Below are 144,179 nucleotides of genomic sequence, written 5' to 3' on the forward strand. Positions count from 1 at the left end.
GTAAGTAGATCTGGACGCCGTGCTGCTGGTGTTGTGAACCCCGAACGCCTGACCGGTCGTCACTTTATGGACCACATTCCACCAACGGAAAAGAAGTCTGCACCCACAAGGATGTGTGTGGTTTGCTGTTCCAAGCGTGACAACACTGGACTGAAAATCAGAAAAGAAACGCGGTACTACTGTCCAGACTGTGAGGTTGGACTTTGTGCTGTACCCTGTTTCAAAAGTTACCACACCCGGGACGTTTATTGAAGCAATATATGACCACTAATTTTGCATCCTTTTTGGAAAAAAAAAATATATATTGCATCCTTGTTTGACAAAAAAAATGTCAGTGTTTTTGATTACGTTATTTACTATAATTTATTGAATAAAAAGTGTTATTTTTTGGAGAAAAAAAAGTGTTATTATTATATTATTATTTGTTATTATTTTATAGTTATTTATTATATTATAATTTAGGATTTTGGGTTTCAAACTTTATCATACCCGGGATGTTATAAAGAAGAACGCACAGTAAAAAGAAATCATATATAAATAGTTGGTTTGGGCTGCTCATCCTTAAGAATTACTAGCAAAATAATGGTACCGCTTTCAGCACCTAAAATCCGAAATAATCATACCGCCAGGGAGGTTAACAGAGGCATGGACTGCAGAGAGAGAGATATAATTTGGCCCCTGTACAAATCATTAGTAAGATCTCATCTGGAATATGCACTTCAGTTTTGGGCACCAGTTCTTAAAAAGGATATCGGGGAACTGGAGAAAGTGCAGAGAAGGGCAACCAAACTGATAAGAGGCATGGAGGAGCTCAGCTATGAGAAAAGATTAGAGGAACTGAATTTATTCTCTCTTGAGAAGAGGAGATTAAGGGGGGATATGATCAACATGTATAAATACATAAGGGGTCCATATAGTGAACTTGGTGTTGAGTTATTCACTTTAAGGTCAACACAGAGGACAAGGGGGCACTCTTTATGTCTAGAGGAAAACACGTTTCGTCTCCAACGGAAAGGTTTCTTCACCGTAAAAGCTATGAAAATGTGGAATAGACTCCCTCCAGAGGTGGTTCTGGGTAGCTCACTAGATTTCTTTAAAAAAGGCCTGGATTTATTCCTAGGTGTACATAATATAAATGGGTACTAAACATTTTTTTAGGTAAAGTTGATCCAGGGTATATCCAATTGCCTCTCGGCAGATCAGGAATTAATTTTTTTCCCCTGCTGCAGCAATTGGATCATGCTTTGCTGGAGTTTATTTTCGCCTTCCTCTGGATCAACTGTGGGTATAGGATTGTGTATATGGGATTGTATGGTTGGGTTTTCAATACTGTTTTTTTTTTTGGTTGAACTGGATGGACTTGTGTCTTTTTTCAACCTAACTATGTAACTATGTATATGTAACATAATTTCCTGCTTGTGTGATTGGCTCACCAATTTTCACAGAGGTCTGCCTAAGATACAAGTCAGATTTCTGGCATCCCCTGCAATAAAAATGTCATTTTTGGTGAGATATCTCCCAGTAGGAACATGTCTAAAGGGATGCAGGACCAGCAGCTTTTCTCATTAGAGCCCTGCAGCTGCCACAGCTGATAGATAATTATGAAACCACTCCCATTTGACCCACTCAGCACAGAGGAACAAACAATGATTTCTTCAGAATAACAAAAGATAGGAATCTGCAACAACGTTTGTTAAAATTCTTGTCATGTACATAGATCACCCAGAGGGGAATGTTTTTTTTTTCTCTTTCTCTTTGGGCTCTTTCACACGGCTCTGTAGGCGGATCCGTGTTGCTCAGCGGGGATCGATCCGCGATCCCCGCTGAGCCGGCGGATGACAGCTCCGTCTCCGCTTGCAGAGCGGAGAGGGAGGTGTCTCAGCCCCCGCTGCCCTCTATGGGGGATCGGATGGGAGCGGACCGCCTGTCCGCTCTCATCCGATCCGATCCGATTACTGAACGGATGGAAAAATAGGGTTTCCATCCGTCCAGATTTCACGGACAGGATCGAATGCGGATGGCAGCGGGTGTCAGCGGAGGTGTCTCCGCTGACACCCACTGCCCCATAGAGCTGCATGGAGGACCCGATCAGATCCGCCTAAAAAACTGACAGGCGGATCTGATCGGATCGCCCGTGGAAAGAGCCCTTTTTCTTTTTTTGCACTCTCCAGTTTTAGTAAATAAACACATTTGTGGTGGAGGTGCCAGCTTCCCTTTTCTCTGGAAAACAGACTGCTATGCAGCAACGGCTGATAATGAAGTAATACATGATTTCCTCTTCTTGTATGATTCATATATTGCTCTGTCCGGTACAAAGACAGCCACATAGACACAGAAGACCGTGACATGCATTAAACATATTTGGAAATTTACAGATCTAGTAATTGAAAAAAGGAATCCAGGAAGTCTGTGGAATTTGAGAATCATTCAGTTTAAGAAGGTGACAGGATCGGAGTGAAGAAAAAGTTTGTTATTTAAAGATCCGTTTGTGGAAGGGAGAAAATGATCCTCAAGCAACACCAGTTTGGCCCCTGGGCTGCTGTGTCAGGTAAGACTAGCAATAGGCACTCACTGAGAATGGCAGGAGATGTGCTCATTCTTCATTGCATTGCTGCAGTGCTGGTACCTGCTGTAATTGTCTTATTAACTTGCCTGGGATGGGTATCCAGCTCATTGTGTTCATTCATGACCGATGCACTTAAGATGTCATCTAAAGCTTCTAGAATCTACCAACCGCCCCAACTCCTTTTACCCCAACTATCTATGTAAAAAAATGCCCAAACACAATTGTTGGAGTAACATTTTTGGCCCTACTGGCCGTTTATTAAAACCAAACAGAATATAATCAACATTCCTTAAAACAGGAAACAAAATAATAATACAGTAACGATAAAACCCGAGGTTGCCGATCTTTGGAGGCACCAAGTATCAATCATCCACTTTTGTATCTGCGTAACTATTTACCCGGTCCCCAGCCGCACCACACCGGCTCGGGGACGACCTCAACATTCAGCAGATACCTCACCATTTTTAACCTACCAGTTAACCCCCATGAACTGGCATTCCACAGGTGACTCCATACCTTAGATGGGTCCCTAAACTGATAAACACAGCAGGTTATTTTAAACGCCTCCAAAGACCCCAACCGCCAAACAGGAATACAAACACCACATGCAACCAATTCCAGGATAAGGGTGGGCGGGCGTTAACGTTCTTCCCCGCGCGTTCTCAGCCGAATGCCTGGGAAAATTGGCTGCCTTTGCCACGACCTTCTTGCGGCCCCACCTACTTGTAGGAGAAAAGCCCCCTAATTCATACTTGCCAACTGTCCCTTTTTTCCTGGGACAGTCCCTGCAAATAGGAGCCTGTCCCAGGCAATTTATATTGTCCCTGGAAGCGCCTGTTAATCGGGCTGACCGTAAATGTTACGCAGAAGTAGTGCAGCTGAATGGGAGACTTATTCCAATTCTGCTACTGTGGCCTTAAGTTTGAAATTCCCTTTTTAATTTCCTGTAATTCTCTCTATATTGAGTAGACTCTATAATCTGATAAGTAGGCGAGATTAATTATGCAGAGTGGGCGGAGCCTCTGGGAAGTGGGTGTGGTAAGTAATTGCTGCTGTGCTGCAAAGTGTCCCTGGAATTTTTTTTTAAATGTTGGCAACTATGCCCTAATTGGGTAGGGGCCTGATAAACATTTTATTTATTAACCCTAACTCTCCCAGGTTCCCCTGACTGCCTAGTCATGCCAGCCCTGCGCTTTATTTTATTTTTATTTTTTTGCTTCTGGCTGTACTGTAGAGAAAATGACATACAACATATTTACTGGCCCCTTTCCCCATTCTCTATCCTGAAACAAATTATTATGCACTACAATACAATACTACAATAAAAGTGTAATAATATCTATTGAGTATTTATTTTAAAAAAAAAAGCAAAAAAACTTGCATAGCTATTTATGTAGTCAAAGTGCAAATAGGGCAAACAAAGTTATTAGGTTATCTCCTGCGTTGGTCAAATGTTTTTCATTTATTGAAAATCGTAAATACCACATTTGGCTACTAGATGGTGATAAGTAGCAGGAATTTTGAATAGTAGATAACACCTAAAACATAGACAAGACTATTTGGTTGGTTAGCAAGCTGGTCGGTAAATTGAGCCGAGGATTTCTTTGGTTTTGTTTTGCATGCGTTGCCCTTTCATGTGCTCCTTGCTGCAAAGGCCATATGGAGGTAAGGGGCAGTGGCCATTTGTTTGCAGATAGCCCCATCTAGTGGACAAATGCAGTATTCTCTGTTTTTAAATCAATTCGATCGGTGCAGGAAATATTGGTGGGTCACTATGGACTTTCTGTCTTTTTTCATTCTGACTAAGTATGCAACTATGTAGCATATAACATTAATTTATTAACGTTATTATTTATAAGAGGAGATTAGGGGGATATGATCAACATGTATAAATACATAAGAGGTCCATAAAGTGAACTTGGTGTTGTGTTGTTCACTTTAAGGTCATCACAGAGGACAAGGGGGCACTCTTTATGTCTAGAGGAAAAGAGACCGCGTCTCCAACATTTTTGGTCTTCTTCAGGGTCCCTGTGCAAGGAGTTCTCACTAATATGGGTTTGGGGTGAGTCCTTTTTAGAAAAGACTACCTTCTGTTTTAGGTGGCAAAATCCTGAGCTATCTTTGTCAGCGCTGGTTGCATTGTTTGACGGGTAATGATACCACGGCCTCCTCCTTGAGGTACACAGGCCCAAACTTCTTGGTGACTGCCATTGTTGCATCCGCCTCTTCTTGTTCCTGCACAAACGTGTCCACCACAGCATTGTGGAAGGAAGTCGAAGGTTGCGCCCTAACTTTTTCCTGCAGGGCTTTTTGAACTGAGCCTGCTTTCAGACCAGTAATAAATTGATCTCTCAGTATGTGGTCAGAATCAATGATGTCAGCACAGCTGCAAACATCCCTCTTTTCCAGGTGCCTCCAGAGGTGCTGCATGGCCATTACAAAGTGGGTGAGGCTCTTGTCTTCCTACTGTTTCCTTAAAAAGAATCTTCACTGCAGCTACGGCAATGATAGCTTCTCCCAAAACAGGCCTTGCAAGTGTTACATAATATTTTCTAAGGTGGACGCTCATGTTTTGAGAGCGCCATCACCGTGTGGCAGGCATTGACCTCTAAGGCATTAATGTCCAGCTCCACCACCAGCCGAGCCCTGGACCTGCTTAAGGCATTGGGCACTCTCCCGTCTCTCCTCCCACTCAGCTAGAACCATTAAACTTTGGTATTATGGCTTAGGCCGATCCTAGTGGAGTCATGCTGGAGCTCAGTCCTCCTTCTGCACCCGCTGTAAGGGACATATCCTGCCAACTGCCTCCAAGTATAAGTGGGGTGCAGCACGTGCGGTGGCAAATATTCACATAGTCAGGTGCAATGTAAAACTTGTATTAAGGTATGTAGCAACAGTTCACAACAAACAAGGGGGGAAAGCTTTCCGGCCGACGGCACTCACAGTTTCCAACAGTGTGAAAAAGCAGATTCCAGCCAGACTGACAGCATCTGTTGAGAGGGACAGAATGCAGCCTGGTCATCTAGTGCCGAATCAGGAAGGTGTCCATAAAGAGATGTGACCCACTGCTTTCCCTTCTCATCAGGAACCTTTAGTACCATTTAGGAACCGCTAGTATTGTCCCCCACAGGTGGGGTACCTGTACCTACTCTACCAAGCTGCTAAAAGCGCGCCAAACTAGAGAGCCAGGGCCTTAAAATGGATCTGCCTAAACCAAGATGGTCGCCAGAGTCACATGCAACAGCAGCATCCAATCGGATCACTTCCCCAGTGACCCGGGAAATCATAGAGGAACCATGTTCCTCCTGACTTCCTCTCCAGACTTCACTTGCCTACAAGTGGGCTTTCTGCAAGAACAGTGAAAGATCAAAAATCATTATTGTAGTGATGGACACTTTTTAAATTTTTTTGGGCTATTTGTTTTTGTTTCAAACACAGAGGTCTGCTTTACATTTTGGGAAACTGAATGTGTTATGTATTAAATAGAAAGGAGGTTTGTGCAGGGTGACGGCTGACTGTGAAGTATTGCTAGACTTCCTCTTTCACATCCAATACACATTGAGCAATATGTCTGAGTTTGTCGTGTATTAGAAAGGATCACCAAACAACATTCATTCGACTCCTATGTTATTGTGTGTGGTAAGAGTGGGATCAACAGGGTGAGAAATTAAATTCATGAAAGAAAGGGATTTCCTTTGGCAATAATTGGAATTGGAGACAGGTACATTCAAACTTTATACCCAAAGACTGGTGTCTGTGGATCTGTTTGTTGTCCTGTTTCATCTAGCTTTGAAGGACTATCACTGCTGACTGCCTTCTGAAAATACTACTTGCTTAATGCTAACCTATAGTGAGGTGACCAGATTTTTAAAATGAAATCCGGGGACTTTTTTTTTTGTATTGGCAAATGGCCCAAGCCTGCGTAATACACAGGTACAGGACTACATAGTACACAGAGCGCTGGGCACAGAACTACATAAAACACAGAGCAATGGGAACAGGACTACATACTACACAGAGCTCTGGGCACAGGACTACATAATACACAGAGCTCTGGGAACAGGAATACATAATACACAGAGTGCTGGGCACAGAACTACATAAAACACAGAGCGCTGGGAACAGGACTACATAATACACAGAGCTCTGGGAACAGGACTACATAATACATAGAGCTCTGGGCACAGGACTACATAATACACAGAGCTCTGGGCACAGGACTTGATAATACACAGAGCTCTGGGTACAGGACTATATAATACACAGTGTGCTGGGCACAGAACTACATAAAACACAGAGCGCTGGGAACAGGGCTACATAATACACAGAGCACTGGGCACAGGACTTCATAATACACAGAGCTCTGGGTACAGGACTACATAATACACAGAGCTCTGGGCACAGGACTACATAATACACAGAGCTCTGGGCACAGGACTTGATAATACACAGAGCTCTGGGTACAGGACTATATAATACACAGTGTGCTGGGCACAGAACTACATAAAACACAGAGCGCTGGGAACAGGGCTACATAATACACAGAGCACTGGGCACAGGACTTCATAATACACAGAGCTCTGGGTACAGGACTACATAATACACAGAGCTCTGGGTACAGGACTACATAATACACAGAGTGCTGGGCACAGGACTACATAATGCACAGAGCATTGGGCACAGGATTACATAATACACAGAGCGCTGGTTACAGGAATACATAACACACAGAGCGCTGGGCACAGGACTACATAATACACAGAGCGCTGGGTACAGGACTACATAATACACAGAGCTCTGGGTACAGGACTACATAATGCACAGAGCATTGGGCACAGGACTACATAATACACAGAGCGCTGGGTACAGGAATACAATTACCTCAATCCGGGGACTGTCCCCGGAAACCAGGGACCATCTGGTCAGCCTAACCTATAGGCTTCAGCGACCCCCCCCCCCTCCGGGTCTAACGGTCTTGTGCGGTAGACTGTTCCTGACATCATTAAGCTCATTGACCTGCTCTGGACACAGGATTGTCAGTAACAGTCCACCACTGGATCGTGGGGGAGTGCCGTTTGCTGCTGGAGTGGAGGATCAGGTGAGTATAAGCTTTCTGTTCACCCCAGGACACAACAAGCTGTTAAATAGTTCAGGCATGGGGAAAACTTTTTTTTTTAGGCGGGATTTGGGCTTTAGCAATTTTTCTCTCCTGTACTGTGCTGCTTTCATACAAGTAATGCAGTGTGCATGTCTTCTATCACAACTAAACTATACTACAAATGGCAATGTGTTCGTTTTATATTGCAAAAGCGTGCAATAAGTGTACATGATGTGAGCGAGTCACATTAGTCATAGTGATTTAGGATATCTACTTCAGCTCTGGAACATTTACCCCCCCCCCCTTTCCTGACCATTTTTTGCTTTTTGGCATTGCATTTAAGTGGTAATTGCGCGGTTATACAACTCTGTACCCAAACAAAATGTATATAATTTTTTTTTCCACAAATAGAATTTATTCATTTATTTAGTTTGTGGTATTTGATTACCACTGGGTTTTTTTTTTTTTTTTTTTCTTTTGCAGTATAAACAAAAAAAAAAAAAAAAAAATATATATATATATATATATATATATTTTTTTTTTTTTTTTTTACTTTCTTCTATAAAGCACATCCAACAAAAAAAAAAAAAAAAAGAAATCGAATTTCTTCATAAACTTAGGTCAATGTGTATTCTGCTACTTATTTTTGGTAAGAAAAATCCCAATAAGCGTATATTGATTGGTTTGGAATTATACAGGTCCCTCTCAAAAAATTAGCATATTGTGATAAAGTTCATTATTTTCTGTAATGTACTGATAAACATTAGACGTTCATATATTTTAGATTCATTACACACAACTGAAGTAGTGCAAGCCTTTTATTGTTTTAATATTGATGATTTTGGCATACAGCTCATGAAAAACCAAAATTCCTATCTCAAAAAATTAGCATATTTCATCCGACCAATAAAAAAAAAAGTGTTTTTAATACAAAAAAAGTCAACCTTCAAATAATGTTCAGTTATGCACTCAATACTTGGTCGGGAATCCTTTTGCAGAAATGACTGCTTCAATGCGGCGTGGCATGGAGGCAATCAGCCTGTGGCACTGCTGAGGTGATATGGAGGCCCAGGATGCTTCGATAGCGGCCTTGAGCTCATCCAGATTGTTGGGTCTTGCGTCTCTCAACTTTCTCTTCACAACATCCCACAGATGCTCTATGGGGTTCAGGTCAGGAGAGTTGGCAGGCCAATTGAGCACAGTAATACCATGGTCAGTAAACCATTTACCAGTGGTTTTGGCACTGTGAGCAGGTGCCAGGTTGTGCTATAAAATGAAATCTTCATCTCCATAAAGCTTTTCAGCAGATGGAAGCATGAAGTGCTCCAAAATCTCCTGATAGCTGGCTGCATTGACCCTGCCCTTGATAAAACACAGTGGACCAACACCAGCAGCTGACATGGCACCCCAGACCATCACTGACTGTGGGTACTTGACACTGGACTTCAGGCATTTTGGCATTTCCCTCTCCCCAGTCTTCCTCCAGACTCTGGCACCTTGATTTCCGAATGACATGCAAAATTTGCTTTCATCTGAAAAAAGTACTTTGGACCACTGAGCAACAGTCCAGTGCTGCTTCTCTGTAGCCCAGGTCAGGCGCTTCTGCCGCTGTTTCTGGTTCAAAAGTGGCTTGACCTGGGGAATGCGGCACCTATAGCCCATTTCCTGCACACGCCTGTACACGGTGGCTCTAGATGTTTCTACTCCAGACTCAGTCCACTGCTTCCGCAGGTCCCCCAAGGTCTGGAATCGGTCCTTCTCCACAATCTTCCTCAGGGTCCGGTCACCTCTTCTCGTTGTGCAGCGTTTTCTGCCACACTTTTTCCTTCCCACAGACTTCCCACTGAGGTGCCTTGATACAGCACTCTGGGAACAGCCTATTCGTTCAGAAATTTCTTTCTGTGTCTTACCCTCTTGCTTGAGGGTGTCAATGATGGCCTTCTGGACAGCAGTCAGGTCGGCAGTCTTACCCATGATTGCGGTTTTGAGTAATGAACCAGGCTGGGAGTTTTTAAAAGCCTCAGGAATCTTTTGCAGGTGTTTAGAGTTAATTAGTTGATTCAGATGATTAGGTTAATAGCTCGTTTAGAGAACCTTTTCATGATATGCTAATTTTTTGAGATAGGAATTTTGGGTTTTCATGAGCTGTATGCCAAAATCATCAATATTAAAACAATAAAAGGCTTGCACTACTTCAGTTGTGTGTAATGAATCTAAAATATATGAAAGTCTAATGTTTATCAGTACATTACAGAAAATAATGAACTTTATCACAATATGAAAATTTTTTGAGAGGGACCTGTATATCGGTGATAGAATGGCAGGCAAGCTGACACAGAGGGGGAGATTTACTAAAACTGGTGTACACAGAATCTGGTGCAGCTGTGCATAGTAACCAATCAGCTTCTAAGTTCAGCTTGTTCAGTTAAGCTTTGACAATAAGCCCCTGTTCACATTGAAGTGATTTGTCATGTGATTTCACAGGTCAAATCGCATGACAAGTCGCAGCCTATTGCTGGCAATGGCCCTGTTCCAATCAGTTCCAAACGATGTGACGCCACCTTGCGGCGCTGCACTGATTTGCAAATGTACTTTCTGCACTACTTTTGCAGATTTCAGATGCGACTTCAATGGACATCTGTGTATGAAGCCACAGAGATGTCTTTCAAGTGACACCCGAAGTCGCGTGGACACGTGGCTTTGAAATCATGTGACTTCAGATGAAGTCACACAATTTCATAGCCGTGTTCAATGTGAACGAGGACTAAAATCCTGGAAGCTGCACCAGAATCTGTGTGCATGGTTTAAGTAAATCCCCCTAACTGACACTTTTGACACTTTGTGTAAATAATATACGCTGTCACTGTACTAAGGACACTGGCTGGGAAGAGGTTAACATCTTGGGCGATCGAAGGGTTAAATGTGTGCCTAACCAGTGTTTATGAGTGTACAGTGTGCTGCTTTTACTAAGGGATGTGCCAGTTTTTATTCTCTGCTTTGCAGGGAAACAAAATCCTATACATCCCCGCTGGAAGGAGCTCTGTATTGTTTACATTGGCTGAGCCCTGTCCTTTCTTCCTCCTCACTGATCAGCGGGTGCCAGCGGTCATCCATTGGCCAGCACCCACTGATCGTCTTGTGCTGTGTCTAATCACAGCACAGTAGGTGCGACCCCTACCCGGAAGTGCTGGATCACTTACCTAATATGTGATCCAGTGCAGGAGAGCCGCTTTTCCACCATACTCCTACCTGCGGCAGTTGGCAAGCGTATATAAAAAATACTTGCGGCTAAAGGATATGAGAATTTTATTTTTCATGCACAATTCACAACTCACCCCTACTTATCTGAATATAAAGGGTGGTCCAAAAATCCAGATCCACAGAAAAATTCTGTTTCATATATCAAACAACTACAAATATATCAAAACATGGATTTTTTTTATTGTTTCAGTGGATGATAGGCTGTTTAATATTAATGAAATTGGATTTTTATCTTTTTGGAATATCTCTACTCCCCAAATTGCTTCTTTTTTGACTATTCTAATTTTGTATTTATGAATAATTGGGAAATGGTTCCAAAAGGATCTTCTGTTTAAGATTGTTGGTGAAAATACCATTGTGGACCCCCCCCCCCCCATTTTTTTTATTAGCCACTTAGCAATTATATGGTGGCAGGTTCCCACGAATCCAGGTACCTGTATGGCGGTTCCTGGAAGCAATCCTGTGGGTGCGTGCGCCGCGCCAGAGGTGTGTGCTTGCGCCCATGCGCCAGCAGGGAAGCCGAGGCGCAAGGCCGGCATCTGCGATTGCCGCCGGGCACCCGGGATCACTCCCTTTGAAGAGAGAACGGCGGTCTGCTGTTGTAAACACTGCAGACCGTTGTTCTCTCAGCTATTAACACAGAGCCCCTGTGTTCCTGCTATTTAGAGACACAGGTCTCTGTATTGATATTAAAAGCCCACCCCACAGTTAGAAACCCCCCCCCCTCTGGCCTGGGTTACCCCTTCCCTGCCAGTGTCATTATTACAGTAACAGTGCATATTTTTTAGCACTGATTACTGTAGTAATCTCACTGGTTCCCCCCAAAAGTGTCAAAAAGGTCAGTTAGGGTTACGATCCGTCGTCCGCTAAAATTCGCAGTCCCGCTAAAATTCGCTGATCTCCTCCATTACTAGTAGTAAAAAAATTATAAAAATGACAGAAATCTTTCCCCTAGTTTGTAGATGCAATAACTTTTGCACAAACCAATCAAAAATACGCTTATTGGGATTTTTTTTTTTTTTTACCAAAAATATGTAGCAGAAAACAAATTGGCCCAAAAGAATGAACAAATTTGATTTTTTCATTTTTATTTTTATTTATTTTTTTTTTTTTTTTGGAAAAGTTATATAGCAGAAAGTGAAAAATATTGTTATTTTTTTTTCCAGAATTGTCGCTATTTTTTTGTTTATAGTGCAAAAAATAAAAATCGCACAGGTGCTCAAATACCACCAAAAGAAAGCTCTATGTGTGGGTGCAATTGTCGGTTAAAGTAACGCAGTGCCGAATCACAAAAAATGGCCTGGTCATTAAGGGGGAAACCTTCCGGTCCAGAAGTGGTTAGCCATTACATTTTAAATTAACTTAACTCTTCTTAATCATTTTTATTCATTTTGTTCCTAGTGTCAGTTTAAAAAAAGACTCAAAAAAGACTCAAAAGTGAACAAAAAAAAAAATGTGTTTCATTTGTAAAGAACTTTGCAATTTTTTTCTACCAGAATCAATATTTTAGTGTCATTTCAACCACTAAGCCCCCTTTCACATTAGGTCGCTCCGACTTCGGGGGCGACCTGTGAAGTCCTGGACTTCATATAATGAATGTCTATGCAAGTCACCTCCAGGTCGCCCCGAAGTAGTACAGGACCCTTTTTCTAAGTCTTATGTCGCTCCTATTAGAACCGGTCCTGTACTACTCAATGGACCCGACGGTGCACGACTTGCCAGGCTGACCAAGTCGCCTGGCAAGTCGTAATAGTGTGAACCGAGTCTTAAGGACCAGACCTATTTCTGACACATGTTGTTTACAAGTTAAGATCAGTATTTTTTGATAGAAAAACCCCCAAACATAATATTTTTTTTGCAAAGACACTGGAGAATAAAATGGTGGTCATTGCAATATTTTAAGTCACATGGTATTTGCGCAGCGGTCTTTCAAACGCAATTTTGTATACTGTGAAATATGATGTTACATTGAGTAAATAGATACCTAACTACTTTAAAATTACGCACGCTCAAAAATGCGGTACTTAAAAATCTCCATAGGCGACTCTTTAAAATTTTTTAAAGGTTACCAGTTTAGAGTTACAGAGGAGGTATTTTGCTAGAACTATTGCTCTCACTCTGAGATTGTGGCGATAACTCACATTGCGGGCGCGACTTACGTATGTGTTTTCGTTTTCACGGGGACGAGGCCTTTAAAAAAAAGTTTTTTTTCCTATTTATTTTATTTTATTTTTCACTGTTCTTTTAAAAATAAAATAAAAAAAATTGGATTACTTTTATTGCTGTCATAAGGAATGCAAACATCCCTTCTGACAGTAATAGGCAGTGACAGGTACTCTTTATGGAGGGATTCGGGGTCTAAAATCCCTCCTTTGCACTTAAAAGTATTCAAAACGCAAAAATCTACATTTTTGAATACTGTCACTTTTTTAAAAGTTGGCCCCGTTGGCAACCAAGTAAACCGGAAGTGACGTTGTGACGCCGCTTTTGGATTACTTCATTGGAGACCCAATCAAAGCTGAATCCAGCTTCGTGCAGGACTCTAACCAGCCAGCGGGTGTGCCGGATGGCCGCTCAGGTCTCCCAGTGGGACAGGAGACTCGGGCAGAGCAGCAGAAGGCGGCAGGAAGGATAATAATGATAGGGATGATAGGCTGCTGAGCCGTATCAGCTGTTGTCTCCTGAAAGCCGACCGCCGGCTCTAGAAAATTATACCGGGGAGCTTCCTCTAGCTGCAGCCATCATCCTGGTACAACCACTTCTTCAAGCCGACGTACAGATATGTTGGTTTGCAGGAAGTGGTTTACACGGCATAAATTATAGAATATAATATTAAAAACCTTTATGTACAGTAACGCTACTTTGTGAACTAATACTGAGCAGTGGCGGCCCGTGCATAGGGGGCACCAGGGCGCCGCCCCCCTTAAAAAAAAGGGAAAAAAAAGACAAAAAAGAACAATAAAGTTATAGAAAAAAAAAATCGGTTCGCCGGCCTATGTGGTGGCTAAAGGGGGGGTGGGGTTTACGACCCAGAAAGGCGCTGATTGGCTGCCTTCTGGGGGCGTAACCTGGGCGCAGGAAAGAGCGCTTGGCCACCCCCACCTTCGTGATATCCTGGCTGTGATTGGTCCAGTCTCCAGCCTGGACCAATCATCATCCAGGACATCCGATCGCTGACGTCGCAATGGGGGCGGTGCCGGTGCGTGCGTCAGTCACTCACCATCACCGCCGCTCACCTTCCCGCCGGTTTCCGGCCGCAGAAGAGGACGAGGGAGAAGCCGCTCCGCTCACCTTCCCGCCGCCGCAGAAGAGGACGAAGGATCGAGGAGGGGAGAAGCCACCGCCAGGTAAGTGCATTGGGTTAAAGGGAGCACGCACGCTGGTCTCTGCATTGATTGGGGGACAATGTTGTGGGCACTCTGCAATCATTGGGGTACAATGCTGTGGCACTCTGCAATCATTGGGGTACAATGCTGTGGGCACTCTGCAATCATTGGGGTACAATGCTGTGGGCACTCTGTAATCATTGGGGTACAATGCTGTTGACACTCTGCAATCATTGGGTTACAATGCAGTCATTGCAGTGGGCACTCTGCAATCATTGGGGTACAATGCTGTGGGCACTCTGCAATCATTGGGGTACAATGCTGTGGCACTCTGCAATCATTGGGGTAGAATGCTGTGAGCACTCTGTAATCATTGGGGTACAATACTGTGGGCACTCTGCAGTGATTGAGGACAATGCTGTGGCGCTCTGCAGTGATTGAGGACAATGCTGTGGCGCTCTGCAGTGATTGGGGACAATGCTGTGGTGCTCTGCAGTGATTGGGGACAATGCTGTGGTGCTCTGCAGTGATTGGGGACAATGCTGTGGCGCTCTGCATTGAAAGGGGCATGCACGCTGAACTCTGCATTGTGGGGGCACGGAACAGTGTTCATTGCATTGAAGGGGGCACAGCACAGTTGCATTGAAGGGGGCACGCACGCAGAACTCTGCATTGTGGGGGCACAGCACAGTGTTCATTGCATTAATGGGGGCACAGAACAGTGTTTATTGCATTGAAGGGGGCACAGCACAGTTGCATTGAAGGGGGCATGCACGCTGAACTCTGCATTGTGGGGGCACAGCACAGAGTTCATTGCATTGGAGGGGTCACAGCACAGTGTTTATTGCATTGAAGGGGGCACAGCACATTGTTCATTGCATTGAAGGGGGCACAGCACAGTTGCATTGAAGGGGGCATGCACGCTGAACTCTGCATTGTGGGGGCACAGCACAGTGTTTATTGCATTGAAGGGGGCACAGTGTTTATTGCATTGAAGGGGGCACAGCACAGTGTTTATTGCATTGAAGGGGGCACAGCACAGTGTTTATTGCATTGAAGGGGGCACAGCACTGTGTGTTTATTGCATTGAAGGGGGCATAGCACAGTGTTCATTGCATTGAAGGGGGCACAGCACTGTGTGTTTATTGCATTGAAGGGGGCATAGCACAGTGTTCATTGCATTGAAGGGGGCACAGCACTGTGTGTTTATTGCATTGAAGGGGGCATAGCACAGTGTTCATTGCATTGAAGGGGGCACAGCACAATATTCATTGCATTGAAGGGGGCACGCACGCTGATCTCTGCATTAAAGGGGGCACGCACGCTGGTCTCTGCATTGAAAGGGGACATGTATGCTGGTCACTGCATTGAAAGAGGGCATGTACGCTGGTCTCTGCATTGAAAGGGGGCATATACCATCTCCTGTACCATGCCTATACCATATCTGTGCCATGCCTATACCATATCTGTGCCATGCCTATACCATATCTGTGCCATGCCTATACCATCTCCTGTACCATCACCTGTGCCATGCCTGTACCATCGCCTATGCCATGCCTATACCATCACCTGTGCCATGCCTGTACCATGACTTCAAAGTCACGCAATTTTTTACTGCGTTTTTTGACGCAAAGCAATACCTATTACATTTTTCTTTTTGCGCCCCCACAAAAATTTTGAGCACCAGCCGCCACTGATACTGAGTAAAAGTAAAAAAAGTGATTTTTCTTTTTTTTGGTCTATGAATTGCATTAGGCCCCAGTTCCCACTAGATGCGGTGCGAATTCGGAACCGCATCAGAATCGCAACCCATGCATGCAAACCGATTGCAGAGTTTATGTTAGGTTACCGAAAACCCGCAGTGCCAATTGAATACCCATGCGATCCCATTCTGGTGCAAAAAAAGGTCCTGCAATATTTTGGTGCGAATGCGGTGCAATTTAAGCCATACAAGTTCATGGCTCAAATCACGCCCCAGAGACACCGCATGTAATTCGCACAGAAATGTGCTGTGACTCCTGTGCGAATTACATGCAGAGCCCTACACCGCATAAAGCTACGTTCAGATGTTGGCGTAGGGGATCGCGGGCAGAATCACCGCAAATCTGCCCGCGATCCGGAAATCATTGCAAATTGAGGGACGCCTGTGCGTTGCCGTTGATTTGCAATGGTACCCCAAATGCTGTGCAATGTTGCCGCGATTTCCGACTGCCGAATCGCAGTAAAATCGCACAAACAAAATCGCGGGTCACATGACGCCCAAAAAAGGTACAAGAGCTTCTTTGGGGTGTCATGCGACCCGCGATTTTGTTTGCGCGATGTTACCGTGATCCGGCAGGCGGAAATCGCGGCAACATCGCACAGAGTTTGGGGTACCATTGCAAATCAACGGCAACGCACAGGCGTCCCGCAATTTGCAATGATTTCCGAATCGCGGGCAGACATGTGAACGTAGCCTTAGTGTGAACCCGGGCTAAAAGAAAAAACATTTTTGCAAGACAAAAGCATGACAAAAAAGTGTTTTCCTGTCTGTCTCCATGGCAGCCTACGTGTGGGTTAACCCCGCCTCCACTCCAAGGGTATAGGACCCCCCTCCCATAAATTTCAGCTCTCAGGTACAGCAGGTGTTCATTTTTTGTCCTCCTCCAAGGACCTACACTTCTGATGTCTTACTACGTCCAGCTTACCTTAGGATACTTTGGATGGTGTCTGCATGTCCAGAGCCCAGCCACGGGCGGGTGAGTGACATTTAAAATCCCCTGCTCTCTGCGGTTGACTGAAGCTTGATTGGCATTCTCTGACATGGGTCTGAAGATTCGCATTGCTTCCCTTCATGGCAGCGGTATTTGTTATTTATGTACACTTTGTTTGTCTCCTTTCCTATCACTGTACAATTTGTTTGTTTGGCCCAATGGCGCTGGAACGCTTCCTGCGTTCCAGCAAACCCTTCCTGCGTTCCAACAAACCCTTCCTCTTCCTCCTCTGCTTCTAGCGTCCAATCGGTAGACGCTTCGTGGTCCCGCGCATGCGCAGTGCACCGCGAGCGAAGTCGAGGCTTGGTTCGCACATGCGCATTAGCGATCGCGGCCGCATCACCGCTGACGTCATTCCGGCGGGAGATTTAAACAGCTGACGATTCCCCTGTACTTTGGGAATGTACTGTGGGCGTTGCGGCAGCTTCCCAGTGTCTCTGGATTCCTTGCTACAGGTATGTGCAATGGAGACTTGACTGCAGAGGGGGGGGGGGGGCGGAGGGTTGTCACCTCACAATGTATCACTGACATGGTGTCTGATATGTATTACCTTTCTTTATCAGTCTGGTTGTTTGGCCTGAAGTATGGATCCTGCGTCACCGCCCTCCTGTGGCCAGCCCTCTCACAACAGGTGGGTGCTGGCATTTTTCAGAGGGGGGGGCGGGGAGGGCTTGCTGGTCCCTAGGTCATGGCTAAATCCAGTGTCTCCCCGATTTTCTCTTTTTTCCATCAGCTCTCCCAGGCCTGATTTACCACAAGAAAGAGACCCTGTCAGACCTCGTGGGAGTTCATCCTCCAGATCTAAACGCCGTGAATCTCCATCAGGGAGTAGGCAGCAAGGGAGACGCTCTAATTCCTCCCCCAGACACCATACACGATACCAGAGTCACCGCACACACCAGAGAGCCTGTTGGGGTTGTGGGGCGCATGTCCCGGAGGACAAGTCCCTATGTGAGCCATGTTTTGCTCATGCAGCCGGTGAGAGGGGGCAAAAGGATCAAAGATTGGAATCTCTAGTGAAGAGAATAGTACAACAGTCCCTGAAAGAATGGGGTACAGTCCCACCACTTGGTCCCACCACATCCAGTTCTCCAGGGGAAGTGCAGGAAGATCAAGGCCCCTCTCAACCGAGTATTACTTCTGCAAAGTCATCTGACAGTGATTCGGAAGAAGAAGGGGCTGTAGGCGGCTTTGAGTTCGCCCTAGTTTCACCCCTGATCAGAGCCATTAAAGAAGCTCTCAGATGGGAGGATCCTGTGTCTCCTCAGAAAAAGCAGCGGAAGTTCTTCAAGCACCTTGGTAAGGAGCGTATCAACTTCCCTTCCCTCTCTGAATTACAAGAGGTGATTACTGAAGAATGGAGTAAAGGGGATAGTAAGTCTTCCTTATCCTCCAAACTTGGGAAATTATATCCCTTTAAACCTGAAGATGTCGCCCGTCTGGAATCTGCTCCTCTTGTGGATGCGGCAGTTACAAGATTAGCAAAGCATGTCACTTTGCCACTAGATGACGCGGTCTCTTTCAAAGACCCTTTGGATAGGAAGATAGATCTGGACCTAAAGAGGATCTTTGTGACGGCCGGCGCGGCCTGCAAACCTGTGATGGCATTAGCAACAATGTCTAAAGCCATGGAAGTCTGGGTTTCCGATATAGAATCCAAACTTGGAAGTCTCTCGGAAGAAGCCGTAGAAAGTTCCCCTATTCACGAACTCAAGCTGGCTTCAGTGTTTTTAGGAGAAGCATCTATTGATGTTCTGCGTCTTCTGTCCAGATCGATGCTATCCTCAGTAACAGCAAAGAGGGCCTTGTGGCTTCGCCCGTGGATTGCAGATCCAGCTTCTAAACAGGCATGGTGTAAGATCCCTTTTGAGGGTACTTCCCTTTTTGGAAACAAACTAGACAGCGCCATTGCCAAGGCTACTGGCGGAAAGTCAGGTTTCCTCCCGCAAGACAGACGACTATTTGGTCAGAAGAAGCCTCAACCTAGGAGGCAATACACGGAGAGATCAAGAGATGCACGCTCTTACAAGCCTAATAGAGACTTCCGAAGAAACTGGAGAGGTGGTCAATCCTCTACTCGGAGGTCATCAAAAAATCCAGCGCCTGCTGGACAAGATTCCACTAAATCTTTTTGAGATTGGGCCCGTCCAGGCATGTCAGGTGGGGGCACGTCTTCTCCATTTTCAGCATGTCTGGGCGGCCTCAATCACGGACTTTTGGACCGTCAGGACGGTCTCTACAGGCCACAAATGGTCATTTCTGGCAGATCCAGTTCCAAGATTCATCTCAACTCATTTACCCTGTCTAGAAGAGAGAAGAGAAGTCTTGCTCGCCTATGTAGACGCTTTGGTGGCTCAAGGAGCGGTAGCTCCGGTTCCGGAACAAGAAAAATTTCAAGGGGTTTACTCACCCCTCTTCTTAGTGCAGAAGAAGAACGGGGCCTGGAGACCTGTTATAGATCTCACATACCTGAACAAGTTCATAAAGAACGAAAAATTCAAGATGGAAACACTCTCAACTATTCAAAGGGCAGTACTGCCGGGAGATTGGCTCGCCTCAATAGATTTAAAGGATGCGTATTTTCATGTACCTGTGGCAACCGACTTCCACAAATATCTTCGCTTCTGTGTTCGGAATCAGCATCTGCAATTCATTTGCCTACCCTTCGGCCTGTCTACCTCACCCAGAGTATTCACCAAAGTTCTTCTAGCAGTGGTAGCCTTCATAAGATTGAAAGGTATACGTCTACATCATTACTTAGACGATCTTCTGCTTCTGTCTCAAGAAAAGGATCAGTTATTGGCACACAGAGATCAGGTCATATCGACCCTCAAAGAGTTTGGCTGGCTGCTAAACCTACAAAAGAGTCAGCTGGAGCCCACTCAGCGCCTAGTCTATCTTGGGGCGCAATTCGACACCGTCGAGAATTCAATCTCTCTCCCATTAGAGAAGATACCGGTAGTGAGGGAGAGAATCCTTCCGGCTCTTTCCTCTCCTCGGCTGAAAGCCTCTCAGTGCCTCAAAATCATTGGCACCATGGTGTCCACGGCTCCAATGGTCAAATGGGCTCTCTGGCATATGAGGCCCTTCCAAAAAGGGTTCCTACAACAATGGAACACAGAAGAGAAAGATCAGTACATTCATATCTCCTCCAGCATGAGATACAGTCTTCTTTGGTGGCTGCAACGCAGGAATCTGCTCAACTGTCATTCTCTGGTTCCAGTCTCATGGACTATAATCACAACAGACGCCAGCAACTCAGGTTGGGGGGCTCATTGTCTGACAGAGATGACACAGGGGAGATGGTCTTTTCAGAGACACACTCCAGTCTCCAATATACTGGAACTCCGAGCAGCCTACCAGGGTCTTCGATCTTTCCAACACCTGCTAGAGGGGAAATCTGTAATGATTCGGATGGACAACACCACGGCAGTGTCTTATGTGAAGAGACAAGGTGGGACACGGAGTCTCTCTCTGCTACGAGAATTAGACCCGATCATGTCCTGGGCCCAGACTCACCTAGTAAACATCTCGGCAGTTTACATCCCAGGTTCACAGAATGTTCAAGCGGATTTTCTGTCCAGGGTCCAGTTGAACCACAACGAATGGTCGCTCCATGTGGAGTCGTTCAAATGGATTCTGTCGTTGGGAGTATCTCCCGAAGTCGATCTGTTCGCCTCCCCTTGCAACCACAAGTTGGAGAAGTATGTCACAAGAGGCAAGTGTCCTCAAGCTTACGGGACAGATGCACTAACCGACAGGTGGGAGTTCAGCAGGGCTTACGCCTTTCCTCCAGTACCCATCATTCTCAAATTCCTGCAAAGACTTCAAGCAGAAGATGTGGAGATAGTGATGTTGGCACCTTTCTGGCCGAACAGGCCATGGTTTCCGCTACTCCTACAACTGAGTTACCGGGACCCGGTCCCTCTTCCCCTCAGACCAGACTTGCTTCTTCAGGGAACATCAGTGCACCCCTGTCCTGCAATTCTCCGGTTGACGGTCTGGTTCTTGAGAGGGAAAGGTTGGAATCGCTCGGCTGCCCATCTACAGCCATTTCCACCTTGATGAATGCTAGACGACCAAGTACTAATAAAGTATACTGTAGAATCTGGGCAAGATTCATGGAGTCTGCATATCCTGAAGGTATGTCTTCCTCAGTCCCTGGGATTCAAGAAATACTAAGTTTTCTTCAGGCTGGTCTGGATATGCCCCTTTCAGTGGCAACTCTTAGAGTTCAAGTTTCGGCCTTATCGGCCTTCTCCGGGGTCATGTGGGCCCAACACCCACTAATTCAACAATTTTTCAAAGGAGCAATCAGGCTCAATCCTCAGAGAAGACCTAGGTTCCCGAAATGGGATCTACCTCTTGTCCTAAATGCCCTCTCCAAATCGGGCATAGATTCCTCTTCTTCTATCAAGGACCTGACCATCCGAACTGTCTTCCTGGTAGCCATTACTTCGGCTAAAAGGGTCTCTGAATTAAGTTCTCTCGGATGTAAAGAACCATTCTTGACTTTTTTTCCGGATCGGGTAGTACTGATACCCAGGCTGAATTCAAATCCGAAAGTCACCTCAGTGTTTCACCAGAATCAGGAGATTGTCCTGCCTACTTTCCGTTCATCTAATGAGTCCAATCCTCATCCGTTGGATGTAGGAGAATCCTTAAAAGCCTATCTTCAAGCAACTGCACCATTCAGGCAGTCTGACAACCTCTTTGTCCTGTTCTGGGGAAAGAACAGAGGTAAACCTGCTTCATCTAGGACTATCGCTTCATGGATAGTGGCAGCTATCCAACAGGCCTATAGAGCTGAGGGGCTGGCTCCTCCGGAGGCGGTGACGGCGCACTCTACAAGGAGTATCTCTACTTCCTGGGCGGCTTCGCGGCACGTGGCTCCAGATGTGATTTGCAGAGCGGCTTCGTGGTCATCAGTCAATACTTTTATGACCCACTATTGTGTAGAGCCTGCTTCTCTGTCCTCAGTTAATTTTGGTTTGACTGTTTTGTCTGCAAATAGCATGAATTAAAATTTTCTTTGCTAAAGCATTCCCACCCGTGTGGAGTGAGCTAGTTATTTCCCACACGTAGGCTGCCATGGAGACAGACAGGAAAACGGAAAATTCCTATCATACTTACCGTAATTTTCCTTTCCTGATAGTCTCCATGGCAGCCGGAGTACCCACCCTCTCGTCTTGGATTCGGCTAAGATATGGAACACCTGCTGTACCTGAGAGCTGAAATTTATGGGAGGGGGGTCCTATACCCTTGGAGTGGAGGCGGGGTTAACCCACACGTAGGCTGCCATGGAGACTATCAGGAAAGGAAAATTACGGTAAGTATGATAGGAATTTTCCGTTTTTTTCTCCTTTTGAAATAATATTTGAAATACTTTAGACTCCATTCACACCTGAGCATATCATTGTTAGGTGGTTTTTTTTCAGGCGTTTTTTTGGGCGTTTTTCAGGCATTTTTTGCAGGTGTTTGGAGGCAGGCATTGACATCTATCAAAAACGCTTGTAATCTGCCAGAAAAGAAGCTCATGTAATTTTTTGAGCTTCAGGTGTTTTTCTTCTGGAGACAAAACGCTGATATGTGAAATGGGGCCATTGAAAAGAAGGGGATTTTGCTTGTTGGGCGTTTTGAGACTTCAGAGATGAGCGTTTTACAAGCTGAAATACACTCAGGTGTGAACAGGGCCTAAGTATCTTAACAACTTGCCGACCGCCCACAGTATATTTACTGCGGCAGTCAGCCCCGTACAGGCAAAGTGACGTAGTACTACGTTGCTAGCCTGAGAGCCTCTAGGGGGCAAGCGCGCGCCGCCGGAGGCGCGCTTCCGCCCCCGCTCGTTCCCTAACATGTCTGCCGGTCACTCGCGATCTCCCGCTGGAGAGGGAGAAAAGCAGACGGCTGATGTAAACAAAGTCGCCTGTCATTCTCCCCGGTGTAACTGCAGAGATCATACGATCCTGCTATGTAGGATCGTATGTCTCTGTGGTTACATTACTAGCCACACCCCTTTACAGTTAGAATCACGCCCCTAGGGACACACTTAACCCCTGCATCACCAATAAAGTTAACCCCTTCCCTGCCAGTGTCATTTTTACAGTAACAGTGCATATTTATAGCACTGATTACTGCAGTAATGTCACTGGTACTCCCATAAGTGTCAAAAATGTCAGTCAGGGGTCCGATCTGTCCGCCGCAATGTCGCAGTCCCGCAAAAAAAAAAAAAAAATCGCAGATCGCCGCCATTACTCGTTAAAAAAAAAAAAAACAATAAAAAAAATCTTTCCCTTAGTTAGTAAATGCAATAACTTTTGCGCAAACCAATCAAAATACGCTTATTGCTATTTTTTTCTACCAAAAATATGAAGCAGAAAACAAATTGGCCTAAAACGTTAAAAAATTTTGATTTTTAAATTTTTTTGGGGAATTTCATATAAAAAAATGTGAAAAATATTGTTATTTTTTTGTTTATAGCGGAAAAAGTAAAAATTGCACAGGTGATCAAATACCACCAAAAGAAAGCTCTGTTTGTGGGAAAAAAAGGACGTCAATTTAATTTGGGTACAGCGTCGCACGACCGCGCAATTGTCCGTTAAAGTCATGCAGTGCCGAATCGCAAAATAGGCCCTGGTCTTTGGGCAGCCAAATCCTCCGGGGCTTAAGTGGTTAAAGTCAAAGTAAACAATATCTTTATTCTTCAAAAATAATCCATACACATTCACTACTTAATGGCCCTGGAATTTATTTTTATTAAAATTGTTTCTTACTGTGTTTTTCTGCCTCTGTGAGCTCCCAAACCTCTCCTTTTCCCTTTCACTTCTGTTCTGTAAAAGCAGTGCAAATCAAAGTGCCCCCTTACATCAACTCTACTCATTTGAGTGCCCGCTAAAGCCTAGTACACACGGGCCAAATGTCAGGCGGCATCGGCCGGTTCAATTGAAATCAGCCAACATTCAGCCCGTGTGTAGAGAAGCCGGCCTACTGTCGAAGGGGCATAACCGAAAAAGGTCTGCCGACCGGCTGCCTGTCAGCATTCTTAGCCAATGCCTGAGAACTGACTGGAGTGTTCTAATGGGTTCCCACTTCCCCCTGTCAGAACACAATAGCACAGCAGGGTAGATCGCTGTACTAACATCAGATTGTTAGTACAGCGATTCCGACCTGAGCTGTCAGTATTTTTTTGTCGAACTGAAAAAAAAAAACGAGTATTGTGTACGAGGCTTTGCATAGATTTTCACACCGCAATTTCTGCATTCCAGATGCGTTTCTCCATGCGTTTCTCTGATGTGCTTTTTTGATGCGTTCTGGTGTGTTTTCCCCTCTTTTTTCATCATCTCAATTAAAGTAAGTTCCACCCAAAAGTGGAACTTCCGCTTTAGGTAGTCCTAACCCCCTGACATGCCACATTTGGCATATCATTTTTTTTGGGACCTAGTTTTGACAGGTACTCGCTCCCACTTCCACTCGGAGCGTCGCGGCGCACTGAGCGGAAGTTCTCCTCTTCCCCTCCCTCCCTGCAATCTTGTGGGACATGTCAGAGGTCCCAGTAGATTGCCGTCCAAACAAGACGTGCAGCGCAACTCGCGCATGCGCAGTGCGTACCCGGCTGTGAAGCCGCATGCTGTCACAGCCGGGTGCCCACAACAGTGATGCCGGTGCCACTGAGGGAGCATAGGTGTGCGCACAGAGTGTGCCGGGTGTGCCTGGGCACACCCTAATAGAGATGTACAGAACTGTTCGCCGGCGAACAGTTCCCGGTGAACTTCGCATGTTCGCGTTCGCCGCTGCGGGCGAACATATGCGATGTTCGGTCCGCCTCCTATACATCATCATTGAGGCAAACTTTGACCCTGAACATCACAGTCAACAGACACATTCCAGCCAATCAGCGTACCTCCCTCCCACACCCTCCCACCTCCTATAAATAAGCAAGGGCAGCATCCATCTTAGATCATTTCTGTGTTACTGAGAGCAGGGAGAGTGCTGCTGCTGCTGTTATAGCTGGGGACAGTTCCCGGTCTTGTTAGCCAGTGTTCTTGGTACACTCCTGCTGTAAGGACAGCACCCCAAAAAGCCCTTCCTAGGGCTGGTATTTGAGGTTTTTTTTGGATATATATATATATATATATATATATATATATATATATATATCGTCCCCAAAAGCCCTTTTGAGGGCTGGTATTTGTGTAATTTTTTTTGTTCTGTGATATATATATATATTGTCCCCAAAAGCCCCTTTGAGGGCTGGTATTTGAGTATTTTTTTAATATATATATATATATATATATGTAGCATGTCCAGAACCAGAAAAAAAATTCATATAGGTGTAAAAGGGGTTCCCACCATCCCTGCTCTACTGAAAAATTATCTTTTTTTTCTGGTTCCGGACATGCTACAGAGCTGAAAATTCACAGGTACACTTTTTTAGACCCCCTAGACACTAAATCACACAAAAAAAGTTCTTAAAAATTGTCATTTTTGATAGAGAGACAATTATTGGAAAAAAAAAAAAAAAAAACTTAACAAAAAAAACATTTCTTTGGATTTATTGTTTGGGGGGTCTAAAAAGTGTATCTGTGAAGTTTCAGCTCTGTAGCATGTCCAGAACCAGGAAAAAAAGATCATATAGGTGTAAAAGGGGTTCCCACCATCCCTGCTCTACTGAAAAATTATCTTTTTTTCTGGTTCTGGACATGCTACAGAGCTGAAAATTCACAGGTACACTTTTTAGACCCCCTAGACACTAAATCACACAAAAAAAGTTCTTATAAATTGTCATTTTTGATAGAGAGCCAATTATTGGAAAACTTAAAAAAAAAAAAAACTTAAAAAAAAAAAAAATGTCTTTGGATTTATTGTCTGGGGGGTCTAAAAAGTGTACCTGTGAAGTTTCAGCTCTGTAGCATGTCCAGAACCAGAAAAAAAATAGAATTAGGGTTAGGGTTAGGGCTAGGGTTAGGGTTAGGGTTAGGGCTAGGGTTAGGGTCAGGGCTAAGGTTAGGGTTATTTTTAGTGCTTAGGGTTAGACGGTTAGGGTTAGAGGGGTAGGGGTAGGGCTACTAACTCTAACCCTAAGTATCTCACCGTAACCCTAACCCTAACACTAAACCTAACCCTAACCCTCTAACCTTAACCCTAACCCTCTAAGCCTAGCCATAAAAATAACCCTAACCCTAAACCTAACCCTAACCCTAACCCTAACCCTAACCCTAAGCCTAACCCTAGCCCTAATTCGTATTTTTTTCTGGTTCTGGACATGCTACAGAGCTGAAACTTCACAGGTACACTTTTTAGACCCCCCAGATGCTAAATCCAAAGAAATTTTTTATTTTTATTTTTTTTTTAATTTTTCCAATAATTGGCTCTCTATCAAAAAATTACAATTTTTAAGAACTTTTTTTTGTGTGATCCCTCTCCGGCATGCCACAGTCCAGGTGTTTGTCCCCTTGAAACAACTTTTCCATTACTATTGTGGCCAGAAAGAGTCCCTGTGGGTTTTAAAATTCGCCTGCCTATTAAAGTCTATGGCGGTTCGCAATGTTCGCCGGTTCGCGAACATTCGCCGATGTTCGCGTTCGCCGTTCGTGAACGGCGAATTTTATGTTCGCGACATCACTACACCCTAATCACCCCATGTGCATTAGTATTATCCAGGGGCGACACCAGGTGGGTCGTTGGGGGTGCCAGTGTCAGTGTAAATGCCTTGATTATATTAAAGGCTAGGTTCAACTTTAGAAAAACATTACACCCGTATATAGGGCGTAACGTAATATTCTCCTAATCAACTGCCTCCCACCACCAAAACCTCCTTCCTGTGACAGCGGGTGGCGTTCATATGTGTTTGAGCTTTGGGGTGCACACCCTAATGCAATAGTCTGTGCACACCTATGTGAGGGAGAGGATCGAGGCTTCGGGCGGCCGCATCGCTGGACCGTGGGACAGGTGAGTGTGTTTATTAAAAGTCAGCAGCTACAAAAAGTTTTAATGAACACAGAAAAGGCTGGAACTCCGCTTTAAGGACATAATGCAGTGCGTTTTTGATGATTTTGCCACCTTCCAGATGCGTTCCATATAGAAAAAATGCAACACATTCTACTTTTGTTGACTGCACTGGAATGCACTGCGTTGGTGTGAAATAGAGCCATTGGAATCCCTGTTAAATACTGTCCATGCATTTTTGATGCAGAATAAAAACGCACTGGACTGCAACTGGTGTGAACCAGCCCTTAGCCCAGAAAATGGGCTTTTTATTTTTTTACAGTTTTGGCTCCCATTGATTTCAGTAGGGTTCGGGTTTTGCATCCAAAGTTCTATAAACTTTGCTGAACTCTTCTCAAACAGAACCCAGGGCAGTTTAGCTCATCGCACCGAGCATCAGAGAGATCTGTACTGCCTGGACTTATTGTTTTCATTTTCACATTTTTATTTTCTAATGTGTTGAAATTACAGCTCAAGATTGGTTGACCAATAAGAACAGTGCAGACATATTTCTCTTTTCCCCTGGGAGATGTGAATGGACTGATTGCACTATCATTTTATATTGCTTTATATTTGATAAATACGATCACTGGTCTTCTTATCATCAATTTCTCTTGCAGTTCTCCTCGGTGTGTTGGTGGATGTGTCCAGTGGAATGATGAGTATTCAGCTGATCCCTCAGAATCCGGTCATCGGGGGATCTGTCACTCTGAGTGTTACTGGGATTACTGGGAGAATTCAGAGTGTTATTTGGTATAAAGGACTGAACACAAACAGAGATTATGAAATCCTTTCATATTTCCCTGGTGATCCGTCCCCACTAACTCCTGGACGTCTGTTCCATAGTAGGGTGACACCTTTCCCCAATGGATCTCTACAGATCTCCAACCTAAATAGAACTGATGAGGGATATTACACAGTGAAGATACAAACAGATAAAGCAACTGATATCTCTGTATACTTGACAATCTATGGTGAGTAATGTATCTGAAAATTGTCAGACAGATTTAACCTAAATGTATTTATTTCTTTTTCACTGGATTTATTTTATTGTAAAGAAATACAGGGTGAGGAACTAAAGTTTAACTACAAGGAAAAATTTGGATAGAGTGGTGAGAGGGTTAGAACCTCTGTCAGGATTTCATTGCAGTTTTGTCCCCCATACGGCTTGTTTAAACCTGCAGTGTGTGGGGGGTGGGGGCATTAAAAACACATAGTTAAACCATGATTTTAGCACCCGCCCCCAACCACCCCCTCCTAGGTTGCAAAGGCAGCAGACAGGGGTGCTCACGTGCCTCAATCATATTACTTTACTGTACGCCCACCCCAAAAATGATCCTCCTGTTGCGTTAGGCTGGCAGTACCACCGGTGGATGCGACCAGACTTGTATAAAGTACTCAAAATTTCTACTTGAGTAAAAGTACAAGTGCTCGATCAAAAAGTGACTTAAGTAGAAGTGGAAGTGCTCGCAGAAAAAGTTACTTAAGTGGAAGTACTAAAGTATTCAACATTTTTTTTACTTAAGTATTGCAAGTAGTTTTTTCAAAAAAATTGCTACTTAAGTACTAAAAGTAAAAGTACCAGTAGTTTTGAAAAAAAAAATTCTACTCAAGTACTGAAAGTAGAAGTAGAAGTACTGTGTTATGTAGTTATTAAAGAAAGAAGTCAAAAGTTTGAACATCATATTGTTTTTTATTACCGTATTTATCGGCGTATAACACGCGCCGGCGTATAACACGCACCCAATATTTGGAGAGAAATTTCAGGAAAAAAGCTTAAATTTAACATAAACAGCTTTGAACTCAGAACATTTTTTTTTTTTTTAAATCAAATGATATTTACCAGTGCCCATATATGCAGCCTCATCAGCAGTGTCCAACAATGCAGCCCATCAGCAGTGTCCATATATGCAGCCCACCAGCAGTGTCAATGAATGCAGCCCACCAAGTGTCCATACATGCAGCCCACCAAGTGTCCATATATGCAGCCCACCAAGTGTCCATACATGCAGCCCACCAAGTGTCCATACATGCAGCCCACCAAGTGTCCATATATGCAGCCCACCAAGTGTCCATACATGCAGCCCACCAAGTGTCCATATATGCAGCCCACCAAGTGTCCATACATGCAGCCCACCAAGTGTCCATATATGCAGCCCACCAAGTGTCCATATATGCAGCCCACCAAGTGTCCATACATGCAGCCCACCAAGTGTCCATACATGCAGCCCACCAAGTGTCCATACATGCAGCCCACCAAGTGTCCATACATGCAGCCCACCAAGTGTCCATACATGCAGCCCACCAAGTGTCCATATATGCAGCCTCGCAAGCGCAATGTCCAAATATGCAGCATCGCAAGCGCCATTGGAACTGACCTCATTTGTTTTTAAAAAGACTGGGAAGCAGCGCCGAGAGCAGAAGGGGCGGGCCGGGTCGAGAAGGAAGGACGAGCTGTCATAAGAGCAGAAGAGGCGGGCCGAGCCGAGGAGAAGAGAGAACGAGCGAGCGCAGTCATCGGAAGTCCCGCCTCCTCTGCCGAGACGTGTGACGTCTGTCATAGGCGGGACTTCCGATGACTACGCTCGCTCGTTCTCTCTTCTCCTCGGCTCGGCCCGCCTCTTCTGCTCTTATCACAGGCAGCTCGTCCTTCCTTCTCCTCGGCCTGGCCCGCCCCTTCTGCTCTCGGCGATGCTTCCTGGCCGTTTTTTTTTTTTAATATCGGCGTATAACACGGACTGCTGCTTTTTCCTCCATTTTTAGGAGGAAAAAGTGCGTGTTATACGCCGATAAATACGGTATTTCAAATGATTAACCTAAAGGACAATCACAATTCCTTATGGCCCGTACACACGATCCGAAAATCGGACGAAAAATAACGCTTTTGAAAAGATCGGACGATAATCTGATCGTTAGTACACAGCTTACGAGAGGCGATCACGACAGTTCGCCCGATATTTCCCGGTCGTGCAAGCATAAAAGTTTTGATCGTATTATAACACATCGTACGATAATCGTATTATCAGTATGTTGTTCGTCCGAAAAAAATGGTGAGCAGTAGACAACATTTCCCCTCACACGCTACAGTGTGGTTACGCATACCGGAAGCTTTTGAATCATCGTCCGAGAAAATTCGTATAGCGTAAGTAACCTCTACCATTTGCGAATATAATTGAGAGTTCCTAGCAACCAAACAAAAACGGACGGAGCGTCGTCCGATTTTCGGATCGTGTGTACTGGGCATTTGGCTGTAACTTTATGTAAACAAAAAACAGATAAAGTATGTCCCTTCCTTCCCCTTTTGAAGCATCCCTCCTTGTCTTCCCTGCCTGTTTTTTTTTCTCCACAGCTTATTGGTGTGCAAAATCATATATAAACCAATGTGATATACAACAATATATTCCAATAATGAAATAAAGGAAGAGTGTATGAAATCTAAGTCAATAAAAAGTTCAAAATATTGTGAATCTTCAAATATATATATGTGACAAAACAAGATGAATATAATTTCATATCTGCTGTTAATGGGAAAGAACCTCCCAACCAGGGCCGGCCTTAGGTGTTCAAGCGCCCTGTGCGAGCTGATCCTGTGGCGCCCCCACCAGCGCCCTGCACATTTTTTCTTGCACTTTTTTTGCACTTTTCTTTGACTTTTCTTTTTTATGATCACTACAAACTTAGCCCCCCTTACATTAAAGACCCCCCTTACATCAGAGACCCCCCAACGGAGCCCCCCTTACAACAGAAACCCCCCACAGAGGCCCCACTTACATCAGAGACCCCCACACAGAGCCCCCTTACATCAGAGACCCCCCACACAGAGCCCCCTTACACCAGAGACCCCCCACACAGAGCCCCCTTACATCAAAGACCCCCCACACAGCGCCCCCTTACATCAGAGACCCCCCACACAGAGCCCCCTTACATCAAAGACCCCCACACAAAGCCCCCTTTACATCAGAGACCCCCCACACAGAGCCCCCCTTACATCAGAGACCCCCCACACAAAGCCCCCTTACTTTAGAGACCCCTCACACAAAGCCCCCCTTACATCCAGAGACCCCAACACAGAGCCCCCTTACATCAGAGACCATCCCCACAGAACACCCCACGGAGCTCCCCCTACATCAGAGCCCCTCCACACAAAGCCCCCCTTACATCAGAGACCCCCCACACAGAGCCCCCTTACATCAGAGACCACCCACACAAAGCCCCCCCTTACATCAGAGACCCCCCCATGTTTCCCTTAACCAAGATGGCTGCCAGTGCCTTGATCGCACTGCACATGCGCACGTGCCTCTACTGCGCGGCCGCCGGAATCCCCGCCTCCCAGCGCTGAGACGTCAGTGAATGGAGACAAGGAGGGGAGGAGCGGAGTGGCCGAAGGCCGCCACACATGTCAGAGCGCCGAGAGGCGCATGTGGGAGCACTCCACGCCGGCCCAGCGGAAGCCTGGAGCGGAACAACGCTACCAAAATGGCCAGAGACCAGGTACCCATGAAAAAGGGGGGTATCTTTACCTTTGCCTTCCTATAGAAAAGGGGAGGGGAGGGGGGAAGGCAGAATAGGGAGGATAATTGAAAGAGTAGGAGAGAGCAGTAAGGAGGGAAACCAAACAAAAAAGAAAAAGGGAAAGGCAGAGAAAAGTAACGAGTAACGATGCAGCACAAAAAAAAAATATCGGAGTAGAAGTATCGAAATCATCGAAAAAATGTAGTGAAGTAAAAGTAGAAGTAGGAGAAAAAAATTCTACTCTAGGAAAGTACAGATACCGCATTTCGGTACTTAAGTACAGTACTTAAGTAGTTCTACTTCGTTACTATACATCTCTGGATGCGACCCAGTCAAGTAGACAGGGATGCGCTTCAAACACGTGCAATGCATATGGTTGTGACACACTGGTGTGGCATTTACGCCGTCACATCCTTGTCATCTGTTGAATGCCTCTGAAGATCGATCTGAATACAGATCGCTTTTCAGAGGTGCAGCAATTTAGGCGCAACTCTCCTGATCACCATGAAAAAAAAAAGTGTTGGCTTTAGATGAAAGTTTTTCATGCCAGTCACACTTTATTCACAGTGGCAAATCCCTAAAATCAATGGATTATATGGTGTTCAATGCCAATGTGGAAGTCAGCAAAAAATGTTCTTATTCTTCCAGACATTTAACATTTTTGAGGAAGAACCAGTGTTAGAGCCCATTCAGACTAGCGCGACACGACTTTGGGGGGCAACCTGTGAAGTCGCGTGCACCACTGTGCACCGCGACTTCGGCGCTACTTGCAGAGACTTCACATAATGGAAGTCTATGCAAGTCGCTCCGAGGTCGCCCCAAAGTAGTACAGGACCCTTTTTCTAAGTCGGAGCGACTTGTGTTGCTCCTATTAGAACAGGTCCTGTACTACTCAATGGACCGCGACATACCGCGACTTGTCAGGCTGACAAGTCACCTGACAAGTCGCGCTAATGTGAATGGGCTTTAAAGTGATTTTAAAGTCTCATTTTTTTTTGTTTTTTTTAAATAATAAACATGTTATACTTACCTCCTCTGTGCAGTTGGTTTTGCACAGAGCAGCCCAGATCCTCTTCTTCTCATTGCTTCTCCTGGCCCCTCCCTCCTATCGAGTGCCCCCACAGCAAGCAGTTTGCTATGGGGGCACCCGAGCCGAAATGCAGCTCCGTGTGTCCATTAAGACAGGGAGCTACGGTTTGGCCCTGCCCCCTCTCTCTCCTAATTGGCTAACTGACTTTAATTGACAGCAGCTGGAGCCAATGGCACCACGGCTGTGTCCCAACCAATCAGGAGGGAGAGTCCTGGAACAGCCAAGGGACTCGTGGACATCGCTGGAATTAATTGGGGCTCAGGTAAGTATTAGGGGGGCTGCTACACACAGAAGGTTTTTGATCTTAATGCAATCAAAATCTTTCTGACTTTATACCACCTTTAACCACTTGCCGTCTGCTCACTAGAGCTCTACTGCGGCAAAGTGGTTCGTTATCGTCTGGCGATGTAGACCTACATCGCCAGACACTACCCTTTTTCGGCGGCGCGCTCTTCCCGATCATCGGGGATCTAGTGTGGAAATCCACCCGCTTGTGTAAACAGAGCAGGAGGATCTCCTAAGTGACAGGCAGGGTCAGATTGCAGGGTTCAGCATAGCTGAACATGCGATCTGTCCCTGTGTCACTCAGTCACCTCCCCCCACACACGTTAGTAAGCACCAGGCATACATTAACCCCTCCCTCTCCAATAGAATTAACCCCTTCACTGCCAGTGTCATTTTTACAGTAACAGTGCATATTTATAGCACTGATTACTGTAGTCATGTCACTGGTAACCCCAAAAGTGTCAAAAATGTCAGTCAAGGGTCCGATCTGTCCGCCACAATGTCGCAGTCCCGCAAAAAAAAATCGCAGATCGCCGCCATTACTCGTTAAAAAAAAAACCACCAAAAATGACAGAAATCTTTCCCTTAGTTAGTAAACGCAATAACTTTTGCGCAAACCAATCAAAATACGCTTATTGTGATTTTTTTTTTACCAAACATAGGTAGCAGAAAACAAATTGGCCAAAAATTAAAAAAAAATTTGATTTTTACATTTTTTTGGGGGGGGAATTTCATATAAAAAATGTGAAAAATATTGTTATTTTTTCAAAATTTACACTCTTTTTTTGTTTATAGCGCAAAAATAAAAAATTGCACAGGTGATCAAATATCACCAAAAGAAAGCTCTGTTTGTGGGAAAAAAAGGACGTAAATTTCGTTTGGGTACGGCATCGCACGACCGCGCAATTGTCAGTTAAAGTCGCACAGCGCCGAATCGCAAAAAGTGGCCCAGACGTAAGACAGCAAAATCCTCCGGTGGTAAAGCGGTTAACCACTTCTGGACCATAAGGTTTTACCTCCTTAACAACCAGTCCATTTTTTGCAATTTGGCACTGTGTGACATTAACTGGCAATTACACGGTCATGCAATGCTGTGCCCAAACAAAATCTATGTCCTTTTTTCCCCCACAAATAGAGCTTTCTTTTGGTGGTATTTGATCACCTCTGCAGTTTTTATTTGTTGCGATATAAAGGAAAAAAGACCGAAATTTTTGAGAAAAATTACATTTTCTACTTTTTCTTATAAAAAAAAAACATCCAATAAACTAAATTTTTTTTCATACATTTAGGCAAAAATGTATTTAGCTACATGTCTTTGATAAAAAAAAAGCATATATTTATTGGTTTGCGCAAAAGTTATACCGTCTACAAACTGTGGTGTATATACTGGAATTTAAGCAGCTTTTACTTTTTGACTGCCTATCTCATTTCTTGAAGTGCTAAAATGGCAGGGCAGTACAACCCCCCCTCCCAAATGACCCTTTTTGGAAAGTAGACACCCCAAGGAATTTCTGAGAGGCATGTTGAGCCCATTGAATATTCAATTTTTTTGTCACAGGTGTTTGAAAAATGACTCTCACACCTGCCATGGGCATATGTGGAATTACACTCTGAAGTACATTCTGCTGCTTCTCCTGGGTACGGGGATAACCACATGTGCAGAGGCGTCGGGATCGGGGCTGACCGGGGCTATAGCTCCGAGTAGGCCTCCAAAAAGCCCCAGGTCTCATGGTGCTGGTCCTGAATTAATAGCCCTGAGTCAAGTCCAGGCCAGGCCGTAGGCAGGCCCAATCCGATCCGATCCTCCACTCCGCTGGCCCCGCCTCTCCTGCACTGGTTGCGCTAGTATCGCCTGCCGCTTGGCGTCTAGCAACCAGTGATGTCATCATCAACACCTGACAGCCAAGAGAGAGCGGGCCCCAGCATATAGAGCGGAGGAGGATTTAACCAATTCTGGACCGGAAGATTTTCCCCTTTAAAGACCAGGCCATATTTTGCGATTCGGCACTGCATTATTTTAACAGGTAATTGCGCGGTCGTGCGACGCTGTAACCAAATAAAATTGATGTCCTTTTTTTTTTCCACAAATAGAGATTTCTTTTGGTGGTATTTGATCATGATTGCGATTTTTATTTTTTGGGCTATAAACAAAAATAAAGCGACAATTCTGGAAAAAAAACAATATTTTTCACATTCTGCTATATAACATTCCCAAAAAAATTTAAAAATCTAAATTTTTTAACATTTTAGGCCAATTTGTTTTCTGCTACATATTTTTGGTAACAGAAAATCGCAATAAGCGTATTTTGATTGGTTTGCGCAAACATTATTGCGTCTACTAACTACAGGAAAGATTTATGTCATTTTTATTGTTTTTGTTTTTTTTACTAGTAATGGCAGCGATCGGCGACTGCAAAATTGCGGCGGACAGATCGGACCCCTAACTAACATTTTTTACACTTTTGGGGGGGACCAGTGACATTACTACAGTAATCAGTGCTAAACATATGCACTGTTACTGTAATAATGACACTGCTAGGAAAGGGGTTAACAGTGTGGGGGGGGGGGGGGTGTGGCTTATGGAATGACCATAGAGACCTGTGATCCTATATAGAAGGATCACAGTCGTTCTGTGATCATTCCAGAGAGAAGAACAGTCAGCTGTGTTTATAACAGCCGACTGTCGTTCTCTCTCAGCGGGGAACGATTGCAGGTGTCAGGTCTGGATTCTTTCCTGGGTGTACATAATATAAGTGGGTACTAATATTTATAGGTACATTTATTCCAAGGAATATCCGATTGCCTCTCAGGGGATCAGAAAGGAATTTTTTCCCCTGCTGTAGCAATTAGGACTTGCGACCTGCGGTAGCAATTGTGTATATGGGATTGTATGGTTGGGTTTTATTTATTTTTTATTGCTTGAGCTAGTTTGACTTGTGTCTTTTTTCATCCTAACTAACTGTATATTTTTACTCCCAGCATATTTTAAGCCTCTCAGCATTTATGTGCGGGAGACCCTAAAGTATATGTGAACCCTCACCTTGTAAAACAAACATTCAGTTTAGAATAGAAAGGCAAAACATTTGTGTATACATATAAAAAAACATTATAAATAATGTTTTTTCCAATTTTTGTAAGTGATCACATTCCCTTTGTTCTCAGCTGCATAAGGAGCTTAGGGATGAGAAACAGCAGCACACTAATCTTGCCAGTGAATGGCTGTAAGTGGCTGTAAGGGGGGGGGGGGGTGTCAGGACAAGTCTGATCATTAGAGGAGAGCAGGCTGAGTTCTAGCACAGCTAAGGCACTTTTCCACTGCAAGTACCGGCTCTGCTCTACTCGGCCCTTCTTAGCCCTGCTTTGCCCGGTTTGCTTTTCCACTGCTGGTACCGCATGGTACGGTGTTGGAACGGTTCGGTACAGTACGGTATGGTTTGCTTTTCCACTAAAGTAGTACTAAAGTTAAGTGGGTGGGATGTGGGTGGGATAACAACGGGGTGGTGGGATTCTCTGAGCAACCAGTGGCTAGTAGTGACTGCATGCAAAGGATTGTGGGATATGGTATGGTACCTCTTGGAACCACAATCGAGGTGGTACTGTATTTGAGAGCCGTACCGTTCGGTTCCATGCAGTGGAAAAGCGCTGCCATACCGAACCGTTCCTACACCGTACCATGAGGTACCAGCAGTGGAAAAGCACAAAAGCTAGCCGAACCGTTCAGTTCCATGCAGTGGAAAAGCGCCACTAGAGAACTGACCACGCTGTTTTCTCCTGCCTAGTGTGGTCATTTTTTTCATTGGGAAGCAGAGGGACTGGCAGGAACACCAGAAATTTCACACAAAGGAGGCAATACAAAGAGAACAGGATACTTTCTCACACGATTACATGGTATAATAGTAACATATCAAGAATATGAAATATTGGGTTTACATATTCCTTAGAGCAGAACTAAACCTTTGAATGAATGGCCATTACCATGAAACAGATTTCTGATGAGTATCTAGGACACTCACACACATTTGTATCTGTGCAATTAAAGGGGTGGAGCCAAGGTCTCAAAGATAAGCCTTCCCCTGAGGAGTTACTAAGAGTTATACAAGAAAAGGAAGGTGCCATGCCTAAACTGGCCAATGTACCCAGCAAGCCAACACCACATCCCTATTGATACATAGAACAAGAAAAAATAAAATGGTATCACTGTCCCTGCGGACTCTATTTGTGCCCCAGAGTGACCGCTGTGGGTGGGCGTGAACCAAGATGATGGGATTTTAAGGGTGAGGCTTGTGAGGGTATATGTTTAAGATAAATAATTCAAAAACAAGATAAAATAATGATTTTTATTACAAATTCATAAAATCAGTCACATACAGTGATACATCTTGATATCGCAAAGATACTTAAATGTATATAGAACCATTGAAAGGTGCTAGGGGTCACTCGTGTCCAACATGTTTCGCCGAGAGGCTTCTTCTGGGACAATACAGGAATGGTGACCTCTACTGGTTCTAAGTATGAATAACATACAGTCAGTTTACAAAAATATACCAAGTTAATTGCAATCAGATATAGAAATTACAGTGTAATAGGGCTCACCACAAGTTGTATTTAGAGCAAAGCAGCCATATCAGCGTCCGTGTATCAGGGATCATAACGATCCATCCAATGGCGGGCAATAACCCTGAACTACAAAGTCCAGCCAGACCTGATCCCGCTACTTTAACAGGAACCGGACCGAGCTCGGTCGAACGGGAGTAAATCTGAAAAAACCAGCATTCCATAAAGGAAGAAGCTAGTTACTAAAAATTCCACATGATACTAAAATCAGGTGTATATAGGTACATTACCCACGTTCTCCAATAGTAGGGCGATAGCAGTGAAAAGATCATGCTTAGGTTGTGAAAGAAAACAGGGAGCTACATAGAGTGATAAGGCAGAGAAATAAGAGGGGTTGATGAAACCAGGGGTGCATAGACACCATGTGAAGGATCTAGATGTAACATATAGTTATAGATCAGGTGCAGACCGATGGTAACCAAAAGAGGTTAAAAATGTGCAAAGTTAAGGCCCGTACACACGTACCGATCGTCGGCATACAAACGTCGGTGGACGAAGGATCTGCCGATTGTACGCGTGTTAGTATGGTGCCTCCGACAGATGTCTGCGCACAATCCGCGGACAAAAGTCTTTCGTGCAAACATGAAAATATTTGTATGCCGACACCAGAACGGACGATTGTTCGCCTGTCAGTACACAATTCGGCCGACAGACCGCAGATTTGCAAGACTGGGCATGCTCAGAAAATAGAAAACACAGGGAAAGTTAACCATTACATGACATCACTTCTGCAGTCGGCGGACAAAATTCTTGTGCTGTCCTTGTGCTGTCTTTGCACTTTTCAGCAGACACCGACATCCCGGGGAGAAAAGAGGAACATTTGTAAGCCGACCATCGGTACGTGTGTACGGGGCTTTACTGAGAGTGAACTAGAGGAAGTGTCCGATTAAAATCTACCCAAAGAGTGAGTATTTAGAGGAGAAGGTGGAAACACATGTAACCAGCAGAAACTGTGAAAGATAAATGCCATTATTGCCGTACAAATGGGAGATCGTTGTAGCGAAACTTACCTCATATGCTCCGGTTGATTGGTAACAGACAGCCGCGCCACTAGTCGTGGCCTGTCTGTGCCAAGTTCCGCTCGGCGTTATAAGCGCGGTCCCACCGGAAGTGATGAGGTACCTCATGACCTCCGACTGGTCACTTCCGGTGCGGGCGCCATCTAGCGGTCCCAATCAGAGCTGCACCGCAACAAAGAGGTACAGATGAGTGGGAACGCTGTACATCCGCTATCAAAAGAGAACGGACTCGGGGAAAGAATGTGGGAGGAGAAGAGTGGTGTAAATCTCAACAACCCCACCCCCGGCTTGGCGCCCGAGCCCCTGTCAAAAAAGAGATAAGCAGGAAAAGAGCCGGCACATTGGATTTTGTCGCGATTTGATCCCATATTGACACACGGACTCCGATCTCATAAAGCTACAAAAATAAGAGGGAAACAAAGGAAAAAAAAAAGGAGAAAAATATAAATATCATAAGGGAATATGTATAAATACTTTGCAGCACATGACCAATATGTACTGTGATTAATTAGTCATAAGCAACATATGATTATTGACATGGAAGGTATACAATAGTATCCTATCCTGAGTTCTGGCATCACAATGGATTCCTGTGATGTTAATACAGTATTACGGTTTGTCTAAATGCTGAATCAATAGGTACATGGACAATATAGACAATACAAAGCATGATCACATAAGGAGTTTCAGGAAGAACAGAGGGTGGGGAGTGTGTTTTTATTAGTCTTATGGTTACATATATGTAGTGGGCAATAATGCAGTCCTAGGTTCATTCCAAAAAAGGTTTAAATGATAAGGCCGTATTTAAACCTGGTGGCCTAGTGGCCTGTAATTTATAGATCCACTTTACTTCTGCCTTGAGAATTGCATTATCATAATTACCCCCTCTGGGGTTCTTCTTAATTGCTTCTAATACAATAAATTTAATAAAATGGGGGTCGAAATTATGATTTAGGCCTATATGCCTACAGATGGGTGTAGACATAAGTCCAGTGTCCATATAGTACAAATGGTCTTGGATGCGTTTCGCAAAGGGTCTAATTGTTTTCCCTACATAAAACGCCCCACAGAGGCATGTAGCTAAATAAACAACACCCTCAGTAAGGCAAGTAGCCCTAAACCTAGGTCTCAAAGTTCCTCCCCGAGGTAGAGGGGAGGTGTACCCCTCTTTTACCCAGGGGCATTCTGAGCATTGGCCACATTTATAAGTACCATAGCCCCCCATTGCTCCATGGTAATCTTCCTCCTTCTTTGGTTTGTAATGACTATGTACAAGTTTGTCTCTAAGTGAGGCAGATTTACGATAAACTATCTCTGGGTAGGGTTTAATGTATTTTGAGACCGTAATATCGTCTGCTAAGAAGTGCCAATTGTTATCCAAGATTTTACGTATGGTTTGATGTTGGGAGCTGTATTTGGTAACTAATTTAGTAGTATTTGAAGGTTTAGTCTGACGTGACCCAAAAATAAGCCTATCTCGTGGTTGGAGATTAGCTCTTTGATAAGCTTTTTTAAGTAATTTTTTGCTGTAGCCACGGACCAAGAGCCTTTGCTGTAGGGCCTTAGCTTCTTGTTTATAGTCATCATCCAGAAAGCAGTTGCGTCGTATTCTAAGATATTGTGAATACGGGATACTGCGTATTAGGGATCGCGGGTGACTACTAGTATAATGAAGTATAGTGTTTCCTGCCGTATTTTTACGGTATAAGGAAGTATAAATATTGCCCTCAGGTGTAAGATATATTGTGGTGTCAAGGAAGGCTATTTTTTGGGTATCATGTTGAACAGTGAATTTTAAATTATAATTATTGTAAGATATGAAGTCTATAAATTCCATAAGGGTGGACACCGAGCCCGTCCATACAACGATGACGTCGTCGATGTACCTGCGCCACAACGCTAGGTGGCGCAGGTACATCGAAGCGCCATCATTGGCGAATAGCTCCCTTTCCCACCCCCCCAGGTACAGGTTGGCATACGATGGGGCACAAGCAGTCCCCATCGCTACCCCCTGTACCTGGAGGTAAGTGGTTTCGCCGAATACAAAGATATTGGATCTGAGAATATGATTCAGTAGTTGAAGTGTAAAATCTGCCAACGCCCAAGTGCGATGGGTCTGTTCCTTAACAAAGGTGGTGATAACCTTGATACCTCTATTATGGGGGATACTAGAATAGAGGGCCTCAATGTCAAGGGTGACCAAAAGAGAGCCACCAGGGACACTGAGACCCTCCAGAACTCTCAGGAGCTCTAAAGTATCCCTGAGGTATGAGGGTAGGCCCATGACATGTGGGCGTAATTGGTCATCAACGAACCTACTGGAAGGTTCAGTGATAGAGCCGATGCCTGAAACAATTGGGCGCCCTGGAGGTGTTTCAAGGCTTTTATGTACTTTGGGTAACGCATAAAACGTTGGCAAGATTGGCCATTTAACGTTTAAATAGTCATACAGTTCTTGGTTAATCACATGAGACTGTAGGGCATTGAAGATTATAGATTTGAATTTACCCTTCATGATATCAACTTCCTTGATAGACACTGGTCTATACCATTCTTCATTTTTTAGAATATCGAGACACATGGTCTCGTACTGATGCCTGTCCATGACGACCACGTTGCCACCCTTATCCGAGGGTTTAATGACAACGAGGTCGTCATGGACAAGGTCATCTAAAGCAGTCCTTTGGGAGGCCGACAGGTTAGAGGCCCCAGGTAGGGGGGCCTCCAATCTGTCGATCTCCTTCTGGGTGTGCTTCACAAAAGCCCAGATAGCTGGGCAAGTTTGGAGATTGGGAAAACGTGTTGATCTGGATTTGAATTTATTTATTTCATCGCGTGATTCCTCCTCATCATCAGAAGAGGAATCAGACGATGAATAGTCTGGATGTTGTTTATTTTCCTCGATTAACTGCATCATTGTTTTGAGATTTCTAAAATCTTGGGCCTTGAATCCTTTGTATAGATCCTCGTCCCGTATATTGTTTTGACCTTTGTTTTTGTCAAAGATATATTTATATGTCAAATTCCTTGCAAACAAATGAAGGTCTTTGACCACTTCGAATTTGTTTATTTGTTGATCTGGACAGAAACTTAGGCCTAGTTGTAAAACTTCTTTCTCAGTTTGTGAGAGTGATCGGGAGGAAAGATTGATAATATCAAGAGGATTCTTTTTCTCCCCTTGATTGTATGTTGGTTGTTGAGTGGAATTTGACAGTCCATCCTTGATCCCAGCATGCAAAAGTGCTGCAGGGGCCAAAATAGGAGTGTCCCTGTGTGTGTGTCCTATTCCAGATTTATTGCTTGTCCTCTTATTACAAAGGTGTCTATGGGTCCTCTTCTTTCGTCTACCAGTTGCGTGGGAAGAGGGGTCCCTAAAGGGAATCCCTGGATTGTTTCATCATTGGTGGTTGTTGGCATTAACTCACTCTTGGAGGTTTTTGGAATAGCTCCCAGGTCTCTAATAACTCCCATAACTGGGGTTGTTTTGGCATTTGGTGTGGATTGTGGGGATAGATTGCGCTTCCTGTTAGGTTTATCCGTATCTCCTACCATATTTTGATGTTGATTGCCTTTATTACCTCGTTTCCCTGATTTACCACTGTTGCCCTGTCCCTGTCTGATTTGACCCCTCTGCGTTGATCGAGCTGATGAAGCCAAAGATACAAGAGATAATTCTGAGTCGGATGGATATTGATAACTTGTCTTGTCAGATAGTATTTTTTTGAGTTTTATTTTTGCGTGTATAGGTGGATTTTTGCCATTTATAGGCGTAGCCTCCCATAAAGGCCAACTTATCCTTGTAAAATTTCAAATCTTTTCTCATCAGAAGGGTTTTATTGAAACTCTCCAGGTGAGCCTGTAATTCGGATTCCCTTTTATTGTATTCTAAATGCTTGATAAGTGAGCGATTTCTTGTTTGCAAATTCTCAATATCCTTATCAATATCCATTAAATCCGACTTGTATTTATCTCTCAAAAGCTCCATCATGTTGGAGGTACATTGGGTTAAGTTTTTTTCCCATTTTTCTTTAAAGATTATATCATGCACCTCAAAGGAAGGAAAGATTTGTATACGTAATCCCATAGGATTAACGTTTTCTCTTATATATTTGTCAAAAAACCTGATGTGCCAACCGAGGTTGGATTTTCTTTCCATCAATCGTCTAATTTTCTGAAAAAACACCTCTATATCAATATCATTTGGGTTGGTGGTGGTACAATTTTTCTCGATATTATCTAGGAAATCCTCCCAGTTCTTTCCTCCTAGTTGTGCCATTTTTGCCATCATGGGAAAATGGAAACTAGTCCTAAGGAAGGAATTTACTACATATGAGAAAGATTAGAAAGAGAGGCTAGCAATATAATCTCAGATATTTAGATGTCCAGAGGGGGAGGGGGGGAGGGGAAAAGAAAGGGATCAGGAAAAACCAAAGTACCTAGATTACAGTCCAATTAAACATACCAATATAACCATTGATTGCCAAGTATACTGTCATAATATTAACTTAATTAGACATACATTGTTTGCTATTGTAATAAACAAATATAGTACAAATTAGAGAAAGGAATATATAACATTTTCTGAAAAGTTTATTTATCCAAACCAGTAGGCAATGGCAAGTGCAAAGCACTTCTGGGGTTTTGCACCCCTGTTTCAATCAATATACAAGAAAAGGAAGGTGCCATGCCTAAACTGGCCAATGTACCCAGCAAGCCAACACCACATCCCTATTGATACATAGAACAAGAAAAAATAAAATGGTATCACTGTCCCTGCGGACTCTATTTGTGCCCCAGAGTGACCGCTGTGGGTGGGCGTGAACCAAGATGATGGGATTTTAAGGGTGAGGCTTGTGAGGGTATATGTTTAAGATAAATAATTCAAAAACAAGATAAAATAATGATTTTTATTACAAATTCATAAAAACAGTCACATACAGTGATACATCTTGATATCGCAAAGATACTTAAATGTATATAGAACCATTGAAAGGTGCTAGGGGTCACTCGTGTCCAACATGTTTCGCCGAGAGGCTTCTACTGGGACAATACAGGAATGGTGACCTCTACTGGTTCTAAGTATGAATAACATACAGTCAGTTTACAAAAATATACCAAGTTAATTACAATCAGATATAGAAATTACAGTGTAATAGGGCTCACCACAAGTTGTATTTAGAGCAAAGCAGCCATATCAGCGTCCGTGTATCAGGGATCATAACGATCCATCCAATGGCGGGCAATAACCCTGAACTACAAAGTCCAGCCAGACCTGATCCCGCTACTTTAACAGGAACCGGACCGAGCTCGGTCGAACGGGAGTAAATCTGAAAAAACCAGCATTCCATAAAGGAAGAAGCTAGTTACTAAAAATTCCACATGATACTAAAATCAGGTGTATATAGGTACATTACCCACGTTCTCCAATAGTAGGGCGATAGCAGTGAAAAGATCATGCTTAGGTTGTGAAAGAAAACAGGGAGCTACATAGAGTGATAAGGCAGAGAAATAAGAGGGGTCGATGAAACCAGGGGTGCATAGACACCATGTGAAGGATCTAGATGTAACATATAGTTATAGATCAGGTGCAGACCGATGGTAACCAAAAGAGGTTAAAAATGTGCAAAGTTACTGAGAGTGAACTAGAGGAAGTGTCCGATTAAAATCTACCCAAAGAGTGAGTATTTAGAGGAGAAGGTGGAAACACATGTAACCAGCAGAAACTGTGAAAGATAAATGCCATTATTGCCGTACAAATGGGAGATCGTTGTAGCGAAACTTACCTCATATGCTCCGGTTGATTGGTAACAGACAGCCGCGCCACTAGTCGTGGCCTGTCTGTGCCAAGTTCCGCTCGGCGTTATAAGCGCGGTCCCACCGGAAGTGATGAGGTACCTCATGACCTCCGACTGGTCACTTCCGGTGCGGGCGCCATCTAGCGGTCCCAATCAGAGCTGCACCGCAACAAAGAGGTACAGATGAGTGGGAACGCTGTACATCCGCTATCAAAAGAGAACGGACTCGGGGAAAGAATGTGGGAGGAGAAGAGTGGTGTAAATCTCAACAACCCCACCCCCGGCTTGGCGCCCGAGCCCCTGTCAAAAAAGAGATAAGCAGGAAAAGAGCCGGCACATTGGATTTAGTCGCGATTTGATCCCATATTGACACACGGACTCCGATCTCATAAAGCTACAAAAATAAGAGGGAAACAAAGAAAAAAAAAAAGGAGAAAAATATAAATATCATAAGGGAATATGTATAAATACTTTGCAGCACATGACCAATATGTACTGTGATTAATTAGTCATAAGCAACATATGATTATTGACATGGAAGGTATACAATAGTATCCTATCCTGAGTTCTGGCATCACAATGGATTCCTGTGATGTTAATACAGTATTACGGTTTGTCTAAATGCTGAATCAATAGGTACATGGACAATATAGACAATACAAAGCATGATCACATAAGGAGTTTCAGGAAGAACAGAGGGTGGGGAGTGTGTTTTTATTAGTCTTATGGTTACATATATGTAGTGGGCAATAATGCAGTCCTAGGTTCATTCCAAAAAAGGTTTAAATGATAAGGCCGTATTTAAACCTGGTGGCCTAGTGGCCTGTAATTTATAGATCCACTTTACTTCTGCCTTGAGAATTGCATTATCATAATTACCCCCTCTGGGGTTCTTCTTAATTGCTTCTAATACAATAAATTTAATAAAATGGGGGTCGAAATTATGATTTAGGCCTATATGCCTACAGATGGGTGTAGACATAAGTCCAGTGTCCATATAGTACAAATGGTCTTGGATGCGTTTCGCAAAGGGTCTAATTGTTTTCCCTACATAAAACGCCCCACAGAGGCATGTAGCTAAATAAACAACACCCTCAGTAAGGCAAGTAGCCCTAAACCTAGGTCTCAAAGTTCCTCCCCGAGGTAGAGGGGAGGTGTACCCCTCTTTTACCCAGGGGCATTCTGAGCATTGGCCACATTTATAAGTACCATAGCCCCCCATTGCTCCATGGTAATCTTCCTCCTTCTTTGGTTTGTAATGACTATGTACAAGTTTGTCTCTAAGTGAGGCAGATTTACGATAAACTATCTCTGGGTAGGGTTTAATGTATTTTGAGACCGTAATATCGTCTGCTAAGAAGTGCCAATTGTTATCCAAGATTTTACGTATGGTTTGATGTTGGGAGCTGTATTTGGTAACTAATTTAGTAGTATTTGAAGGTTTAGTCTGACGTGACCCAAAAATAAGCCTATCTCGTGGTTGGAGATTAGCTCTTTGATAAGCTTTTTTAAGTAATTTTTTGCTGTAGCCACGGACCAAGAGCCTTTGCTGTAGGGCCTTAGCTTCTTGTTTATAGTCATCATCCAGAAAGCAGTTGCGTCGTATTCTAAGATATTGTGAATACGGGATACTGCGTATTAGGGATCGCGGGTGACTACTAGTATAATGAAGTATAGTGTTTCCTGCCGTATTTTTACGGTATAAGGAAGTATAAATATTGCCCTCAGGTGTAAGATATATTGTGGTGTCAAGGAAGGCTATTTTTTGGGTATCATGTTGAACAGTGAATTTTAAATTATAATTATTGTAATTAACTTGGTATATTTTTGTAAACTGACTGTATGTTATTCATACTTAGAACCAGTAGAGGTCACCATTCCTGTATTGTCCCAGAAGAAGCCTCTCGGCGAAACATGTTGGACACGAGTGACCCCTAGCACCTTTCAATGGTTCTATATACATTTAAGTATCTTTGCGATATCAAGATGTATCACTGTATGTGACTGTTTTTATGAATTTGTAATAAAAATCATTATTTTATCTTGTTTTTGAATTATTTATCTTAAACATATACCCTCACAAGCCTCACCCTTAAAATCCCATCATCTTGGTTCACGCCCACCCACAGCGGTCACTCTGGGGCACAAATAGAGTCCGCAGGGACAGTGATACCATTTTATTTTTTCTTGTTCCGAGTTACTAAGAGTTGTTAGAAGTCAGAGAGCTGACCATCTAGTTTGAACCACACAAAAGAGAGATAAAAATGATTGTTTTGTTTTTTTGACAAAAATTCTGTTTGTGGGATTTAATAATTGTGTATTTTCACCAGAATGGCCTTCATGTAGTCTAACTGTTCACATTTTCCTCTCTCTACAGACATGGTTGGTAAACCTACAATCACAATCTCCACCTCACTTCCCAAAGAAAATGATAGCGTCACCCTCAACTGTAACTCTACTAATGCAGAGTGGATAGTATGGAGCAGGGTCCCCTCTGGGGTGGATCTCCCCTCTGGGGCCACTCTATCTTCAGATAACAGAACTCTCTCCTTCAAGAAGATCACCCGTTCAGACTCAGGAGATTATAGATGTGAGGCTAGTAACCCTGTCAGTAAGAAGAACAGTGATCCCATCACAATAATCGTAGCACGTAAGTAGCCAAGACTGTTGTACTAACAGTAAATCAAAAATTATACTAATTCTTATCATGTCGGCCAATGATTTTTGAATAGTGGGATGTTGGGCCAGAAAACCATTTGGGTTTTTACTGCTATTTGTTGCTCTGTTTGGGATATGTATCCTGACTTGCTGTACTGCTGACAACATTTTACTAGACAGGAAGTGATGGTAGGTCTCCAACAGTGACACAGGCAGAAGTAAAATTGGTGTTCTGTTAGTTGGGAGACAGATCTTCATTTATTTCTGTCTGTGTTCCTAATACAGACCCCCCTCACCACCACCACCACCACCATCATCACCACCACTCATCCTGCTATTAAATTCCTTTTTAATATTTATCTCACCCATCCATTCATGTCTCCATGGTTTAGTTTTCCTAGAAATAACTTTGAATAACACCCCCTAGAATTTCTGGCCTGAGGCATGCAGGGAGGAAGATGTGCTTAGCTGAGAAGACTCCTCATCTCCTTAAGATACCTGGGATGTATGACATCATTTGCCTAAGCCAAAAACCAGGAAGTAACTAAAGAAATGTAAAAAGAGTTTAAAACAAGAAATATAATATAATAAATAAATATAATATGGATAACGGCAGAGATCATACCGCAACTCAACTGAGAAGAGATTCTTTGTAGTGCGATTTAAGCCTATTCATTTTGTATTGGCTCAAATCGCACTGCAAAGCTATCAGTTTCAGGTATCGGAGCTAATGCTTAGTATCGGCACTGATACTGATACCTGTATCGGTGCAATCCTAATCTAGAGTGTTCCAAACAGCACCAACCTAATGAAAGGACTCCATGGGGCTCAAACTGCCATTAACTTAAATCTCAACTCCGGGCTGCTGCCCCCCCGCCCCACTGCAAGATTTCAATGCCTGTTTAGGCATCTGCGTTTCAAATGCTGAGGCCGGGATTTTCAGTCTTCCATAGCAAATAAAGTAAATTCTGTCAATCCATAGCAAATAAAGCCTGCAACTCGGTGTACTCTTCTTGTAAGACTTTATTGGTAACATAAAGTCCTGGAGGAAGATTGTAATAGCTGGAGGAAGATTGTAATAGCTGAAATGCATTATTTCTGTAGATTGTGTCATCTTATATGTAGCCTACAAAGTCTAACAAGAAGAGTACATCAAGCTGCCAGCTTTATATGCTATGGATTGACTGAATTTACTTTATTTGCTATGGGGGACTGAAAATCCCGGCCTCAGCATTTCACACACAAATGCCTAAACAGGCAAAGAACAAAGGTAAAATACTAGCGCTCAGGGCTTTGGCTGAATACATTTAAAGCGGAGTTCCGCTCCCCCCTCCAAAATTTAAAAGTCAGCAAATACACATACTGTAGCCGCGGACTTTTAATATTAGGACATTTACCTGTCCTGGAGTCCAGCGATGTTGGCACTTACCTGTCCTGGAGTTCAGCGATGTTGGGTGCTGCTGCCGCTATTGGCGGTAAGGGAACCTGGGCGGGTCCCTACGGCACATGCGCGAAGCGTGCTGCGCATTTGGATTGGCTCGGCGGCGGTGGAAGGAGGAGGATGCCAAACTTGCGAGAGACGGCGACGCAGCGCCGTATCCCAGAAGTGGGGAAGGGTAAATGTGGCACCGGAGGGGGTTGAGGAAGCAAATGAGCGGAAGTTCCAATTTTGGGTGGAACTTCACTTTAATGTCTATAACAATGTCCATAAAACAGACTGAGGTAGAAGAGAAGTGGTCAGACACTAGGGCGATAGCTCTCCTCCAAAGAGTGAAGACGGATCTAGATCGGCTTAAAAATAAACACAGGAGAGCACCTCTAAGAGTAGCAGTTTAATGCTATAAAAAGGCAATCAGCCAAATATACACTCACATAAACAAAGGGATAAAAGTTCTTAGTGAATGTGACGATCCAGCAGATGAAGGAAAAGGCATCCAAGCCTGGGGTACACAGATGTCTTCCTGCGCCGGAGTCCAGCCGGTGAGTGTAGTGTAAACCCAGAAGCAAGTCGGATGGAGAGCAACGTGGGCCGCAACACCGGCTGGCGTGTGACGTCACCGGAGAGGGAAAAACACAACGCGTTTCTGAGCATGCGAAGAGCTCGTACAGAGCATGCACGCTCCTTTCTCAAGTGCGGATGGGACATGGAAGAGCCGGGTTAATATAGTGGAGTAGATTGGTGCGTAAAAAAAGTAAATACACAAATATGGGATCTTAGGAGTACATAGTGGATGGTATATAAGTACAATTATGAGCAACAAAAATGTAAACTAAAGAAAAGGGGGATAGATGAAAATTTTTTAATAATAAAATAAAGATAAAAATAAAAAGAGAATAAAATGAAAAAGGAACGAAAGGTTAGATATAGTGGTGAGGCAAAGTGCATATGATTGAACACTATATATAAAAAAAATAATTAAAAACCAATAATTAAAAATTATTATAACTAAATATTCTAATGTTCTAAAAATAAAAAAATAAATATTTTATAAAATGGCCTGATGTACTAGCAAAAATAATAATGAAGAAAAAAAGGACAAGAAATCAAAAAATCTAAAAATCTCTCAGGAGGGATGCAAATTAATGTACATACCTCCAGAGAAGATATAAAAGAAAAAGAAAAGATGGCAATGAAAGGGACCATATATTAACCACTTGTGGACCGGAAGATTTTCCCCCTTAATGACCAGGCCATATTTTCCGATTCGGCACTGCATTACTTTAACGGACAATTGTGCGGTCGTGCGATGATGTACCCAAATACTTTAGTGCTACTTTAGTGGAAAAGCAAACCATACCAAACTGTAACGAACTGTTCCAACACTGTACCATGCGATACCATGCAGTGGAAAACCAAACCGGGCCAAGCAGGGCCGAGTAGAGCTGAGCCGGTACTTGCAGTGGGAAAGTGCCATAACTGTAACTTGCAGTTTTGCAAACAGGTGCAACATTAGAAACAATAATGTAAATGCCTCATTTGGGTTCAGAGGTGACATTAGGAGGTCCAATAGACCTTTGATGTCTCCATACAGTATAACTAAAGGTAAAATGTATTTATAGTTTTGTATAGTGCGGAGAGGGATTAGAGCACCTGTCAGTTTTTTTCGGGCTGTAGTGTACCCGCTAGGGAGATTCACCCCGTCTATTTTCCTGTGTTTACCATTATCACTCAAAGTGAAAGAAAATCCAAACTTTAGGGTTGTCACCAGTTGTCACCAGTGTTAGGGAAGAAATCTTCTAAATATTTTTGTACCACTTAGTCAAAATTGTTTTATCTCGTTATGCCCTTTTATTCTGACTCTGAATTTTTTTATATTGCAGATGGCCCAGAAAATGTGAAAGTAAAAGCCATGCGGTCATTTCCCTATTCTTTAACTTCATTAGAATGTTCAGCTGATTCTTACCCCCCACCCACTTACCATTGGAGGCTAAATGGGACAGATATAGAAAACCAGCAGAGAGAACTTCAGGTAGATAAAAACAAAGCTGAGAATGAGGGGACTTACACATGTGTGGCCAATAACTCAGTGACACGACTTACTGCCATGGGATCCATATATGTGAATGCAACTTTCGGTAAGTATAAAAAATTATCGACAATTAAAGCAGAATTCTATCTCTAAAGCCTTTAGGTACAAAATATTTGGTGCCCAAAGTAACACCCCTGTTCTCTAATTATTTTTTATTTTATATTTTGTATAAATTGTCTTAACCTAGCTTTACAGTGTATCTAATGCCAAAGCTTTAAATTTGTATTGTGGATAGAGTGGTAAAGCTTTACAACATCTGTTAGGGTTTTATTGCTGTCTGTGTCCCCCTTTAGGGAGATTAGCCATCTCTAGACATGTGCGGTTCGTTTTGTTCCGAATAGATATTCAGACAAATTTTTTGTTATTCAGAGATTTGGACATGTGGCGAAGTTTACCGAATGCTCCAAATAAGGAAACCAAATTTGTCAGAATTTCCGAAATTCGTCCAAATTTCCAAAATTCCATCTGAAATTTGAATCTAATTTTAAATTGAATTTGAACTGTAAACATATTTCTGAAATCAAAGACTGTGTGTGTTATTAGAGTATTATTTCGAAATAATGCTGTTTTTGTTAAGCCAAAGGTGATTTAAAGGGTCATTGTAATCATTTGATGAAGATTTTTATTTTGTTTGTTCACTTTGCCACATTCGAATTTAAAAAAAAAAAAATCAAATAAAAAATTCTCAATTCAACCGATTTGAAATTTATCGATTTGAACGTTTCAAAATGAAAAAAAAAACAGTAAATTCAAATTTGAAAAAAACATAAAACGAATTCCGAATATGAATCCCGAATACAAATTGAACGAATCAACCAAAATTAATGAAAACGAAATAACTAGTTTCCTAAATCTAAACTAAATGAAACACATTTTTTCGTCATGCACATGTGTAGCCGTCTCTATTCGATCTGGTGACCATTGTTACTAAAAGTAAAAGGGAGGGTAAAATCAAAATTGGGAGTTGCCACCGGAAGAGGAATAGAAGGACAATCTTGCAATGGTGACACCTATTCTGGTCACCTTACTTTGGAGACATTCTCTCTCACTTCCTGCTGTGGCTATGATATAAAACATGAAAGGAAATCTCCCTAATTGGGAAATTAAAAAAAAAAATACAACAATTTCCTACTCTACCTAAAAATGGAAAAAATTGGAGTTTAGGTATACTTGAAGGGAAAGTTTAATTGGAAAAAAGACAAACCATATAAAGTGCTGCGCAAACTGTTGGTGCTAAATAAATCCTGTATAATAATAATAATACCGTATTTTCCAGCGTATAAGATGACTTTTTAACCCCTGGAAATCTTCTCAAAAGTCAGGGGTCATCTTATACGCCGGGTGTCTCTTATATGCCGAAACTGGAGAATATGCGGTGGAGGGGGAGCTCAAAGACATTCGCGGTATGCCCGGGGTATGGAAAAAAGAGAGAGAGAGCGGCGATGTGACCAGATGTGTCGGGAAAACATGCCTCTTTCACCCGTCTAACCCGCCTGCCTGCCCTTGCATCCTATTACCGGTACTCTACCTTCTTCTTGGCGTCCCTGCGTCTCACTCCTGAGGCCTGCAGTGAAGCGGTGCAGGCGGGCATGCGCGAGAAGATAGTACACAAGCCGAAATCCGGCGCATGCGCATTTGGGGCAGGGATACCAACTCTCACAGGGAGACCTATCCTCATACAACGGTACTGTCATAGACTACAAGCGCAGGCCAGACAGGTGAAAGAGGCGTGATTAACTGGTTTATCTGGTCAAAACAAAAAATTATTATTATTTCCTTAAAAACGCAGAGTAGGCGGGCGAAACGCATTGACGCACTTCCGGTTACTTACGGCTCTGACGCATCGTCACTTCCGGTTGCACTTCCTGAATCAGCCATGGAATGCACGCCAACAGCGGCGTCCACTACAACTTGTTACCTTTATATTGTGTATTTTATATCCTTGCTTGTAAGTATGTTTTTTTCTTCATTTGGGAAATAAATTGTTCAAAACATTCTTCACCATATGCGGTCCTTCTGTTTCTAATTTGGGATCCATGGAGGAAACTCGGACCAGCTTTACCCAAGAAAACACCTGATACCATGTGACATTCCTTAGGAGTAGGGTTGAGCGGACACCTAGATGTCCGTGTTCGACGGGTTCGGCCGAACTTTAAAAAAAAGTCCGGGTCCGTGTCCCGGACTTTTACCAAACTTTTCCCGGACACCGAACCCCATTGAAGTCAATGGGGACCCGAACTTTCAGGCACTAAAATGGCTCTAAAACACCAAAGGAAAGGGCTAGAGTGCTGCAAATGGCAGCAAAACAAAATTAAGAGCATGGCAAGTGCTCTGCAAACAAATGTGGATAGGGAAATAACTTAAAACAACAAAAAAAAACAGAAAAATAAAACAATGTTCTTCTTCATCTCTGAAGGACGAGGCCCATATGGAGTAGGAGGGAGGTTGAGGTGGTGGTAGATGTGGCGGTGACATAGGCGTGCGCACAGGGTGTGCCGGGTGTGCCTGGGCACACCCTAATCACCTAGGGCACATAGCATTGCCAGTGAGGAGATGGGAAAGATCTCCCTCGGACCTGCTCTGCTCTATTTCTCTTTGCCAGCAGGGAGAGTAATGTATCGGGGCCATGTACCTGTAGGCAAACACATGCATGTGTATTTCAACTTTGGGGTGCACACCTTAATGCAATAGGCTGCGCACACCTATGGGCGGTGTAGGTGGAAGCGGCGGTGGAGGAGGACCAGGGCCGGATTAAGAGCATCATGGGCTTGGTGCTGAGGATTTTGAAGGGCCTTAAGGGCCGTGCCTTGGCATGCTCCCAGAGGAGGAAGGGTGCAGCCATGCATGCCTAATTCAACATGGGATGCTGTCTCTGAAGCCCATAAACACATCCATGCATCGGCAACTGTCCCTCCTTGTCCGGCCTTCGCGGTGTGTGGGGAGGTTCTGAGGGTGCTGCCTGGGGAAGCGAGCATAGAAGCCAGACTTCTGTGTTTACAAGTGACAGAAGAGCGGTAACAGTGAATATGGCCAACCCGGGGCCTATATAAAAGGTAGGGGCCTGGAGCTGCAGCTCCAATAGCCCCTACGTTAATCTGGCCCTGAGGAGGAGGACGAGGTAGCCAACACTGCTTCTTTTCACAAATTTTAAATGAGGGTACACCCCAAAAGCGTGAGAAAGAGCAAAAATGGAACAATGGGTGGGTAAGGTCGGTATCCATTGCTATTCTGCATAAGGTACGGAAAAGTCCCGTGGGATCCATGCCTGGTTCATTTTAATGAACGTGAGCTTGTCCACATTGTCTCTGGACAGGCGGCTGCACTTGTCTGTTATAACGCCCCCAGCCGTGCTAAATACCTGTTCAGATAATACACTGGCTGCAGGGCACGCCAGCACCTCCAAGGCGTAAAGGGCAAGCTCAGGCCATGTGCCCAATTTGGAGACCCAGAAGTTGAAGGGGGCAGACCCGTCATTCACTACATGTAGGCGTGTGCACACATACTGCTCCACCATGTTGGTAAAATGCTGCCTCCTGCTAAGACGTTCCATCTGAGCTGCTGGTGCTGCTGTTTGTTGTGGCGTGCTGACAAAGCTTTTTCACATTTCGGCCATGCTAACCCTGCCTTCTGAGGTGCTGGCGGTGCCCTGGTTGCGTTGGCGACCTCCTCCTCCTCTGCCTTGTGCTTCCACTGTTGCCCCGCTGTCAGATGGGAATGCCAGCAGCATGGCGTCTACCAGCTTGCGCTTGTACTCGCGCATCTTGCGATCGCGCTCCAGTGAGTGAATTAAGGACGGTACGTTGTCCTTGTAACAGGGATCCAGCAGCGTGGCCACCCAGTAATCAGCACAAGTTAGAATGTGGGTAACTCGGCGGTCGTTGTGGAGACACTGCAGCATGTAATCGCTCATGTGTGCCAGGCTGCCCAGAGGCAACGAAAGGCTGTCCTCTGTGGGAGGTGTATCGTCCGTGTCCTCTGTATCCCCCCAGCCACGCACCAGTGATGGCCATGAGCTGGCCTGGGTGCCACCCTGCTGTGAACATGGTTCCATCTCCTCCTCCAGCTCCTCCTCATCCTCCAGAACTGTGCCCCTGCTGGACAATTGTGTCCCTGGCGTTTGTGTGTGCAGGAACCCACCCTCGGAGCCCCTTGCGAATGACTGCCCTGAAAGCCTTGGAAATGTTACCTCTTCATCCTCCTCCTCCTCCTCCTCCTCCTCCTCATCCTGTGCCACATCCTCTTCCATCATCGCCCAAATTGTTTTTTCAAGGAGGCATAGAAGTGGGATAGTTAAGCTGAGAACGGCGTCATCGGCACTGGCCATGTTGGTGGAGTACTCAAAACAGCGCAACAAGGCACACAGGTCTCGCATGGAGGCCCAGTTATTGGTGGTGAAGTGGTGCTGTTCCGCAGAGCGACTCACGCGTGCGTGCTGCAGCTGAGACTCCACTATGGCCTGCTGCTGCTCGCACAGTCTTTCCAGCATGTGCAAGGTGGAGTTCCACCTTGTGGGCACGTCACATATGAGGCGGTGAGCGGGAAGGCCGAAGTTACGCTGCAGCGCTGCCAGGCGAGCAGCAGCAGGGTGAGAACGCCGAAAGTGCGCACAAACGGCCCGCACTTTCTGCAGCAGCTCTGACATATCGGGGTAGTTTTTAAGGAACCTCTGCACCACCAAATTCAGCACATGCGCCAGGCAAGGGACTAGGCTAGGCCCAGAGCTGCTATGAGATTTCGCCCGTTATCGCACACCACCAGGCCGGGCTTGAGGCTCGCTGGCAGCAACCACTCATTTGTCTGCTGTTCCATGCTCCTCCACAACTCCTGCGTGGTGTGTGGTTTGTCCCCCAAACAGGCAAGTTGTAAAACTACCTGCTGTCGTTTACCCCTGGCCGTGCTGAAGTTGGTGGTGAAGGTGTTACGCTGTCCGGATGAGGAGGCGGTAGAGGATGAGGAAGCGGAGTAGGAGGAGTTAGGAACAGGAGGCAAACTGAAGCGCCCTGCAATCCTCGGTGGTGGAAGGACATGCGCCAAATTGCTATCCGCCTCAGGCCCATCCGCCACTGCATTTACCCAGTGTGCCGTTAGGGAGATATAACGCCCCTGACCGTGCTTACTGGTCCACGTATCGGTAGTTAGGTGGACCTTGGCACAGATGGCGTTGCGCAGTGCACACCTGATTTTTTTCCCCCACTTGGTTGTGCAGGGAAGGGATGGCTTGCCTGGAAAAGTAGTGGCGGCTGGGCACGACGTACTGTGGGACAGCCACCGACATAAGGTTTTTAAAACTGTGCGCCTCCACCAGACGGAATGACAACATTTCAAAGGCCAATAATTTTGAAATGCTGGCATTCAGGGCCAGGGATCGCGGGTGGGTAGGGGGGTACTTCCTCTTCCTCTCAAGTGTTTGGGAGATGGAAAGCTGAACACTTCCACGGGACATTGTGGAGATGGTTGTTGGTGACCCAGGTGGTGGTGTTGCTGACAGATCGTCTGTTTGCGGGGTGGCAGGTGCCGGTATCACTACAGATGTGGCTGGAGCGGCCGAGACTGCAGCAGAAGAGGAAGCAGGATGAGCCAGAGACGTTTCTTGGTTTTGAAGGTGTGTACTCCACTGCAGCTCGTGCTTTGCACTTAGATGCCTGATCATGCAGGTTGTGCTCAGGTTGAGAAGGTTTATGCCTCGCTTCAAGCTCTGATTGCACAGGGTGCAAACCACTCGTGTCCTGTCATCAGCACATTTTCTAAAGAACTTCCACGCTAGAGAACTCCTTTGAGCTGACTTTGGTGCGCTCGTTCCCTTGCTGCGTTGGGCAGTAGCGGGCGTAGTGTCTAGGGCACGGCCGCTCCGCTTTTGCACCCTGCTCCCTCTTCTACTGTGCTGGTGGCTCTGTGCGACCACCGCCTCTTCCTCCAAACTACTCAGGTCACCTGCATGACGTTCATTCCATGTGGGGGTCGAGGACCTCATCGTCCTCCACATCATCTTCCACCCAGTCTTCACCCCTGCCCTCCTTGTCGGTCTCCACAATGCTGAACGCCGCAGCAGTTGGCACCTGCGTTTCGTCATCATCGGAGACGTGCTGCGATGGTCCTTGCGATGGTCATCTTGAGAAATAAGTGGTTGGGCATCGCTGCACTCAATCTCTTCCACTTCTGGGGCAGGGCTAGGTGGATGGCCCTGGGAAACCCTGCTGACAGAGTCATCAAAAAGAAGAAGAGACTGCTGTATGGCTTGGGGCTCAGACTGCTTGCCTGATTTGCAAGGGGGTGAGGTGAAAGACGGTTGGACATCGGCTGCAGGTGCCAACTGTGACCTTTCTGCAGTAGACTGGGTGGGAGACAATGTGAAGGAACTGGAGGCACTGTCAGCAGCAAACCAATCTACCATCGCCTCCACTTGTTCTGGCCTCATCACTTCTAGAGGCGTATGATGCCCTACCAAATACTGATGCAGGTTCTGTCGCCTACTCACACTTGAGGAAGGTGTTTCACTTGTGCGTGTAGCTGGCACAGATCGACCACGTCCTCTCTTTGCAACAGGAGCTCTACCAGCAGCACCACGACCCAGGCCACGGCCCTTATTTGACGGTCTCCTCATATTTCTGTAATTTAAGATCTTGCCCTAGAAAGATTTTTATTGAATAGTGGAATAGGAAATATGATCCAAAAAAGTGTATGCATCTCACACGTACACAACCACACTAGGCCCCAATTACTATTGTTTCTACCCCTAAAAGGATGGATGAGGAGTAGGAGGAGTATGGAACAGACAGCACCCTCAAATCTTCAGAAGTATGAGATGAACCTCAAAAACTTGGAAAGGTGGATCTCACACGTACCGACACAGACTATCCCGCAATTCAATTGATCCTCAAAGGTTTTTATTGAATAGCGGAATAGGAAATATGATCAAAAAAAGTGTATGTATCTCGCACGTACACAACCACACTAGGCCCCAATTACTATTGTTTCTACCCCTAAAAGGATGGATGAGGAGTAGGAGGAGTATAGAACAGGCAGCACCCTCAAATCTTCAGAAGTATGAGATGAACCCCAAAAACTTGGAAAGGTGGATCTCACACGTAACGACACAGACTATCCCGCAATTTAATTGTTCCCCAAAAGGTTTTTATTGAATAGCGGAATAGGAAATATGATCAAAATAAGTGTATGTATCTCGCACGTACACCACCACACTAGGCCCCAATTACTATTGTTTGTACCCCTAAAAGGATGGATGAGGAGTAGGAGGAGTGGGAGGAGTATGGAACAGGCAGCACCCTCAAATCTTCAGAAGTATGAGATGAACCTCAAAAACTTGGAAAGGTGGATCTCACACGTACCGACACAGACTATCACGCAATTTAATTGTTTATACCCAAAGGTTTTAATTAAATAGCGGAATAGAAAATATGATAAAAAAAAAAGTGTATGTATCTCACACGTACACCACCACACTAGGCCCCAATTACTATTGTTTGTACCCCTAAAAGGATGGATGAGGAGTAGGAGGAGGAGTATGGAACAGGCAGCACCCTCAAATCTTCAGAAGTATGAGATGAACCCCAAAAACTTGGAAAGGTGGATCTCACACGTACTGACACAGACTATCACGCAATTTAATTGATCCCCAAAGGTTTTAATTGAATAGCGGAATAGAAAATATGATCAAAAAGAAAGTGTATGTATCTCACACGTACACCACCACACTAGGCCCCAATTACTATTGTTTGTACCCCTAAAAGGATGGATGAGGAGTAGGAGGAGGAGTATGGAACAGGCAGCACCCTCAAATCTTCAGAAGTATGAGATTGTGTTCACTGTACCCCACAAAGATTGTGTTCACTGCACCCCACAAAGATTGTGTTCACTGCACCCTAAAAGGATTTTGTTCACTGCACCCCAAAAAGGATGTTGTTCACTGCACCCCAAAAAGGATTTTGTTCACTGCACCCCAAAAAGATTGTGTTCACTGCACCCCACAAAGATTGTGTTCACTGCACCCCACAAAGGATTTTGTTCACTGCACCCCAAAAAGATTGTGTTCACTGCACCCCAAAAAGGATGTTGTTCACTGCACCCCAAAAAGGATTTTGTTCACTGCACCCCAAAAAGATTGTGTTCACTGCACCCCACAAAGATTGTGTTCACTGCACCCCACAAAGGATTTTGTTCACTGCACCCCAAAAAGATTGTGTTCACTGAACCCCAAAAAGGATTTTGTTCACTGCACCCCAAAAAGATTGTGTTCACTGCACCTCAAAAGGATTTTGTTCACTGCACTCCAAAAAGATTGTGTTCACTGCAGCCCAAAAAGATTGTGTTCACTGCAGCTCACACACAGAAAAATGGATGTGGATCACTGACACCTGCCTATCTCCTATCCCACACCACACAGCAATATCGATTGTAGTTTGTAGAACAGTTTCCCTAAAATTCAGCAGCAGCCTCTCCCTAACAGGATTGAGAAGAGATCGTAGATCGGGACTAAGTGCAGACCCCACACAGCAATATTGATTGTAGTTTATAGAACACAGTTTCCCTAAAATTCAGCAGCAGCCTCTCCCTAACAGGATTGAGAAGAGATCGTAGATCAGGATTGAGTGCAGAGTCACCCCACCCCCCACACAGCAATATCGATTGTAGTTTGTAGAACACACTGACCCTATAATTCAGCAGACTCTATCCCTAAAATGCCTACAACTTGCCCTGCCTAAACACTCCGACCTGTCCCTCAATTCTATCCGGACACCAATTCGTTTTCCCTGCCTGTCTTTCCCTAATCAGCAGCCAGCACGTATGTGTGCTCTGTCCCTGATCTAAGCAGCAGAATGAAGCCGCTGCGGCTGCCTGGAACTTATAAAGACTTGGTCACATGCTTCAGACGGCCAATCACAGCTACTGAGACATTTGCAGGCATGGCTGGGATGGCTTAAGGCACACCAGTTAAACGATTGTTGATTGGCTGTTGAAAGCCCGCCATGAAAAGAGCGCCAAAGCATGCAAAACCCGGAAATAAAACGACCGAACACGGATTTTTACCCGAACATACAGTAAAGTGTCCGTGTCCGTGTTCGGGTACAAAAAATCCAATTATTCGTTACGAACACAAATAATACAGTCCGTGTTCGCTCAACACTACTTAGAAGTCTTGGTGCAATATTTAATTGATTTCAGGCTTATTTGTCTACTTTTGCGGTGAGTGGGGAACCGAGAGGGGTCACCGTCACCTGGAGCACCTTATATGTTTTTTTGCACTGGAGCACTTTGGAATTTGATCACTTTAATGAAAGGACTTGATATATATACTTATGTGATTTAAATTATTCATTTGCACTATATATTTCACTATTTTAATGTTGAATTGTATTTATGGTTGCGCTGTTTTAATTTTTGACAACATATATATATATATATATATATATATATATATATATATATATATATATATATATATATATATACAGTGTTGGGGTAGTTACTCAAAAAATATAACTAGTTACTAGTTACTTCTGTAAATTGTAATGAGATTACTTTACTAGTTACTGCATTTGAAAAGTAACTTCACTACTTATTACTTTACTTTCCTCTTTCTTAATTGACCGTGTAGAAGAAGATACATGACACTCTTTCTGCATAGAGTTTATTGTATAAACACAGGCTTTGGGAAACATGAGAACAAAACCTGAAAAAAACAGAATAAAACATAAAGTGCAACAAAAAGTCATAAACTTCATCCCTCTCTATTCTTCGAAATAAGGATTGTATCGCACGGCTTGGGTAACGCAGGAAAGCACGTTCCTATAGCCTAGTAAAGTAGTGAGTAGTGTAGTTACCTCCTATAGCCTAGTAAAGTAGTGCAGTTACCTCCTATAGCCTAGTAAAGTAGTGTAGTTATCTCCTATAGCCTAGTAAAGTAGTGTAGTTACCAATATTAGTATTGTAACTAGTTACATTACTTAGTTACCAAAAAAAGTAATCAGTTACTTTGTAACTAGTTACCCCCAACACTGTATATATAAATATATATATATGGCAATTTAGTATCTATCAGTCAGTTCAGCATAGACCATACTTTGATATCTACCGTATATACTCGAGTATAAGCCAACCCGAATATAAGCCGAGACCCCTACTTTTGCCACAAAAAAGTGGGAAAACTTATTGACTCGAGTATAAGCCTAGGGTGGGAAATGCTGCAGCTACTGGACCCAACTGGACCACCACGAGACACAAAACAGGGGCTGTGGGCATGGTACAGGAGATGGCGCAGGTCATAGTACAGGCATTGCACAGGTCATGGTGAGGGCATGGCACAGGTCAGGGCACAGGTGATGGTACAGGCATGGCACAGGTGAAGGTATAGGCATGGCACAGGTCATGGTACATGCATGTTACAGGTGATGGTACAGGCATGGCACAGGTCACAGTACAGGCATGGCACAGGTCATGGTACAGGCATGGCACAGGTGATGGTATAGGCATAGTACAGGTGATGGTATAGGCATGGCACAGTATGTACAGGCATGGCACAGTATGTATAGGCATGGCACAGTAGGTATAGGCATGGCACAGTAATTACAGGCATGGCACAGTATGTACAGGCATGGCACAGTATGTATAGGCATGGCACAGTAGGTATAGGCATAGCACAGTAGGTATAGGCATGGCACAGTAATTACAGGCATGGCACAGGAGATGCAGTGCTGCGGGCATGGTACAGGAGAATGTCCTGTACCATGCCCGCAGCACTGCATGAGGAAATACAGGGGCTGCGGAGGCATCTCACTTACCTGTCGGTGAGGCACCGTCTTCGATTTAAAAATCGCGCCACCCGGCGCCGCCATACGTCACCGCAAATGCGCCACCGATGCTCGGGAAAAACCGAACACGTTCGGCTATTTCCGGGCATGCGGCACATGCGCAGTGACACGTCGGCGCCGAGCGGCGCCATTTTTAAAAAGACACTCCAGTCAGTGACTCGAGTATAAGCCGAGGGGTGCATTTTCAGCATGAAAAAACATGCTGAAAAACTCGGCTTATACTCGAGTATATACGGTATATAAATATAGGGCAATTGAATATCTATCAGTCAGTTCAGTATAGGCCATACATTGATATCCACATATATATATATATATATATATATATATATATATATATGGGAATTGAGTATCTATCGGTCAGTACAGTATATAGGCCAAATTTTTCTGCACTGTATGACAAGTACATGCGATTTCAAATTCATATGGGATTTTTACCAGCAGGGCCCATTCCTGCACCCAGCAAGAGTAACTGCGAAGGGTTGAGGTGTTCAGGCACCACCAACAACCAAGGCCTAATTTTTCTGCACCTGTATGACTAGTAAATGCGATTTCAAATTTGTATGTATATATGTATGCAGTATGTACCCTACCAATTGCTCCCTTCATTTTTTTCCAGGCAGAATTTCTTGGGGTAGTGTCACCCACTATTATGAATGGGCCCATTTAAAGCTAAACTGAGCTTTGCCATGCAGGGCAAAGAAACTGGGCATTGTGGAGTAAAGTAAAGATTAGTATGTGGTGCTTGGGGATAATAGTATTAAAGTAAACCTACATAGGCAAAGTTCAAATTCATTTTAAATGCTTTTTTTTATCTGCTAAATAAAAGTTAATAATGTAAAGAATACATTCTTTCATTGATACTCTTTTGATTTAAACCCTGGTAAAAGTTAAAATGCCATGATCGGCATCAATCTCAGTTACCTAGTTTGTTTAAATTGTACATGCATTTCTTTCTCCTTCAAGGTCCACAGAGTATTAGGTCTCCTTGACATGGGTGGGAAGGGGGGGGCGTTAAAAAAAAGCAAATGAGCTCTGTATGCATTCCACCGCCAAACATGACCTATCAAAGTAAATGGGGTCACGGCACCACCGCTCTACCTCAGAGCTGCCTGTGAAAAGCCTCTTAACCTCCCTGGGGGTGATCCCGAGCGTGACTCGGGGTTAATTTTTACTATCAGGAGCGGTAACCCCGAGTCACGCTCGGGGTAGTATTGCAGAGTGCCAGCGGAGCCCCATTAACTCCCCGAGTCAATGCACTTACCTTGTCCCGGTGATCCAGCGATGTCCTTCGCTCCGATCGCCGGGTGACCGGCGTCTGACTTCCTGGTTCCGTTCCATGCGAGCAGAGGCGGCGCACGGGAGCGGAACTGGGCGGGAAATTTGAAAAGTGAAACTAAATAAAAGAGGTGATACACTGTAATCTGAGAGGATTACACTGTATCACCACAGATTACCACACATCTGACAGTACAGTGCCCCTTCTTACATTATAGTTGTGATTTGTGCCCAAAAAAAAATATATATTATGGCATCAAAAAAGCGCCAGTCTAAAGCGCTTTTGGACCAGCTGAGTGACAGCGGCAGCGACAGCGACCCGGAGGTGCTCGCGGAAGTGAGCGATAGCGAGTCATGCAGTGATTTGTCGTCTGACACTGACACTGACACGGATCTGGCAAGTGACAACGGCGATGACCCTGCACCTGACCTGAGCGATGTGCGCACTTGGTGCGCTATTGATTGCGATGCGGACCAGGTAGCGCCCCCAAGATTCCCGTTCACCGGATCACCTAGGATGAAGGTAGATGTCGAGCGTGACAATCCTCTGGCCTACCTGCAATTATTCCTCACTGAGGAGGTAATTGAAAAAATTGTCACGGAGACGAATCGCTACCAAGAGCAGCAATCCGCTACGCTGCATGCCAGGCTTTCCCGAAGCAGAAAGTGGGAACCGGTGGTGAAAGAGGACATGTGGCTGTTTCTGGAACTCCTCTTTCTTCAGGGGTTGGTGGGGAAACCGTTCCAGAAATGGTAATGGACCACCAACAGGTTACTGGCCACTCCGTTTTTTGGCACCGTGATGTCTGAGTATCGCTTCTCCCTGATTATGAAGTATTTCCACTTCACGAACAATGAGGAGTTTGATGAGGCCACGCATCCTGCGCCCAAACTGAAAAAAATCTGGGAGGTATGGCAAATTATTGTGGCCAATTTCCAGCGGACCTACGTGCCAGAAAGGGACCTCAGCGTGGATGAGAGTTTGATGGCCTACAAGGGTCGCCTAAGCTGGATTCAGTACATCACATCCAAAAGAGTGCGGTTTGGCATCAAATCATATATGCTCTGCGAGTCATCCACGGGGTACATATGGAATTCGGTAATTTACACCGGCAAAGGCACTAAATTCAACCCCAGGTACAGTGGCAATGGGATGGCCACATCATCCATCCTTACACTTCTGGAGTCATTGCTGAACCAGGGATATTGTGTGACCACGGACAACTTCTATACGTCCCCGGAACTATATGATGTTTTGCTACAAAATAGAACCGACGCATATGGTACCGTTAGGCCTAACCGACGAGACATGCCATCTTTTTTTGCCAAAAAAAACCTAAAAACCGGAGAAATGGTTGCCTGGCAGAAGGGTAAGATGATGGCAATGAGATGGCGAGACAAGAAGGATGTGTGTCTCATGAGCACTGTGCACACTACCTCCACTGCCACGGTCCACACAAAATGTGGGACAGATGTGCTGAAACCGCAGGTCGTGATAGACTATAACAAAACAATGGGAGGTGTCGACAGAGCCGATCAGGCCATGACCTTCTATCCTGCTATGTGAAAACAGCAAAAAAAATACTATAAAAAAATATTCAGACACCTTCTGGAACAATGTCTATGGAACGCTTACATCCTGCACAAAGCCAACAGTAACAAGCCTCTTGCTCATTCCGAGTTTGTCTGGAAGGTGGCTGAGCAGATTTTTGTAAAGTACCAGACACCATCAGGAGTTGAAAATAGAACTGGACGTCGCGCTGTTGACGTGGTCAACCCAGAGCGTCTGACCGGCCGTCACTTTGCAGACTATATCCCGCCAACTGCAAAAAAGGCAGCACCGACCAGGATGTGTGTTGTTTGCTGCTCGAAACGCGATAGAAATGGAAAGAAAGTCCGAAAGTAAACCAGGTTCCACTGTCCTGATTGTGACGTCGGACTTTGTGTAGTTCCTTGTTTCAAAATTTATCACACGCATGTGTATTGAATTTTCTTTCTTTGACAAATTTCCTTATTTACTACATTATTGAATAAAATTACATTATTTATGAGATTATAATTCATGATTTTGTGTTTCAAAATTTATCACATCTGGGATGTCTACTAGAGTCTTGTTTTGGTCAGGTTTAAGTCAGTAATTACTAAGAATTGTAGGCCTATAATACATAACACCAAATTTCCATGAAAATAATTGTACCGCTTTTGGTATAAACTTCCAGACATAATCATACCGCCAGGGAGGTTAAAAGCAGTCCACTGTGAATCTCAGGTCATGTCATAGAGCAAATATGGTTAAGGATGCCTGTGTGGCTGATATCTAATTTCTAAGGCAGCGTCATTTTATTTCCTGTTGATCCTACCAGTAGATCTGGTATTTTCCCCTGTCTTTGACAGGTTGCTTATTCTGCTGCGCCTTTATGTACAATATTGTTTTTGTATCTTTCAATTATCTTTTAAGATTACCAATAAAAAAATATTTTTTATTTATGAACTGTGCTCCTAGATTCCCTTTTGCCATTCTGCAATGAAATCCCAAAGCAGAGTTGCCACCCCGTGGACAGGATGTTCTTAACCACTTGTCAGTGGTCAGCCCCAAGTAGGCAAAGTGACCTACCGGTACATCACTAGCCTGTGAGCCAATAGGGGGCGAGCAGAGATCAGCAGATTCATGTAACAGCAGAGATCATACGGTCCTGCTATGTAGGACCGTAGATATCTGCTATTACATGAACAGCCACATCCCTGCACAGTTAGAAACACGCCCCTAGGGACACACTTAACCCCTCCTTCTCCAATAAAGTTAACCCATTCCCTGCCAGTGTCATTTTTACAGTAACAGTGCATATGTATAGCACTGATTACTGTAGTAATGTCACTGGTACCCCCAAAAGTGTCAAAAATGTCAGTCAAGGGTCTGATCTGTCCGCCGCAATGTCGCAGTCCCGCAAAAAAAAAACGCAGATCGCCGCCATTACTCTTTAAAAGAAAAAAAACAACAAAAATGACAAAAATCTTTCCCTTTGTTAGTAAACACAATAACTTTTGCGCAAACCAATCAAAATACGCTTATTGCGATTTTTTTTTTTACCAAAGATATGTAGCAGAAAACAAATTGGCCAAAAATGTTTAAAAATTTTGATTTTTACATTTTTTTGGGGGAATTTCATATAAAAAAATTTGAAAAATATTGTTATTTTTTTCAAAATTTACGCTCTTTTTTTGTTAATAGTGCATGATCAAAAAATCGCACAGGTGATCAAATACCACCAAAAGAAAGCTCTGTTTGTGGGGAAAAAAGGACGTCAAATTTGTTTAGGTACAGCATCGCACGACCGCGCAATTGTCCGTTAAAGTCACGCAGTGCCGAATCGCAAAATAGGGCCTGGTCAGGAAGGGGGTAAAATCTTCCAGGGCTTAAGTGGTTAAATGGATATATTGTGTTTGATTTACTAAAAGCAAATAGGCTGTGTACTCTGCAAAGCGGAGTTGCATTCTGCAAGCTCAGTTGCTGTAGAGCTTAGTGATTGGATGATGGAGGTCATCAGAGCTTCTACTCATTTACTAAGCCCTGGAGCAACTTCACTTGCAACGTTCACAGTCTATTTGCCTTTAGTAAATCAACCTCATTGTTTTTAGATAGAATTTCAGTAAGTGCCAAATAAACCGAAATCCCAACTCTAGATATTAGTTTTTTCAGGGCTTTTTTTCTCAGAAAATAGGTGCAGGAACTCCCCCCTTCTGAGTCACCCTTCGTCTCTGCCCCGCTACCCACTTCTGAGCACGGTCCCTAGGTTCCACCCCCTACCCACCTCACTGTACCACCCCTTTTAGAGAATACAGAACCATGTATCATTTTGTGCTACTAAGTATTTGTATGAAATGTAATATACTCCACCCTAACAACAGTAGACTCCTAGCAGCAACAATAGACCCAGTCACACAACAATAGACCTCCCCCCAGTAACAATAGACCCCCCTCAACAAAATATGACTCTAGCAACAACAGACCATAAGCAACAACAATAGATCCCCAAACTGCCAGCATCAATAGACCCTCCAACAGCCAGCAACAAACCTCTCCCTCAACATTAGATCCCTCCCAGCAACATAGGACCCCCCCCCACCAGGAACAATAGATATACCTGGCAACAATAGACCCTCCCCCCCACACACAAATAGATCCCCACCAGTGACAATAGATCTACCAGCAGCCAGCATCAATAGACCTTCCAGCACACCCCAGCACTCCTTGCCATAAAATACATTCAGTGTTGGAAGTGTCGGAACTGCGTTCCCCCGCGTTCCTGCTGAAAAAAAGCCCTACGTTTTTTAAGCTATTACTAAAGCAACTAGTATATTTTCTTTTGAAAAAAAAGAAGGTTTTAAACTTCAAAAATAAAGGCTGATTGTTGAACATTCCCCTGTCTGAGTTATAATATTATTACCGGTAGTTCAATTATAAATAAAGTCCAAACATTTTTTTTATTTTTAGAATCGGATAAAGATGAAGAATTGAAGATCCCTGTCATTTTTTTTTTTTTTTTTGTCTGTGGCACATTAGCTAGACTTGTTTTATATTTCCTGCCCCAGGGACACAGCAGGATGTTAAAGATTTTTCCAAAAAGAGACCCCCTCTTTGACAGACATCAAGAGAATAGGTTTACCCATTGGAAGATTTTACTGCTCTTCCTGTAGCAGTGACAACAAGTTTTTAGGCTTTCTCTTTACTTTCTGTACTGAAGTCAATAGACATCAGGACCGATTTAGAGGGGGAATCTCACCAACAGGGATAGCAATAAAAACCCGACAGAGGTTCTAATCATTCTGCATTCTATCCACAAACAATAAAAAGGGTTTTGGCTTTGCATACACTTTCATCATTTTTTTTACCTAACAAAAATATATATTGTGTCACTGACATACAAAATGTTTTTTTATTTTTCAGAAACGCCATACGGTGGCAATGAAAAAAGGTCCTCCACTGGAAATACCTTTGTAATTGTAATTGGAATTGCAGTTTTGTTACTGCTGGTTCTTTTCGCTGTGTTAGTTTACTTTTTTGCCAGGCGCAGACAACACAAAAATAAGTGTAGTACACAGGATAAAGTTACAATGTAAGTAGATTATTCTACAATTTTCCAGTTTTAGCTATATAAAGTCTTGGAAGTGTACAAAGGAGTGCCTGGTACAAAATTTTATTTCACTTAACACCTTCCTGCCCAGCAGGGGCAGACTGGCAACTTTCGGCCCAGGGGGCAAGTACAAACCAGAGGCCCCTGGTGCAGCGACTCGGCCCCCCTCCCACTCTGCCTCTTCCTGGCCTTCTCCTGACACCCATTCCAGGCTGAAGCTCCACTCCAGGTACTCTCTACTCACTGGCCGAATATGGGTTCCCGACCTGGCTACCAGGGGGTGTTGGGGGGAGCTGGGACAGCTCGGTCCGGGGGTCTCCAGGGGAGGAGAGTCTCCAGTGGGGCATAGAACCGGCCTCTGCTCAAACACAGTTTACACCATCCATGCTGGGGGGAGGCCTGCGCTCTGTCCTTGCCTTTATCCAGCACCCACTAAGTCAGCGGTGGGAACTTTTTACTTCTCTTCACCAGGAATCCTTTAGGCATGTCTGTGGCAGAAGCAGTGCAGCCTTTTTACAGGGTATCAGAGCGGCCTGAGGGGCAATTTCCCCCCTGCCCCCTGGCCCAGTCCTCCCCTGCTGCCCAGCCTATAGTACATTAATGGCCGGGCGGGAGCACCGTTGTTCTGGGAGGACGTCATATGACGTCGTTGCAGAGCGCACTTCTCACAACACAATCTGTCACCAGCCAATGACTGATCACTGTACCAGGTCACTGCCAATACCATATGATCGCTGTGACCAATCACAGCAGATCACATGGCAGTTGTATACAATGGATGGCTTCCTTTCATGCCATCCCTTGTATACAATTGTGTTGCTAGCTGTGATTGGTCAAAGTGATCACAAGGTACTAACAGGGCCAATTGCAGCCCATCTGTACAATGTGATTGGCTTTGGCCAATCACAGCTAATCACAACAAAAGACACTGAATGAACCAGTTAACCAGTTTCATTCAGTAAAAAAAAAAAATGGTTGCTTAAATTCACTGGTATAAGTAATCATAATATGTAGAACAATGTTACTATGGTAACACTGTATTGCTCTGGTCACTGTGTTAAAAAAAAAAATGTAATTAAAAAAAGAACAAAAATAAAACAAAAATTGAAAACATTAAAAGTCAGTGTCCCTGATCACCACCACATCTGTTATATGATAATGCTGCATTGCACTGGTGACAGTATATGGGGAAAAAAAAAATGTGAAAAAAAAAAAATGTTTTTTTTATTTCTTCATTTTCCAAAAAATTGTGACAAAAAAATTACAACTTCAAAAAACTTGCCATGCCTCTTACTAAATACCTTGGACTGCCTACCTTCCAAAAAGGGTAAATTTGGGAGATATTTATACTGTCCTGGCATCTTAAAGTCTCAAGAAATGAGGTAGTCCGTCAGGACTGATCAATTTTCAGATATAGTCTACCATAATTTGTGGAATCTATCCTGCAGAATATGCACTGATTTTCATTATTTTTACCAAAAAAATGTATCAGAACATATTTTGGCTTACATTTTTTGAAGAAAAATTCATTTTATAACAAAAAATAAGAAAATGTTTTTTTTTTTTTTTCAAAATTTTCAGTATTTCTTCATTTATGTAGCAAAAAATCGAGAATCCAGTGGTGATTAAATACCACCAAAAGAAAGCTTTATTTGTGTGAAAAAAATATATATATATTTTTTTATAAGTACAGTGTTGCATGACTGCACAATTGTCAAAGTGCAGCGGCGCTGAATGCTGAAAATTGGCCTGAGCAGGAAGGGGGTAAAAGTGCCCGGTATTAGAGTTGTTAAAGCGGAGTTCCGGCCACAAAATAGACATAGTCGATTTTGGGCCATCCGCTTCCTATTTGTCACCTAAAAAAGAAATGGGAAGTTGCGTTTTTTTTTTTTTTTTTACTTACCTTATAATTGCAGAAAAAAAATACTCACCTTTCTTCCACTTCCTCCCTCACTTCCACTTTGCAATGATTCCTGGGAGCTGAACGTCATCGCTCCCAGGAATCAATGTGCCTGCACCGGCCCCGAAGTCAGTTCCGGTGCAGGCGCCGTCATACCTTGCTAAACAGCTTCTGGGCATGCCCAGAAGCTAGGCAGGGATGACGCTGCGGCCCCGGAAGTGACGGCGGTGCATCGTGGGACCGAAGAGGACGGAAGAGGATGCAGAAGAGGATCGCGCCGGCTTCAAGCTGCCCACACCTGAGATGGCAGCGCTGGAAAAGTATTTCTTCTAAAAGGTAAGTGCGAACCGGGACAGATCAGAGGCTATCCATTGTGGAATGTACTAACCCAGACTGTCCCGGGGGTATGTTCATTGAAATTTTTTTTTGTGGCCGGAACTCCGCTTTAATGGACTTTTTGAAACATTTAAGCATTCAAATACAGCCAACGTATTTCATCGGAAAAAGCCTCCCCTTTCTTCAGTATTTAAGCTGGAGATGTTAAAAGAATCACAACGTGATGCACTAAGTCACCTGTGTTAAGGCTTGATGAAGATTGGCATCGCATATGAAGGAAAACGCACCCTAGAGCCCAATTCCACTTCTATTGGTTCAGCACTATCATGCACACGTTAGCTAAATTAGAGCAGAAATCAATGCAAGTTGTGTTCCTTTTGTGGCAGTTGTACATCCTAAGCAATTTTTAGCCTCAACTTTTTACACTCTATCTGTGTAACCAGCATTCCATATACATCAGACATCAAATCTTGGTCCCTGCCTGGATTACAGCTTCCAGAAGCTATAGTGGTGGCATCAGTAATTGCACACATCTGGTGCCAAAGTGTTATAGAGAGTTCCGTCTTTTGGCACCGTTTTACGTTAGACCTATATTTAGGGTATATATCATGAACCATGGCCAGCATGCACAGCCCCCCACCCCCAAACTGTTTCTTCCTTTTACAAGATTGCAAGGTTTTTCTTCCCAGAGCATCCTCCCAAATTTGAAATCGGAGCATCTGTGCCCAGGAGAGTGGAAATAAAATTACTGAAAGTTCTTTGTAGTTCTCGATGGTGATGTCACATCACTTGTATTCCATTCATATTTCCTCCATCTCCATAGCTGAAGATCAGTACTGAGGTATGGACCAAGGGCTAGTGGAAGAGTTTGCAGAACAGTGGTGGCTGGTGCTCCATGGGCCCGGGGGGGCAGCAGACGGACCGCACAATAACCCCCCGGACCACACAAGGCCACACACCATACCCCCCCCAGGACCACAGCAGGACCACAGCAGGACCCCCCCCCCCACTGCTCACTCACCTTGCCTGGACATCTGGACATGTGCAGCAGCAGCAGAAAACGGTGGCAACAGCTTCAGCTTCTTCCCCCTCAGTCTTCTGCGTCTCCTCCCTACTCCTCCACGCCCAATGGCATTGTTTCTCCTTTCGGCCAGTCAGGAAACTGGTCTCGGGACCCGCTTCCTGGTTTGCCAGGAGGAGGATCCGTGTGACAATAGCGAATGTTCATTCGCTATTGTCACACAACTGGGTGGGCTCGGGGCGCAGTACTCTGCGCCCCGAGCTCACCCTTTTTTTTAGCCTATTAGAGCCTCTGGCTCTAATCACATGGTTAAAAAAAAAGCCCTATTGAACTCCATGCGCCCGGTGCCCTGCATGTAGATTAGGGGGCCAGACGCATGGATGGGGGGATGGCACCCCTGTGCCCCCAATGCACCAGCCGCCACTGCTGCAGAGACCAGAGCATTGCACCCGCGATCCATTGATCTCAGATGCAATGCTTGGCAGTCTCAAATGCAAAAATTGATAAATGCACATTTTTGCTTTTTGGAAAATTGGTGCATTTATTATTTTTTTGCGAAAGGTGAAAATTTTCCATTAAGTGTATGCACAATGGTTTCTCTACTGAGCTACAGTATGCCTGTATTATGGTGCCTTCTTGCTTTAATGTTACACTTTGTTTTTATTGGCCCACTCATGCATAGTAAAACCCCAAACTTTTTTCTCAGACTTGTTTAATTCAGAATACAAAAAAATTATATACATTTTTACTCACACTTTGAACTTATGTTCATCAGACTCCTCCTCCACCTTTAAGCAAATTTAAAAAAAAATTGGGGGGGTGAATTAATTTTTCAGTGGAGTGCAGCCAGAATTAATGCCTTCCCCCACTGCCCAAAGCCTCCTGTGTTGCTCATGTCACAGATCCTGAGAGAAAGGTAAATGTGCAGGACACAGTCCTGCTTGTGGTGAACTTTAAAGGCACTTACATAGATTGTCTAAAAATATTGTTTATTAAACATGATTAAAAATATGGTACTTGTCCCCTATTATCTGCCCCCCAGGTGTGCAAGACCTTATTGGGCCTCTAGTGTGTAAGTGATGACCATCATTTGGAATTTAATGTATAAACATTGGAAAAATATTTGTATTATTTTTTTGTAATGCTCAAATTAATGACATCATTTGCTTCTATAATTAGTTGAATGTGGCATATTCGTGGCTGGTCTTGAAAAAGCAGGAAACGAAACGCGTTGACCAACTACATCAATCAGCTACCTCTTATGTGAAGTTTCTGCATAGAGGTGTAATATTATGCCACAATTCTATTTTCAATATGCTTATGGGTATTTATGTAAGAAAAATAACTTTTTTAAACTAGTTATATATGGCGTGTACCATATTTTTAATGATGTTTAACCTCCCTGGCGGTATGATTCTGTCAGGAATTCTGTTCCAAAAGCGGTACAATTCTTTTCATTGAAATTTGGCGTTATGTATTATAGGCCTACAATTCTTAGTAATTACTGACTTAAACCTGACCAAAACAAGTCTCTAGTAGACATCCCAGATGTGATAAATTTGAAACACAAACAAGTGAATTATAATCGAATCAATAATATTATTTTATATATATATATATATATATATATATATATATATATATATATATATATATATATATATATATATGTATATATATATATATATATATATATATATATATATATATTTGCATATATATATATATATGTATATATATAAATATATATATATATATATATATGATATATGTGTATATATATATATATATATATATATATATATATATATATTTGCATATATCATATATATATATATATATATATATATATATATATATATGCATATATATAATATAAAATGTGTTATGTGTTTTGTGCAACGTTTTTTTTTTTTTTTTGAATTTCCCTCCCTAGTTCTGCTCCCATGCAGCATTGCTGCTGCAGGGAACGGAACTAGGAAGTCCTCCTACCGACAGACGAGCGGCGGAGATCTCGGCTGGCGGTCACAGCAATGAGAGCTCATCGCTGGATCGCCAGGATAAGGTAAGAGAAGCTCCGCTGCGCTGTCTGCACGCTCTGCCCATTGACCCCGAGTGTGACTCGGGGATACCGCTAATAGCAGAAAATTCCTACCCCGAGTCACGCTCGGGGATACCGCTAAGGCGGTTAATAAACAATATTTTTAGACAATCTATGTGAGTGCCTTTAACCACTTCCATACAGAGCAGTTACACCCCCTTCCTGCCCAGACCGATTTTCAGCTTTTCGGCGCTCTCACACTTTGAATGATAATTAATCAGTCATACAACACTGTACCCAATCAAATTTTTTATCATTTTTTTCACACAAATAGAGCTTTCTTTTGGTAGTATTCACCACTGGGTTTTTATTTTTTGAGATATAAGTGAAAAAAGAGCGAAAATTTTGAAAAAAACACATTTTGTTTTAGTTTCTATTATAAAATTTTGCAAATAAGTATTTTTTTACATAAATTTGGGCCAAAATGTATACTTCTACATATCTTTGGTAAAAATAACCCAAATTAGTGGTAATTATTTAGTCTGTTTGAAAGTCATAGAGTCTACAAAAATGGTGCGAATCATTGAAAATTGATCATACCTGATGTATCGATGGCCTATCTCAACTCTTGAGGCCCTGAAATTTCAGGACACTACAAATACCCCCCAAATTACTCCTTTTTGGAAAGTAAACATTCCAGGGTATTTAGTAAGAGGCATGGTGAGTTTTTTGAAGTTGCAATTTTTTCCCACAATTCTTGGGAAAATTAAGAATTATATATATTTTTTTTTTACACAAAATTGTCATAATAACAAGTTATTTCTCACACACAGTATATTCATTCTTGCAATTACACCCCAAAATACATTCTGCTACTCCCCCTGAGTGTGGCGATACCACATGTGTGAGACTTTTACACAGCCTGGCCACATAAAGAGACCCACTATGCAAGAAGCACCGTCAGGTGTTCTAGGAGCATAAATTACACATATAATTTCCTAACGACCTATCACACTTTTGAAGGCCCTGGAGCACCAGGACACTGGAATTACCCACAAAATGACACCATTTTGGAAAGCAAACACCCCAATGTATATTCTATGAGGCATAATGAGTCTGAAAGCTGATTGAAAGCTGATTCACACAGCACACAGGAACAGAGCTGAGGCTGTCAATCAGCTGAGGCATCCTCCCCTGTCCCCTTTTTTCTCTAGGTGTCAGGAAAACGTGTTGGAAATTATTTATGCTGATAGAGGCACAAAGCAGCAGAAAGAAATGCCACTAAGCAGGGGCAGAATAGCAACCTTCAAGTACAAACCAGAGGCTCAGAGTGCAGCAACTCTCCCCCCCCCCCTCCCACTCTCCCTCTTCCTGTCCTTCTCCTAACCCCCATTCGAGCTTAAGCCCTGCTCCAGGTACTCTCTACTCACCGACTGAATCCAGGCGGCGGTTGGGGGGAGCTGGGACAGCTCAGTTGGGGCTGGCCAGGGGAGGAGAGTCCCAGTGGGGCATGGAACCGGCCTCTGCTCAGACACAGTTTACACCATCCATGCTGGGGAGGGAGGTCTGCGCTCTGTCCTTGTCTTCAACCCGCACTCAGTAGGTCAGTGGTGGGGACTTTTTACTTCTTTTCACCAGGAACCCTTTAGGCATGTCTGTGGCAGAAGCAGTGCAGCCTTTTTACAGGACATCAAAGCAGCCAATGGGGCAATTGCCCCCCTGCCCCCTGGCCCAGTCTTCCCCTGCCACTAAGTTCTCCTAAATGAGACAAGTACACACTATACAGGGGTGTGCTTTGTACATATTTAATTTCTGAAGTTTTCCAAGCACTTCAAGCAATCAGTACTGTAGAGTCTGGTGAGCTGAGTCAGTCCCCATCCCTGCCTCTTGTATGTCTTGGATACTCCAAGTGTGGGATACTATAATTCTCAACAGGGTAGGGAAGAGGAGGGTCCTGGTGTCCACTTTCTGATAAATCTTATTCATGAATTTCTTATTAAGTAATACTGTTATAAATCTGTATTGTTTTGCTGAGAAGAAGCCAGGAGAGATGAGCAAGGATAAGGTGTAGGGTGTGCTGGTATGCCTGATAATAATGGAATATTTTTGGTTTTTCTGTCAAACAGTAATGAGAAGCTGAGATGCTAAACTGATTGGTAATATGTCTTCTTCAACACTTTATCCATCGTTTGATGAGTTTCATAGAATGATTGCTCATCCACTGATACTTTCAGCTGTCCTGTCATTGTACCATTACTATCAGATGTTCATTCTTAACATCTTCGTAAAGTACTGTATGCCTTTATATGCTACAAATGTTTTTTTCCATATTAGAAACTCACAACCTCTTTTCTTTTCAGGCAACCAAACAGTGCAAACAATGGTAAGTTCCTACAAACCTAAAATAATGTGTGTGCTCTGACCTATCAGTATATATATTGTATATGTAAATCAATCAATGCTTTTTTATTTTACAGTTTTTTTAATTATTTTGTATCACAATTTAAATTTGTCTTCTTCCCTAGAAGGCCCAGTTTATGAAAATGTAAATGCTCCTCAATCACGCGCCTCTAAAACGGCCCTGCCAGGAACTGCGGTAATAACTCTGCACTTACTCTTTATGTATTGGTTTATTGAAAATAATATTTTCAAGATACATTTTAGCTGAATGATTTAAAATTCTTACTTTATAGCCTTTTATAATTCACAGTTTAATGCAAGATAAGCCAACATGATTAGATAATAGCACTTACAGTATATGGCACCTAAACAAAGTCTAAGTCTTGAGTGCCCCCCAAAACCAGGATGTGCATAGTATGCAAGCACTGATTTAGGCTAAGGCAGCACCCCCCCCCCCCCAATCACATATGCAATGGCAAACCCCTCTTAATAGGTTCTTGAGGTACCCGCACTGCATTGCTGGGTAGTGAACTTAAGAACCAAACTATACAAAAATTTGAATATGAGCACGACATGTGCTTAGAAAAAAATTATATTCTGCTTTTCTTTTATTAAGAGGATAGGGAATCTAGTTTATTTCATATAGTATTGTTAGTTTTTATTTGTTTTTGTTTTTTTTTGGGGGGGGGGGGATTTAAAGTTTATATGAGTACTGTCAATTTATATATTTTATTTTACTTTTATGATCACTGTCTGTTTATTTAAGTGAGAATAAAATGCATTAATTAGTTGCATTTTACACGTTCAAGGTACAGTATCCCAAAAAAGTGAGTACACCCCTCACATTTTTGTAAATATTAAATTATATCTTTTCATGTGACAACAATGAAGAAATTACACTTTGCTACAGTGTAAAGTAGTGAGTGTACAGCTTGTATAACAGTGTAAATTTGTTGTCCCCTCAAAATAACTCAACACACAGCCATTTATGTCTAAACCGCTGGCAACAAAAGTGAGTACACCCCTAAGTGGAAATGTCCAAATTGGGCCCAAAGTGGCAATATTTTGTGTGGCCACCATTATTTTCCAGCACTGCCTTAACCCTCTTGGGCATGGAGTGCCCCAGAGCTTCACAGGTTGCCACTGGAGTCCTCTTCCACTCCTCCATGACGACATCCCGGAGCTGGTGGATGTTAGAGACTTTGCACTTCTCCACCTTCAATTTGAGGATGCCCCACAGATGCTCAATTGGGTTTAGGTCTGGAGACATGCTTGGCCAGTCCATCACCTTTACCCTCAGCTTCTTTAGCAAGGCAGTGGTCATCTTGGAGGTGTGTTTGGGGTTTGTTATCATGTTGGAATTCTGCCCTGCGGCCCAGTCTCCGAAGGGAGGGGATCATGCTCTGCTTCAGTATGTCACAGTACATGTTGGCATTCATGGTTCCCTCAATGAACTGTAGATCCCCAGTGCCGGCAACACTCATGCAGCCCCAGACCATGACACTCCCACCACTATGCTTGACTGTAGGCAAGACACACTTGTCTTTGTACTCCTCACCTGGTTTCCGCCACACATGCTTGACACCATCTTAACCAGATATGTTTTTCTTAGCCTCATCAGACCACAGGACGTGGTTCCAGTAATCCATGTCCTTAGTCTTCTCGACTTCAGCAAACTGTTTGCGGGCTTTCTTGTGCACCATCTTTAAAAGAGTCTTCCTTCTGGGACAACAGCCATGCAGACCAATTTGATGCAGTTTGCGGCGCATGGTCTGAGCACTGACAGGCGGACCCCCCCACCCCTTCAACCTCTGCAACAATGCTGGCAGCACTCATACATCCAATTCCCAAAGACACCCCTCTAGATATGACACTGAGCATGTGCACTCAATTTCCTTGGTCGACTATTGCGAAGTCTGTTCTGAGTGGAACCTGTCCTGTTAAACGGCGGTATGATCTTGGCCACCGTGCTGCAGCTCAGTTTCAGGGTCTTGGCAATCTTTCTTTAGCCTAGGCCATCTTTATGTAGAGCAACGCTTCTTTTTTTTTTTTTTTTTCAGATCCTCAGAGAGTTCTTTGCCATAAGGTGCCATGTTGAACCTCCGGTGACCAGTATGAGAGAGTGAGAGCAATAACACCAAATTGAACACACCTGCTCCCCATTCACACCCGAGACCTTGTAACGTCAATGAGTCACATGACACCTGGGAGGGAAAATGGCTAACTGGGCCCAATTTGGACATTTTCACTTAGGAGTATACTCACTTTTGTTGCCAGCGATTTAGACATTAATGGCTGTGTGTTGAGTTATTTTGAGGGGACAGCAAATTTACACTGTTATACAAGCTATACACTCACTACTTTACATTGTAGCAAAGTGTCATTTCTTCATTGTTGTCACATGAAAAGATATAATAAAATATTCACAAAAATGTGAGGGGTGTACTCACTTTTGTGGGATACTGTACCTTGAACGTGCAAAAATGCAACTAATTATTACATTTTATTCTCACTTAAGAGCCGGTCCACACTAGCGCGACTTGTCAGGCGACTTGTCAGCCTGACAAGTCGCGGTCCATTGACCGCTACAGGACCCGTTCTAATAGGAGCGACACAAGTCGCTCCGACTTAGAAAAAGGGTCCTGTACTACTTCGGGGCGACCTCGGAGCGACTTGCATAGACTTCCATTATATGAAGTCCTTGCAAGTCGCTCCGAAGTCGTGGTGCATGGGAATGCACAAGTCGCCCCCGAAGTAGTACAGAGTCGTGTCGCCCCAGTGTGAACCAACTCTTAATAAACAGACAGTAAACATAAAAGTAAAATAAAATAGGGGTGTACACACTTTTCTGAGATACTGTAGTTAAAAGGAGCTTCCATAACCCTTTGGAGCCATTAAAAGCCCTCTGCTCACTTTGAAAACCTCAAAAACCATATTAATTTCCCATTGACCTAATGACTCCAAAGTCCTTCACCAAAATGACAAAATTTTTCTGAAATCTACAATCTTTTCATTCATATTTTGAGGACACTAGTGTCCATTACCAAGTAATGTTACTTTAGCTTGAATTTTGGAAAAACAGGTTTATTTTAATAAGAGAGAAAGGTCATCAATTTTTTTTCATGGGATATATTGTATATTTATTTCAACTAAAGTTGCAAAGTTTTTATGTATTAATTTTTATGTCAGAAAATACATTGAATACAGCATGCACGCATGGCACATGTTTGACAGAACGTTATGGGTTTCCTAAATAGAGACAACAAATCAGAGATCAGAAGCTGTTTACTTTCAGACTCTTTTTGTCTGATTGAAAACGAGGACAGCTCATCCAAACCAACAGACAGGGAAAGCGAGAGAAAAGGAAGGTATCAGTTACTGTTACTGTTTCAAAATATCAATTTATCTTTATCTATAAATGTAATAAAAAAATGAAATATAGAAATGTAATAAAATGAATGTAAGATGTCAATAGCTACCTAATTGCCATCAAATATATTAAAATAGAGCCATGTCAGAGTAGTGATCTCAAGAACATAGGATCACCAAAAACTACAGAAAAAGTCACCTGCTTCAATATCTGACAGACAGACTGTAGAATGTAAGCTTCCAATGAGCAGGTGAGGTCTTGCTCTTACAGCTGGTGAGAGAACACATGGGAGTAGGTGCGTATATCTTCTACCATGGTAATCCCAGCAGAATTAAATACGAATAAGGGAGTAGTCATAACACTCCATAAGGATAACAACAAGCATAACATTCGAATCAAGTGTGAATGATAATGTTAGTAAAAAATAACATATATTATATTTACAAAAAAATATCCCTTTTGGAAAGCTATAGACAAATATGGATGCATGCAAATATCTATTCTACTATCATTTGTAACATTTCAATAAAATATGTAGGGGCACCCTATGTGCATTTTTATCCAGTCTTTGAACCGTGCCAGATGTAGTTAATAATTTAAAAAATCACTGGTTTAAAAAAGTTTTCCTATTACGCTTTCAGTGTAAACTCTTAACATAAATAAGTAAGTACATATCAAGGTAATTTTTATCCGTATTGGTGATACATATTTGCAACTCTTCTGGAGTTCCCAGGTTTCCACACCTGCTGCTGTGGTATTTATAAGAAGTCGCCATGTCCCTGCTGAATTTCTTCTATTTTTTATAGTAGTGAATGTAAAAGAAGGAGCTAGCACTCACAAAAGTGGGTGGAATCACCTACAACTCCCAAGTGAACAAGAACAGTCAGGAATTATCGAAGGGCACCTTTAGTGTGTCCAACACCTATTTTATACTTTTTTTACTTTTTAAAAAAGCACCTACTGCAAAAAATGCAAACATAATATTAAAATAATTCTGTGAATTTTGAAATTTTTATATTTGTTTTCCCGATGTATTATACATTTTGTTTTATTTTAAATGCAGGTGCAAGCAACCCAAGAATCTCACTATGAGGTAAGTATTGTTATCACTAATATTGTTTTTTTTTTTTTTTGTATTTCAGATATAATTTTTAAATCAGAGACATTTGCACTAAAATGTTTTTGTGCGTATTATCACTCTTTATGCCTAAAAATCATCAATCTCACTTTCTGTTTTGGCTATGAGACAAAGATGGAGATTTACTAAAACTGGTGCATTCAGAATCTGGTGCAACTGTGCATGGTAGCCAATCAGCTTCTAGCTTCAACTTGTTCAACTAAGCTTTGGCAATAAAACCTGAAAGCTGATTGGTTTCTTTGCAGAGCTGCACCAGATTTTGCTCTCTGCAGTTTTAGTAAATCACCCCCATAATCTCCTTTATGTGTTTTCTTAATTATTAATGGCTGCAGCAAGAGTTAAAATAGCTGTGCTAGCAATATGCTGGAGAGTCAGACTGTTGCTCTCACACAGTGAGCAGTGGACTGGGTCTCCAGAGGTCTGACACCTCTGCACAGTGATCCAATCAACAGGGGTCATGCACCTTGAGGAGCACTGTTGGCCTGAGCACAATGCAGAGGGCATATTTGACTGCTGTAGAGCCAGGCTACTGTGCTGTGTGTGTGAGAAGTGGCTCAACTCTTCAGAATGTTGCTGGCACAAGTTTATTAAAGGATAAGTTCACCTTTTAAAAAAAAAGTAGTAAATGCACATTTTTTTAGGAGCCGGTAAAGCATTGCACCTGCAATCAGCAGATCATAGGTGTAATGTCAGGCTCCTGGAGACTGTCCGTGTAGCTGTCTGCCCATACCTTTAATATGAGTAGGCATTTACTGAGTGACTGGAAGATCAATGAACTACCTAGTGCCCTGGTGGTTCATTGAGAACTACAACCTGCCAAGGCTGTTGGTACTTGTAGTTTATTCATTCATAGAACTCTGTGAATGAATGACATGGCCGTGTGGGTGGAGCGTGCACGGCTACACTCTTTTTGAATAGTAACAGTGGGTGCGGGGAGAAGATCCCCCGCCTGCTGTCACATGGAGGGGGGGGGGATCAGGGGGGCGAGCAGGCAGATGCTGAACATGTTACCCCCTATGTATGGGTTCAGCAAGGTGAACTTATCCTTTAAACCCTTACTGCAGCTGTGGGTATGTAAAAAAAAAAAAAAGAAGAAGAGTAAATTGTTGACTGTATATGCAGCCTGACTGTAATTAGAGTAATAAATAATGATGCGTCTTTTTGAGTTTTAATAGCCACTGTCAAAAGAAAGACTAAAAACATTTGCAGTCCAAGTAAACTCATCAATTTTCTTTTGTTAAACAGCAATTAACTCATAAGGACAGAGCCGTATACAGCACCCTTGCATCTAAGGCTGGGAAGCACTAATGGTAAGAACATGTTTACTAAATATTCATTAAAATCTATCTCCAGCCATTTTTTTTTTTCATTTTAGTCCCTGTGAAACCCATAGAAGAAATGGAGCCACAGATGGCAATAAATACCTGATGGGCCCATAACCAACCCACACTCTACCAAAAAGAAAATTTGAGTTTTGTCTGGTTTTAGGCTTTACACATGTGTCTAATGGTTGCATGACAGTACTGATTGGTTCTCTTTCTCAATAAAAATAAATTATTGTAGCCTGTCCTAATTTTAAACATCTGCATAGTGACCTCACAGATCAGGAGAAAGGGTTTGAGAAAATAATATGAAGTGAGAGTGGGTGTTCTAAGGGTGCCCTACTGGTATTTAAATAATTATATAATTTTTTCCTTTAGAAAAGAACAATTGTTCATACCTGGTCGCCGTCCATGAACAGCCCACTCTTTGCCTACTCCCTGCTCATCCTCTGGTCTATGATTAGTTATTTTTCTGCATCCTCTACCAGTAGACCATGATACGTTGTCAGTCTTCTCTCTCCCCAACCCCTCAGAAACAATCAGTTCTATGCTACCTCTTCTCCTCCTTGTTCATGATCACTTCTACCTCATTCCCACCAGCTACCATCATGCTCAACTTCACTTTACCCATTCTTCCAATGGCCCATGGTCAGGTCACACTTTGTCTTCTCTATCCTGTTTTGAGCATATCCAACTGACTCCTCTCTCTCTCTCCCTGCTCCATGATCATCTTCTTTCTGCCTTCTCTTTCTCACTTCCGCTTTGCCTCTTTCCTCCCCGGTCAGCTACCATTTAGCCTTGTCAACCTTTCCGAGTGTTCTATAATTAGGTGTTGTCACTCTGCCCTCTATACTCCCTTCTGTTAATAGCTCACCATCTGCCTCATTTACTATATGCCGACCCGGTTCACAACCAGTTGCTGTTTTGTGTTTTGCATTTTCTACTCTTGTATTTACGGACATGTTCAGCCTCCATTCTGTCTGCTTTATCCTTCATGGTCCACACCCTGCTTCTGCTCTATTTGCCGATAATGCTTCACTCTGATCCACGTTCAGCTAACACTGTTTCCCCCATGATAAATTTAGTGCTTAAAGTGGAGTTCCACCCTATTTTTATACTTACCTCCATCTTCTCGCTCCGGGTCACCTGAAAAAGAAATGGATAATCGCATATTTTTTTTTTTTTTACTTACCTCGTAGCGAAGAAAATATACTTACCTTACTTCCTTCTTCCTCCTTCCTCGGCCGCGGCCCGTCGTCACTTCCTGGCTCTGCAATGATTCCTGGGAGCTGGACGTCATAGCTCCCAGGAATCATTGCGCCTGCACCGGCCCCGACGTCAGTTCCGGGTCGCGCGCGTCATCCCCTTCTAAACAGCTTCTGGGCATGCCCAGAAGCTGTGGAGGGGGTGACGCGCGCGACCCGGAAGTGACGTCGGGGCCGGCGCAGAGCATCGTGGGACCACAGAAGGCGGAAGAAGACGCCGAAGAGGACGCGCTGGCTTCAAGCTGCCCACATCTGAGATGGCAGCGCTGGACAAGACGTTTGCAAGGTAAGTATTTCGTCTTGCAGGTAAGTGCAACCCGGGACAGATCAGAGGCTAGCCATTGTGGAATGCACTAGCCCTGACTGTCCCGGGGGTATTAAAAAAAAAAAAAACAAATCCTGGGTGGAACTCCGCTTTAACCACTTTACAACCGGAGGATTTTGCTGTCTTCCGTCCAGGCCACTTTTTGCGATTCGGCGCTGTGCAACTTCAACTGACAATTGCGCGGTCGTGCGACGCCGTACCCAAACGAAATTTACGTCCTTTTTTTCCCACAAACAGAGCTTTCTTTTGGTGGTATTTGATCACCTGTGCGATTTTTACTTTTTGCGCTATAAACAAAAAAAGAGCGTTTATTTTGAAAAAATAACAATATTTTTCACATTTTTTTATATGAAATTCCCCCCAAAAAAGATGTAAAAACCAATTTTTTTAAAAGTTTTTGGCCAATTTGTTTTATGCTACATATGTTTGGTAAAAAAAATCGCAATAAGCGTATTTTGATTGGTTTGCGCAAAAGTTATTGCGTTTACTAACAAAGGGAAAGATTTCTGTCATTTTTGGTGTTTTTTTTTTAACGCGTAATGGCGGCGATCTGCGATTTTTTTTGCGGGACTGCGACATTGCGGCGGACAGACCGGACCCCTGACTGACATTTTTGACACTTTTGGGGGTACCAGTGACATTACTGCAGTAATCAGTGCTATATATATGCACTGTTACTGTAAAAATGACACTGGCAGGGAAGGGGTTAATTTTATTGGAGAGGGAGGGGTTAATGTATGCCTGGTGCTTACTGACGTGTAGGGGGGGAGGTGACTGAGTGATTCATGGACAGATCGGATGTCCAGCTATGCTGAACAGTCCGATCTGTCACTCCCTGTCACTATGGAGATCCGCCCGCTGTGTTTACACACAGCGGGCGGATCTCCAGACTCGATCCCCGACGATCGGGTAAGAGCAGCGGCGATCGCCGCTGCTCCTCCCCTGGCCCGACTCCCGCTGTGAATGAAAACAGCGGGAGCGAGCCTCCGGCGGCGCGCAAGCGCCGCCCAGAAGGGGAGGAGTCCAGTCACGTTAATACTACGTGACTGGACGGGAACGAGCCACTCTGCCACAGTAGTATTACTGTGAGCGGTAGTAGAGTGGTTAAAGGGGAACTTCACACTCCAAGATGGATTTCAGGAAGTAAATGCTAAATTAATTGTCTGCCCTTACTCAAGATGGCCACGACCAGAAATGCTAGGGGGGGGGGGGGTATTTTTTCAAAGGGATTTCTAAATGTGATGCTTTGAACAATAAAAATGAAGTAGCTTTTTTGGTTTGTGGTGATCAGATGCAGTATAGTTCCGGTAATATTATGTATTCATCGAAATACTGGCAGATTGGGTAGTAATGTATACAAGTGTGTTGAATTACCACATTTATCCAAAATTAACTATTTCACGAGTAGGCACATGCTTGCTAATTTACAGTATATACTATATATAGTGTGTGTGTTTTATGTATTTAACTGTTTGTATATTGCTGTTTGTCTATAGGTATTCCTTTGGGATTTTTCTAAATTAAACAACTCGAGGCTCTGTGGCATCATTACCTTGCACAATTTGAATGCCCAAGCGCAGGACTCCTCGTAGGGTGAACTGAGGTTCAGAAACCACCACATTACAGCGCTTCCTGATGCCCGTTGCTCCCCGTACGAGATCGTCATCCCGGGGCAACATGGCACCTACTGACTGTACGAGGGATGGCACTGCCCCCAATACCGATTGTACAGTAGGATTACTGCTGGTTTCTGATTCTCAGCTGCCCTCTTCACTTCCTCCTTCCACCTTCTCTGAGATCCCTGCGGTGTTCAGAGAGGATCACTCTCCATGGCGATATACACAAAGTAAAGCAGTCTGTATCTAATCTGGAATCTAAGGTTGCCACCTTGTCCTCAGAACAGGGATCTGTCCTGCAACGTATCACATCCTTAGAGGAAACATGCTCCCGCTACCAACATAAATTCACTTGTATTAGCCTCCAACATGACGACCTTGAGAAACAATATCAAACTCCGTGGCATCTCTGAGGCGATTGGGGCTATTGACTTAAGAGCCACCATCACGTGGATTTTCAATGATTTAATGGGAAAACCTGCTTCTTCCCCTATTGAACTGGACAGAATCCACAGGCTTAACAAGCCAGGCCAAGGGGAGCGCTCTCAAGCCAGGGATGTTCTTTGCCGTGTACACTTTTATAACCTCAAAGAAGAAATCATGCACAGGGCATGGAAGGGGGTCCTTTCCAGTTCAATGGAGCGGCTGTGCACCTTCTCCCTGACTTGTTCCGACAGACCCTCTTTATGCGATGCCAAATACAACCCCTACTGGAGAAGATCCGAGAGTGTGGAGGATCATATGTTTTGGGCTACCCCTTCAGCCTTCTCATTCATCTCAATGGCGACAGTTTTTCTCTCCATGACCCGGAACAGTTAAAGGACTTGTTCGCCTTCCTGGATGTGCCACCTTCTGATATCTTGGACTGGTTGATAGTAGATTTACCACCTACTCCCAGACCACTACCACAACGGAGACGTTGCACACCATCTTCTAGAAACAAAAAGGGGAAGAGAGAATTGAGCTAACCCTCGTGTGCCATAATCCTAATTGTGAACAAGGAAAAAACAGTTGATACAACATTAGTTGTACAACAAGTATTTGGCAGACTTTAAAGGCACACACTGGACAGGCAAAGTCATTTAATTAAAAACTTGTGTATTTTATTGAGAATATATATAAAAGAATAAACAAAAAAAGAGGCATATATGCATAATCAACATATTAAAATCAAACTGTTTACAGAGAAAAAAACCTCCATACAGATTTGAAATGGATATACAGACATGTGCATGATTCCTTACAAGAGGTACGTATTGTGGTATTAGTCTGGAAAGGGACTGGGAAATGTGACAACATTTGTCTATGAGAGCAAAAGGAGTCACTCTTTGCACACCACCATTGCCTTAGGAGAGACTGGATTATTAACCACAAGCCTTAAATAATTGGGATCTGGTAAGAAGCCCCTTTATACATAGGCGTGGGAATCATCACTCCCTTTGGTTTGTCACAGAGGTTCTCCTTTGGATTGTTTCTGCCTTATCTGCCCTTTATAACATACTTTCTGGTAAGAAGCAAACCTGTGAGGTGGTGGGAAACTGTCACATCCCAGTTGAATCACTGTTGTTTATCTTCGACACCAGTTCACCATTTCTTCATGTCCAAACATTCAGCACCATTGGATTTTGAGTTGGATATTTTTTGGGACTTAGGTGTACGTTTAGTAAACTGAGATAAGCTGAGATCTGGATGATCACGGCTTGTCTCAGAGCATTGCAGGTTTAAAATACTGAGAAGAGTAGTGGAGAACATAGTCTTCTCTTCTCATCTCAGTACACAAACAGCTTGCATTCACTGCAATAGAAACGGCCAGTTTAGAAACACATGATGTCACCTGATCACTGTGCTTCTCTTTGAAGATCTCCTCTTCCTACTTCTCCAGCTCAGAGGTGGAGATAGCAGGAAGAAATAGGAGATCTCTGCTGTGAATGTCCCCGTGCCCAAAAGTGAAAGTAAAAACTCTCCCTACTGCAGTGAAATATACATCAACAGCAGGTTAGAAACACATTAACTATAAAATCACATATATATCTGTGTGTGTGTGTGTGTATATATATATATATATATATATATATATATATATATATATATATACTGTATGTACTGGTTTGTATGTATGTATATATATATATATATATTTTTTTTTTATTTCAGGTACTTATATAGCACAGTCAATTTACGCAGCGCTTTACATATACATTGCACATTCACATCAGTCCCTGCCCTCAAGGAGCTTACAATCTAAGGTCCCTAATGCCTCGTACACATGTACCGATCGGCCGTCTTTTGTCCAGGGCTGTCGTGTCCGCTGAAAACTGCAAAAGACTGCACATGAATTTTGTCAGCCAACAACAGCCGACTGCAGAAGTGATGTCATGTGATGAATAACTTTCCCTGTGTTTTTTCTTTTCTGAGCATGCCCAGTCTTGCTAATCTGCTGTTTGTCGGCCGAATTCTGTACTGACTGGCGAACAATCGGCCGTTCTGGTGTTGGCCAACAAAAATTTTAATGCCTGCAGGACAGATTCTGTTCGGCCGAAAATGCGCTGTCGGCTGTCGAAAGCATCATACTAACAAGCATACAATCGGCCGATCGGTCATAGGCCGAATATTTACGGCCGACGATCGGTACGTGTGTACGAGGCATCACTCACATACATACACAGCAGGGCCAATTTTTTATACAGGATCCAATTAACCTACCAGCATGTCTTTGGAGTGTGGGAGGAAACCAATCTATCACGATTCAACCACGCCCACGGCGACTAGCTAAACGAGACGTGATGAATCGTGACTGGGCAGTATAAGGGGATAACGGAAATAAAGAAAATTCCTACTAAAGGCTCGTACACACGTACCGATTGTCGCAGAAAAGATTCGGCAGACGACCGATCGACCAAATGTAGGCTTGTTAGTATGATGCTTCCGACAGCCGACAGCGCACTTTCGGCCGAACAGAATCTGTCGTGCAAGCATTAAAATGTTTGTATGCCGACACCAGAACGGCTGATTGTTCGCCAGTCAGTACAGAATTCGGCCGACAGACAGCAGATTTGCAAGACTGGGCATGCTCATAAAAGAAAAAACACAGGGAAAGTTAACCATCACATGACATCACTTCTGCAGTCGGCGGACAAAATTCGTGTGCAGTCTTTTGCACTTTTCAGCGGACATGACAGCCCGGGGACAAAAGACGGCCGATCGTTCGGCCGACGATCGGTACGTGTGTACGGGGCTTAAGTAATTAGATTGGCTGCAATACTTTCACAGCCTGCACTGCCTTCGGTCACCACTAGAGGGAGACTCCAGTCCAATCCAGCTGGCTGACCACACACAGGCAGATACAAATCTTACATACAATCTGATGCACTCTAAGGGTTGGGGAGCAGTCTAGCAATTACCACACACTACTAGGATTCCTCCAGCTATCCTACAAGCCAGAACCCCTGTGTTGATCACTCTTCCCACTGTCCCCACACCCACACACCACAAACGATAGCCTGTGGTCTGGTGTACAATCTGCATGCAATCTGCCAACACACAGTGCAATTGCATACAGATTGGCATGTATGTATGTATGTACTGTATGTATGTGTATATATATATATATATATATATATATATATATATATATATGTGTGTGTGTGTGTGTGTATGTGTATATATATATATTTATATACTGTATGTATATATACCGTGCATGTGTGTGTATATATATGTTTTCATGTGTCAGAACATGTCATTACGAGTTCTTTTAAACTTTAGTTTCACTTTTTAAACTTAGCAGTGCCTGTAATCTCACAAAATCTCGTGAGATTACAAGCAGTCCACCCAGTTATACAGAGATCACGGCAGTTCTCAGAGAAAAAACTTCTCCTCTGATCACCCTGTGAGAAGTGAAGTTCTCCGCCTTCTAAACTGGGTGCCAGAGGAGATATTTTTTCTCTGAGAACTGCCGAGAATTGAACTGAGAGAAAACTTCTCAGTTTACTAAACGTACACCTTATTGCACCATTCAGATTTGGACTTTGATTTCTTTGTGAATATTGCACCATTCTCCACAGGGAAATATTTAATTCACTTCCAGTTTACTCTGAACATGAATAGCCTCCCTGTCTATCTGTTATCTCTGTATGTAAGCATGCACTCATTCATTCCTCATTTTGACCCCTTATAAGACCAAAATAAAGTTTACCTTGCCTTCTTTTATCATTTCTTTCTATACCAACAGTATTACTACCTTTCATGTGAAAACATGGTTCAGAATCCGATACCTTTTATGATTATGAGGTTACCTACATATGGATGCTATCCGCTTTCTTTACCCATATGATAAAGATGATCTTTATACCAACAGAGTACATAAATCTTTTTTGTTTGTCTTATAATAGCTTTGTTCTTATAACAATTTGTTCCTTCTTTTCGCTTGTTGTTATATAACTGTCAAGCATATATTTTCTATTCCATGCATGATATATTTCCTTCAATAAAAATTTTGGAAAAAAAAAAAAATTAAAAACAGCATTCTTGCTTTTACGCAATTGGATGATAGAAGTCAGCATCACTTTGCCTCATTCACTAAGCTAAGGGAAAATTCCCTTGCAAAGTAAACAGCCTATTTGCCTTTGGTAAATCAACCCCAATATTAGCAAAATGTCTTTGCATCTTATCGGTGCATACAGAAACGTTGAGTCAGGGGCAATTTTTCATGTGACGTCAAGCATGTTGTTTTTGTTTGTGAAACAGCACAACTGTGTTGTTTTTGTTTTTTGTTTTTTACTATATATAATAAAAGAAGAACGACAGAATATACAAATGTCCCATTGAGGAAATTGGAGGTGCCAGTTCCCCTTTTCTCTAAAAAGCAGTCTGGTGAGGGATTGTAAGGGATTTTAAGGGATTAAATGACTTCCCCAATTGCATGGTTTATTTATTGTGCTGTCCAGTACACAGACCCAGAAGACTGAGAGACATATGAAATGTTACAGATCCAGTAAATTCTAGGGTTCAAGAAAAGGAATCTAGGGAGTCTGAATAATTGAGGATCCATTCAGATCCAGTTGGTGGCAGAATTACAGAGAAAGAAAAGTTTTTATATAACGACTGCTTGTCAACGGGAGAAAATGATCTTCAAGCAACACCAGTTTGGCCCTTGGGCTGCTGTGTCAGGTAAGACTAGCAATAGGCACTCACTGAGCATGGCAGGAGATGTGTTCATTCTTTTTGCATTGCTGCAATTCTGTTTATTACAGTTATTTATATGCGGCTGGAGATTTATGCAGCACTTTATATACAGTGTACATTCACATTGGTCCATGTATCTCATATGCGGGAATACATACATGGACCATTTTAGACAGCCATCAACCTACCTGCATGTCTTTGGAGTGTGGGAGGAAACCGGAGTACCCAGAGGAAGCCCACTGAGAACATGCAAACTGCATGCAATCAGTGTCTAAAATGGGATTTTAGACTGATGACCCTAGTGCTGCAAAGTGCTAACCAGTAGGTAGTCCAAAAACCCTTTCCCAAGGGAAATTTCCAATCACGCTTCTTTCCACAATGCCCAGAAAGGGTGCAGCCCTCTACCAACCAGGAAGTGTAAAAAGGAACTGTAGAAAACAAGCACCCTCCTGTATGTTTTTTACAGTTTGTGAACCACAAGGGTTTAATTGTCTTGTTATACAGAGCTCAGGCTTATGTGACAAAATTACTATTCTCTATTAAAACGAGTGATTGGCACTTTTCTACACTGATTTTTCCAACAACTGTCCAAAGGAGTCATTCTCACCCCCTTGCAAAACCCTACATGGTCTGATTCACTATTGTTCCTTGCATGAAATGCTCCAATTGTGTGCATACTATGCTCACATTTGGTCACGGTCTGGCTACCTTCAGACTGGGTTCATACGGCTATGCAGCATTAAATGCATGTTTTGCATCTTGTTGCTATTTATTTTTAATGCCAATTTATTTTTAATTATTTGTAATGTATTTATTTATAAATAACAATAATAATAATAATTATTATTATGATATATTATTATTATTATTATAATATATTATTATTATTATTATTATTACTATTATATATTATATTATTTATAACCCTTATACTCTATGATATATCCGTAGATAATCAAATTCTAGGTTGTTTATACACGTGAATGCGTGTATAAACAACCTAGAAAAAGTCCCAAAAGCGTATAGTGGAATCTTCCTTAAATGTTGAAAGATAGATAATAAAATACACCTCCACCACACCTCCGGGAGCCCCTTAGGTATTGCACACGTACCCTTGAGACCAAAGTCTGGCGCTTTGGATAATATAGAGGCTTCGTCCACCTCAGTCTGGCTGCACAAACCACGGTCCCGGAACAGGCCTCAGGTGGCAATCAACACTCCTCCAGACAATATCCCAATATCCATGGCCACCAGCGCACCCGCTGCTCCATACGTTTAACCGCACACTCTCTCCTGCCTGGGGGCTAGATGTCCTCGTACCGAGCTTTCGGGTTCCGGGACGTGACGTAGGCATGACGTAGGATGCTCGTGGGTTGCCTAGGTAGCCGCGTGCTCACCTCTGACTTTTGGGACTTTTTATTGCATTTAACGATATATGTGAAAGGACTATTGGGTGTTACCACGCATTCACGTGCATAAACAACCTAGAATTTGATTATCTGCGGATATATCATAGGGCATAAGGAGAATAGCCCAGTAGCGCTGCTAGTGTATACATAGGACCTATTGTTTTATTTATGCACCTTATTTTATGTGTTATATTCTGTATAGCAGCAGCTGTTATTTTAGTACTGGTATTGTCAGTATTTTCAATTTGGTGTCTACAATAAGCGCTGAGTGGGTAGGTTTTGACTTCGGTCTTGTTCTTGCTCCTTTATTTTTTATATTATTTATAAATTTATTATTTTTAATGCCATGCCAAAAGAGATACATTGGTGTGCTTACGCATGGCGACACCCCCCCACAACATTTGCCCGTTTTCTATTTTTTTTTGTGTATTTTGGTGCATTAGATAGCCCATTTGAATGAATAAAATATGTCTAGCAGAATGTCTGTCACTGCTGCTCTCCCTCCTTGTACAGAAGGGGGGGGGGGAGGTGGGACTTTAAATGAAGCAATGACTAGGTAGAGGCATATGTCTCTATCCCTGGTTCAGATAAAAAAGGAGGGAAGTTTGTGACTTTGAATAAAGCACATGACTATGAGGTGATAAAAAAAAATTATATTTAATATCATGTTTATTGATACATATACACATATTGGGTTGTAACAATATACAGTGAATAAATAGTATTACTCATTAATAATACATGGTATATACACATACATATCGCAGCATCACCGTGGTGTGGGTGGTGTTGGTTAGTGACCTAGACCTCTCTAAATTATATAAAAAATACATTGATGGATCATGATTGTAAAAGCAAGTAATTAATCAGATGGTAGTAATAGCGTAGCATCGAAAGAGGCTCTATGTGTTTCGTGGGTTCATTCCACTCATCAAAAGCCAATGCAGGCTATATATATATATATATGTTTGTTTCAGGTATCACTTGGTTATGTTGTTAATTCAGGCTGTTTTGTTTCTCACTGATCTTTCTTGGTGCTTATTTCCTAATATTCACTCCTTTGGGTAGAGCTACATGTTTCCATTTATATGTCATTATCTACTTCAACTTCCCACCTGGGTTACTCTTACTGACACCATGCTTTTGGGCTTCAGTCCTCACTTTATCAATAGACATGTACTATTTACATTGACACACTGTATATTTTATTACTCTCCGCAGTGTCATTTGAGACACACAGTGAAAGACAGATACTTAATGGTTTGGATTGCTTCAAGTGGGACAGTAATATCTGTCAGCAATATCTCCTGAAGTTTGAGGATTTGGTCCCACTTTACACTGTGAGACCCATAGCCTGTTGCCATGAAATCTGTGACTCCTAAATGGTCATAGCATTGCTTGATGTGTATTCCATGCATTTCAATGAAGGAGACACACAGACTGTCATTGCAGTCTTGTCCTATTGTCTGTTTTGAGATGTAATGTGTATTGTGTTAAAGTCTACCAGTCCCAATGTTAAATGTTAATGACCACACAATGTTCTGTCCCACATTGCATCACTTTTAATTCCCAATGGGGACCCCTCTCCGATGGTAGTCCATTCACCATTGTTTGTGTTGTCTTCATGCCACTGGGCACTGCCACAGCTCCAGGAGATGAGTACCCCATCATGTCTTCACCCCCCAGCATCTCATTCAGAACCTATGGCTGACCTGTGAGTAACCAGGGGGGATTCTCTCTCCTGCATCGTGCATTGGCTCCTGATCAATGGAAAGATCGTAGAGCCCCTTTCGATGCTACGCTATTACTACCATCTGATCAATTACTTGCTTTTACAATCATGATCTATCAATCATTTCTGATATTATTTAGAGAGGTCTAGGTCCTAACCAACACCACCCACACCACAGTGGTGGGGTGATATGTATGTATATACATGTACCATGTGTTATTATGAGTAATACTATTAATTCATTGTGTTTTTTTACGAGTCAATATGTGTATATGTATCAATAAACATGATATGATATATCGATTTTGTTATCACCTCATAGTCGTGTGCTTCAAGTCCCAAATTTCCCTCCTCTTTTATCTCTCCTTGTACATGGTGACTGGTCTTGTATCCGCCTCCTCCCGTACTGGGAGGATCTCTTGGGTCCCTCCCACAGCTCTGCTGAGGTATGATGTCTCTGTTAATTTTACAAGATAATATACAGTGCCTTGAAAAAGTATTCATACCCCTTGAAATTTTCCACATTTTGTCATGTTACAACCACAAACTTAAATGTATTTTATTGGGATTTTATGTGATAGACAAACACAAAGTGGCACATAATTGTGAAGTGGAAGGGAAATGATAAATGTTTTTCAATTTTTTTTTACAAATAAATATGTGAAAAGTATGGTGTGCATTTGTAAGACCATATTACAGTTCAGGCCCAGAAATATTCTACAGATCCTAACTACAGACCCCATCTTCATAAAAGTAAACAAACCTTTTTTGAGGAAGTCTGGCCATACATTGTACAATTTTCTATAAAAAATGTTTAAGCCCCCGTTCACACTGGGGCGACCTGTCAGGCGACCTGGTCGCCTGACAGGTCGCTGTAGGTCGCCTTCCATAGAGAAGCTGCGGACCCGTTCTAATAGGAGCGACACAAGTCGCTCCGACTTAGAAAAAGGGTCCGGAGCTTCTTTGGGGCGACCCGGAGCGACCTGCATAGACTTCAATGTTATGAAGTATGTGCCGGCCGCTCCGAGGTCGCGGGGCGAGCAGCGCGCTGCGATCTATGAGGTCGCCCGCCAAAGTAGCGTCGCCCCAGTGTGAACGGGGCCTAAAATGTACCTTTTAACTATGTAGCACAAAGGCTTGCCTAATTGGATACAAGTGAAAATGTTGTTTAGCTTTGACCTCATATTATGTGGTTTGTGGTAAATCGAACAGAAAATTGTACAAGAAAGCTGAACATGAATGGCCCGCCTAAGAGGACCGTAATGGGAGGTTTCTGACCCTGTTGTCTCAGCATGACACACCCCTCTCTATTATCTCAGAGATAAAACCAGAAGATGGATCGATAATAACCTCCTCAGGTGGTATCTTAAAAGAGTTCAGGAACTATTATAGCCACCTATATTCCTCTTCCTTGCCTCATGATTATGACCCAGCTGCTATGCATCTCCTCCTCGACTCGATAGGTTTGGGCTGGCTTTTAGGTAAAGAGGGAGAATTTTTGGACCAAATTCCAGATAAAGCTAATTTCCCATTTAGTTGATCAAGGCAAATTTGCTTTTATTCCCTACTATTTGTACAAGTTATAATGTTCCAGCCTCTTACTTTTTTAGATACTGGCAGCTATCCCATGCTGTTAGAAGCCAATTTTATCGCTCCCCAGTGATTCTTTCTATGTCATTCCTAGACACTTTGGAAAGAATGCTCGGCCAAACCTATGTCTGCTCTCTATAGCCACCTATGCATGATCACCCTCACAGGCTTAACCTCTCTTTGGGACAGATGACTGACATCCCAGATCTTGATGGTGACGACTGGACGGATATTAGGGACCTTCCCTTTAAACAAAGTGTCTTTCTCAGGGACAGACTCATTCAATTTCAAATATTGCACAGAGCATACTTTACTTCATACAAAGTTCATAAGATGGACCTTAACACCCCACCAGATTGTTGGAGATGTTCTCATCTTATGGGAGATTTTATTCACATCTTCTGGTTATGCCCTGTCATCACACAATATTGGGATTAAATAGTCTGCATTATCCATACGTTTTCCGATGTAGTTTTTTTCCCCTTCTTTACGTGTCTCCATGCTGGGCTTGGTCAAAGATATAACCCCTAGGGTGGGCGAGCGGACACTGCTGGAGCACCTCCTCCTATTCTACACCAGGAATGCCATTACTGTCAAAGCCTGCTCCTCCCGCGGTCACATTCTGGAATTAGCTGGTCCATACCGCTCTGCCCCTGTATAAGGACACTTACTACAACAGGGGGTGCACCATAAAATTCAACAAACTGTGGTCAAAATGGCTTCAGAATGACTCTATGGCACAAAAGTCAGATACTTCTCACTAAGTGATAACCCCCTATTTAAGGTTGGTGAGGGGGTGGTTGAGGCCCTTGTTGGCCCTGGACTGAGAGTGATTTCTTCTTCAGTTCTACTCTTAAGGCTGGGCTTGAGCCCCCCCCTCCCCCCCCCCCCACACACACACACACACACACACACACACACACACAGGTATTGCAGTTTGTTTTATAATATGTTACTTTTTTTACCGGCAAGACGCACCGCAGTTGATCAGTGGCCTACCTAAATTCTGACCCCTGCATGGGTTTCCTTTTCTGTACTACTCTTTAAACTTAAAAAATGGCATCCGAATATGATTGATTATTTTGCTTTTTAGCATGGGAACAAAATGACTTTATACCAGGCTTTTTTTAATAACAATTTTTTAAAAGAGAAGTATAAACCACAGATTTGTTTTGGCCATCCTTCATCTTTGGATTACAGGAGTGCAGTTTGTTCTGTTTTTAGCTAACATCGGGCTTTAGACATCACTCCTTGGGAAAGATCCCGCTCATGTGGTCGGGATCTGCCCAGACGCAGGGACCGACACCTAGCTCCGCCTCTTAGCGATCCGCTAAGAGCCTGAGCCAGCCCCTCCTGACCCCTCCACAGGCCAGCACTCCAGTGAGCAATTGAGGGAAGAGCAGACAGCCGCTGACTGACTGTCCTGGCTCTCTCCTCAGAGCAGAGGGGGAGAACTGAGCGATCAGCGGTGTTTGATCGCTCAGTTCTCACTGCAGAGACCGCGGGGGACAGATGCAGCATTGGATTAATGCTACATCTACAGTGGGTACGGAAAGTATTCAGACCCCCTTAAATTTTTCACTCTTTGTTATATTGCAGCCATTTGCTAAAATCATTTAGGTTCATTCTTCTTCCTCATGAATGTACACATAGTACCCCATACTGACAGAAAAATACAGAATTGTTGACATTGTTGCAGATTTATTAAAAAAGAAAAACTGAAATATCACATGGTCCTAAGTATTCAGACCCTTTGCTCAGTATTTAGTAGAAGCCCCCTTTTGATCTAATACAGCCAGGAGTCTTTTTGGGAAAGATGCAACAAGTCTTTCACACCTGGATTTGGGGATCCTTTGCCATTCCTCCTTGCAGATCCTCTCCAGTTCTGTCAGGATGGATGGTAAACGTTGGTGGACAGCCATTTTTAGGTCTCTCCAGAGATGCTCAATTGGGTTTAAGTCAGGGCTCTGGCTGGGCCATTCAAGAACAGTCACGGAGTTGTTGTGAAGCCACTCCTTTGTTATTTTAGCTGTGTGCTTAGGGTCATTGTCTTGTTGGAAGGTAAACCTTCGGCCCAGTCTGAGATCCAGAGCACTCTGGAGAAGGTTTTTGTCCAGGATATCCCTGTACTTGGCCGCATTCATCTTTCCCTCGATTGCAACCAGTCGTCCTGTCCCTGCAGCTGAAAAACACCCCCACAGCATGATGCTGCCACCACCATGCTTCACTGTTGGGACTGTATTGGACAGGTGATGAGCAGTGCCTGGATTTCTCCACACATACCGCTTAGAATTAAGGCCAAAAAGTTCTATTTTGGTCTCATCAGACCAGAGAATCTTATTTCTCACCATCTTGGAGTCCTTCAGGTGTTTTTTAGCAAACTCGATGCGGGCTTTCATGTGTCTTACACTGAGGAGAGGCTTCCGTCGGGCCACTCTGCCATAAAGCCCCGACTGGTGGAGGGCTGCAGTGATGGTTGACTTTCTACAACTTTCTCCCATCTCCTGACTGCATCTCTGGAGCTCAGCCACAGTGATCTTTGGGTTCTTCTTTACCTCTCTCACCAAGGCTCTTCTCCCCCGATAGCTCAGTTTGGCCGGACGGCCAGCTCTAGGAAGGGTTCTGGTCGTCCCAAACTTCTTCCATTTGAGGATTATGGAGGCCACTGTGCTCTTAGGAACCTTAAGTGCAGCAGAAATCTTTTTTGTAACCTTGGCCAGATCTGTGCCTTGCCACAATTCTGTCTCTGAGCTCTTCAGGCAGTTCCTTTGACCTCATGATTCTCATTTGCTCTGACATGCATTGTGATCTGGAAGGTCTTATATAGACAGGTGTGTGGTTTTCCTAATCAAGTCCAATCAGTATAATCAAACACAGCTGGACTCAAATGAAGGTGTAGAACCATCTCAAGGATGATCAGAAGAAATGGAAAGCACCTGAGTTAAATATATGAGTGTCACAGCAAAGGGTCTGAATACTTAGGACCATGTGATATTGTTAGCATACAAGGTTTGTATTTAATCAGCAACAACCACTGTATGTCATTGCTGTGTGCCTATTACATTGTATGACCACTAGATGGCAGTGTTACATTTGTGAGTTCATGTTTTTTCTATGCCTCAAAAGAGTAATAAAAGAGAATAGTTCCTGCTCCGAAAGAAAAGCAGCGTTCAGTGAAACAACAGACTGTCTGCCTGTACTTTGTTTAGCCCCAAAAGGTTATATCTAACAGGTTATGGGCCCAGGACATGTTACAGAAGCCCAGGATATAATACAGATTACCCCTGGATATAGCCAGATACAGTGAGCTAAAGCAAGTGAGTACAGGAGACAGCAACAGAAAGACAAACAGCAGAAATGGCTGCTGCCATCCCCTCAGCAAAGTTCTCCATTGCAAATCTGACAAATCAGAACTACCAATCTTGGAAATTCAAGATGAAAATGCTGCTTATAAGAGAAGGTACGTGGAAATGTATAAATGAATCAAGACCTGCACAGCCCACAGAGGAGTGGTTAGACAGAGATCAGAAAGCACAGAGCACAATCTCCCTGTGCATAGATGATGATCAAATCATACATATATGTAACTGTCAGACTGCTAAAGACATGTGGGAAGAGTTACAGAAAGCACATGAAAGAGTTAATCTTAGCAATAAACTGTATTTAATCAGAAAGCTCTATCAAACTAAGCTACAGAAAGACCAGGACATGCAGGACTATATAAGACAGACCTTAGAGATGGTGGAGAGACTGAGAGGGATTGGAGAAGAGATAAAAGATTTCCATGTTGCAGCGCTGTTATTAAGTGGACTTCCTGAAAGTTATGAGACACTTGTCACAGCACTAGATGCATGTCCAGATGATGATCTGACACTGGAATATGTTAAAGGCAAGCTTGTGGATGAATACAAGCGCAAAACTGAAAGCATGAGTAATGTGAGTGTGTGTTCAGAGACGGCTTTAAAGACAAAATTCAAAAATAAACACAGTAACGTGCAGCTAGAAAAGCGGGAATGCTTTGTGTGCAAGAAACCAGGACACCTAAAAGCAGATTGTAGAATCTGGAAAGCTAGAATGCAAAAACAAAGTGCATTGCAACAAGCTAAGAATGTCATAGAAACAAAGGAGTATGCATTTGGATCCAAAAATGGTGTCACCTCTGTGCAAGCATGGTGTGTGGACTCAGGTGCTACAAGTCACATGACAAATGACCGAAGTTTCTTCACTCAGCTTGATGAAAGCAAAACAGAAGGGATAACTACAGCTAATGGACAATTTATGAAATCAGTGGGAATAGGAGATGGCTTTCTATACTGTCCTATCTCTCCAGATATCACTAAAAAGATCCATATGAGGAATGTTCTGTATGTGCCAGATCTTGAAAGAAACCTTTTGTCAGTAAAGAAACTCACTAACCAAGGCAATGTAGTCACATTTCAGGGTGACAGTTGTATCATAACAAAAGGGATTTGCTTGCTTGCAAAGGCTAAAATCATAGAGGAACTGTATCAGCTGAACTGCAGTGAAATGGTTAAAATAGCCAAAGAGGATAAATATTCAAACTGCATCCACACTTGGCACAGACGATTGGGGCACAGAAATTCTGATACAATAAAGAAAATAGTTGAGAATAACTATGCAAGTGGTATTTAGATTAATCCATGTGATCACATAATGATTTGTACCAGCTGTATTAAAGGAAAAATGGCAAGGACACCTTTTCCCAAGCAGACCAACAGCAAATCCCAAAAACCTCTGGACTTAATACATTCAGATCTTTGTGGTCCAATGAAAACTATGACTCCAGGAAAGAAAAAATACTTCCTGACCTTCATTGATGATTACTCCAGGTATACCACAGTATTTCTACTTCACAATAAAGATGAAGTGCCAGAGAAATTAGAAGAGTATCTCGCTGAAGTAAATAATATTTTTGGCGGAATGCCCAGAGTACTACGAACAGATAATGGCTCAGAATATACAAGTGGTAAAACACAAGCCATTCTCAGGAAGCATGGAATTATGTTCCAGACAACAGTTCCATATAACCCAGAGCAAAATGGAGTTGCAGAGAGAATGAACCGCACACTGTGTGAAAGTGGGAGGGGCACGCTATTTGATGCTGATATGCCAACTACATACTGGGGAGAAGCTATCACAACTGCATGTTATCTTCAAAATCGTTTGCCGGGAAAAGCAACAACAAAAACTCCATATGAACTGTGGAACAAAAGGAAACCAGATTTAAGACACATCAGAATTTTTGGAAGTAAAGTCTATGTACACATTCCAAAAGAAAAACGTACAAAATGGGATGCATGTGCAAAAGAAGGTGTGCTTGTGGGGTACAGTGAATCTCAAAAAGGATACAGGATTTTACATCAAGACACGAACAAAGTAACAGTCAGCAGAAGTGTGATTATTGATGAAAGTTCTGTGTGCTCAAAGTTTGAACAGACTCAAACTTTTCAAACTGAGAAAGAATCAACATCAGTCACTCAAGAAAATAAGGAAAGTGATACAGAAATAGAAATAACTGCAGAAGAATCAAAACCTGAAACTGAACCAGAAATACCTTCAGTCAGAAAATCAACCAGAATCAATAAAGGTGTTCCAGCTGAACGTTTATCTTACATAGCTCGCAGAGCTGTTCAAACTGAACCAGGTTCATGGAAAGAGATGCAGAAACTGCCAATGCATGAGAAACAAGTATGGTATAAAGCCGCTGATGAAGAAATGACATCACTCAAAGATCTCCAGACATGGACACTTTCAGAGCTACCTCAAGGTAAACATGCCATAGGATGTAAATGGGTTTTTAAAACCAAATGTAACTCTGAAGGGAAAGTCTGTCGGTACAAGGCAAGACTGGTTGCTAAAGGTTACTCACAGAAGTTCGGTGAGGACTATGATGCTACTTTTGCTCCAGTTGCTAAACAAAGTACTTTCAGAACACTAATGACAGTGGCTGCCATGCGTACAATGATTGTGAAACATCATGATATTAAGACAGCTTTTCTTAATGGTGATATTGAAGAAGAAATTTACATGTCACAGCCAGAAGGATATTTGAAAAAGGGACAAGAGCATCTTGTCTGCAAGTTGAATAAATCTCTTTATGGCCTTAAACAATCAGCTCGAGCATGGAACATGAAGATTAATCAAGTTCTACTAAATGAAGGATTTACAAGAAGCAAAGCTGATCCGTGCCTATATGCTAAACAAGTAGACACTAAGTGGATGTATCTGCTAATTTATGTAGATGACCTGATCATTGCTCACAAAAACGACAATGAAATTGCAAAGTTAACAGGAGTACTCAACAAGCACTTTGAAACTAAAGACCTAGGTGAAGTGACATATTATCTTGGAATTGACATCCAGCGTGAGAAAATTAATGGAAGAACCAAGCACATCGATGTCAGACATCATTACATTCATGACTTAGTTGATCAGAAAGTGATTGTACTTGTGTATTGTGAGTCGGAAAAAATGATTGCTGATGCTTTGACAAAGCCACTAGCTAGAACCAGATTTGTGGATCTTAGATCAGAAATGGGATTGACATAGATAGTAGTTGTTGAGTGGGGGTGTTAGCATACAAGGTTTGTATTTAATCAGCAACAACCACTGTATGTCATTGCTGTGTGCCTATTACATTGTATGACCACTAGATGGCAGTGTTACATTTGTGAGTTCATGTTTTGTCTATGCCTCAAAAGAGTAATAAAAGAGAATAGTTCCTGCTCCGAAAGAAAAGCAGCGTTCAGTGAAACAACAGACTGTCTGCCTGTACTTTGTTTAGCCCCAAAAGGTTATATCTAACAGATATTTCAGTTTTTCTTTTTTAATAAATCTGCAACAATGTCAACAATTCTGTGTTTTTCTGTCAGTATGGGGTGCTATGTGTACATTCATGAGGAAGAAGAATGAACTTAAATGATTCTAGCAAATGGCTGCAATATAACAAAGAGTGAAAAATTTAAGGGGGTCTGAATACTTTCCGTACCCACTGTACATCTGAGTAAAATTATTGTTTGTATTTTTACAATCCCGTACTTCTCTTTTAAACACATGATTACTAATCTTCTTATCTATCACTTTCTCTTGCAGTTCTCCTCGGTGTGTTGGTGGATGTGTCCAGTGGAATGATGAGTATTCAGCTGATCCCTCAGTATCCGGTCATCGGGGGATCTGTCACTCTGAGTGTTACTGGGAATACTAGAGGCATTAATTATTTTATTTGGTATAAAGGACCAAACGCGTACGTAAATTGTACACTCCTTACATATATCCCTGGTGATAAGTCCCCACTAAAGCGTGGACATCAGTTCCATAGTGGGGTGACACTTTTCCCCAATGTATCTCTACAGATCTCCAATCTAAACATAACTGATGAGGGAAATTACATAGTGAGGATACAAGCAAATAACTTAAGCGATGTATCTGTCTACTTAAAAATCTTTGGTAAGTAACTCATCAGACAATTATCAGACTGATTTACCTGAAATGTGTGTAGCACCCTCCTAGAAAGGTACTAGGTAAAGCATTTGTTTTGCTCCATCTGCTTATCAGGGAAGCCTGATATGTTAGTTATGAAATATAAAATGCAGCGCTGTTGATTAATTCTGTATATAAATATGGAGCATGAGTTCAATTTAAAATAATAATGCGGAACAGTCCAATCCACCAAAACACCATGGAAAGTGAAGAAATCCGTCAGCTTGGTACTGGAATAGTGAGAACCTCCACCATATGCAAAATGACCGATTGGCCTCTTACCAAATGTCGGTGACCAATGTTCTCACAATGGTCGCCAAACGCTCTAGCTCAAAAGCAGGATGGTCAGCTCCAAACGGTAACAGCAGAAGCTCCCAGGATCCAAAAATCACCTCCCAAGGACAGGATCAACCATATAGCGTCTTACTCAGATATGAAATGCAAAAGCAGGGAAAGACCATGGTGCAGTATGTTCCAATATAAGATTTATTTAAAAAATTAGGTGCACTCACCACATGTAAAAACATAAAGGACCTTCAATAGGAATTCAACAACCGCTGAAGAGCAGTACATTCAGTCCGGCTTGTGACGTCGACTTCATCAGGGGGGGAGTGGACAGCGTTACAGACGTCTATTAAATACTATGGAATCCGGAAATGCTAGAGATCAACAGACACACCCTCCGGCGTCACACAGGATGTAAAACTACACCTGAACCGCACTAGGACACCGGAAGGAGTTCCCGGACCAGAAGACTATTGGCTAATGGACCGGAAATACGTCCGCAACCCGGAAGAAAAACAAAAACAAACCATCTCCTCCCGAAGGAATACATCTGCCCTCCAAAGGAGGGATCGTTAGATGGTATCGCAATGCTCCTAAGTGGGAGGAGCAGACACAAGTCCGCAATAGGAAAGGAACATAAATGATATATTTTAATGAAACGGCCCCACAGACTATTCAAGGACCCATGAGAGCCGATATACAAAAGCAAAAAAATGAAATACCCAACCCTACCTAGGGAAAAAAGGGAGTATATAAATGTAAGGTCGAGGTCACAAGCCAGAAGAATCAAAATTGTATAAAAACAATATAATAGCAATATAGGAAGTTTAAAAATTTAAACCATATCTCAATATGTACAAACAGTATAAATACACAAGTGAACACAAAATAAAATAAAACCAAAATTAATTAACAATGGAAATATTCCTGACCATATGGGACAAAATACCCAGGATTAACTGTTGTTAATAAACTAATTTAGATCCAGGTCCACGTTCAGACCCGATGGCCTGAGGCATTTGAGGAGATAAATCCATTGGGTCTCCAACTGGGAGATACCTCTGCGAAGGTTACCTCCCCGCCAGTTGGACTTGAAAAGATCAATAACCATGAAGGAGGTCCCCGAGGGGTCCCTCCCATGATATTTGTCATAGTGTTTGGACAGGTTGTGCTTCGGGAAACCTCTACGAATGTTCCCGATGTGCTCATTCATCCTCACCCTAAACTCTCGAATGGTACGCCCTACATAATGTAGCCCACAAGGGCAGATAATTAAGTACACTACATTTTTCGTGCTACATGTTGAAAAACATTTAATGTCATAGGTTGAACCCGTCACATTGCACGAAAATTGGGTGTACTTACGCTGTTTTAGATGATTGATTGAACAAACAGCACAGCGTCTGCAAGGGTAAAAACCATCTCTGTCAAAGAAGAATTTAGGTCTAACGGGAGGTTCAATAATGTTTGGTGCTATTCTCAACCTCAATGGAGGGGTGCCCCTGAAAACAACTGGAGGTTGATCTGGGATCATAGGTCCCAAAACCCTGTCACCCTTCAAAATGTCCCAATGTTTGGACAAAATTCTTTTCACCAAATAATGGTGAGAAGAATAGGACGTAAAGAAAGAGAAACGAGGTGAGAACTTGGTTGTCTCTTCTACCGACCTACTAGCAGTTGGAACCACCCTCTCGGGGTATAAGATTAAACTCCTATCCATTTCTGCAATAGTTTGGATCGTGGAATCAAGTTCATCTGATCCATAACCCCTGTCTAGGAAACGTCCTTTTAGAACCTGGGCCTCCTCAAGGAAGTCCTGCAACAAAGTGCAGTTCCTCCTGAGTCTTCGAAACTGACTCTTTGGGACACCTTTTAGCCAGGGTCTGTGATGACAACTCTCTAAGCTAATGAACCCGTTACGGTCCGTTTCTTTAAAGAACGTGGACGTGATTAATTTATTATCCTGGACTCTAATCCTCAAATCCAGAAAGTTAATTTCCTCCGTACTGATATCATGTTTCAGGGCTATACCACGATCATTGTTGTTCAGAGTGGAGAAAAAGTACTCTAAAGAGTCCCTATATCCACCCAAAATCAACAATATATCATCGATATAGCGCCCCCAGTACAGGAGTTCGGGAATGTTCTGTCCATAGATAACCTCACCCTCCCATCTGGCCATGAAGAGGTTAGCCATTGAAGGGGCAAATTTTGCCCCCATGGCTACACCCCTGCATTGCACGTAGTAAGTGCCGCCAAACCAGAAAAAATTATGCCCCATCGCATAATCCATGAGGCTAAGAATGAATTTCTGTTGTTTCCTAGGAAGAGACACATCCTCCCGAAGGAAGTGTTGTACCGCTTCCCGTCCATGGGAATGGGAAATGATAGTGTAGAGAGAGTTCACATCTGCTGTTGCCAGCAGAAGGCCCTCTCTCCACTCAAATGAGTCCAGAGATCTAACTACCTGGGTAGTATCCCTGATATACGATGGCATGGTGGTAACAATCGGTTGAAGATAGTGGTCTATGTAGCGCCCTACTCTAGATGTAATAGAGTTTATGCCACTAATAATAGGTCTCCCTGGGGAATGGAGGGGGTCCTTATGGACTTTGGGCAAATAGTACATGATGGGTATACGAGGTGCCACAGGAATTAAGAACTCCTTCTCCTTTTTGTTCAAGATCTGTTGTTTAAAACCATCCTCCACCAGTAAGACCAAATCCTTCTTATAAGAGGCAGTGGGATTTTTATGCAAAGGGCGATAGGTGTCCTGATCGGACAAAATTTTGTGCATTTCTGCACAATAATCCACTTTATTCAAAATTACCACCTGTAATGTTCCGGTACCTTTGGTACCCTAAATTACACTTTCCACAAGTGTATGCGCCCCACCATTTACTTTTGGAAAGGTGCGCATACACCTTTAAGACTGGAGCTGTCATCACCCAGCGCCGGACTAGATGGCTATTTAAAGCGCCGGTTCTCACTCACATGTGTTCGTTCAAACACCCTTACCTGGATGCTAACCTTGCTTGAAGCTTCCATGCTTGCAAGCTTACTTCGCTGACGGAACCTCGCTGCGCTGATCCCTGTATCCCGCTACTGGATCATCCGCCTCTCCTGAACCACCCTTCGGCTGTATCGCTAATAGTGCTATGTACCCCGCAGGGGAATTCTCTATAAACTTATACTAAGCTTACACTATCTAGCTCTGCATAGTAAAGACTGTTTATCACATCTGCATAACTAGATTGCTAGCTCTTGAGACTACTGCTACTTTTCTGCACTGGGTTGATCTCTTTTGTATGTCCACCTGCTATTCTATCATCTGCTATCATACAACATTGCTAAACCTTCCTGCATCCATCTGCTACTGTCTCACCTTCAAGTGTCTATCACCTACCACCTCCACTCAACCTATCCCTCAACCTTCATCATTGTGTTACCACATACATAAAGTCACTCTAGGAACCAGCTTGCTAATTGTGTGTATTTACTGGCTGAAATAAGACCTTCCGCACATGATGAGTCATTGAGGTTGGGAATGGTATCTCAGCATATCTCTTACATAACTACTGACGTGGAACTATTTCTGCAGCTGAAAATCCACACCATATAAGAAACGCAGAAGCGTTACACCACCCCAGCGGACAAGGGCGGAGGGGTGGTAATTTTGAATAAAGTGGATTATTGTGCAGAAATGCACAAAATTTTGTCCGATCAGGACACCTATCGCCCTTTGCATAAAAATCCCACTGCCTCTTATAAGAAGGATTTGGTCTTACTGGTGGAGGATGGTTTTAAACAACAGATCTTGAACAAAAAGGAGAAGGAGTTCTTAATTCCTGTGGCACCTCGTATACCCATCATGTACTATTTGCCCAAAGTCCATAAGGACCCCCTCCATCCCCCAGGGAGACCTATTATTAGTGGCATAAACTCTATTACATCTAGAGTAGGGCGCTACATAGACCACTATCTTCAACCGATTGTTACCACCATGCCATCGTATATCAGGGATACTACCCAGGTAGTTAGATCTCTGGACTCATTTGAGTGGAGAGAGGGCCTTCTGCTGGCAACATCAGATGTGAACTCTCTCTACACTATAATTTCCCATTCCCATGGACGGGAAGCGGTACAACACTTCCTTCGGGAGGATGCGTCTCTTCCTAGGAAACAACAGAAATTCATTCTTAGCCTCATGGATTATGCGATGGGGCATAATATTTTCTGGTTTGGCGGCACTTACTACGTGCAATGCAGGGGTGTAGCCATGGGGGCAAAATTTGCCCCTTCAATGGCTAACCTCTTCATGGCCAGATGGGAGGGTGAGGTTATCTATGGACAGAACATTCCCGAACTCCTGTACTGGGGGCGCTATATCGATGATATATTGTTGATTTGGGGTGGAGATAGGGACTCTTTAGAGTCCTTTTTCTCCACTCTGAACAACAATGATCGTGGTATAGCCCTGAAACATGATATCAGTACGGAGGAAATTAACTTTCTGGATTTGAGGATTAGAGTCCAGGATAATAAATTAATCATGTCCACGTTCTTTAAAGAAACGGACCGTAACGGGTTCATTAGCCTAGAGAGTTGTCATCACAGACCCTGGCTAAAAGGTGTCCCAAAGAGTCAGTTTCGAAGACTCAGGAGGAACTGCACTTTGTTGCAGGACTTCCTTGAGGAGGCCCAGGTTCTAAAAGGACGTTTCCTGGACAGGGGTTATGGATCAGATGAACTTGATTCCACGATCCAAACTATTGCAGAAATGGATAGGAGTTTAATCTTATACCCCGAGAGGGTGGTTCCAACTGCTAGTAGGTCGGTAGAAGAGACAACCAAGTTCTCACCTCGTTTCTCTTTCTTTACGTCCTATTCTTCTCACCATTATTTGGTGAAAAGAATTTTGTCCAAACATTGGGACATTTTGAAGGGTGACAGGGTTTTGGGACCTATGATCCCAGATCAACCTCCATTTGTTTTCAGGGGCGACCCTCCATTGAGGTTGAGAATAGCACCAAACATTATTGAACCTCCCGTTAGACCTAAATTCTTCTTTGACAGAGATGGTTTTTACCCTTGCAGACGCTGTGCTGTTTGTTCAATCAATCATCTAAAACAGCGTAAGTACACCCAATTTTCGTGCAATGTGACGGGTTCAACCTATGACATTAAATGTTTTGCAACATGTAGCACGAAAAATGTAGTGTACTTAATTACCTGCCCTTGTGGGCTACATTATGTAGGGCGTACCATTCGAGAGTTTAGGGTGAGGATGAATGAGCACATCGGGAACATTCGTAGAGGTTTCCCGAAGCACAACCTGTCCAAACACTATGACAAATATCATGGGAGGGACCCCTCGGGGACCTCCTTCATGGTTATTGATCTTTTCAAGTCCAACTGGCGGGGAGGTAACCTTCGCAGAGGTATCTCCCAGTTGGAGACCTGATGGATTTATCTCCTCAAATGCCTCAGGCCATCGGGTCTGAACGTGGACCTGGATCTAAATTCGTTTATTAACAACAGTTAATCCTGGGTATTTTGTCCCATATGGTCAGGAATATTTCCATTGTTAATTAATTTTGGTTTTATTTTATTTTGTGTTCACTTGTGTATTTATGCTGTTTGTACATATTGAGATATGGTTTAAATTTTTAAACTTCCTATATTGCTATTATATTGTTTTTATACAATTTTGATTCTTCTGGCTTGTGACCTCGACCTTACATTTATATACTCCCTTTTTTCCCTAGGTAGGGTTGGGTATTTCATTTTTTTGCTTTTGTATATCGGCTCCCATGGGTCCTTGAATGGTCTGTGGGGCCGTTTCATTAAAATATATCATTTATGTTCCTTTCCTATTGCGGACTTGTGTCTGCTCCTCCCACTTAGGAGCATTGCGATACCATCTAACGATCCCTCCTTTGGAGGGCGGATGTATTCCTTCGGGAGGAGATGGTTTGTTTTTGTTTTTCTTCCGGGTTGCGGACGTATTTCCGGTCCATTAGCCAATAGTCTTCTGGTCCGGGAACTCCTTCCGGTGTCCTAGTGCGGTTCAGGTGTAGTTTTACATCCTGTGTGACGCCGGAGGGTGTGTCTGTTGATCTCTAGCATTTCCGGATTCCATAGTATTTAATAGACGTCTGTAACGCTGTCCACTTCCCCCCTGATGACGCAGTTGCCTGCGAAACATGTAGGCGGAGTCACCAGCGTCGACGTCACAAGCCGGACTGAATGTACTGCTCTTCAGCGGTTGTTGAATTCCTATTGAAGGTCCTTTATGTTTTTACATGTGGTGAGTGCACCTAATTTTTTAAATAAATCTTATATTGGAACATACTGCACCATGGTCTTTCCCTGCTTTTGCATTTCATATCTGTGTGGGACGCTATATGGTTGATCCTGTCCTTGGGAGGTGATTTTTGGATCCTGGGAGCTTCTGCTGTTACCGTTTGGAGCTGACCATCCTGCTTTTGAGCTAGAGCGTTTGGCGACCATTGTGAGAACATTGGTCACCGACATTTGGTAAGAGGCCAATCGGTCATTTTGCATATGGTGGAGGTTCTCACTATTCCAGTACCAAGCTGACGGATTTCTTCACTTTCCATGGTGTTTTGGTGGATTGGACTGTTCCGCATTATTATTTTAAATTGAACTCATGCTCCATATTTATATACAGAATTAATCAACAGCGCTGCATTTTATATTTCATTTCTTTGTATCACATTGTGGTTTATGCCAGCTGCTCATTTTGGTAGCGCAGATATTCAGTTTGTTTATATGATATGTTAGTTATGCCTGTTACATGTGTCCAAGTGTGAGTCACTTGGTCTGAGGGAGTGTCCCCACTGTATCCAATAGGGGAGCCTGTTGGACAGTGGAGGAAACCCAGCAAGTGACACACAGGCTTTTGTGGCAGTCCCAGCGGGAGGGCACCACCGCAGTGCATCCTGGGATTGACCATAAAAACTGAGGGCACATGTTACAGGGCATCTTTGGCGGGAAGCAGAGTCCCAGGAGGAGGATGACGACTGTCTCTCCTTCTGTATGCTGAGGAAAGTGGTCACAGGCGGTCGGCCTGGTAAGCCAGGTGTGGAGCTGAGCCATAGAGGTCCTGGAGAAACTTACAGTGAAGCTGAGGAAAGAGCTACCTGGTAAAAACAGTGTCCGTGAGTACCAGGGGGCTTGCCAAGGGGTCTGCCCAGGAAGGGGACCACTCCAGTGAGGTCAGTGGACGGAAGGTCAGCGCACACAGTTAGAGAGAAAGGGGGTGCCAAGTAGAACCCTGAAGAGTAATTTACCAAGTAGTTTGCCTTTCAAATACTTCAATTTAGTGGCAAGGTGAAGCAGCGGCCTTGCCGCATTCAACATAGCTAGAAGTCCTCAAGATTGTGCATAGTTTACTAAGTTGGAGTAGTATCCCACTCATCCCTTCTCCCATTTCATCATGAAATAAAAACAACAAAAACCAAATCCCCTGCACTGTTTACTGACTGAGCCAAGAATCTATAGTACTAAGAATTCACAGGTTGTTGCTATGGGTAACCCAGGGAAACCCGCTTTCAGCAGCTCCCAAGGGAGTAGTGATACATGTGCATGTGTTTTTTTTTTTTTTTTTCATTTTAATGGTTTCTGGGGGTGGGTGGGGGGTAACGGGGCAGTGAAGGAGCTATAGCAGACATTGAGAATGGAGGCCAAGTCAGCACCTTGAACTCGTTGTGTTTCTAAAAACATTCTTCATTTCATCATACCAGGCCATTGCCATTGCTCCTATGGTCCAATTCTGATGCTTACATGCCCACTGTAGTTGCTTTTGGTTTTGGACACAGGTCAGCATGGCCACCATGACTGGTCTGTAGCTATGCAGCCCCATGTACAACAAACTGCAATGCACTGTGTGTTCTGATACCTTTCTATCAGAACCAACACAAACTTTTTTCAGTGTAGCACCTTCCTAGGTAGGTGCCAGATCTGTTAGTTTAGCTTGTCACATGTTCCCAGGTGTGACTTGTTGGGTCTGGGGAGTCTCCCCACTGTATCCGATAAGGGAGCTTTTTGGACAGTGGATGAAACCTAACCAATAGCACACCAGGGTTTATGACTGTCCAAGCGGGTGGGCATTGCTGCAATGTATCCTGGGATTGGGAATAAATCCTGAGGGGACATGTGACATGGCTTCTTTGGGCAGGAAGCCAGGTCCCAGGAGGAGGTGCACGGCTGTCTCTCCTCCTGCAGGTGTGAGGAAGGTGGTTCAGATGGTCGGCCTAGGAACCAGGTGTGGAGCTGTGCTGAGAGGATCCAGTGTGATTACCAGTGGAGCTGTTGGGCAGAAGACTTTGAGAAAAACAGTATTGTGAGTACTGAGGGATCTGCTTAAGGGTCTGCCTGTGAGAGGGGACCACTCCAGAGAAGTCAGGGGGATCAAGGATCCAGCTCACACAGAGCGTTACAGGAAAGCGGGTGCCAAGTAGTTAACCCTGAAGATTAGGGACAAAGGGGGTACCAGGAAGGGCCCTGAAATTGTCCAGCAGTACAGTTTACCTCAGAATGCAGCTTGCCTCAGGATGCAGTTTACCTCAGGAAGCTTAACCACTTAAGCCCCGGAAGATTTTACCCCCTTCCTGACCAGGGCCTATTTTGCGATTCGAAACTGCATGACTTTAACAGACAATTGCGCGGTCGTGCGATGCTGTACCCAAATGAAATTGATGTCCTTTTTTTCCCACAAACAGAGCTTTCTTTTGGTGGTATTTGATCACCTGTGCGATTTTTTGATCATGCGCTATAAACAAAAAAAGAGCGACAATTTTGCAAAAATAACAATATTTTTCGCATTTTTTTATATGAAATTCCCCCCAAAAAAATGTAAAAATCTAAATTTTTCAACATTTTTAGGCCAATTTGTTTTCTTCTACATATGTATGGCAAAAAAAAATCGCAAAAAGCGTATTTTGATTGGTTTGCGCAAAAGTTATTGCGTTTACTAAGGGAAAGATTTTTGTCATTTTTATTGTGTTTTTTTTTAACGAGTAATGGCAGCGATCTGCGATTTTTTTTGCGGGACTGCGACATTACAGTAATCAGTGCTATACATATGCTATACAGGGAAGGGGTTAAGTGTGTCCCTAGGGGCGTGCTTCTAACTGTAATTGGATGTGGCTTTTCATGTAACAGCAGAGATCTATGGTCCTACATAGCAGGACCGTATGATCTGTGCTGTTACACAGGGGAGAATGACAGGCGGCTTTGTTTACATTAGCCGCCTGCCTTTCTCCCGTTGTAACCGACGATCGCGAGTGAGCGGCGGATATCGGGTCGGATATGGGACAATTGGGTGCTCAGCTGTTCCATGGCCAGGTGTGTGTTATTCCCTCATTATCCCATTTACAAGGAGCAGATAAAAGGTCCAGAGTTCACTTCAAGTGTGCTATTTGGAATCTGTTGCTGTCAACTCTCAATATGAGATCCAAAGAGCTGTCACTATCAGTGAAGCAAGCCATCATTAGGATGAAAAAAAACAAAACAAACCCATCAGAGAGATAGCAAAAACATTAGGTGTGGCCAAATCAACTGTTTGGAAGATTCTTAAAAAGAAAGAACGCACCGGTGAGCTCAGCTACACCAATAGACCACGGAAAACCACGGAAAACTACTGTTGTGGATGACCGAAGAATTTTTCCCTGGTGAAGAAAACACCCTTCACAACAGTTGGCCAGATCAAGAACACTATCCAGGAGGTCGATGTATGTGTGTCAAAGTCAACAATCAAGAGAAGACTTTACCAGAGTGAATACAGAGGGTTCACCACAAGATGTAAACCATTGGTGAGCCTCAAAAACAAGAAGGCCAGATTACAGTTTGCCAAGCAACATCTAAAAAACCTTCACAGTTCTGGAACAACATCCTATGGACAGATGAGACCAAGATCAACTTGTACCAGAGTGATGGGAAGAGAAGAGTATGGAGAAGGAAAGGAACTGCTCATGATCCAAAGCACACCACCTCATCAGTAAAGCATGGTGGTGGTAGTGTAATGGCGTGGGCATGTTTGGCTGCCAATGGAACTGGTTCTCTTGTATTTATTGATGATGTGACTGATGACAAAAGCAGCAGGATGAATTCTGAAGTGTTTCGGGCAATATTATCTGCTCATATTCAGCCAAATGCTTTCACAACTCATTGGACGGCGCTTCACCGTGCAGATGGACAATGACCCGAAGCATACTGCGAAAGCAACCAAATTTAAGGGAAAGAAGTGGAATGTTATGCAATGGCCAAGTCATTCACCTGACCTGAATCCGATTGAGCATGAATTTCACTTGCTGAAGACAAAACTGAAGGGAAAATGCCCCAAGAACAAGCAGGAACTGAAGACAGTTGCAGTAGAGGCCTGGCAGAGCATCACCAGGGATGAAACCCAGCGTCTGGTGATGTCTATGTGTTCCAGACTTAAGGCTGTAATTGACTGCAAAGGATTTGCAACCAAGTATTAAAAAGTGAAAGTTTGATTTATGATTGTTAATCTGTCCCATTACTTTTGGTCCCTTAAAAAGTGGGAGGCACATATACAAACTGTTGTACTTCCTACACCGTTCACCTGATTTGCATGTAAATACCCTCAAATTAAAGCTGAAAGTCTGTTTAATTTTAAATCCATTGTGGTGGTGTATAGAGCCAAAAAGATTAGAATTGTGTAGATTTCCCAATATTTATGGACCTGACTGTAGCACTGCCCCCTTGAGGGCTACTATATTTTTCGCCTTTCAGGTCCCCCTGGGATAACGATAGCAACTGCATGCAGAATCTTAACACTTTACTTTCCAGTTCAGTCAATAAAGAGTCTAGGGGTTGTTGTTTTTGTTGTTTTATTTTAGATGGGGATGGGAGAAGGAAAAGTGGGATACTCCAAAACTTGAACTATTCACAATGCTGAGGACTTCTATCTGAGAATGTGACAAGGCCGCAGCTTCACCCTGCCACTAGATTAATCTGAGGTAATGTTCTTTAAGCACTTTTCTTCAGGGTACTCGCCTAGCACCCCCCTTTCTATCCACCAGCTGACACCCGTCCTCTGACTACTCTAATCCGGAGTGGCCCCATTCCTGGTCAGGCCGGCAGACACGATCCCCTGTACTCACGATACTGCTTTCCAGGTTCTCCAGTGTCTCAACTCCTCCTAGACCTCTGGGTTCAGCTCCTCACATCTGGCTCACCAGGCCGACTGCCTGTGACCATACACCAACCACTGCAGAAGAGGAGGCAGCCGCCACCCTCCTTCTGGGACTCTGCTCACCAGCCGAAGACCCCGAGCACATGTGTTCCTGGCTTTTATACCACACCCCACAATGCACTGAGACAGCAGTCTGTGCCAATCCCTGGGGCTGTATAAAAGCCTGTGTGCCCATTGGTCAGGTTTCCTCCATGTGTCCAATGTGCCTCCCCATTGGACCAGTGGGGACACTCCCCCAGACCACATGAATCACACACTGAGCAGACCTAACTTACAGATCCTGCTCCCTGTTAAGCAGAGTGTAATATAGAATGTACCTGCTGCTCTTCTGATAGGCAGACAGAGCCAAAAACTAGACTTACTCTCTAGCACCTACCTAGGAGGGTGCCACATATATCTGGATTGCAAAGCACTGCATGCATTAATAATAATCACGGACTGTACTATAGATCATCCCTGTTTTTTAATCACCAATTGTTAACAATTATTTATCACATTTTTATTTGTTTCATGTCATTTACTTTACATGTATATTATGTATTAGCACTGTTGATTAATTTCAACACACAGCACAAATATAGGAATAGTGCACCACCATCATCCTTCTATACATTTCTGGTATTCACTTTACCTGTCAGTGGTAATAATGTTAAGGCTGATTGGTGTAGGGGTTGATTTGACAAACATACTGTCATGCTCACCAATGTCTTGTTCCAGTACCAACTCCTTCTTTCTGTTTGGGGGCCACCGGCGCCAAAGCCAGTTTGCTTTCTAGTGCTGTCACACCAGTATGAGCTCACTCTGTCTCTAGAATTTGTTTCTTGTTCCTCCAGTGTTCCGCTGGAGCTTTCAGTGTTCCTGTACTGTGTACTCTGTGTACTTCAAGAGATGTTCCAGCATTCTAACACCTCTGAGCCCTGTGTACTCTTAACCACTTGCCGACCACCGCCCGACTATATACGGTGGCGGTCAGCCCCTCCCAGGCAAAGTGACGTACCGGTACGTCACTAGCCTGGGAGCCAATAGGGGGACCCCCCCCTCGCTCCCTATGCGGCCCATGCGTGTGATCGGCGGACCCGATGTCCGCCGGTCACTCGCGATCGTCGGGTGGAGAGGGAGAAAGGCAGGCGGCTAATGCAAACGAAGCCGCCTATCATTCTCCCCTGAGTAAAAGCACAGATCATACGGTCCTGCTATGTAGGACCATTGATCTCTGCTGTTACACACACAGCCACATCCAATCACAGTTAGAAGCACACCCCTAGGGACACACTTAACCCCTGCCTCTCCAATAAAGTTAACCCCTTCCCTCCCAGTGTCATTTTTACAGTAACAGTGCATATGTATAGCACTGATTACTGTATTAATGTCACTGGTACCCACAAAAGTGTCAAAAATATCAGTCAAGGGTCCGATCTTTCCGCAGATCGCTGCCATTACTCATAAAAAATAAAACAATAAAAATGACAAAAATCTTTCCCTTAGTTAGTAAACGCAATAACTTTTGCACAAACCAATCAAAATATACGCTTTTTGCAATTTTTTTTACCAAACATATGTAGCAGAAAACAAATTGGCCTAAAATGTTAAAAAATTTAGATTTTTACATTTTTTGGGGGGGAATTTCATATAAAAAAATGTGAAAAATATTGTTATTTTTGCAAAATTGTCACTCTTTTTTTGTTTATAGTGCATGATCAAAAAATTGCACAGGTGATCAAATACCACCAAAAGAAAGCTCTGTTTGTGGGAAAAAAAGGACGTCAAATTTGTTTGGGTACAGCGTCGCACGGCCGCGCAATTGTCCGTTAAATTCACGCAGTGCCGAATCACAAAATAGGCCCTGGTAAGGAAGGGGGTAAAATCTTCCGGGGCTTAAGTGGTTAAGCCTCGTATACACGCAATGAATTTCCGCCGACCGGTCGTCCGACTTATGTCCAGAGTGGTGTTTGTTGGTTGGAATGTGCTCTAGACTGCACATGAATTTTCCCATATGACAGAATTCTATTTTAAGTGATGTCATGTGTTGGATTTCTTTGTATGTGTTCTTTCATCTCTGAGCATGCCTAGTCTTGCTCAAAAGATTTTTCCCCGTCGAAATCTGTACTAATGGGACGAAAATCGGACGTGTGTTAACGTTGGACAAAAATTTTATAGCCTGCACATCAGGATTTTGTCAGCCGAAAAGTCGGAGTCGGCTATCGAAAGCACCGTACTAACAATCCGAAAATCGGCAGATCGCTCGTCGGACAAAATTTCCCGGCCAAATTTCTTATCGTGTGTACGGGCCTTTAGTAACCCCTTAACCACTTAAGGACTGGGCCTATTTCTGACACTTGTTGTTTACAAGGTAAAATCAGTTTTTTTTTTTTTTCTAGAAAATTACTTAGAACCGTATTTGGGCAGCGGTCTTCCAAACACTATAAACTATATAAACTAACTACAGGTTTAGCACGTATCTAGGTTTGTGCTACATTCAGCATGCATTACAAATTATTTTTTTTTATCTGTCAAAAATTGTGTTTGTGGGATCATTATTTGTGTAGTTTAACCAAAAAGACCTTGTAGTGTAGATCATGTAGTCTAACTGCTTCCATTTTTCTCTCTCTACAGACATGGTTGGTAAACCTACAATCACGACCTCTACTTTACGTCCTAAAGAAAATGATAGCGTCACCCTCAACTGTACCTCTACTAATGCGGAGTGGATAGTATGGAGCAGGGGCCCCTCTGGGGTGGCTCTCCCATCTGGGGCCACTCTATCTCCAGATAACAGGACTGTCTCCTTCTCCAGGATTAACCGTTTGGACTCAGGAGATTATAGATGCCAGGCTAGTAACCTTGGAAGTAAGAAGAACAGTGATCCCATCACATTAACCATAGCGTGTAAGTAGCCATGACAGCAAGATTTTTTGTATGTTAGCAGTAAAACAAAGACTATACTGATTTTAATTTAGTTGCCCTATAATTGGCAGTGTAACGTTAACCACTTCTGGACCAGAAGGATTTGCCCCCTTAAAGCGGAGTTCCACCCTAAATTTATACTTACCTCCATCTTCTCGCTCCGGGTCACCTGAAAAACAAATGGATAATCGCAATTTTTTTTTTTTTTTTTACTTACCTCGTATAGAAGAAAATATACTCACCTTACTTCCTTCTTCCTTTCCTCGGCAGCCACGGCCCGTCGTCACTTCCTGGCTTTGCAATGATTCCTGGGAGCTGAACGCCATCGCTCCCAGGAATCATTGCGCCTGCACCGGCCCCGACGTCAGTTCCAGTGCGCGCGCGTCATCCCCTTCTAAACAGCTTCTGGGCATGGCCAGAAGCTGTGGAGAAATGACGTGCGCACACCGGAAGTGACGGCGGGGCCGGTGCAGTGCATCGTGGGACCGAAGAAGACGGAAGAGGACGCAGAAGAGGATCGCGCTGGCTTCAAGCTGCCCACACCTGAGATGGCAGCGCTGGAGAATACTTTTTCAAGGTAAGTATTTCTCCTAAAAGGTAAGTGCAACCCGGGACAGATCAGAGGCTATCCATTGTGGAATGTACTAGCCCTGACTGTCCCGGGGGTATTTTTATTAAAAAAAGTATTCCCAGGGTGGAACTCCGCTTTAATGACCAGGCCGTTTTTTTGCGATTCGGCACTGCAATACTTTAACGGACAATTGCGCTGTCGTGCAACGCTTTACCTAAATAAAACTGATGTCCTTATTTTCTCACAAATAAAGCTTTCTTTTGGTGGTATTTCATCACCTCTGCAATTTTTTATTTTTTGCACTATAAACAAAAATTGAGTGACAAAGCTGGAAAAAAAACAATATTTTTCACATTCTGCAAAAAAAGAAATTTAAAAATCAAAATTTTTTAACATTTTATGCCAATTTGTTTTCTGCTACATATTTTTGGTAAAAAAAAAAATCGCAATAAGTGTATTTTGATTGGTTTGCGCAAAAGTTATCGTGTCTACTAACTACGGGAAAGATTTTATGTCATTTTTATTGTTTTTTTTTTTTTTTTACTAGTAATGGCGGCGATCTGCCATTTTTAGCTGGACTGCAACATTGCGGCAGACAGATCGGACCCCTAACTGACATTTTTGACACTTTTTGGGGGACCAGTGACATTGCTGCAGTAATCAGTACTAAAAATAGGCACTGTTACTGTAATAATGACATTGGCAGGGAAGGGGTTAACCCAGGGGCGATCAAAGGGTTAAATGTGTACCTAGGGGAGTGATTCTAACTGTACAGGGGCTGGGCTTGTGAAATGATCATAGAGACCTGTGATCTTACATAGAAGGATCAGAGGGGCTCTGTGATCATTCCAGGGAGAAGAATGGTCTGCTGTGTTTACAACATCTGACCGTTCTTCTCCCTCAGCAGGGAACGATCGCGGGTGTCAGGCGGCAATTGGAGCCGCCTGCCCCGTGCATCGGTGTCCCTGCTTCCGAGTGGGGACGGGAGTGCGCTGTCTGCGGCAGGCAATCGGCCCCTAGCTGCAGGCACGAGACCGACGTATACCTACAGCGGTTCGCACAGAAGGGCCAGCCTGCCGCAGTATTTCTGCGGCGGGCGGTCCGAAAGCGATTAAAGTATAACTAAAGGCAAACTTTTTTTTTTTAGGTTTGGATAGAGTGGGGATGGATTAGAACGGGTTCTACCCTGTGAGTTTTATTGATGTCTGTGCCCCCCATTAGGGGGATTCACCCTCTCTATTTGTCCTGTTTACCATTATCATTATCAATTCCCAAATTGTGGGTTGTCCCCAGAAAAGTAGTAGAGGGGAAAGTCTTCCAATGGGGACACAAGTTCTGATAACCTTGGGGCCCCCAAAGAATTCCCTTAATTTGAAGTAATTTCCTCTCACTTCCTGTTTGGTCATGAGACAGGAAGTGAAGGAAAATAAATCTCCCCAATGGGACACAGATGGTATAAAAAAAAAAAAAATCTGACAGGGATTATAGGGATTATAACCCTCCCTTACCATTTTTAAATATTTTTTTTTTTCTAATTTTGGACAGAGAAGGGAAAGATTAATACTGCTATTTAGGGCAATATTTGGGAGATTTGCCTTCACTTCCTTTACTGTTGACAACATTTTACAAGACAGGAAGTGTCTCTAACAGTAACACAGACAGAAATAAAATAGCTTTCTATTAGTTGGGATAAAGATTTTTATTTCTGTGTCGCTCCTAAAAATTCCCCCACGTCCTGTCTGGTGAAACTACTTTCAGCAGGACAGGAAGTGAAGGTAAATCTCCCTAAGGCCTTTTTCACATGAGACTAGCTGCTGACTCGCATTTTGTAGCTGGCCCATGGTTAGCAGGCAGTCGGGAGGTGAAATCACTCTTCACTGTGCCACAACCGTGTCCATTGGATGCATTTGCCTCACTATTGCATTGCAACCCAATTCACTTCTATGATAGGATGACCAGACGACCCCGTATTGAGGACATTGTCCCCGGACCAAGTCTGTCCCTGGTTTTGTCTATGGATTCAGGGCCGGATTAATGTAGACAGGGCAACCCATGCTGGCTGAGAAAAAGCCTGGTGGCTCAGATGCCGACGCCCCCTGCTGGACTCACTGCCGCTACTGCTGCTGTTCAGTGGAGGAGAGGCAGAGCCATACATTGACTGTGTGGAGAGCTGAGACCGGGAGATGAGCAGATGGGGGGAGGGGGATCTGTTTGTACACAGGGCAGTGGGGGAGCAGGGCTCAGAGCTGATGCAGCTGCATGGCAGACATCCCAAGTCTCCCGCGACTTGCGGGAGTCTCCCGCCTTTGACCGGCGGCCCACGGACACCCGCAAGTGCCGTGCGATCTCCCGGCTGCCACAGGAGACTTAGGATGTGTGCCAAAGGGGAGACCGACGGCGATGGAACCGAACGCTGCAGCCGGACGATGACGTCACCGCTGTGAGCCGACCGACACACTGATGGTATGGGATGGCTTGGTCCAAGCATCACACAGTGCCTTCAGTAGCCGAGTGTGGTCTGTCCCATACCATTGGATTGTTGGTCGGCTCACAGCAGTGATGTCATCCTCCAGCTGCAGCGCTCGGCTCCATCACCGTCGGTCTCCCCTCCGCCTCTTTGCCTGGACAGAGCCCTTCCTGTTTCTACAAGATGATCACTGGAAGTCCCCCACGGTATGTTACACAGTCCACTGGGGTTAGTATTACAAGGAACAAGTTGTCCTTTTTCCACCAAGCACTCCCAGTCTACAGCTACAGTATTGGCTCCTATTCGGCTCTATCCACTGACCAGAACATTTGGCTTGTCTTAAAGGGTCAGTGAAGCAGAAACACATGACAGTATTATTATTTTAACTGTTTCCCTTGTTCATCCTAATAAACTGTTCATTTTTTTTACTTTATTTGCATTGGCATTAGTATTTTTTTTATCACAGCCCCAAGCGCCTCCGTGTGAGAGACTCTCTGTAGTGTGTTTTTTCCTAGCAACCTCGGTCCTGGGGTTGATCCGCTCTGGCAGCTATAGGCACAAGAAACTGTCACTACACTTCTTGGCGCTTAGTCTCTTTTTTTGGGTTTTAGATACAGGAAGCAGCGGCTCTGCTCTCTACTGCAGCCGCTGCTTCCTCCAGCAGTGCCCGCATGACCAGTATTACCTGCCAGCAGTGCCAGCATTATCTGCCAGCAGTAACCACCAGCATTACCCGCACCAGCAGTACCTACCAGCAGTAACCACTAGCAGTCCGCAAAATAAGTAGAAAAGCTCTGTGCATTAGTGTATGTAAATTGTTGTAATATATTTTTTAATAACTAGTTGTGTTTTGTCATAATATGTAATATCCTTGCAGGGGGGGGGGGGGGCGGCGCAGGAAGGGCGCGGGAAGGGCGCAGCAGCGCCGGGGGGGGGGAGCGGCGGCGCGCGGGGGGAAAGAGCGGCGTGGAGTGCCACCTCCCTGAAATGAGTTTTTGCAGGTTGGGATGTCTGGCATGGAGAGATGGAGAGTTTAGCTGTTGTGGGGGAAGGGCTAAGAGGTGGCTGCAGAGATAATCTGTGAGAGAAGAGTGCAGACTGAGGTGAGCTATGGATGTGGGAGCAGAATTGTTCTCTGTGCATAGCAAACCTCTGAACCCTGCACTCTATGCCTAACACCCTTTTGTGTATTGTGCAGTCCTGTGCCCAGCACTCTGTATATTATGCAGTCCTGTACCCAGTGCTTCATGCATTATGTAGTCCTGTACCCAATGCTCTGTGTATTATGTAGTCCTGTGCCCAGCGCTCTGTGTATTATGTAGTCCTGTACCCAGCGCTCTGTGTATTATGTAGTCCTGAACCAAGCGCTTGGTGTATTATGCAGTCTGTGCCCAGCACTCTGTGTAATATGTAGTCCTGAATTCAGCGCTCTGTGTATTATGCAGTTCTGTGCCCAGCTCTCTGTGTATAATGCAGTCCTGTGCCAGCCCTCTGTGTATTATGCAGTCCTGTGCCCAGCGCTCTGTGTATTATGCAGTTATGTGCCCAGCTCTCTGTGTATAATGCAGTCCTGTGCCAGCCCTCTGTGTATTATGCAGTCCTGTGCCCAGCGCTTTGTGTATTATGCAGTCCTGTGCCCAGCGCTTTGTGTATTATGCAGTCCTGTGCCCAGCGCTCTGTGTATAATGCAGTCCTGCACCAGCCCTCTGTGTATTATACAGTCCTATACCCAGTGCTCTGTGTATTATGTAGTCCTGTGCCCACCACTGTGTATTATAGAGTCCTGTGTCATTTGCCAATAAAAAATAATAATAATAATATTAATATGTCCCCGGATTTCATTTTAAAAATCTGGTTACCTTATTGAGCTCAGTGACAGGCAGTATTGGCTGCCAAAATTGGCTGCCAATTTTTTTTCTTTTTTTGCAATGCCATGAAGCACAGCTTTGCATTTACAGCAAATTAGCAAATTGCCTGGCTTTGACAGGCTATAGGCTTATTTGTGCGGGTGAATATCCACCATATTACAGTGCCACATCCCATAATAAAGAAGAATTAAAAAAAGAGTGTTGGGACTTGAAAGGTGCTACATACAGATAATAGTGAACTTTATTAAAAATTTATAATTTATTTGTCGAAAAATATAAAAAAAAATTCATAATACAATCATATATATACTCAACGTGTGCCTAGGTGTTCTTATTTCCAAAGTGGTACCACAGTATGAACTCCCAACATGTTTCGCCCGTAGGGCTTCTTCAGAGTATGTATTAACTGCTAATGATCACAACACCTCTAATTTGTCAAATATCATTTAGGTGACAAGCATATTTGACAGCGATGTCAGACAACAGGCTTGCTTGTGGTCACAGGAGGTATAGAGGAACCAGACAAAAATAAAGATACTGTGTAATATCAAAACAGAACCACACGGGGGCGCCAGCTTTGCATAAACTCTGACTTCTGTGCATTGAGTGATGACCGCCCATGTGGCTCCGGTAAGATGGTTTTGACAGGCAGCTGCGGCAAAAAACAATTCCTGATTTTGCCGCTTAACAGTGCCAATGTAGCCTATTGGATCCCCAGAAAGCAGTAAAAACCAGACAACGTTCTAATCTATCCCCACACCATCCAAGACAAGCAAAAAAAAAGTTTTTGGCCTGACTTACACTTTAAACCAGATAGCAAAAGGCTTTTCCAGGGCATTTTTCCTTTAATTAAAAATAACTGTTTGTAAATTCCGGGGGAATTTTTCCTTAAGGGCTCTTTCACACGGGCGGTCCGATCAGATCCGCCTGTCAGTTTTTTAGGCGGATCTGATCGGATCCTCCATGCAGCTCTATGGGGCAGCGGGTGTCAGCGGAGGTCCATCCGCATCCGATCCTGTGCTGAAATCTGGACGGATGGAAACCCTATTTTTCCATCCGTTCAGTAATCGGAGCGGAGCAGATCTGATGAGAGCGGACAAGCGGTCCGCTCTCCTCCGATCCCCCATAGAGGGCAGCGGGTGCTGAGACACCTCCCTCTCCGCTCTGCAAGCGGAGACGGAGCTGTCATCCGCCCGGCTCAGCGGGGATCGCGGATCGATCCCCGCTGAGCAACACGGATCCGCCTGCAGAGGCGGACCGTGTGAAAGAGCCCTTAGGCTCCTTTCAGACGGCCGCTCCGCTGCTTAAGTCCGCTGCGGGACTTTTTTTTTTTTTTTTTTCCACGGAGCGGATGACACTTCTGTCATCCGCTCCGTGTGCCCGCATATCATCCCATCCGTTTGCGGATGATATGCAGACATAATGTAAGTATATGGCACTGCGGATGTCAGCGGATGACACCGCTGACATCCGATTTTCCTTCCTTTCCGTTTTTTACACGGAAGAAAAAATGGGGTTCTGTTCCATTCGTAAAAACGGAACAGAACTGACAGGAGGAAAATCGGGTGTCAGCGGATGGTATTCCGCTGACATCCGCAGTGCCATTCACTTACATTATGTCCGCAAATCATCCGCAAACGGATGGGATGATTTGCGGACACACGGAGCGGCCATGTGAAAGGACCCTTAAATAAAAATAACTGTTTGTAAATTACGGGGGCATTTTTCCTTTAAATAAAAATAACTGTTTGTAAATTACGGGGGCATTTTTCCTTTAAATAAAAATAACTGTTTGTAAATTCTTGTAGAAGTTACCGGAAAATAAAGAAAAAAAAAAAATAGTTCTTGTATGGTATGGTCACAGATATTGGAGGGAACTCCACTTTCATTAAAAAAAAAATTAGATCACAAGTCTTTTAATAAATACAAATTCAAGTATATATCCCCTAGTTGGTAGACACTATAACTTTTGCGTGAACCAAACAATATACGCTTATTGGGATTTTGTTTACCAAAAATATATAGCAGAATATATATTGGTCTAAATTGATAAAGAAATTTGATTTTTTACGTTTTTTTTATTGGGTTTGTTTACAGCAAAAAGTAAAAAATATATTTTTTTTTCAAAATTGTTGTTCTTTTCTTGTTTATAGCATAAAAAATAAAAACTGCAGAGATGATCAAATACCATCAAACAAAAGCTCTATTTGTGGGAAAAAAAGGACGAAAATGTTATTTGGGTATAGCGTCACACGACCGCACAATTGTCAGTTACGTAATGCAGTGCCGTATTGCACAAAATGGCCTGGTCATTGGGGGGGGGGGGGGGGGGGTTCGTAAATCTTCCAGAGCTTAAGTGGTTTTTGTGACAGATGTCAGTACCTATAGCTGTTTCTTATTATGTTTGAAGTGCTTGTGTTTGTGGTTTAGGTGTTTACCTGTATAATGGTTTGGAGGGGGAAATCTGGGGAGCGGATTTGAACCAGGAAGGAGGATTTGGGGATCATTTGTGCTGGGAGGGGAAATTTGAAGGGTAAAGGATTTGTGCTAGGAGGGGGGATATCTGCTGGGGGGGATTTTGGGAGAGAGAGGATTTGAGCTTAGAGCGGGGTTGGGTGGGACAAGGATTTTTGCTGGCAGGGAGGATTTTAGCAGGGGGGGCAGATTTGTGCTGGGGGGAGGGGGAATTTAGATTACTGCTGAATTTTTTTTTCGGGGGGGGGGGGGGGTTAACGACTTAATACTCATATGTATTGGGGGGCTCATTTTGGTACATCTGCCCTCAGCTCTAGATGACCTTGTCCCGGCACTGGTTGTCATGCACGCCAAAGTGAGCAATAATTCTAGGGCCATCTTGCAACTTGTAAATGCTTTTAAAGCATCCACCTATGGACAGTTTTGGGTACTGAAGTATGTTACAATTTCACAGCCATGCACAGGTTTGAGGCATATACTATATTACCAAAAGTATTGGGACGCCTACCTTTACACCCACATGAACTTTAATGCCATCCCAGTCTTAGTCCGTAGGGTTCAATATTGAGTTGGCCCACCCTTTACAGCTATAACAGCTTCAACTCTTCTGGGAAGGATGTCAACAAGGTTTAGGAGTGTCTATGGGATTGTTTGACCATTCTTCCAGAAGCGCATTTGTGAGGTCAGGCACTAATGTGGACGAGAAGGCCTGGCTCGCAGTCTCCACTCTAATTCATCCCAAAGGTGTTCTATTAGGTTTAGGTCAGGCCAGTCAAGTTCCTCCACAACAAATTCACCCATGCCTTTATGCATCTTGGTTTGTGCACTGGTCCAAATCATTTGGTGGAGGGGGGATAACGATGGGAAGGTTACTTTTTAGGGATTGGGCTTGGCCCCTTAGTTCCAGTGAAGGGAACTCTTAAGGTGTCAGCATACCAAGACATTTTGGACATTTTTCATGCTCTCAACTTTGTGGGAACAGTTTGGGGATGACCCCTTCCTGTTCAGACATGACTGCGCACCAGTGTACAAAGCGAGGTCCATAAAGACATGGATGAGCAAGTTTGGGGTGGAGGAACTTGACTGGCCTGCACAGAGTCCTGACCTCAACCCCGACAGAACACTTGTGGGATGAATTAGAGCAGAGACTGCAAGCCAGGTCTTCTTGTCCACATCAGTGTCTGACCTCACAAAAGCGCTTCTGGAGGAATAATCAAACATTCCCATAAACACACTTCTAAACCTTGTGGACAGCCTTCCCAGAAGAGATGAAGCTGTTATAGGTTCAAAGGGTGGGCCAACTCAATATTGAACCATATGGACTTATGGGATGCCATTAAAGTTCATGTGCGTGTTAAGGCAGGCATCCCATTACTAGTGTATTTGGTATCTTTTTACTCGATGTGACCTCATCTTGTGTATATTACCAAAAAAGGAATGTCAACCTTGAGCTAGATGGACTTGTATCTTTTTTCAGCCAGACTAATTAAGTAACTATGTAACCTGTGTGCAAAAAAACAAAATGCAAAAACAAATCTGGCAGCGAAAGGCTTGAACCTCTTAGTAGCAAGAGATCAAATTTTTATTGTAGTCCTGGTCTGAGTTATTCTAACAAGTATTTCAATATTGCAGATGGCCCAGAAAACGTGAAAGTAAACACCCAACGGTCACCTTCAAATTCTTTCGTTTTAGTAGAATGTTCTGCTCATTCTGTCCCACCAGCCACTTATCAATGGAGACTGAATGGGATAGATATAAATGTCCAGCAGAATCGGTTCCGCGTAAATCTAAGCATGGCCGAGGAAGAGGGGACTTACACATGTGTGGCCAATAACTCAGTGACGGAGCTTACTGACATGGATTCTATATATGTGAATGTAACTATCGGTAAGTGTAAGAACATCTTATGGATTCAGAGCAGAATTCCATCACTTGGGGCTCGTTCACACCAAGTGCAATGACCTTTGTTTTTCCGCACTAAATCAATGCAGATCATTGCAAGGACACATAGAAAACAGCTGTTTCCTGTGTGCCACAAGGTTTATATGTTTACTGTGGTGCATTGCATTAAAATAGGGTGACCAGGTGTCTCCAGTTTCTAGGGACAGGTCCCCGATTTTAGGGGATCAACACATTTCCCTAATTTTGTTTGCTGTTAAAGGAATGTGTCACAGAGTTAATTTTAGTGTATTTTTTCCAAATAGTGTGCAACATAAAAAATTGTAATTATTATATATTCACTTTACAAAGCCTCTGCTTTAAAAAATAAATAAATAAATAAATATATATATATATATATATGGTTTTAGGGTTTTTATAGTCAAAAATGCAGATTTTAACGTGTACAAAAAATGAAAAAGTTAAAGTGTAAATGAAGTCCAATTTTTTTCCTAATATTTGGATAGAGTAGGTGATGATCTGGACCCCGTTAAGGTTTTTTTTTTTTTTTTTTTTTTCCTGTCTGGGGCCCATCAGCTAGATTTTCGTTTATTCCTGTCCCAGAGACATAGCAGGATTTATCAGAAAGAGACCTCCTTTTTGACAGATGGCATCAGAATGTCATTAGAAGATTGGGATTGGGATTTTCACCACTTTCTGTAACCAAGACAATAGACATCAGGAACAATATCGAGGAGGAATCTCCCCAATAGAGACAACATTAAAAACCTGACCTTCCAGATTCTTTTTAAAACAAAACATTTTTGGCTTTACTATACTTTGACTTTTGCCTTTTTAACAAACAAAAATAAAATGTATATTGTGTCACTGACATACAAAATGTTTTCTTTCTTTCAGAATTGACAGACGATGAGGATTACAATGACATTTATGATCTGACATTAAGTATTGGAATTATCTGTGGAATTGTGATAGGCGCTGTGTTACTGCTGGTTTTTATCGCTACCTTAGCTTTCTTTTTTGCCAGATGCAGGCGACACATAAAGTAAGTGTAGTACACAGGATAAAGTGCAATGTAAGGCCAGCCATACATGGAGCGAATTTCTCGATTCCTCCATCAACACAGACAGTGTTGATGCAGAAATCCTTCCTGGCAGGACATTGTCTTCTTCCAGAGGGGAGGGGAGGGGCTGTCCCCTCTGGGAGAAGACAGTGATTGTCGCTAGCAGCTATAGCAGCTGCTAGCGATAGTTGCAAGAGAATCCGGTAGGCTGGTTGAACCCAAGTTGATTGATCATATCAAGTTGATACATAGCCTGCCCATTAATGGTTTGAATCTCAGGCCGTTCAAAAGGAAGCGAGTATTCAAACCGTGTATGGCCGAAATAAGTAAGAATATCCTACAACTTTCCAGTTCTAGCTAAGCAAATAAACCTGGAATGCAGGTGGAATGCAGAATGGCATCCCTGCTGTACGATCAATCCCTTGATGATAGCCTATCTTGTAAGAGTTTTTTAATGTTTATGCGCTATTAATAAAACGGTGGAATACTACACTATGAAGGGCCTTCTGTTCTTTTTCACATTTTATCTATAAAAATTCTTGGAGTTCACTGGAATAGTGCCATAAGTGGGAAGTATCCATTGCTTATGAGGGAGACCTCTTATTAATCGGACAAGCGTTAAAAATCCTACTTGTGGTGAGTAGGCATTTTATTTGATGGTGGTGAATGAACACTTTATCACAGCCCACGGTTACTTGGAAGACTTGGATTACTTATGATAACGTTATCACATTGGAGCACTTTTGTTGATGGACTACTTTTCTTTTAATTATATATATACACTTAATATTATTATGATTACATAATTAAAACACTAATATCCATTATAAGTGGTTGAGAGCGCAGTCTACAAAATAGTAATATTTACAATTCAATCTAGCTAAGTAAAGTCTTGACAGCTTGGCTATGGAGTTGCAGCTGGTACAAAAAGTTCATTTCACCTAAAAGGCTTCTTGAGATCATTTAATAGTTAAGAGCACCAAATACAGCCAATGTGTTCCAGGGAGAAATAAGGCTCCTACTTCTTCAGAGGTTGAGCAGTCAATGTTAATAAATTTACGACAGAATGAGTGATTTGTGTTAATGCTTGATGAAGACTATTTGAAGGAAAACTTTATGGTCTATCCATCAGAACCTGTTTTTTGTCCAGCACTGTCATAAAAACATCAGCTAGATTAAAGTGGACGTTGATGGAAATTGTGTTACTTTTGTGACAATCTTACATCCTAACAGAGTTGTATAAAGTACTCGAAACCCATACTTGAGTAAAAGTACAAGTGCTCGATCAAAAAGTGACTTGAGTAGAAGTGGAAGTGCTTGATCAAGAAGTGACTTGAGTAGAAGTACTAAAGTATTCAACATTTTTGTACTTAAATATTGCAAGTAGTTTTTTTTTTACATTTTGCTACTCAAGTACTGAAAGTAAAAGTACCAGTAGTTTTGAAAAAAAAATTGCTACTCAAGTACTGAAAGTAAAAGTACAAGTACTGTGTTATGTAGTTATTAAAGAAAGAAGTCAAAAGTTTGCACAGCATATTGTTTTTTATTATTTCAAATGCAGCTTTTATTTATACATACAGTAGCTTTTATTTTCGAATGCGCTGATAATACACATGTTTTGAGCTTCATGAAACCTGCCATCTACTGTTCTGGCAGTGGTAATTTTTATAATTGTAACGAGTAACTATGCAGCACAAAAAAAAATATCGGAGTAGAAGTATTGAAATCATCGAAAAAATGTAGTGAAGTAAAAGTGGAAGTAGGAGAAAAAAATTATACTCCAGGAAAGTACAGATACCGCCTTTCGGTACTTAAGTACAGTAGTGAAGTAGTTCTACTTAGTTACTATACATCTCTGCATCCTAAGCAAGCTTGACTCATATCCTTTTAGGATGTCTCTTAAAAACAGTTCCCAGGAGCTAGTTTGGTGGCATCCATTAAAATGTTAGTGCATGGTCACATCCAGTGCCATGTCATATGATTATTTGTTATCATCTTCAACCTTTGCAACAATTCCTCTTTCTGGGTTGCATCTTTGGAGATTAAAGCAGACCAGCATGATGATGTGAATTGAGTGTATGAGAGAATTCCATGTTACTCTGCAAATTATTTCTAGAAGCGAAGAGATTTCAAAGATAACTTCATCTTTTCAACCATATTTCATGCTACATCCATATTTAGGACATAAACCATGGTTAACATGCACAGCCATCAACCCCCAACCCCCCCTCCAAACCATGCCCCGCCTTTTACAGGATCGTAGGGGTTATTCTCCCTGCAGCAACCTGTCAAATTTTAAATCAGCACATCTGTATGTGGTTCTGCCCACACAACAGCATCATTCATCAGTTCTTGATAAAATTGCTGCAAGTTCCTTGTAGTTCTCAATGGAGCATAAATGTGTTGAGTTCATTGATTCTTCCTCAGATGAAGGTCCGGGTATTGAACAGGGCTGGAGGAGCCAGGACATTACGTCTGCAATACACTAATTAGGGCACAATGCTTGGCAGGCTCAAATGCAAATGGGTTCATTGATAATTTTTTTTGCAGCAAGTGGAATTCTCTTTTAAATGTACTACAGGTGCATCTCATAAAATTAGACTATCATCAAAAAGTTAATTTATTTCAGCAATTCAATTCAAAATGTGAAACATATATTTTATATAGATGCGTTACATACAGAGTGATATATTTCCAGCATTTCTTTTTGGCTTACAGCTGGTAAAAACCCAAAATTCAGTATCTCAGAAAATTTGAAAATTACATAAGACCAATAAAAAAAGTATTTTTAATACAGAAATGTTGGCTTACTGAAAAGTATGTCCATGTACAGTATAACATGCACAATACTAGGTCAGGACTCCTTTTGCATGAATTGCTACATCAATGCAGCGTGACATGGAGGTGATCAGCATGTGGCACTGAGAGGTGTTATGGAAGCCCAGGTTGCTTTGATAGCAGCTTTCAGCTCATCTGCATTGTTGGGTTTGGTGTCTCTCATCTTCCTCTTGACAATACCCCACAGAATCTCTATGGTGCTTAGATCAGGCAAGTTTGCTGGCCAATCAAGCACAGTGATACCATGATCATTAAAACAGGTATTAGTACTTTTGGCAGTGTGGGCAGGTGCCAAGTCCTGCTGAAAAATTAAATCACCATCTCCATAAAGCTGGTCAGCAGAGGGAAGCATGAAGTGCTCTAGAATTTCCTTGTAGCTCCCCAAATCCTCCCTGCTGGCTCCCCAAATCATCACTGACTGTGGAAACTTCACACTGGACCTCATGCAACTTGGACTCTCCACTCTTCTTCCTCCATACTCTGGGACCTTGATTTCCAAATGCAGTGCAACATTTTCACAGTCCGTGGTGATTTGGGAAGCCATTTCATCTGGTGTTGGTCCACTGTGTTTTATCAAGTCCAAAGTCAGTTAAGCCCTTTACTATGAAAGGGTCTTATGTAATATTCCAATTTTCTGAGATACTGAATTTTGGATTGTCACTAGCTGAAAGCTATAATCATCAAAATGAAAACAAAGAAATGCTTGAAATATATCACTCGGTGTAATTCATCTATGTATCGTGTATACTCGAGTATAAGCTGACCCGAATATAAGCCGAGGCACCTAATTTTACCACAAAAAACTGGCAAAACTTATAAAACTTACTCGAGTATAAGCCTAAGGTGGGAAATGCAGCAGCTACTGGGCCCAACTGGACCATCACGAGACTCAAAACAGGGGCTGCTGGCATGGTGCAGGGGCTGCGGACATTGTACAGGAGATGCAGGGCTGTGGGCATGGTATAGGAGATAGTACAGGCATTGTACAGGAGATGGTTCAGGCATGGTACATGAGATGGTACAGGCATGGTGTAGGAGATGGTACAGGTATGGTACAGGCATGGCACAGGAAATGGTTCAGGCATGGCACAGGAGATGGTACAGGCATGGTACAGGAGATGGTACAGGCATGGCACAGGAGATGGTACAGGCATGGCACAGATGGAACAGGCATGGTACAGGAGATGCAGTGCTGCGGGCGTGGTACCGGAGAATCTGAATCTGCATATCCTGAGGCGATGCAGGGGCTGTGGAGGAGTCACACACACCTTTCAGTGAGGCGCCTTACATTTAAAAATGGCGCCGCCCTGCGCCAACACGTCACCGCGCATGCGCCGTCTGCCCGGGAATAGTCAAACGTGTACGGGCTTTCCTGAGCGGTGGCGGCGCTTGCACACTGACCGGGGAAAAGGTAAGTGATACCGTGACTCGAGTATAAGCCGAGGGGGGCTTTTTTAGCATAAAAAAACTTGCTGAAAAAGTCGGCTTATACTCGAGTATACTGTATACGGTAATATATGAGTTTCACTTTTTGAATTGAATTATTGAAATAAATCAACTTTTTGATGATATTCTAATTTTATGAGATGCACCTGTATATGTGACCATCTCATACAATACACATTTCTACATAGAATATATCTCACTCCAGCCAGGTTGGCTAGGATCTTTTCCACTCAATCACCTAATTGCTGGTGGTGTACTTCTTCAAGGGTAGATTATTTTTTGGGAATGCACAGCCATTTAACAGTTCTGGTTAGAAGTTACACAATGTCTTCAAGAAATTACCATGATTGGTATCAGGCCATATGTGGAAGTGTTTCTTTTGGGCCTGGTGGACTCCTTGTCCTCTAAAAAGGTGATCCACACCTTCCTCATAATACTGTTTTACTATGGTAGGAAACTTATCATTCTGCCATGGAAAAAAAACATGGCCCCTGCTTGGCAAGCACTCAATCATAAAGCTTTGCCTTTTTACAAGGCTACATAGACCAGCACTTATTCCGGTCATGAGATGCTTTATTTTTTTGGGGGGAATATTTACTGATTACTGTTTAAATTGTCCATCTCTTGACCTAGAGTCATGCTGGTGGCCTAGTGCTGATGTTTTGTTGTATGGTGTCACCCGGTTGTCAGGTTGTCACGATGTGTTATTTTGTATTTTCCTAATGCAAACTTCAATAAAAAAAAAAAACATGTACTATATGTGCAGGGGCTTCTATACTGAGCTTTGTCTTTATTATGGTGCCTTGACTTCTGCTTTAGGCCCCTTTCACACAGGCAGACCGTTCAGATCCGCCTGTCAATTTTTTTTTTGGCGGATCTGAACGGTCCCCCCATGCATCTCTATGGGGCATCAGATGTCAGCGGAGACATGTCTGCTGACACCTGATCCGACCTGTCAAATCTGGACGGATTGAAACCCTATTTTACATCCGTCTAGCGGATCGGATCGGATGGGATTGGATGAGAACGGACAGACGGTCCGTTCCCATCCGATTCCTCCATAGAGATGCATGGGGACCTGACAGCTCTGTCTCCGCACACAGCACGGAGAACAGCTATCATCCTCCTGCTCAGGGGGATTGGCGGATCGATCCCCCGCTGAGATAAACGGAGTCCATTTGACGGACTCCTAGTGTGAAAGAGCCCTAAATGTTACACTTTGTTTTGATACATCATTCATGAATTATGAAATCCTTGACCTATTTTCTCATCCTTATTTTATTGGAAAAAAAATAGTGTCTCTATATGTTACAAATGTAATTCACCATAAAAGAAATTCACAACCTCTTTTCTTTTCAGGCAATCAAACAGCACAAAAAATGGTAAGTTCCTAATAAACAAATAAATGTTGCTGCGCCTGTCCCTTTACATGTGTGTAGTAGTTATAACCTCTTGCAGAGTGAGTGTACATAGTTTATTTACTTAACAGGAAGACAGCCAGGCGAATGTATGTGCTGTCTGCTTAACAGAGAGCTGTGACTGATTGATTGATTGATTGATTGATAGATTGACAGAGTCTGCTCAGTGTGCTCTGGTGCTGTTCATGATGTCTTGAAAGTTTCAGACTGATCCAATAGCTATGGAGTATATTGGACAGTGGGTCGAAACCTGGCAAATAGGAGCATGGATGTCTGTACAGCCCTGGCCAATTAGAAGGGAATGTGCCCCAAGGCATGCTGGGTACCTGTATTTATATAAGAAGAGAACATGGGTTGAGGCTCAGTCTACCTCTACAGGGAGAGGTCCAGGTGGGGAGGAGGCTGCTGCCTCTCCCCAGCACAGCTTGCCTTGTGGTCTCAGGTGGTCGACCTGAAGGCCTGAATCATTAAAGTTGCAACCCATGGTTCTTATGAGAGCTGAATGAGGGGGGATGTCTGCAGATCCTGTCTGGTACCTCTTAAGAGCACTGCTGTGTGTGCTTCAGGAGCCTTGTGAGTACCGACCCCCACAGGGAATCCCTGGGACATGTGCTGATAGATCCCCCTCTGGGTGCTAGAAGTCAGCTACTGGGTGCAAGCTTAAAGAGGCAAAGTTCACTGAGTTCCTTCAGCTACAAAGGGACTTGTTCATTCCATACAGGCGCTGTATGGTCATGCAATTGGTCTGCTATACAGTTCTATTTAGAGTTGTCCTCAAATTAACCCTGTGAAAAGTTAATTTGGAGTATCTTACTAAATCCCTACTCTTATCCAAGTTGTCCAAATAAAACGCAAAAGCAAATCCCCTAAACTGGTCATTGAAGTTAAGGAGCAGAAGAGTGTGTGCACCTGGCTGTGTGAAAATACCCTGTATCTGGCTGCAGATTAATCAGTAGGAGGCCTGGGCAAATCAATAACCAAGCGACTCTGGGTACTGCTACAAAAAATGAAAATAAACCATTCACAATCCAAATAACACAAAAAACTTTCTTAGTGACCCAGTGGACGTACTACCGTAATAAACTGATAAAGGTATACCATAGTACAATGTGATACCAAAAAAACTATCAGCGCAAACCAAAATATAACACAAAATTAATGTGTGTGAATATAGTGTGGAAAAATATATATCCTCAGGTGTGTAAATACTAATCCGGCAGCAGACACCAATCGTGTTCACAAATCACAAACCATACAAATAATACAAAAATGTGCTGCGCCAGAAATCACACAAAATAAAACAGTGATAATATGTGATAATAATAGATGAAAAACAGTTCATAAGGCACATAATCGTGCTAGTGCTCCAATCAAAGAAATCTCCAAAAGTCCCAGTGTTCAACTGAAATGTGATCCAATCGTGATAAACAACGAATATTGTGAGCACCGTTTAGTGAATCCCTCCACCAGACAGATAAGCCTCTCACCTTCCCATCAGACCCAAATGGGCCAGCAATCACATAACATGGATAATGGATTTCCAGGAAAGGGCCTCTCTACTGTGTAGCTCCAGGGATTCCAAGATATATGTGGGGATAAGAATGGGACAAAATCTAGTGCTCTCTGTATATATATATATAAATCAGCTTTATTGAAGAGAATAAACAAACTCACATTTGCAGGGCACTCAGCCGTGCCTGCTTTGCTGACATGTAGTGTAGATAGTGCTCCGGAGAAACGATCTGCGTCGGCCACGCACGCTCCGCCCCCCCTATACGCGTTACGTCGAGCGTGATGCTCCTTTGACTTCCTCGGTAGGGGTGGCTTGTGCGTGTCAAGCCTCGCTTTAAATATATGAGCGCTCCGGTGGATTGGCCAGCGGGTCATAGTCCCTCCCCTTCCTGTTAGCTTAATGTGAGACACCGGAACCTCCGAACCAGGCATTCGTTCGGCGGTGTCCCTAGCTATTATAATGATTGGGGTAATAAATGGGATCTAAATAGTACTATTGATATAATACAATGGTCTACTGAATAGCGGATACAGCGTGGCGATGCCGATCTCTCTCAGGAATGCACTAAATACATTTAAAACATATAATGATATATTCACATATATTCTATACCCAATTTTCATAAAAAGCATATATTATCATTCAAAAATAAACCAATAACATTAAAAACATTAAAAGACATTCAAAAATCTTTAAAATCATTAAAAATCATTAAAAGTCAATACCAATCATTTACTCTATAAAAAATATATATATATATTAAAAAACACATATATATATTAAAATATATATTAAAATATTTTAAAATTAGGCGGATATGCCCAGATAATTCTAATACATGATACAATGTTGGCCATTAATTTATTTGTCGCTAATGAAGCAGTTCAGGTCAAAATCCTTATTTAAACCCCTGGGTGCCAGAACCTTGGCCTCATACACCCAGAAGGATTCCCTCCTGCTTAACTGGCGAATGTAATTTCCTCCTCTCCAGTGTGGCTGGACATGTTCTATTCCCCAGAACTTTAATGTATGTGGTTTTTTGTTATGGAATTCTTTAAAGTGTTTCGACACATTGTGTAAAACCTCCCCCTTCTTTATATTTGCAATGTGTTCTCCTATCCTTACATTTAAAGCTCTGGAGGTCCGTCCCACATATTGGAGTCCACACCCACATTCCATCATATAGACTACCCCTATCGTGGTACAAGTTATGAGATCTTTAATACGATATTCCTTGCCTGTGCTATTACATATAAAGGACTTCCTTTTCTTTACATTCTTTCTTGTCTGTTGGCATACACCACATCTGCCACATGCGTGAAAGCCCGACAAGAACTGAAATACTGTATTTTTCTTCTGTACAGGAGGATTTATCACCCCCGGGGCCAACCTGTCCTTCAGAATAGGTGCTCTCCTATAAATGAAGCCAGGTCTCTCCGGGAGGTGGGGTCCCAGAATTCTGTCTTGTTTAAGGACTCCCCAGTGTTTTTTTACAATACGTTCAACTTGCTTGTGTTGAGCATTGTAATCCAACACTAATTTGAAATTGTTATTGGCCTCCTTGGATGGAGCTGGTTTATTACTTAAAAGTTCCATTCTATTTAATCCAGAAACTTTCTCTAAGTCTGAAGACACTTTTTTCATATCATACCCTTTTTGCTGAAACCTGTCTACTAATATTTTGGACTGTGCGACAAAGTCATCTTCGTTTGAGCAATTTCTCTTGATTCGGATCAGCTGTCCCCTCGGAATATTGAAAAGCCAATTTCTGTGGTGGCAGCTGTCCATAGAAAGGTAAGAATTACGGTCTGTGGGTTTAAAAAAATTCCTAGTGTGTATTTGACCGTCTTTGATAAAAATCTCTAAATCAAGGAATTGTATTTTTTCTTTGCTCTCTGTCCATGTTAAAACAATATTTTTATTATTAAAATTCATTTTAGCTTTAAAAAGGTTAAAAGAATCCATATCACCATCCCAAATCATAATCAGATCATCTATAAACCTTTTGTAAAAGATGAGTTCTGGAGGTCTGTGAGATAAGATATCTTCTGCTTCCCATTTGGCCATAAATAAATTGGCGACACTGGGGGCAAATCTTGCCCCCATCGCCACGCCTTTGGTTTGTAGAAAAAAGTTTCCCGCGTACCAAAAATAATTATGTTTGAGACAAAACTCCAAACTTTCCAATATGAATTCTACGTGATCCCCTTCCAGCTCCGATTCATCCAGGGCCCATGATGCGGCCCTCATAGCCGCATCATGGCCTATGATCGTATATAAAGAGCCCACATCTGCAGTTGCTAGAATGCAGTTCTCTGTAATAGGAAGGGATTGTAGGTCTTGGATCACGTGTTTGGTGTCTCTTATATATGCCGGCGTGCGGGTAACCAATGGCTGCAAATAAACGTCAATGTATTGGCCCAATCTGGAGCTCAGGGAGTCTATCCCATTGATAATGGGTCTCCCCGGAGGTTTCTCTACAGACTTGTGAATTTTTGGGAGAAAATAAATAATGGGAGTTCGACAGGAAATGGGGTTCAGGTACATTGCTTCTTTCTTATTTAAAATAGCTTCATCCAATCCATTTTTAATCAATACATCAAGTTCTTTTTTATATGTATTTAGCGGGTTACCCCTTAAACGGGAATAAGTATTCGGGTCAGAGAGTTGTCTTGTCATTTCATTATTGTAGTATTCTGTACTCATGACAACTATCCCGCCCCCTTTATCCGCTGGTCTGATTACCAGTTGCTTATTGGCTTCCAGGCTTGCAATCCCTTTTTTAATCCATTGGGGGTCTTGGATTTTTCTTATTTTTAGTTGCTCTAGATCTTGTGATACCAGATTTTTAAATACTTCCATATACTTGCTGTCTTTATTGGGTGGATTGAACACCGATTTATTTCTCAACATGGAATAATGTGTTCTCTCGCTATTCATAGGGCGGTTATCTGGTTTGGATAGGAAATACTTCTTTTGATTTAAACCTCTCATGTATTTCTGTAAATTGACATAAGTGTCAAATTTATTCAAATTTTTTACAGGGGCATATTTTAACCCTTTATCTAGGACTTTCGTCTCTTCCTTAGTCAAAGGTATGCCACTAATATTAAATATGCCTGCTCCTATTGGGTTTTGTTTCTTTTGGAGGCGTCGACCTGCTCGTCGTCCTCTTTGTCTTTTCTTTTTTCCCCAGATTGTTTTCCAATTGATCCCCTGTACCCCCATAGGGCACTGGGTTTCTCTAAAAAAACCTCTGGGGGATTTTTTACGGCTGGCGGGTAGAGCGGGGAAAACCTGTTCATGGTGGGAATGTCGTATGACGTAGAGGGACGAGGGGAGTCATAGATTGACTCCACTCTCCTGTCATGCGGTTGACCCTGGGTACTCCTAGGTTCTTGGGGATACCAATTCCCTTGCCCTAAATGGTGGAGTCCATTAAAGGTCCCTTGTGTTTGCAAGAGCGGGCCATTATTATTCCTTAATGCCTGTTGATATGGACCACTATTGCCTTGCGTCTGATGATAAGGGCCACCATTGTTCCTCCATTGACCTCTACCTCTTCCTCTAGGTCCACCTCTTCCTGCTCTTCTCCCCCTTCCATTGCCCCTCTGAGGGGGATGGTAGGTGGGTGCAGGACTATTGTAAGATTCCAACCTTGCAGGAGCAGGTGGTGCCCTGCTCCATACAGGGGGTGTCATGTCTACTCTCTCCGGGGTACTATCCCGTGATGGTAATACAGAGTTACTTTGGAGATCCTTTTGCCATTTAAAGACCTCATTCCCTCTATAGTCATTCATGTCACGAATAAACTTTTTTCTCTTCTTTTCCTGGATCTCTTTATCGGTTTTTTCCAATTTTTTCTTTAATTCTCCAGCTAATTGATTGAACTCCGGAGAATCCTTAAGTGATTCCAGTTTCTTTTTCAATTCAGCTATATGGGATTCAATAATCACAAGTTTTCTGCGTTTACGAGTAAGCAAAAAATTCATGAGGTCTTGTCCCTTAGAATTGAAAAAGATAAACCAGTCATTTAATGACTCCTCATCCTCAAGTCCGTCATTAGGGGGAATGTCCCACCTAAGACGTCTAGGGGTGAGTTGGTGGGCAATGTACTGCTCATGTGATACAATATCCCACCAAGCCCTGGTTTTCTTTTCCATAAGTATACCTAGTTTTTTAAAAGATAATGTAATGTCCTCATATTTTCCTCTATTCTTATCTCCTGAAAATATATCATCTATAATAATATTCCTGTTATCAAAGAAATCAAATATATCCATGGTTGCTGCTAATAGGCGAGTGAATAACAGAAAATATGATACCAAAAAAACTATCAGCGCAAACCAAAATATAACACAAAATTAATGTGTGTGAATATAGTGTGGAAAAATATATATCCTCAGGTGTGTAAATACTAATCCGGCAGCAGACACCAATCGTGTTCACAAATCACAAACCATACAAATAATACAAAAATGTGCTGCGCCAGAAATCACACAAAATAAAACAGTGATAATATGTGATAATAATAGATGAAAAACAGTTCATAAGGCACATAATCGTGCTAGTGCTCCAATCAAAGAAATCTCCAAAAGTCCCAGTGTTCAACTGAAATGTGATCCAATCGTGATAAACAACGAATATTGTGAGCACCGTTTAGTGAATCCCTCCACCAGACAGATAAGCCTCTCACCTTCCCATCAGACCCAAATGGGCCAGCAATCACATAACATGGATAATGGATTTCCAGGAAAGGGCCTCTCTACTGTGTAGCTCCAGGGATTCCAAGATATATGTGGGGATAAGAATGGGACAAAATCTAGTGCTCTCTGTATATATATATATAAATCAGCTTTATTGAAGAGAATAAACAAACTCACATTTGCAGGGCACTCAGCCGTGCCTGCTTTGCTGACATGTAGTGTAGATAGTGCTCCGGAGAAACGATCTGCGTCGGCCACGCACGCTCCGCCCCCCCTATACGCGTTACGTCGAGCGTGATGCTCCTTTGACTTCCTCGGTAGGGGTGGCTTGTGCGTGTCAAGCCTCGCTTTAAATATATGAGCGCTCCGGTGGATTGGCCAGCGGGTCATAGTCCCTCCCCTTCCTGTTAGCTTAATGTGAGACACCGGAACCTCCGAACCAGGCATTCGTTCGGCGGTGTCCCTAGCTATTATAATGATTGGGGTAATAAATGGGATCTAAATAGTACTATTGATATAATACAATGGTCTACTGAATAGCGGATACAGCGTGGCGATGCCGATCTCTCTCAGGAATGCACTAAATACATTAAAACATATAATGATATATTCACATATATTCTATACCCAATTTTCATAAAAAGCATATATTATCATTCAAAAATAAACCAATAACATTAAAAACATTAAAAGACATTCAAAAATCTTTAAAATCATTAAAAATCATTAAAAGTCAATATCAATCATTTACTCTATAAAAAATATATATATATATTAAAAAACACATATATATATTAAAATATATATTAAAATATTTTAAAATTAGGCGGATATGCCCAGATAATTCTAATACATGATACAATGTTGGCCATTAATTTATTTGTCGCTAATGAAGCAGTTCAGGTCAAAATCCTTATTTAAACCCCTGGGTGCCAGAACCTTGGCCTCATACACCCAGAAGGATTCCCTCCTGCTTAACTGGCGAATGTAATTTCCTCCTCTCCAGTGTGGCTGGACATGTTCTATTCCCCAGAACTTTAATGTATGTGGTTTTTTGTTATGGAATTCTTTAAAGTGTTTCGACGCATTGTGTAAAACCTCCCCCTTCTTTATATTTGCAATGTGTTCTCCTATCCTTACATTTAAAGCTCTGGAGGTCCGTCCCACATATTGGAGTCCACACCCACATTCCATCATATAGACTACCCCTATCGTGGTACAAGTTATGAGATCTTTAATACGATATTCCTTGCCTGTGCTATTACATATAAAGGACTTCCTTTTCTTTACATTCTTTCTTGTCTGTTGGCATACACCACATCTGCCACATGCGTGAAAGCCCGACAAGAACTGAAATACTGTATTTTTCTTCTGTACAGGAGGATTTATCACCCCCGGGGCCAACCTGTCCTTCAGAATAGGTGCTCTCCTATAAATGAAGCCAGGTCTCTCCGGGAGGTGGGGTCCCAGAATTCTGTCTTGTTTAAGGACTCCCCAGTGTTTTTTTACAATACGTTCAACTTGCTTGTGTTGAGCATTGTAATCCAACACTAATTTGAAATTGTTATTGGCCTCCTTGGATGGAGCTGGTTTATTACTTAAAAGTTCCATTCTATTTAATCCAGAAACTTTCTCTAAGTCTGAAGACACTTTTTTCATATCATACCCTTTTTGCTGAAACCTGTCTACTAATATTTTGGACTGTGCGACAAAGTCATCTTCGTTTGAGCAATTTCTCTTGATTCGGATCAGCTGTCCCCTCGGAATATTGAAAAGCCAATTTCTGTGGTGGCAGCTGTCCATAGAAAGGTAAGAATTACGGTCTGTGGGTTTAAAAAAATTCCTAGTGTGTATTTGACCGTCTTTGATAAAAATCTCTAAATCAAGGAATTGTATTTTTTCTTTGCTCTCTGTCCATGTTAAAACAATATTTTTATTATTAAAATTCATTTTAGCTTTAAAAAGGTTAAAAGAATCCATATCACCATCCCAAATCATAATCAGATCATCTATAAACCTTTTGTAAAAGATGAGTTCTGGAGGTCTGTGAGATAAGATATCTTCTGCTTCCCATTTGGCCATAAATAAATTGGCGACACTGGGGGCAAATCTTGCCCCCATCGCCACGCCTTTGGTTTGTAGAAAAAAGTTTCCCGCGTACCAAAAATAATTATGTTTGAGACAAAACTCCAAACTTTCCAATATGAATTCTACGTGATCCCCTTCCAGCTCCGATTCATCCAGGGCCCATGATGCGGCCCTCATAGCCGCATCATGGCCTATGATCGTATATAAAGAGCCCACATCTGCAGTTGCTAGAATGCAGTTCTCTGTAATAGGAAGGGATTGTAGGTCTTGGATCACGTGTTTGGTGTCTCTTATATATGCCGGCGTGCGGGTAACCAATGGCTGCAAATAAACGTCAATGTATTGGCCCAATCTGGAGCTCAGGGAGTCTATCCCATTGATAATGGGTCTCCCCGGAGGTTTCTCTACAGACTTGTGAATTTTTGGGAGAAAATAAATAATGGGAGTTCGACAGGAAATGGGGTTCAGGTACATTGCTTCTTTCTTATTTAAAATAGCTTCATCCAATCCATTTTTAATCAATACATCAAGTTCTTTTTTATATGTATTTAGCGGGTTACCCCTTAAACGGGAATAAGTATTCGGGTCAGAGAGTTGTCTTGTCATTTCATTATTGTAGTATTCTGTACTCATGACAACTATCCCGCCCCCTTTATCCGCTGGTCTGATTACCAGTTGCTTATTGGCTTCCAGGCTTGCAATCCCTTTTTTAATCCATTGGGGGTCTTGGATTTTTCTTATTTTTAGTTGCTCTAGATCTTGTGATACCAGATTTTTAAATACTTCCATATACTTGCTGTCTTTATTGGGTGGATTGAACACCGATTTATTTCTCAACATGGAATAATGTGTTCTCTCGCTATTCATAGGGCGGTTATCTGGTTTGGATAGGAAATACTTCTTTTGATTTAAACCTCTCATGTATTTCTGTAAATTGACATAAGTGTCAAATTTATTCAAATTTTTTACAGGGGCATATTTTAACCCTTTATCTAGGACTTTCGTCTCTTCCTTAGTCAAAGGTATGCCACTAATATTAAATATGCCTGCTCCTATTGGGTTTTGTTTCTTTTGGAGGCGTCGACCTGCTCGTCGTCCTCTTTGTCTTTTCTTTTTTCCCCAGATTGTACAATCAAAATCTTCCACGGTGTTGCAATAATTATACTCCACAACAAATATATATATATATATATATATATATATATATATATGTATATATATATATATATATAAAATGTTTAATGTTTATATAACACTGATCACATCCAACTCAAAATATGCAAAGCATTAAATGATAAAATAGAAAGTGAATTAAAAAATAAAATAATAAAAATGTGTGAAATAGTTCATAATACACTTAAATGATCCCTACTTTGTGCCGTTTTGTGAAAAATATTCAGTGACTCCCACCACCGTTCAATATTGCGTTCACCTCCACATTTAATCTGTCATGCCTACTTGTCCAGGTCAAATCACACTTTTCCCCACTCTGGGACATAAGAAATAGGCTCCTCCATACTTCTCCTCAAATGCCCTCCTAGATGGTCTGGGCTGCATCACACATTCGGGTGTATGGCCCTTTAAATTTGCGGTCACGACACTGCATACAAACTCATGTAACAGAATGCATCCTCATAGTGTAGGAAGTATTAAAAGACGTTTATTTAAATGTTTAGCACTTACATAAAGCTGGTAATTACAGCGGAGCTCAGAGACATCTGCGTCATTTCTGGTTTCGACAACTTCACCCGGCTCCTACTTGTAAGGGGTGTAGACTGGTGTTCCGTCACATTCTTTATGTTTCCCTCTCTCGTTGGGCTTCAAGCAGGGGTCCCATGAGAGGTTCCCCCCTTGGGGAGGGTTCTTTGGACTGCGCAGCGGGGATACTTACCCTTACGTGGGGTAATACTTCCCCCGAAAACATGCTCACCATAGCCTGGGGACCATTCAAGTGAGAAGTTAAACATTAAGGAGGTCTCCCAACTGATGAGCCATATGTGTGCAGTACCAGGAATACAGAATTCCTTCTTAAGCTTTCTTGTTCTATGTTTTACACACTTACATTCAGAGGGAAAGGCTGAGCCACTGCCCATCCCACCAGTCAGCGTACCTGTTACATCACCCCCAGTAACAGAATGGGGTCCCGCCGAGCACGTAGCGCGGACCTGATACGTTCTCTCATCTAACTCTTCTCTTTCCGTACCAAATGGCCAGGCATAGATCTCCCTATCGCTAGTCCACTCCATCAGGGATGGAAAGGAAGGGAGGAAGACCAAGCACTGACCCCCTCGCTATCGGAGAACCTGTAACATATCAGCTCTGGAGGGGCAGAAAGCAGTCACTGACAGTAAACACTTTCTACTCTGAGCAGATCAAGAAACCGAGCAATCAGCTGTCATGTGATCACTTTGGTTTAAGGCTTAGAGCATGGGTGTCCAAACTTTTGGCTTCTCTGGGGCACATTGAGTGTAGAGAAATTTTCTCGGGCCGCATATAAAATATATACTATAGTTAAGGTATATAAGTAATAAAACGCCGCTGTGCCCTTCGCCCTTCCCTCGCCACAGCGCCCCCCCCCCCCCCGCACTTATTGAACAAAACTAGAGGATGATCAAATGAAATGGAATCAGTATGCAGAGGTTTACTTCTTCTGAGAGATATTAAAGGAACACTCTAGCCACCATGACCACATCAGTGATTGGAAGTGGTGATAGTGGTAGGAGTCAGAAACACTGCACATGCTGGGATACTTACAGTTATGTGCTGGGGGGTAGTTGCACCCCTAGCACATGTGACTTAGGCAGCCAGAAAATGTCATACATGTATGAAGGACATGACATACTGTATTATGACAAAACACAACTAGTTATTAAAAAACATATTGCAACATACCTTTTCTACTTATTTTGCAGTCTGCTTGCAGTTACTGCTGGCAGGTAGTGCTTGTGCGGTTACTGCTGGCGGTTACTGCTGGAGGGTAATGCTGGTCATGCGGGTATTGCTGGTCATGACGTCGGGTACTGCTGGAGGAAGCAGGGGCTGCAGTATAGAGCAGAGCCGCTGCTTCCTGCATGGCTCCTGTCACAGGCGGAGGAGGAGTGCATTTCATGTGACTCCGCCTGTGACAGAGCCGGAACAATACAGGAAGCAGCGGCTCTGTCACTGACTGCAGACATCCTAAGTCTCCCGCCGGGAGATCACACAGCACTTGCAGCCTAGTGCATGCCCATCCAATGCAGCCTAAACAGTGCCCATCCAATGCAGCTTCACCAGTGCGTGCCCCTCTAATGCAACCTGATCAGTGCCCATCCAATGCAGCCTCACCAGTGCATGCCCATCCAATGCAGCCTGATCAGTGCCCATCCAATGCAGCCTCACTAGTGCATGCCCATCCAATGCAGCCTGATAAGTGCCCATCCAATGCAGCTTCACCAGTGCATGCCCATCAAATGCAGCCTGATCAGTGCCCATCCAATGCAGCCTCACAAGTGCATGCCCATCCAATGCAGCCTGATCA

At 43.1% G+C, this 144,179-nt stretch overlaps 1 protein-coding gene across 1 annotated transcript; it reads left to right on the forward strand.

Moving 5' to 3' along the window:
- The first annotated feature begins 2,493 nt into the window (after nt 1-2,493).
- LOC309568957 (cell adhesion molecule CEACAM6-like) lies at nt 2,494-101,601 on the forward strand. The gene is made up of 10 exons (XM_082274722.1): nt 2,494-2,548; nt 27,609-27,962; nt 46,681-46,953; nt 50,283-50,579; nt 67,541-67,709; nt 75,386-75,408; nt 75,551-75,621; nt 79,859-79,888; nt 81,179-81,243; nt 101,490-101,601. The coding sequence occupies exons 1-9, from the start codon at nt 2,503-2,505 to the stop codon at nt 81,239-81,241; spliced, it is 1,326 nt and encodes a 441-aa protein (XP_082130848.1). The 5' UTR covers nt 2,494-2,502; the 3' UTR covers nt 81,242-81,243; nt 101,490-101,601.
- Nucleotides 101,602-144,179: the final 42,578 nt, after the last annotated feature.

This window comes from Pelophylax lessonae (genome assembly GCF_965119305.1).
Source record: "Pelophylax lessonae genome assembly, chromosome: 12".
Taxonomy (NCBI): domain Eukaryota; kingdom Metazoa; phylum Chordata; class Amphibia; order Anura; family Ranidae; genus Pelophylax; species Pelophylax lessonae.

Bases quoted from the DNA above. Each gene is read 5' to 3' on its own strand.
- LOC309568957 (XM_082274722.1), top strand. From the start codon at position 2,503: ATGATCCTCAAGCAACACCAGTTTGGCCCCTGGGCTGCTGTGTCAG. The intron at 46,954-50,282 runs GTAAGTAGCCAA...TTTATATTGCAG, and splicing joins CATCACAATAATCGTAGCAC to ATGGCCCAGAAAATGTGAAA. The intron at 75,622-79,858 runs GTAATAACTCTG...TTTTAAATGCAG, and splicing joins CGGCCCTGCCAGGAACTGCG to GTGCAAGCAACCCAAGAATC.